Source organism: Hyla sarda, chromosome 1 (assembly GCF_029499605.1).
Source record: "Hyla sarda isolate aHylSar1 chromosome 1, aHylSar1.hap1, whole genome shotgun sequence".
Lineage (NCBI taxonomy): Eukaryota > Metazoa > Chordata > Amphibia > Anura > Hylidae > Hyla > Hyla sarda.
In genome coordinates this window covers 70,962,075-71,106,253 of record NC_079189.1, presented here as the reverse complement: position 1 = coordinate 71,106,253, position 144,179 = coordinate 70,962,075, and positions in this window count along the sequence as shown.

Genomic DNA, 144,179 nt, shown 5'->3' with positions numbered 1-144,179 from the left:
CTGCTACGTCCGACCTTGCTCTTGTCTACTCCCTTGTACCGCGCCTATCTTCAGCAGTCAGAGAGGTTGAGCCGTTGCTAGTGGATACGACCTGGTTGCTACCGCCGCTGCAAGACCATCCCGCTTTGCGGCGGGCTCTGGTGAAAACCAGTAGCAGCTTAGAACCGGTCCACTAGCATGGTCCACGCCAATCCCTCTCTGGCACAGAGGATCCACCTCCTGCCAGCCGAATCGTGACAGTAGATCCGGCCATGGATCCCGCTGAAGTTCCACTGCCAGTTGTCGCCGACCTCACCACGGTGGTCGCCCAGCAGTCGCAACAGATAGCGCAACAAGGCCAACAGCAGCTACTACCACAGCTTCAGCAATCATCTCCTCCGCCAGCTCCTGCACCTCCTCCGCAGCGAGTGGCCGCTTCCGGCTTACGACTTTCCTTGCCGGATAAATTTGATGGGGACTCTAAGTTTTGCCGTGGCTTTCTTTCACAATGTTCCCTGCACTTGGAGATGATGTCGGACCAGTTTCCTACTGAAAGGTCTAAGGTGGCTTTCGTAGTCAGCCTTCTGTCTGGGAAAGCTCTGTCATGGGCCACACCGCTCTGGGACCGCAATGACCCCGTCACTGCCTCTGTACACTCCTTCTTCTCGGAAATTCGAACTGTCTTTGAGGAACCTGCCCGAGCCTCTTCTGCTGAGACTGCCCTGCTGAACCTGGTCCAGGGTAATTCTTCCGTTGGCGAGTACGCCATCCAATTCCGTACTCTTGCTTCCGAATTATCCTGGAATAATGAGGCCCTCTGCGCGACCTTTAAAAAAGGCCTATCCAGCAACATTAAAGATGTTCTGGCCGCACGAGAAATTCCTGCTAACCTGCATGAACTCATTCATCTTGCCACTCGCATTGACATGCGTTTTTCCGAAAGGCGTCAGGAGCTCCGCCAGGATATGGACTTTGTTCGCACGAGGCGTTTTTTCTCCCCGGCTCCTCTCTCCTCTGGTCCTCTGCAATCCGTTCCTGTGCCTCCCGCCGTGGAGGCTATGCAAGTTGACCGGTCTCGCTTGACACCTCAAGAGAGGACACGACGCCGCATGGAGAATCTTTGCCTGTACTGTGCCGGTACCGAACACTTCCTGAAGGATTGTCCTATCCGTCCTCCCCGCCTGGAAAGACGTCCGCTGACTCCGCACAAAGGTGAGACAGTTCTTGATGTCAACTCTGCTTCTCCACGCCTTACTGTGCCTGTGCGGATATCTGCCTCTACCTTCTCCTTCTCTACTAAGGCCTTCTTGGATTCCGGATCTGCAGGAAATTTTATTTTGGCCTCTCTCATCAACAGGTTCAACATCCCAGTGACCAGTCTCGCCAGACCCCTCTACATCAATTGTGTTAACAATGAAAGATTGGACTGTGCCGTGCGTTACCGCACGGAACCCCTCCTAATATGCATCGGACCTCATCACGAAAAAATTGAGTTTTTGGTCCTCTCCAATTGCACTTCCGAAATTCTCCTTGGACTACCGTGGCTTCAACGCCATTCCCCAACCCTTGATTGGTCCACAGGAGAGATCAAGAGCTGGGGTACTTCTTGTTTCAAGGACTGTCTTAAACCGGTTCCCAGTACTCCCTGCCGTGACCCTGTGGTTCCCCCTGTAACCGGTCTCCCTAAGGCTTATATGGACTATGCTGACGTATTTTGCAAAAAGCAAGCTGAGACTTTACCCCCTCACAGGCCTTTTGACTGTCCTATTGACCTCCTCCCGGGCACTACTCCACCCCGGGGCAGAATTTATCCTCTGTCCGCCCCAGAGACTCTTGCTATGTCTGAATACATCCAGGAAAATTTAAAAAAGGGGTTTATCCACAAATCCTCCTCTCCTGCCGGAGCTAGATTTTTCTTTGTGTCCAAAAAAGATGGCTCCCTACGTTCTTGCATTGATTACCGCGGACTTAATAAAATCACGGTAAAGAACCGCTACCCCCTACCTCTTATCTCTGAACTCTTTGATCGCCTTCAAGGTGCCCACATCTTTACCAAACTGGACTTAAGAGGTGCATATAATCTCATCCGCATCAGGGAGGGGGACGAATGGAAAACTGCATTTAACACCAGAGATGGACACTTTGAGTATCTGGTCATGCCCTTTGGCCTGTGCAACGCCCCTGCCGTCTTCCAAGACTTTGTTAATGAAATTTTTCGTGATCTCTTATATTCCTGTGTTGTTGTGTATCTGGACGATATTCTGATTTTTTCTGCCAACTTAGAAGAACATCGCCAGCATGTCCGCATGGTTCTTCAGAGACTTCGAGACAATCAACTTTATGCCAAAATGGAGAAATGTCTGTTTGAATGTCAATCTCTTCCTTTCCTAGGATACTTGGTCTCTGGCCAGGGACTACAAATGGACCCAGATAAACTCTCTGCCGTCTTAGATTGGCCACACCCCTCCGGACTCCGTGCTATCCAACGTTTTTTGGGGTTCGCCAATTATTACAGACAATTCATTCCACATTTTTCCACTATTGTGGCTCCTATCGTGGCTTTAACCAAGAAGAATGCCAATCCTAAGTCCTGGTCTCCCCAAGCGGAAGACGCATTTAAACGGCTCAAGTCTGCCTTTTCTTCTGCTCCCGTGCTCTCCAGACCTGACCCATCTAAACCCTTCCTATTGGAGGTTAATGCCTCCTCAGTGGGAGCTGGAGCGGTCCTTCTACAAAAAAATTCTTCCGGGCATGCTGTTACTTGTGGTTTTTTTTCTAGGACCTTCTCTCCGGCGGAGAGGGACTACTCCATCGGGGATCGAGAACTACTGGCCATTAAATTGGCACTTGAGGAATGGAGGCATCTGCTGGAGGGATCAAAATTTCCAGTTATCATTTTCACCGATCACAAGAATCTCTCCTATCTCCAGTCTGCCCAACGGCTGAATCCTCGCCAGGCCAGGTGGTCGTTGTTCTTTGCCCGTTTTAACTTTGAAATTCATTTTCGCCCTGCCGACAAGAACATTAGGGCCGATGCTCTCTCTCGTTCCTCGGATGCCTCGGAAGTAGAGGTCTCTCCGCAACACATCATTCCTCCTGACTGTCTGATCTCCTCTTCTCCAGCCTCCATCAGGCAAACTTCTCCAGGGAAGACCTTCGTTTCTCCACGCCAGCGTCTCGGGATTCTCAAATGGGGTCACTCCTCCCACCTCGCAGGCCATGCGGGCATCAAAAAGTCCTTGCAACTCATCTCTCGTTTCTATTGGTGGCCGACTCTGGAAACAGATGTTGATTTTGTGCGGGCCTGTACTGTCTGTGCCCGGGATAAGACTCCTCGTCAGAAGCCTGCTGGTCTCCTTCACCCTCTGCCTGTCCCCGAACAGCCTTGGTCTCTGATTGGTATGGACTTTATTACAGACCTACCCCCATCCCATGGCAACACTGTTGTTTGGGTGGTCGTTGATCGATTTTCCAAGATGGCACATTTTATTCCTCTTCCTGGTCTTCCTTCAGCGCCTCAGTTGGCAAAACAATTTTTTGTACACATTTTTCGTCTTCACGGTTTGCCCACGCAGATTGTCTCGGATAGAGGTGTCCAATTCGTGTCAAAATTCTGGAGGGCTATCTGTAAACAACTCAAGATTAAATTAAACTTCTCTTTTGCTTATCATCCTCAATCCAATGGGCAAGTAGAAAGAATTAACCAGGTCCTGGGTGACTATTTACGGCATTTTGTTTCCTCCCGCCAGGATGACTGGGCAGATCTTCTACCTTGGGCCGAATTCTCGTACAACTTTAGAGTCTCTGAATCTTCTGCTAAATCCCCATTTTTCGTGGTGTACGGCCGTCACCCTCTTCCCCCCCTCCCTATTCCCTTGTCCTCTGGTTTGCCCGCTGTAGATGAAGTGACTCGTGATCTTTCCACCATATGGAAAGAGACCCAAAATTCTCTTTTACAGGCTTCATCTCGCATGAAAAAGTTTGCCGATAAGAAAAGAAGAGCTCCCCCCATCTTTGCACCCGGAGACAAGGTATGGCTCTCCGCTAAATATGTCCGCTTTCGTGTCCCCAGTTACAAACTGGGACCACGCTATCTTGGTCCTTTCAAAGTCTTGTGCCAGATTAATCCTGTCTCTTACAAACTCCTTCTTCCTCCTTCTCTTCGTATTCCCAATGCCTTCCATGTCTCTCTCCTTAAACCACTCATCATCAACCGTTTCTCTCCCAAACTTGTTTCTCCCACTCCTGTTTCCGGTTCTTCTGACATCTTCTCCGTAAAGGAGATACTGGCCTCCAAGACGGTCAGAGGAAAAATACTTTTTTTGGTAGATTGGGAGGGCTGTGGTCCTGAAGAGAGATCCTGGGAACCTGAGGACAACATCCTAGACAAAAGTCTGGTCCTCAGGTTCTCAGGCTCCAAGAAGAGGGGGAGACCCAAGGGGGGGGGTACTGTTACGCCGAGCGCTCCGGGTCCCCGCTCCTCCCCGGAGCGCTCGCAACATCCTCGCAATCGCAGCGCCCCGGTCAGACCTGCTGACCGGGTGCGCTGCGATACCTCTCCCAGCCGGGATGCGATTCGCGATGCGGGTGGCGCCCGCTCGCGATGCGCACCCCGGCTCCCGTACCTGACTCGCTCTCCGTCGGTCCTGTCCCGGCGCGCGCGGCCCCGCTCCTTAGGGCGCGCGCGCGCCGGGTCTCTACGATTTAAAGGGCCACTGCGCCGCTGATTGGCGCAGTTGGCTTAATTAGTTCATTCACCTGTGCACTTCCCTATTTAACCTCACTTCCCCTTCCCTTCCTTGCCGGATCTTGTTGCCATCGTGCCAGTGAAAGCGTTTCCCAGTGGTTCCTAGCCTGTGTTCCAGACCTCCTGCCGTTGCCCCTGACTACGATCCTTGCTGCCTTCCCCGACCTTCTGCTACGTCCAACCTTGCTCTTGTCTACTCCCTTGTACCGCGCCTATCTTCAGCAGTCAGAGAGGTTGAGCCGTTGCTAGTGGATACGACCTGGTTGCTACCGCCGCTGCAAGACCATCCCGCTTTGCGGCGGGCTCTGGTGAAAACCAGTAGCAGCTTAGAACCGGTCCACTAGCATGGTCCACGCCAATCCCTCTCTGGCACAGAGGATCCACCTCCTGCCAGCCGAATCGTGACAATAGTTCATAAGGTCGAAAAAAGACCAGAGTCCATCAAGTTCAACCTATAACCCTAATAAGTCCCTACTGAGTTGATATAGATCTAGAATCCATAACCTGTAATGTTATTATTCTCCAAAAATGCATCCAGACCCCTTTTTAAATTATTGTACAGAGTTAACCATGACAACTCCTCTGACAGAGAATTTCAAAGTCTTACTGCTCTTACAGTAAAGAACCTGGTGTAGAAACCTTCTTTCCTCTAGATGTAGAGGATGCCCTCTTGTTATAGATAGAGTCCTGGGTATAAATAGATCATGGGAGAGATCTCTGTACTGTCCCCTGATATATTTATACATAATTATTAGGTCACCACTAAGCCTTCTTTTTTCTAAACTAAATAACCCCAATTCTGATAATCTTTCTGGGTACTGTAGTCCTCCCATTCCCCGTATTACTCTGCTTGCCCGTCTTTGAACAATCTCCAGCTCCAATATATCTTTCTTGTACACTGGTGCCCAGTACTGTACACAATATTCTATGTGTGGTCTGACTAGTGATTTATACAGTGTTAGAATTATTTCCTTGTCGTGGGCATCTATGCCCCTATTGATGCACCACATGATTTTATTTGCCTTGGCAGCAGCTGCCCAACACTGGTCACTACAGCTAAATTTTCTATTAACTAAGACTCCCAAGTGTTCTCCCATTTAATACATAATCCCAGCCCGGATTTTTCTTCCCCATGTGCTTCACCTTACATTTATCAGTGTTGAACCTCATCTGCCACTTCGCAGCCCAAACCTCCAACCTATCCAGATCCATTTGTAACAGTGTACTGTCCTCTATAGTGTTTACCGCTTTACAGAGTCTAGTAACATCTGCAAAGATTGCTACTTTACAATTCAACCCCTCTACAAGGTCATTAATGAACATATTAAATAGAACAGGACCCAAGAATGACCCTTGTAGTACCCCACTAGTAACAGTCACCCAATCAGAATAAGTACCATTAATAACAACCCTCTGTTTCCTATCACTGAGCCAGTTACTTACCCACTTGCAAACATTTTCCCCCAATCCAAGCATTATCATTTTTGCACCAACCTTTTATGTGGCACCGTATCAAATGCTTTGGAAAAACTCAGATATAAGACATCCAGCGATTGTGCCTGGTCCAGTCTGGAGCTCACCTCCTCATAAAAGCTGATCAGGTTAGTTTGACAGGACTAATCCCTCATAAAGCCATGCTGATATGGAGTCGTACATTTATTTTTATCAAGATACTCCAAAATAGCATCTCTTAGAAAACCCTACAATAATTTACATACAAACGAGGTTAAACTAACAGGCCTATAATTCCTGGGGTCACCTTTTGACCCATTTTTAAATATTGGCACCACATTTGTCATGTTCCAGTCCTGGGAAACAGTCCCTGTTACCATAGGGTCCCTGAATATTAAAAATAGGGTTCTGTCTATTACATTAATTAATTCCTTTACAACACAAGGGTGAATGCCATCTGGACCTGGCAATTTGTCTATTTTGATTTTTTGTAAGCGGCACTGTACTTCTTCCTGGATTAGACAGGTGACCTGTAACGGGGAGTTTACCTTATCTCGCTGTATTTCACCTGGCAATGCAATTTCCTCGGTGAATACAGTGGAGAAGAATTTCTTTCATGTATTTGCTTTTTCCTGATCCCCATTTATAATTTCTTCCTCATCATTTTTTAAAGGGAAAACACTTTCACTTTTAACTTTTTTGCTATTTATATTTTCTCTCCCGTATATCCTCCCGCAGTGCGGCCTTCAGACTGGACTTTACATGAAGACAAACTCCTCCCCCTTTCTGTTTTCTCCAATCCTTCCTGAATAGACTATAACCCTGTATGTTGACTACCCAGTCACAGCTATCATCCAACCAAGTCTCTGTTATACCCACTATGTCATAATTCTCCTCAGACATCAACCTCTGTTTTATTGGACGAACTTCTGGCATTAGTCAACATGCAATTCAATGTATGTGTATGTTTTTTCTTCCTATGAAGCCTATTCCTATTAACTATTCTAACCCCTCCCTCCGCTCCACCCCCAGGTATATTAATAAGTCCCCCCTCTCTATCTACTCTATCTTCCCCCTCTACATTGTAGGTTCCCTCCCCCCATTCCCCAGTTTAAAGGGGTTATCCAGGAAAAAACTTTTTTTTATACATCAACTGGCTCCAGAAAGTTGAAAAGATTTGCAAATTACTTCTATTAAAAAATCTTAATAATTTCAGTACTTATGAGCTGATGAATTTGAGTTTCTTTTTTGCCTAAGTGCTCTCTGATTACACGTGTCTCGGGAACCGCCCAGTTTAGAAGCAAATCCCCATAGCAAACCTATTCTACACTGTGCAGTTCCTGAGACAAGCAGAGATGTCAGCAGAGAGCACTGTTGCCAGACAGAAAACAATAACTCAACTTCAGCAGCTGATAATTATTGAAAGGATTAAGATTTTTTAATAGAAGTAATTTACAAATCTGTGTAACTTTCTGGAGCCAGTTGATATATAAAAAAGGTTTTTTTCCTGGAATACCCCTTTAAACACTCCTCCACCCTTCTTTGATTTATAAGAAGCTACATATAGCCAAGAAAGACAACTGACCAGCAGCCAGCCGGCACGACATTTTTGCTTTATTCTCCTGACTGAGCTCTTATCTCTGCTGTGATTTTTGGAAAAAACTACCAGGCAATTTCTTTATGACAGTGGATAATACTGTCCCAAAATGAACGGATTTGGTGATGTTAAATACTAATTTGATTTAGTTAGTAAACAGTGTGGTGTTTATTATGATATACTTTAAAGCTAACAGTAACAAGATACACAACTTAGTCATAAATTGTCACATATGTACCCTTACTTTACATTCATTTTTTACACAACACTGTACATTATCGCCTTTTAGATCTTTGTTTAGAAACATAAGTACATAAAAGCAGCTGTCACGAAACATGACATTACAACCGAGACATTAACACTAGGTCAAGGCATTAGCTAACGTAATCTAAATCCTCTGCTTTACCCCCTGTTGTTTCATGACCTAATAACTATGAAAATGAGAGCACAACACTTGTAACCAGATTGTATAAAGCAGGAAATTTAATAAGCATGAGACTGGGCATCTGATGACTATTTTGGTACATTTTTTTTATTTTTTTTATTACAAATACTGTATATGTAATATTCCAAAAAGTAGACCACTATCTGGTGAGTTGCTCTATTGTTAGGGGCTCACCTCATTGTATACTGTCCTTCACAGTGGAGTGCTTTGTTTCTATTTTTTTTCACCGTATACCCATGATATCTTCAAAAAAGAAGACACTCTAGTTTATTTCCCAAGTGTTACTATGTGGTACAGTGGCCTCACAACAAGCATTTCCATACAGCACCAGAATTTGTATTGCCCCATTCATCTCTAACATCCTCATCAAAACAGTGATGGAGTGATGGATTCTCCACCCTGTCAGCCATTGCAGTGAATTTAGGAGAACGCTTTTAGTACTGTGACCAATCAGCTCCACAAAGATCCTTAAAATAGAAAGGAGATACACTATTTACCCACACAGCCTACATATATACATACTGTACACTAATATAACAGAGTAGTTTTTGCTTAGTTGTCCATTTTAAGGAAACTTTCATCAGGGTGGTCCACAGTGGCTTCTCACTACCCTTCCAGCCTTTGTTTACAGGTCCCAAACAGAGCTATAGCTGGTGGGGCAGGAAGGAGCTGCCGGGGAATTACCTACTGGCTAATGGTTCAGGCAGCATGAAAGCGATGACACATCTGCTTTAAAGAAGCATGCAATCAATCTGAGAGCAGAATTGAAATAAGCTTAATTTTTATCTGTCTTAGAGAGGGGATACAATTGTGAACTTTGATTGTGAAGATACATAATGAACAGCAATGATCCAAGCAAATATAAATAGCAATGCCAAATTGAGTGATTACTGTTATTGTTGTTGTTTAAATTACATATTACAGAATATTTTAGTCTGAAAGACAGGAGAAACAGATTAGGATCTCCTTAAATATTTTTCAATGTCTATAAGAGGTTTGCAGAGGAGAGGTGTGCAACATGAACATCCCCAGAGGGGATTGGCCTTGTTTGCTTTCTCCTTCCCATGACTTGTGGAAGAGTCCTGGATAGGTTCTCACTACACAGAAGCAGAGGGGCTGAGACTAGCCAGAGCCGAGTCCTCTTTCTGCAGGGAAATGCAGCCTCGCTGTCTGCTCCTATAATATATAAGCCATCGGTGTTGTTGTATAATTTTTGAATATTCTTACATATCTCAAAAAAGGCTTTCATTTTTAGAAAAAGCTTGGCATTGTTTCCTTTTTTAAATATCTAGCTATACGTGCCCTTAAATGGTGAAAACATTTTAAAAAAATGTATTTCACCTAGAAACCGCATCCCAAAACATCACGTTGTTTTCAGATGCACTTTTTCCCCTAAACCCAGCCTAAACTCAATATATTAAGTTGGCCGTTAGAGCTACGAAATCTTAGTATACCCTAGCCTTGTGAGAACACTCCAGGCACAAATTTACATTTAATAAATATAATTTTTACTATGAACCTTTAAGAATTCTGAATGATTGTCTAGGTGGTGGGTAATGAAGCACACATTTTGTTGTGAGCAGGGGTATAACTTGATAGGTTACAGAGGCTGCAATTTTTCCTAGGCCTCATGGTGCCTATTAGAGTTGAGCGAGCTTTTTAAAAGTTCGGCTTTCCAGGCTTAACAACATTTTTGAAAAAGTTTGATTTGTGGCGAATGGGTTCTATGCTAACTGGAAAAGCAATAGCCTTTAAAAGATCTCTAAAGCCCTGTATAATACTGCAGGGTCATCTAGGAATGTATTCAAGTAGTTTTCAAATGGTTTAATGGCTAAGGTAATGTCACAGTTGTGGTGACCCATTGTAACTAACAGCTTGTTTAAAAACACACTGTGCTCATGGATTTTGTATGCATTTTAACACTAAAATAAAGCTGCATAAAGCATCCCCGTATGTCAGAAGACACAATGGCTTTCTGTCAGGTGAAGATGCAATGGATTTTCCCAAGTATTTCAAAAATTCTCCCTTTTGAAGTTGCAACTTTTTTGGTGTCCCAAAATAGCGAAGAATAAATATCTTTTGTATGGTTAATAGCAAAAGAGAAAATCCTGCACTCACCATAGCAATACAATATGGTATAGGATGTGTTATCTTGGAGCTCTGGAGATAGCACAGGGGGCTCAGAGGCTGCAACCAATAGTTTCGTGCAACAGGTAGACTTCTTCCAGCCTCTGCTTACATCACTGCAACCCGTGTATTTGTGGGAAAAATGCATCTAAGTTATCCAAAGTAAATACTTTAGATTAGGTGGATGCATTTTTCCAACAAATAAGTGATGTAAGCATAGGCCAGAAGAAGCGCACCTGTTGCACGGAACTAACGGTTGTAGCCTCTGAGCCCCTATGCTATCTCTGGATCTCCAAGATAACATATCCTTTTCCATATCATATTGCTACTGTGAGTGCAGGTTTTTCTCTTTTGTTATAAACAGTATTTTATGCTTATCTTACACTTTCCATGCACCACCATTTATTTGAATATATGCTATGGATTATGGACTCTATTAGACTTATGTGATTGCAATGTTGGCATTTTACGCTAGTTTGAATTGTGCCTCCATTCAAATCTTCTGTTTATCAAATATCTTTTGCATGCTTTTAATGAATATTTATGTTAAACCCAGGTAGACATACTAGATGTTAGATTAAACCTAGCGAAAAAGTAATTTGGCCTTTAATGTCTATTCTGTGTTCACTTTTGACACTTTAATGCATTTTTATGTTAAAGCATCCGTCAAATCACACAAATAGAAAAATAATGAATATGTTATTTGTATGTAATCCTGACCATGTGTCCCTTCCTTGTGGTTGAGGGAGGTGGTTGATGTATCTGTTTATGCAGCCTTGTCCATGAGTCATCTCTTGTCCATGACTCATGGAATAGCCTGATGCTGCTGCATGGCTGGTTAGTGTCCCAGTAGGTATGGGGATCCTTAATGGTGGGAGTTTAATGGGCCATTTTATTCTTAAATATTTAATTAAAACATTTAACAACCATGTTTCAAAAGGTCTTTACTTTTCATCAGTAACAACATTTTGGATCTGACAGTGCCCATTTAATTCCAGTTAGAAATGCTATATGTTTAAATAAAATCCAGAAAATACACATAACTTGGCCCTTGATGCCTATCCCATGTTCATTCTCAGTGTTTTTAATGTGTATTTATGTTAAAATACAGGCCAGTCTACTGCTTTGCTCAACTTGCTAGGTATTGTAATGTGATAGCTTTTATGTGCTCATTTTGTTGTGACACTGATGGGATTATTGTACTTTTTGTCCCCTATTGTAACCACAGTGTGTTTATTTTCATTAAACTGTGACTTTACTGCACTTATTGTCCATACGATTGGGACTGCCTTATAGTTTTTACTGTTTATTTATGAAATTGTTCTTTTGCTTTGATATGAACAACATAGGCCATGGGTAGTTGTTTTTAACCCTGCTCGCTCCATATGTAAAAATATAGGAGTTGTTGTTTAAAACTTATTTTGTGGGATTGTGTTTTTACAGTACATGCATGTTGTCTCTTACCTGTCTTTTTTAGGCTAAAAAAAAAAAATAACTAGAAAGATTTGCAGACCTGGATTTGGAGATTTTCAGCCATTCTTCTTGAATAATATAAACTTGCATTGTGTAATGTTCTTCATGTTTTCAAATAAGAGTCTCATAGCTTATTTTCTAAAAGTAAATTTGTCTGACAATGGCTTACATACCTAAAACCACATAAAAGATAAATCAAACCCATAGGACAAATCAAACCAGAAAATGTCTTCCTTCTTCTCGTTCTTGCTCTCACAATATCAGTCAATTATTATAGTAAAGTATCTGTGTCATTAGTCCAACGAGGCCTTGCAATTCCATTAAGCAATACCTGCTTATGTAATGAGCTTTTTCTAGTAAGGCATTACATATTAATATTATACCGTGTAAGCATCACTGTGCAATTCAATAGAGGCAAACAGTTCCATTTTAGAGGCTCTGACACTCTTATTGTTTCTTCCATACTCCATATATTTCAGAAAGGGAATGCATTTAAAATGGAATGAAGACCAGAATGTGGAATGTAATGAAAATGAATAGTTTTAAAGACTACCCCCCCCCCCCCCCCCCCACACTAAAAGACTTATATAATGAAATATATAATGACTTCCCTGTGAGGCACAAGCACCTCATATACCCAACATGAACATATTTACATCCTCTTTTGTGTCAGTGTACAATAGAATATTGATTTTAGTTGGGGACATATGGCAGAATTTTCAATATAAAATCTAGAAAACATGAGAACTTCCCTTTAGAAAAATACAGGACACATCATTGCATACAATATTGCCAAGACCTAAGTATTAGCTGCCATTTCTCTCATGGCTGCTCTAGGCACTGGCCTCTAGTACTCTGTCAACTTGGGTTGAAGTTTCTTAGGTTCAGTAATTCATCACTTTGATTAAATGAGTTTCCTCCTGGTGGTAAACTCATGAGAAATATTTACCAATACATAACTATGTATATGATGAAGTTGCTCTCCCCATTTGTAGGGATAAAGTCCTATAGGCTATGTGGCTCACCACCACCAAGAAGAAATATATTGGACTCTCTATTTTATATATAAGGGATTGTGTTAAAGAAAATATGACAGCCTGTTAACCCGCGCAAAATTTTATAATGTGGGTTATAGTTAGTGATGAACGGCATAGACCATATTCAAATTTGCAATATTTCGCGAATATATGGACGAATATTCGTCATATATTTGCGAAATTCGCATATTCATTATATACGTTTTTTTGCGCATATATGAAAATTTTATGCGCATATTCACGAATATTGAGCCCTCCCGTCTTTAATGGTATAGGGAACTATGACTAGTGCATTAACTCTGTGATTTTTTGCCCATTGAAACCAAAAGGCCCATTGTGGTCTATGGGGATCTGGCATGTAAAACAGTAAGATAAGCAGGACCGTCTCAGCAGCACATTCCCGGGGTGGGACAGAGTGTTACAGTGTTGCGGTTTAACTTTACTTTCCTGGAAAAGCTGCTAAGTTGCCCATAGCAACCAATCAGATTGCTTCTTTCATTTTTCAGATGCCTTTTCAAAAATGCAGGAAGCAATCTGATTGATTGCTATGGGCAACTGCACAACTCTTCCTCTACACTGGTTTTGATGAATCTCCCCCATAGAGGGAGATTAATCAAAACCTGTCCAGAGGAAAAGTTTCTGAATTGCCCATAGCAACCAATCAGATTGCTTCCTTCATTTTTGAAAAGGCCTCTGAAAAATGAAAGAAGCGATCTGATTGGTTGCTATGGGCAACTCAGAAACTTTTCTTCTGGACAGGTTTTGATAAATCTCCCTCTACGGGGGAGATTCATTAAAACCAGTGTAGTGGAAGAGTTGTGCAGTTGCCCATAGCAACCAATCAGATCGCTTCTTTCATTTTGCAGAGGCCTTGTGAAAAATGAAAGAAGCAATCTGATTTGTTGCTATGGGCAACTCAGCAGCTTTTCCAGGAAAGTAAAGTTAAACAACAACACTGTAACAGTCTGGGACTTGAACCAGTGGTGGTCTCCCATCCACTGTGCTGCAGAGACGGTCCTGCTGGTCTTACTGTTTTACACTGAGATCTCCATAGACCACAATAGGCCTATTGCTTTCAATGGGCAAAAAATGAGTTAATGCACTAGTCATAGTTCCCTATACCCTTAAGGATGCAGCCCTTTTTCACTTTAAAGGGGTTCTCCAGGGTTCTACAGGGCGGGCGGCGTGTGATGTCACGCCTGTGCCGGCGTGTGACGTCACGTTCCGCCCCTCAATGCAAGCCTACGGGAGGGGGCGTGATAGCTATCACGCCCCCTCCCGTAGGCTTGCATTGTGGGTCGGAGCGTGACGTCACACGCCGGCGCAGGCGTGACGTCACACGCTGCCCGCCCTGTAGTCGCCCGTAATCAGACCCGGAGCGAACACGCTCCGGGGACTGATTACAAACGTGGTGCCGCGTGCATGATCCCGGGGGGTCCCCAGCGGCGGGACTCCCGCGATCAGGCATCTTATCCCCTATGCTTTGGATAGGGGATAAGATGTTTAAGCACCGGAGAACCCCTTTAAGGACTGAGCCCTTTTTCGCAATTCTGACCACCGTCGCTTTATGAATTAATAATGCAAAAACGCTTTTACCGAATATTCTGAGATTGTTTTTTCGTGACATATTCTACTTTATTTTGGTGGTAAATTTTCGGCGTTACTTGCATCCTTTTTTTGGTGAAAAATCCCAAAATTTCATGAATATTTTTAAAATTTTGCATTTTTTTTTACTTTGAAGCTCTCTACTTGTAAGGAAAATGGATATTCTCAATAAATTTTATTTTTATTCACAAATACAATATGTCCACTTTATGTTGGCATCATAAAATGGACATATTTTAGCTTTTTGAAAAAAATTTGAGGGCTTCAAAGTAGAGCAGCAATTTTCAAAAAATTCATGAAAATTGCTAAATCTGAAGGGACAGATGTTACAGAACTACAACTCCCAGCATGCCTGGACAGTCCAGGCATGCTGAGAGTTGTAGCTTGGCAACATCTGGAGGGCTACCGTTTGGGCACCACTGTAACAGTGGTCTCCAAACTGTGACCCTCCAGATGTTGCAAAACTACAACTCCCAGCTTGCCCAGACGATTCAGACATGCAATTTTCTGTGATCGCCGACATGGGGGGGGGTCCCCCTGGGTGATATGCCGGGTTACCTGCTGAAGCATTCCGGTCCAGTCCCCAACAGGCTAGTGGCGGGGACCGGAATTCCCACGGGCGTATGCATACGTCCTGATGGGGCGTGGTGTGACGTCACGACCGCGGCCGCCCGCTCCAAGCTTCTGAACAGGATATTCAGAATGCTGGGGCATGGGAGTACCCCTTTAACCCTTTAACGACGAGCGCCGTAAATGTACGGTGCCACTAAGTGTCACCGCGCACAGCGCCGTAAATTTACGGCGCTGCGTTTCTTGACCACCATGTCTCCAGACGTGGTGATCGGAACGGGATGACTGCTGATATCTATCAGCAGCCATCCCGGCATATCGCCCAGGGGGGTCCTGAGACCCCCCCTTGTCGGCAACCGCTGTGATTCTCCAGTCAATTCAGACCAGCGGTCTCTGGTGACCCGATAGCTCGGAAAATAAGGATGATCGGAGCTGTCAGAGACAGTTCCAATCATCCCACATGATAGGAGTGAGGTGGTAGGGGTGTCACCTCATCCTATCCCCTGCGATTGGCCGATCAGCGGCGAATCGCAGAGCAGGGGGTCAAAGTTAAGATCCCCGCTCTGGAAGTCCGAGCAGAGCGGGGTAAAGATGGCAGACCGCGGGGGACGGGAGGGGGACCAGCGGCGGGGAGGACGGGTGGCAGACAACGGGGGACCAGTGGCTGGGAGAACCGACAGCAGCAGAATGCAGCAGTGGAAATCTGGTAAGTGATCTTCACTATTGCATTGCTGCATAGTTTCATAACTACAACTCCCAGCATGCCCAGATAGCCAAAGGCGGTCTGGGCATGCTGGGAGTTTTGGTTTTGCAACATCTGGAGGGCTACAGTTTGGAGACCACTGTATAGTGGTCTCCAAACTGTGCACCTCCAGATGTTGCAAAACTACAACTCCCAGCATGCCAAGACTGTCCAGGCATGCTGGAAGTTGTAGTTCGGCAACATCTGAAGGGCCAGTTGTAGTTTTGCAACAACTGGAGGCACACTGGTTGAGAAACACTGTCTGTTTCCTAACTCAGTGTTTCCCAACCTGTGTACCTCCAGCTGTTACAAAGCTACAACTCCCAGCATGCATTGACAGACCATGCATGCTGAGAGTTGTAGTTTTGCAACAGCTGGAGGTACACTGGTGCGGAAACACTGCGGTAGTCTGTTACCTAACTTAGTGTTTCCAAACCAGAGTGCCTCCAGCTGTTGCATAACTACAAATCCCAGCATGCACGGTCTGTCAGTGCATGCTGGGAGTTGTAGTTTTGCAACAGTTGAAGGTTATCCCCAAGCCCCCATGTGAATGTAAAGGGTACATTCACACGGGCGGAGGTTTACAGCAAGTTTCCCTTTCAGTTTGAGCTGCAGCAAATTTTCCGCCGCAGCTCAAACTCCCAGCGGGAAACTCGCTGTGAACCCTTGTCCGTGTGAGTGTATCATAACAACACTACTCTAAACGAACACAAAATAAAGGGTAAAACACTATATACACACCCCTTTACACTCCCCCACCCCATCCCCAATAAAAATTAAAAACGTCTCATACGGCAGTGTTTCCAAAACGGAGCCTCCAGCTGTTGCAAAATAACTCCCAGTATTGCCAGACAGCCATCAACTGTTCAGGCATGCTGGGAGTTTTAAATCAACTGAAATCTACCAATGAGGCCACAAATATGCACGTTAGGCTAAAATATTTACTTTTATTAGAGATAACACTAGAAAAAAAAAAGACACTGCCTCACAATAAAGTGCTCAAAAAGTGTCAAAACAGATATAGCACTAAATAATTAACACAAAACCAGGAGAGGGGTGTAGGGTACAGGTGAATAACCTGACCTGACCAACCCTAACTAGTCTAACCCCTTGCCCTCACTACAATACGTGTGGACAGGGAATAGGGATACAAATGATATCCAAAATAGATGTCACACATACATTGAAAATTGACATTAGAATGACTTAATATGTATATACTCTTACTCCTAATAACCTACGCGTTTCCCCCTAACTTGTAGTTTAGGGTTCATCAGGGCTCGGGGGAGCAGTCAACATATCACTACAGATAATAATCAATAAAACGCTATATACAGCAATTATAATGAAACAAAAAGTGAAGCACACGTGACACAGAAACGTAATAACCGCAAGATGATGCTGAGTATATGATGAATAAAATAGATGGAGATAGATAAATCACTCCACACAAGCCACAATAGTAAGAATGTGAATCCTTGATTGTACTATGAGTAGATGAAAAATACGTTCCTTGCCCAGAGTAGGTACTGTAGAGATAAAACATTGTAACAAGAAACTTGTCAATGTCCCATAATTAGCATAATGAAAAATACATGGCTAAGAAGAAAAGATAATTGTGTACCTCCAAATAAAGTTAAGTATACACAAGGTGGCCAAATGTTGTACAAAGGGTACATCACATAGGAAGTCACTGTTCGCCGAATCCTGGGTTATTGATAAGGCTGGAGCCTCAAATGAATAAACCATAGATAACCCAGATAAGAATATCATAAATCCATGACAGCACCAGTCACCATAGGGGAAAATGATGAACCAGCCTTACCCTTGTTTATCAAATAGTCCACTAAGGCCTGATAGCTGGTGTGGCACACAGAAAACAAAGATGTAATATATTGGGCCATAAATACTGTGAAGACATAAACATAAAAATATGTCGCTGTCTGAGCTATGTGGATATTGACATGACAATTGATACCATAATATACAAAGAAAACGGGCAAATACATGGTAAGCCTTACCCCCTGAAAAAGTGGTGCAATACGCCGGAATAGATCCAGATGGAGTATTAATGAGTTAGATACAATTCCAGAGGGCACTAAATGAAAAATAAAATGCCATATGACCAATTACATAAGCACCTATTGACATTGCCCCTATAAGAAAAATATATAATACATAATGCCTACCCTGATAAGGGATGCATGAAGCGTCAGACGACCAAAGGTAAATAGAAAATTCAATGATGCAGGTGCCTGGTGCCACCTCCCTAATGTGGAGGCTTACTGGAGACGATAAACTCTGAAAAAGTATCATGGGAGGGAAAATAGTCACTATATGTAAAGATCATATAGTATGTAGTATATGAAACAGAGTGCAACTAATGTTACTGTTACGCCGAGCGCTCCGGGTCCCCGCTCCTCCCCGGAGCGCTCGCTTCACTCTCCCCGCTGCAGCGCTCCGGTCACATCCTCTGACCCGGGGCGCTGCGATTCCGCTGCCAGCCGGGATGCGATTCGCGATGCGGGTAGCGCCCGCTCGCGATGCGCACCCCGGCTCCCGTACCTGACTCGCTCCCCGTCTGTTCTGTCCCGGCGCGCGCGGCCCCGCTCCCTAGGGCGCGCGCGCGCCGGGTCTCTGCGATTTAAAGGGCCACTGCGCCGCTGATTGGCGCAGTGGTTCCAATTAGTGTGTTCACCTGTGCACTTCCCTATATCACCTCACTTCCCCTGCACTCCCTTGCCGGATCTTGTTGCCATTGTGCCAGTGAAAGCGTTCCTTGTGTGTTCCTAGCCTGTGTTCCAGACCTTCTGCCGTTGCCCCTGACTACGATCCTTGCTGCCTGCCCCGACCTTCTGCTACGTCCGACCTTGCTTCTGCCTACTCCCTTGTACCGCGCCTATCTTCAGCAGCCAGAGAGGTGAGCCGTTGCTAGTGGATACGACCTGGTCACTACCGCCGCAGCAAGACCATCCCGCTTTGCGGCGGGCTCTGGTGAAAACCAGTAGTGGCTTAGAACCGGTCCACTAGCACGGTCCACGCCAATCCCTCTCTGGCACAGAGGATCCACTACCTGCCAGCCGGCATCGTGACAGTAGATCCGGCCATGGATCCCGCTGAAGTTCCTCTGCCAGTTGTCGCTGACCTCACCACGGTGGTCGCCCAGCAGTCACAACAGATAGCGCAACAAGGCCAACAGCTGTCTCAACTGACCGTTATGCTACAACAGTTACTACCACAGCTTCAGCAGTCATCTCCTCCGCCAGCTCCTGCACCTCCTCCGCAGCGAGTGGCCGCTCCTGGGCTACGCCTATCCTTGCCGGATAAATTTGATGGGGACTCTAAGTTTTGCCGTGGCTTTCTTTCCCAATGTTCCCTGCATCTGGAGATGATGTCGGACCTGTTTCCCACTGAAAGGTCTAAGGTGGCTTTCGTAGTCAGCCTTCTGTCCGGAAAAGCCCTGTCATGGGCCACACCGCTCTGGGACCGCAATGACCCCGTCACTGCCTCTGTACACTCCTTCTTCTCGGAAATCCGAAGTGTCTTTGAGGAACCTGCCCGAGCCTCTTCTGCTGAGACTGCCCTGTTGAACCTGGTCCAGGGTAATTCTTCCGTTGGCGAGTATGCCGTACAATTCCGTACTCTTGCTTCAGAATTGTCCTGGAATAATGAGGCCCTCTGCGCGACCTTCAAAAAAGGCCTATCCAGCAACATTAAAGATGTTCTGGCCGCACGAGAAATTCCTGCTAATCTACATGAACTTATTCACCTAGCCACTCGCATTGACATGCGTTTTTCCGAAAGGCGTCAGGAACTCCGCCAAGATATGGACTCTGTTCGCACGAGGCGTTTCTTCTCCTCGGCTCCTCTCTCCTCTGGTCCCCTGCAATCTGTTCCTGTGCCTCCCGCCGTGGAGGCTATGCAGGTCGACCGGTCTCGCCTGACACCTCAAGAGAGGACACGACGCCGTATGGAGAACCTCTGCCTGTACTGTGCTAGTACCGAACACTTCCTGAGGGATTGTCCTATCCGTCCTCCCCGCCTGGAAAGACGTACGCTGACTCCGCACAAAAGTGAGACAGTCCTTGATGTCTACTCTGCTTCTCCACGTCTTACTGTGCCTGTGCGGATGTCTGCCTCTGCCTTCTCCTTCTCTACTGTGGCCTTCTTGGACTCTGGATCTGCAGGAAATTTTATTTTGGCCTCTCTCGTCAACAGGTTCAACATCCCAGTGACCAGTCTCGCCAGACCCCTCTACATCAATTGTGTAAATAATGAAAGATTGGACTGTACCATACGTTTCCGCACGGAGCCCCTTCTTATGAGCATCGGATCTCATCACGAGAGGATTGAACTTTTGGTCCTCCCCAATTGCACCTCGGAAATTCTCCTTGGACTTCCCTGGCTTCAACTTCATTCCCCAACCCTGGATTGGTCCACTGGGGAGATCAAGAGTTGGGGGTCCTCTTGTTCCAAAAACTGTCTAAAATCGGTTTCCAGTAACCCTTGCCGTAACTCTGTGGTTCCTCCAGTAACCGGTCTCCCTAAGGCCTATATGGACTTCGCGGATGTTTTCTGCAAAAAACAAGCTGAGACTCTACCTCCTCACAGGCCTTATGATTGTCCTATCGACCTCCTCCCGGGCACTACTCCACCCCGGGGCAGAATTTATCCTCTCTCTGCCCCAGAGACTCTTGCCATGTCTGAATACGTCCAGGAGAATCTAAAAAAGAGCTTTATCCGTAAATCCTCCTCTCCTGCCGGAGCCGGATTTTTCTTTGTGTCCAAAAAAGATGGCTCCCTACGTCCTTGCATTGACTACCGCGGTCTTAATAAAATCACGGTTAAGAACCGCTACCCCTTACCCCTCATCTCTGAACTCTTTGATCGCCTCCAAGGTGCCCACATCTTTACTAAATTGGACTTAAGAGGCGCCTATAACCTCATCCGCATCAGAGAGGGGGATGAGTGGAAAACGGCATTTAACACCAGAGATGGACACTTTGAGTATCTGGTCATGCCCTTTGGCCTGTGCAACGCCCCTGCCGTCTTCCAAGACTTTGTCAATGAAATTTTTCGTGATCTGTTATACTCCTGTGTTGTTGTATATCTGGACGATATCCTAATTTTTTCTGCCAATCTAGAAGAACACCGCCAGCATGTCCGTATGGTTCTTCAGAGACTTCGTGACAATCAACTCTATGCCAAAATTGAGAAATGTCTGTTTGAATGCCAATCTCTTCCTTTTCTAGGATATTTGGTCTCTGGCCAGATACTACAGATGGATCCAGACAAACTCTCTGCCGTCTTAGATTGGCCACGCCCCTCCGGACTCCGTGCTATCCAACGCTTTTTGGGGTTCGCCAATTATTACAGGCAATTTATTCCACATTTTTCTACCATTGTGGCTCCTATCGTGGCTTTAACCAAAAAAAATGCTGATCCCAAGTCCTGGCCTCCTCAAGCAGAAGACGCCTTTAAACGACTCAAGTCTGCCTTTTCTTCGGCTCCCGTCCTCTCCAGACCTGACCCTTCCAAACCCTTCCTATTGGAGGTTGATGCCTCCTCAGTGGGAGCTGGAGCTGTTCTTCTACAAAAAAATTCTTCCGGGCATGCTGTCACTTGTGGTTTTTTCTCTAGGACCTTCTCTCCAGCGGAGAGGAACTACTCCATCGGGGATCGAGAGCTTCTAGCCATTAAATTAGCACTTGAGGAATGGAGGCATCTGCTGGAGGGATCAAGTTTTCCTGTTATTATCTACACCGACCACAAGAACCTCTCCTACCTCCAGTCTGCCCAACGGCTGAATCCTCGCCAGGCCCGGTGGTCTCTGTTCTTTGCCCGATTTAATTTTGAGATTCACTTTCGTCCTGCCGATAAGAACATTAGGGCCGATGCTCTCTCTCGTTCCTCGGATGCCTCAGAAGTTGAACTCTCTCCGCAACACATCATTCCACCTGACTGCCTGATCTCCACTTCTCCTGCCTCCATCAGGCAAACTCCTCCAGGGAAGACCTTTGTTTCTCCACGCCAACGCCTCGGAATCCTCAAATGGGGTCACTCCTCCCATCTCGCAGGTCATGCGGGCATCAAGAAATCTGTGCAACTCATCTCCCGCTTCTATTGGTGGCCGACTCTGGAGACGGATGTTGTGGACTTTGTGCGAGCCTGCACTATCTGTGCCCGGGATAAGACTCCTCGCCAGAAGCCCGCTGGTTTTCTTCATCCTCTGCCTGTCCCCGAACAGCCTTGGTCTCTGATTGGTATGGATTTTATTACTGATTTACCCCCTTCCCGTGGCAACACTGTTATTTGGGTGGTCGTTGATCGATTCTCCAAAATGGCACATTTCATCCCTCTTCCTGGTCTTCCTTCTGCGCCTCAGTTGGCTAAACAATTTTTTGTACACATTTTTCGTCTTCACGGGTTGCCTACGCAGATTGTCTCGGATAGAGGCGTCCAATTCGTGTCTAAATTCTGGAGGGCTCTCTGTAAACAACTCAAGATTAAATTAAATTTTTCTTCTGCATATCATCCCCAGTCCAATGGACAAGTAGAAAGAATTAACCAGATCTTGGGTGATTATTTGCGACATTTTGTTTCCTCCCGCCAGGATGACTGGGCAGATCTCCTCCCATGGGCCGAATTCTCGTATAACTTCAGGGTCTCTGAATCTTCCTCCAAATCCCCATTTTTCGTGGTGTACGGCCGTCACCCTCTTCCCCCCCTCCCTACTCCCTTGCCCTCTGGTCTGCCCGCTGTGGATGAAATTTCTCGTGACCTTTCCATCATATGGAGAGAGACCCAAAATTCTCTCTTACAGGCTTCATCACGCATGAAGAAGTTCGCGGATAAGAAAAGAAGAGCTCCTCCCGTTTTTTCCCCTGGAGACAAGGTATGGCTCTCCGCTAAATATGTCCGCTTCCGTGTCCCTAGCTACAAGTTGGGACCACGCTATCTTGGTCCTTTCAAAATTTTGTGTCAAATTAATCCTGTCTCTTATAAACTTCTTCTTCCTCCTTCTCTTCGTATCCCTAATGCCTTTCACGTCTCTCTTCTCAAACCACTCATCCTCAACCGTTTTTCTCCCAAATCTGTTCCTCCCACTCCTGTTTCCGGCTCCTCGGACGTCTTCTCTGTCAGAGAAATCTTGGCTTCCAAGAAGGTCAGAGGGAAAACTTTTTTTTTGGTGGACTGGGAGGGTTGTGGTCCTGAAGAGAGATCCTGGGAACCTGAGGACAACATCCTAGACAAAAGTCTGCTCCTCAGGTTCTCAGGCTCTAAGAAGAGGGGGAGACCCAAGGGGGGGGGTACTGTTACGCCGAGCGCTCCGGGTCCCCGCTCCTCCCCGGAGCGCTCGCTTCACTCTCCCCGCTGCAGCGCTCCGGTCACATCCTCTGACCCGGGGCGCTGCGATTCCGCTGCCAGCCGGGATGCGATTCGCGATGCGGGTAGCGCCCGCTCGCGATGCGCACCCCGGCTCCCGTACCTGACTCGCTCCCCGTCTGTTCTGTCCCGGCGCACGCGGCCCCGCTCCCTAGGGCGCGCGCGCGCCGGGTCTCTGCGATTTAAAGGGCCACTGCGCCGCTGATTGGCGCAGTGGTTCCAATTAGTGTGTTCACCTGTGCACTTCCCTATATCACCTCACTTCCCCTGCACTCCCTTGCCGGATCTTGTTGCCATTGTGCCAGTGAAAGCGTTCCTTGTGTGTTCCTAGCCTGTGTTCCAGACCTTCTGCCGTTGCCCCTGACTACGATCCTTGCTGCCTGCCCCGACCTTCTGCTACGTCCGACCTTGCTTCTGCCTACTCCCTTGTACCGCGCCTATCTTCAGCAGCCAGAGAGGTGAGCCGTTGCTAGTGGATACGACCTGGTCACTACCGCCGCAGCAAGACCATCCCGCTTTGCGGCGGGCTCTGGTGAAAACCAGTAGTGGCTTAGAACCGGTCCACTAGCACGGTCCACGCCAATCCCTCTCTGGCACAGAGGATCCACTACCTGCCAGCCGGCATCGTGACAGTTACACTTACCCCAGTCCCTGGCGTCCCTTGTATGGACTCAGCGTGCGGCATAAACACAGGAAGCCGTGGGTCTGCTTTAATGGCCGCAGGACCGGAAGCGTAAACGCCGGTGAATGAGTCACCACGCACGACCGATGTTGTTGGAACGCAGTGCGCTTCAAACGGAGCGTGCGTAATCCAACGAGGACCAAAGCGAGGCTTGGATGTAATGTGTGTCACCCCGCGCATGCGCCCGTGACTAAGCGCCGAGTAAGTCAGTATACGGAACGTATTAGAGGCTGAAAACTTAGCTCATAGCCAAAGGATAATGTACATATATTAATATATATATATATATATATATATATATATATATATATATATATATATACTGGGATTGGGCCTATGTGGAAATATTGATAAATAATAATAAAAAATATATATTAAAATGATAACATAAGATAGAGTTAAGCAAACAGTTTGATGTCAAGTAGATGGCAGGTGAGTATAGACACTAGATTAAATGAAAAGGTGTTTGACAATAAAGGTAGGGAATATCAAATGATTGATCCTCAATAAGAAATCAAATAGGTAAAACTGTATTAAATAAAAGCACAGAAGGACAGTTGTTCATTGAGACCATAAGGGGTGGTAGTTTTTAGCCGGTATATCCAGCGTGTTTCGGCTTGTAGTAGTCTTTTGTCAACGTCATTGCCCCTAATATCGGGTTTGAGAACTTCAATGACCTGAAAGGCTAAATTGAAGGGGATTTCCACATGGTGCCTAAGCATATGGAGCGACACCGGTTTCTATCTCTTGTGTCTGATGTCACTGATATGTTCAAGTATCCTACGTCTTACCTCCCTTATGGTCTTGCCCACATAACCCAAGGGGCAGGGACAAGTAGCCAAATAGATGACCCTACTCGTTTTGCAGTTCGCGTAGTCAAAGCACTTAAAGGTCTTATTAGTGCTATAGCTATGGAAATCCTTAGAAACTTGCATGTATTTACATGCCATACAAGAACCACATTTAAAAGACCCGGTTATTTTGCGGTCCAGCCAGGTACCTGGATATCTTGGGGGGGTGAACTAGGTAGGGTTGGTCAGGTCAGGTTATTCACCTGTACCCTACACCCCTCTCCTGGTTTTGTGTTCATTATTTAGTGCTATATCTGTTTTGACACCTTTTGAGCACTTTATTGTGAGGCATTGTCTTTTTTTTTTTTTTTTTGTGTTATCTGTAATAAAAATAAATATTTTAGCCTAACGTGCATATTTGTGGCCTCATTGGTAGATTTCAGTTGATTTATTGCTTTGCCAATTGTCTCCAAGGGCGTATATATCATTGGTTGAAGGACCATGTATTTTCTCTTCCTGGCTTTTTGATGCTGGGAGTTTTGCAACAACTGGAGGCACCCTGTTTGGGGAACACTGCCGTGTCCACCCCTATGCAAATCCCTAATTTAGGCCTCAAATGTGCATGGGGCTCTCTCACTTCGGAGCCCTGTCGTATTTCAAGGCAACAGTTTAGGGCCACATATGGGGTATTTACGTACTCAGGAGAAATTGCCTAACAACTTTTGGCTTTGTAAACGCACATGGCCCCCTACTTCTATTCCAACCAAATTCTCTTTCCAAAAGCCCAATGGCGCTCCTTCTCTTCTGAGCATTGTAGTTTGCCCACAGAGCACTTTACATCCACATATTGGGTATTTCCATACTCAGAAGAAATTGTGTTGCAAATTATGGGGGGCTTTTTCTCCTATTACCCCTTGTAAAAAGGAAAAATTTGGCATAACAGCAGCATTTTAGTGAAAAAATAAAACTTTTCATTCTCACGTCCAATTTTAGCAAAAATCCGTCAATCACCTGTGGTGTGTTAAGGCTCACTGTACCCCTTCTTACGTTACATGAGGGGTGTAGTTTGCAAAATCATGTGCCATGTGTTGTTTTTTCTGCTGTTATGGCACCATGGGGGCTTCCTCAATGTGACATGCCCCGCTCCTTCCCTTCTGAGCCCTCTAATGCACCCACAGAGATCTTTACATCCACATATGAGGTATTTCCTTATTCAAGATAAATGGGGTTACAAATTTTGGGGGACATTTTTACCTATTACCTAACACCTTTGGGGTGTTACGGCTCACTGTACCCCTTGTTACATTCTTTGAGGGGTGTAGTTTCCCAAATAGTGTGCCATTTGTTTTTGTTTTTTTTGTTTTGTTTTTTTGCTGTTCTGGCACCAATAGGAGCTTCCTAGATGTGACATGCCCCCCAAAAACCATTTCATCAAAATTCACTCTACAAAATCCCATTGTCGCTCCTTCCCTTCTGAGCCCTCTACTGCGCCCACAGAGCACTTAACATCAACACATGAGTTATGTTCTTACTCGAGAGTAATAGGGTTACAAATTTTGGGGGACATTTTTACCTATTACCCCTTGTAAAATGAAGAAAAATGGTTTTACAAGAACATGTTAGTGTAAAAATTAAAAGATTTAGAATTTGCTCCTCCACTTTGCTGCTATTCCTGTGAAACACCTAAAGGGTTAACAAACTTTCTGAATGTCATTTTGAATACTTTGAGGGGTGCAATTTTACTTATGGGGTCCATTATAGGGTATTTGTAACATAAAGAGCCTCAAATTCACTTTGAAACCGAACTGGTCCCTGAAAAATTCAGATTTTGACATTTTCATGAAAAATTGGAAAATTGCTGCTAAACTAAAAAGCCCTGTAATGTCTTCAAAAAGTAAAAACATGTCAACTTTATGATGCAAACACAAACTAGACATATTGTATATGTGAATCAACATATCATTTATTTGAAATGTCCACTTTCCTTACAAGCAGAGAGCTTCAAAGATCGAAAAATGCTAAATTTTTCATGAAATTTGGGATTTTTTCACCAAGAAATTATGCAAGTATCGACCAAAAATTTCGCATTAACAGAAAGTAGAATATGTCACGAAAAAACAATCTCAGAATCAAATTCATAAGTAAAAGCATCCCAGAATTATTAATGCTTAAAATGACAGTGGTCAAATGTGCAAAAAACGGCTACGTCCTTAACCCCTTAAGGACGCAGGACGTAAATGTACGTCCTGGTGAGGTGGTACTTAACGCACCAGGACGTACATTTACGTCCTAAGCATAACCGCGGGCATCGGAGCGATGCCCGTGTCATGCGCGGCTGATCCCGGCTGCTGATCGCAGCCAGGGACCCGCCGGCAATGTCCGACGCCCGGGATCTCGCGGGCGTCCGCCATTAACCCCTCAGGTGCCGGGATCAATACAGATCCCGGCATCTGCGGGAGTTCGCGATTTAAATGAACGATCGGATCGCCCGCAGCGCTGCTGCGGGGATCCGATCATTCATAACGCCGCACGGAGGTCCCCTCTCCTTCCTCCATGCGGCTCCCGGCGTCTCCTGCTCTGGTCTGTGATCGAGCAGACCAGAGCAGGAGATGACCGATAATACTGATCTGTTCTATGTCCTATACATAGAACAGATCAGTATTAGCAATCATGGTATTGCTATGAATAGTCCCCTATGGGGACTATTCAAGTGTAAAAAAAAATGTAAAAAAATGTAAAAGTAAAAGTAAAAAAAAAGTGAAAAATCCCCTCCCCCAATAAAAAAGTAAAACGTCCGTTTTTTCCTATTTTACCCCCAAAAAGCGTAAAAAACATTTTTTATAGACATATTTGGTATCGCCGCGTGCGTAAATGTCTGAACTATTAAAATAAAATGTTAATGATCCCGTACGGTGAACGGCGTGAACGAAAAAAAAATAAAAAAGGCCAAAATTCCTACTTTTTTAATACATTTTATTTAAAAAAAATTATAAAAAGTGTATTAAAAGTTTTTATATGCAAATGTGGTGTCAAAAAAAAGTACAGATCATGGCGCAAAAAATTAGCCCCCATACCGCCACTTATACGGAAAAATAAAAAAGTTAGAGGTCATCAAAATAAAGGGATTATAAACGTACTAATTTGGTTAAAAAGTTTGTGATTTTTTTTAAGCGCAACAATAATATAAAAGTATATAATAATGGGTATCATTTTAATCGTATTGATCCTAAGAATAAAGAACACACGTCATTTTTACCATAAATTGTACGGCGTGAAAACAAAACCTTCCAAAATTAGCAAAATTGCGTTTTTCGTTTTAATTTCCCCACAAAAATAGTGTTTTTTGGTTGCGCCATACATTTTATGATATAATGAGTGATGTCATTACAAAGGACAACTGGTCACGCAAAAAATAAGCCCTCATACTAGTCTTTTGATGAAAATATAAAAGAGTTATGATTTTTAGAAGGCGAGGAGGAAAAAATGAAAACGTAAAAATTTAATTGTCTGAGTCCTTAAGGCCAAAATGGGCTGAGTCCTTAAGGGGTTAAAGGGGTAATCCGCTCCTAGACATCTTTTCCCCTATCCAAAGTATAGGGGATAAGATGTTAGATGGCGGGGGTCCCGCCGCTGAGGACCCCCGGGATCTCGGCAGCAGCACCCACCTGTTGCAGCTTCCGGAAACGCTGGAGGCTTCGGCTCCCGACCACGGTGACGTGAGATTGTGACATCACGACTCCACCCCGTGTGACATCATGCCCTGCCCCTCAATGCAAGTCCATGGGAGGGGGCATGAGGGGGCGTGGCGTGACATCACATGGGGCGGAGTCGTGACATCACGATCTCACGTCACCGTGGTCGGGAGGCGTTAGGATGAGAGCCTCCAGCGCTGTCGGAAGCCACAACAGGTGGTTGCTGCAGCCGAGATCCCGGGGGTCCCCAGTGGCGGGACCCCCGCAATCTGACATCTTATGCCCTATCCTTTGGATAGGGCATAAGATGTCTAGGGGAGGAGTACCCCTTTAAGGTCAAATGGGCTGCGTCCTTAAGGGGTTAATATGCAAATAGCTGCCAGGGGGAGCTTTCAGAGAGCAGAGCACTCACTTCGACATTCATTAGCATATTAACCCCTTAAGGACCCGGGTTTTTCCGTTTTTGCATTTTTGTTTTTTCCTCCTTACCTTTAAAAAATCATAACTCTTTCAATTCTTCACCTAAAAATCCATATGATGGCTTAATTTTTGCACCACCAATTCTACTTTGTAATGACGTCAGTCATTTTACCCAAAAATCTACGGCGAAACAGAAAAAAAATCATTGTGAGACAAAATTGAAAAAAAAAAAACGCCATTTTAACTTTTGGGGGCTTCCGTTTCTACACAGTACATTTTTAGGTAAAAATGGCACCTTGTCTCTATTCTGTAGGTCCATATTGTTAAAATGATACCCTACTTATGTAGGTTTGATTTTATCATACTAATGGAAAAAAATCAAAACTACATGCAGGAAAATTTATATGTTTAATATTGTCATCTTCTGACCCCTATAACTTTTTTTATTTTTCCGCATATGGGGCGGTATGAGGGCTAATTTTTTGCGCCGTGATCTGAAGTTTTTAGCAGTACCATTTATGCATTGATAGGACATATTGATCGCTTTTTATTCATTTTTTTTATGATATAAAAAGTGACCAGAAATGCACTATTTTGGACTTTGGAATTTTTTTGCGCGTACGCCATTGACCGTGCAGTTTAATTAACTATATATTTTTATAATTCGGACATTTCCGCAAGCGGTGATAACACATATGTTTATTTTTATTTTTATTTACACAGTTTTTTTTTTATGGGAAAAGGGGGGTGATTCAAACTTTTATTAGGGGAGGGGTTAAATGATCTTTATTCACTTTTTTCACTTTTTTTTGCAGTGTTATAGCTCCCATAGAGACCTATAACACTGCACACACTGATCTTTAACATTGATCAGTGGTTTCTCATAAGAAACCACTGATCGATGATTTTGCCGCTTGACTGCTCCTGCCTGGATCTCAGGCACTGAGCAGTCATTCGGCGATCGGACAGCGGGGAGGCAGGTAGTAATCCTCCAGCTTTCTTGTAAGCTGTTCGGGATGCCACGATTTCGCCGCGGCGATCCCGGACAGCTCCCTGAGCTAACTGGCATGGTTTCACTTTCATTTTTGACGCGGCGTTCAACTTTGTACGCCGCGTCTAAAGGGTTAATAGCACGCTGCACCGCTATCAATGTCGCGCTCTATTAGCCACGGGTCCCGGACGTTGTTAGAGGCCAGGCCCGACCCACTATGATGCGGGGCCACGCCGTGGTCCCCCGTTATAGAATGGGAGCGGACTCAGGACATACAGGTACGCCCTGGGTCCTTAACAGGTTAAGGATGGAGGCAGCGGGATCGCCATACAAAGTAGAGAACAGATGTAAGAAATGTGATCAGCACCAGATTTATCACATGCCCTGCACCATGTAATAAATTTGGTGCAGGTACATAGTTTCCACCATACAAATTAATGGGGTAAAACGACGTTCACCTACAACATAATACAACAAAATTTACCCCCAATATGTATAATCAAATGCCATCGCCAAAAGTAGAGGTTACTGGGGTTAGAATCTTGCTCTCCCAATAAGTGTCAGTGTTATTAATGCACTGTCAGACCTCTTAACCAGAGTCAACTCATTCGCCTGATGAATGACCAGTTTAATAAGCTGCAACATAAATAATAAACAACTACTTAGACGCTGGTCTGAAAACTCCCGGCTATATAAATGAAATATCCATTGTTTCTGAAATCCAATTATTAGTGCAACGTTGGCAAACTCACTTATCATACTTTTTCTCTCTGAAAGAAACCTCACTCTCATCTCCCAACCAGGAACAGGTCAATGAATGTTGACATCATCCAATATAACTTTACTGGCTTCAAATCTTGGCAGTGGGTCTAATTCATTTACATGAGAATAGCTTACTGATCAGTTATTATCCAAAGAGCAAGCCCTGCTGTGGCTACTGGAGGATGGGATAAAGAAGCAGCCATCCAAGAAAAAACTCTATAATGTATTTTATCTCTGACATTTTTCTACGTATACGGAAAATGAAAACACAAAGAGAAATGACTCCATAGATTTTTCCCTATCTTTCGAATTTTCATCCTCCTGTGAATGGCCACTAATGTACTAGAGGTTAATTAGAAATATATATCTTCCATATGTGTCATCTGAGTATTTCTTGCTGAAAGTTTAAGCAGTTTGTTGACTTTACGATTGCATCTATTTATCTTTCAAAGTATTTGAGATAGGAAAGTTGCCGTTCCTCATTATGAATTGATTCCAGATTGTGATGAAGTCATGGATATTCAGAAACTCGGGAGCTTTGGAATATTTGTTTCTTTTTTTTTTCTCTTTTATTCATTTTGGAGTCTTGGTGGATGAGAAATCTATTTTACATAATTTGTATGAAGGAGTCAAATTAACATGACATCTCCCTCCTAATACTGAACTATAGGGCACAAATGGAATTAAAATGATGTCCTTTTGCACCGCACATTTCAATTTAATATTAATCTGCTGTAGGGATTCTTTAATGATAAATGACTAAGTGAAGGATATGATCTTCAGCCCTATGTCTTTAGCACAGTGATATAAATTAATCATTGGCCAAATAAAAGTGACTAAGGCAGACAAGTTGACTTATTGAGATGTAGGGAAATTTGTCTCGCAGTTCACATGTCTTCTTCGGTAAAAAATATTTTGTTAACAATGAAGCAAAATCAGTGCTGTAATTTTAGTAAAGAAAGTAAGGAATACAAGTGGTCCAGCTTAATGCACACTATGCCATGGTGTTTTGGGGCTCAGTATATTTCTTACTATGCATTCCCTGGGGTCTTGGGGCTCAGTATAATACACACTATGGGGGAGATTTATCAAAACCTGTGCAAAGGGAAAAGTTGACCAGTTGGCCATAGCAATCAATCAGATTGCTTCTTTCCTTTTTCAAAGGCCATGGTGCCTTTTGGCTCAGTATAATACACAATATGCCCTGGTGTTTTGGGGCTCAGTATAATAAACAATATGCCCTGGTGTTTTGGGGCTCAGTGTAATACACAATATGACCTAGTGTTATGGTGCTTAGTATAAAACACAATATGCACCGTTGTCTTGGAACTGAGTATAATACGCAAGATGTCCTGGTGTCTTGGGGCTCAGTATGGGGGAAATTTATCAAGACCTGTCCAGAGAAAAAGTTGCTGAGTTGCCCATTGCAACCAGTCAGATCGCTTCCTTCATTTTTGAAAAGGCTTCTGAAAAATGAAAGAAGCGATCTGATTGGTTATAATGGGCAACTATTGCTCTGGAAAAATTTTGAGAAATCTCCCCCAATATGCCCTGGTGTCACAAAGAGAATAAATACCCCTCTGCCCCATAAGTAGACACTAGTATTATATATTGAACATACTAGGTGTTACAGGTTTTGCATTCTTGTCTGGCAACTTTAAGTGACACCTCTGAGTCTGCTAGGTACTCTGTGGGGATGTCTACTTTGCTACGCATTATATCAATTACCCCATGTAAATATATGTCCATATGTTCCTTTACCATTTGGTTGACATATCCTGAGGTGTGTTGCACAAGATGACCAGGTTTAACAAAGAAACAAATGATTTCCAATTCCCTCTTGAGAGGAGTTCATGCTATCTGTTTCTCTATTTGGCCACCCTGTGGTTGCAATGCAAATTGCAGCCTGTTCAGAGTTTTGATACCAGGTGACAATGAAAAATATAGATCATTAACAAAATTAAAGGGAGGGTAGGGGAGAACACATGTGTAGCACACATAAAGTATAACCCATGTACAGCAACAGTAATCACTGGAAGATACTTAAGTGTCATACAGTAAGGGTCATGCTCATTGAGGATCTGTGCTTATGTTGGTGGTAAATGGCCGTGTCCTTTGTCCACCATCATGCTAATTTCTTGTTTTGTGAGATGGCTACTTCCTGTTTCTGTGGCTCCCCTCAGACTACAATCCCCAAGATGCTTTGTTTCAAGGTGGGAAGTGACTTATTTCCCTCCCACACATCTGTTGTCCCACCAATTTCAGCACAGCACAACCTGACACGCCGGTAACATCATCAGGGGGCTGGCTTCACACACAAAAGACAAAGCAGCCGAAGTCCTCTTTTGGCACCTTCCTTGTGTTCTATTGACTCGAGCCACACAGCAAGCTGGGAAGGATCCAAGACAACATTTATTTGGTAGGCTCCAGAAAATGAACTTCAGAGCAGGAGAGGTTTCTGAAGGGGATTTGCTCCTGCTCTGGACAGTTCCTGACATGAAAATTGTTTCCACCTGCTACATACAACCTGTGGTTTACAAGAAAGGACATTAATATTATCCACACAAATTACATGATAGACATGGTATAAATAGCTGTGTTAGGTACATATATAAATATGAGAGATGATTAGGATCAGGGCTTTTAGTGAGCAGTAATCCACCTGCACCTTATTGGTGTTTAAATAAGTGGTTTGGAATAACTGCAACCTGGTCATGTGAGATGTTTGAGACAAGCACCCCTCCTGTCTCGCAACAGTATACTTCCGAGAGTACCTGCAAGTGGAGTGCTGGGAAGCAGAACAGGTAGGACCTTTCCAGTGGCATAGCTTTATAGGTCACAATTAGAGATGAGCTAATCTAATCGGATTCGTTCTTAATTTCATGAAAAATTTTATTCGGACCGAATCTAAACTTCAACTCGATTCGAAATAACAAATTTTTCCATTAGCGACACCCGCTGTGATCATCCTGTATAATGCATAGATGTGAGCGGCTTTCTCCTGCACTCGCATCTCTGCAACAGAAAGGACGATAGCAGTCGTTGTCAATTAACTGCAAATACTACTGCTCCCAACATGGAGCACACTCTGCTCCATGCTGGGAGCTGTAGAACCTGCATTGCAAATTGTCTATTAATGCAGGTTCTACAGCTCCCAGAATGGAGCATAGTGTGATCCATGTTGGGAGCAATAGTACCTGCAGGTAAGGAAAGATCACAGCGGGTGTCAGTCGAAAATTCTGCTCCATGCTGGGTGCAGTAGTACTACCTAAAAAAGTGAAACACACACTTTATTAAACACAATATTAATTATTAAAGATTAATTATATAAATATATTATTTTTACATATAAATGGCCCCTTTCTACATTTTTATTATTGTCGGCTACATTTTTAGGTCTTTAAATTTTTGGGAGCGGGCAGGGACCAGGAAATTAAGCGCTCAATATTAAATATGAATGAGTGCATTTCATAATTTTTTTTCTAGTTTTTGTTCTAAATCATCATTTTTTTTTCTCTTTACTTTTTTAGCCCCATTTATTAAAGTTTTTTTCGGGCATTAAGATGTGCTGCCATGAATATTTGCAGGGGTCAGAGACAAGCTGAGGACAGGGACATTAGTAATATGTATGATACAGTAGGCAAAAAAAAGGTTGAGTTTCCCTAATTTACCAAAAATCCATAAATTTACAGAGGTCTTCTATCAGAAATCAAAGATACTTCAAATTATAATTTGCGGAGGCAGATGGCCGGGACAATAATGTATGTATGCATTTAATGTAATTATGAAGGACGATATCATTGTAATTATACAGTATGAGCTGTTTAAATGACAAATTGCTGCAAAACTCTTCTTGTAATTCCAATGTCTCTGCATATGCAGGAAGACATGGATCTATAGCTATAATTTCACTAGGATGGAAAGTGTAGAAATTGCTGTAAACTGTAGAAGGGAATATGTAACCATGGATGTGGGATTAACTTTTTATATATGTGAAACATCTTTTATTTTTTATGTAGGGGATCATGGGAGTTGTAATTCTTGAATTCCAGTTGTCCCCGCTTGCAATCACAGTGGTTGCAGCGAGGACTGGCAGGGAGTCACTGGGGCTGTATGAATGGAAGAAAAAAAGTTTTGAAATATACAGTAGCTGCCCTAATTTGAGCAAATTGAGTAATGAGACCACTGCCAATTGAGGTCAAATAGGTAATGGAACATCAAAGGAATGTAGGTCAAGTGGTTTGACCTTAATTGCTTGTGGTCCCATTATTTAATTAAGGTCTTTCCCTCCTATTTCCTGTTCTTCATTCATCTGTCTGCTGTGTGAGCGAAGAAAAAGAATTTATATATATATATATATATATATATATATATATGTATATATATATATATATATATATATATATATATATATATATATGTATATATATATATATATATATATATATATATATATATATATATGACAAATACATAAATATAAATAAATATATATATATATATATATATATATATATATATATATATGTGTGTTTATTTATTTTGATATGACAAATGCATATATATATATATATATATATATATATATATATATATATATATATGATATAATGTGTATGTTTACATCTACATTTACATGAGCAGAAAAAAATAAATATATATATATATATATATATATATATATATATATATATATATATATGATTTATATATCTATATACACTGCTCAAAAAAATGTAAGGGAACACTTAACACAATGTAACTCCAAGTCAATCACACTTCGGTGAAATTACACTGTCCACTCAGGAAGAAACACTGATTGACAATTAATTTCACATACTGTTGTGCAAATGGGACAGACAACAGGTGGAAATGATAGGCAATTAGCAAGACACCACCAATAAAGGAGTGGTTCTGCAAGTGGTGACCACAGACCACTTCTCAGTTCCTATGCTTTCTGGCTGATGTTTTGGTCACTGTTGAATGCTGGCGTTGCTTTCACTCTAGTGGTAGCATGAGACGGAGTCTACAACCCACACAAGTGACTCAGGTAGTGCAGCTCATCCAGGATGGCACATCAATGTGAGCTGTTGCAAGAAGGTTTGCTGTGTCTGTCAACATAGTGTCCAGAGCATGGAGGCGCTATCAAGAGATAGGCCAGTACATCAGGAGACGTGGAGGAGGCCATAGGAGGGCAACAACTAAGCAGCAGGACCGTTACCTCCGCCTTTGTGCCAGGAGTAGTAGGAGGAGCACTGCCGGAGCCCTGCAAAATGACCTCCAGCAGGCCACAAATGTGCATGTGTCCATGAGGGTGGTGTGAGGGCCCGACGTCCACAGGTGGGGGTTGTGCTTACAGCCCAACACCGTGCAGGATGTTTGGCATTTTCCAGAGAACACCAAGATTGGCAAATTTTCCAAAAGCAGATGGAAGCAGTTTCACAATGAGCACATGAGACAGATGTAACAGAGTCTGGAGATGCCATGGAGAACATTCTGCTGTCTGCAACATCTTCCAGCATGACCAGTTTGGTGGTGGGTCAGTAATGGTGTGGGGTGGCATTTCTTTCCTTCATGTGCTTTCCAGAGGTAGCCTGACTGCCATTAGGTATCGAGATGAGACCCCTTGTGAGACCATATGCTGGTGCGGTTGGCCCTGGGTTCCTCCTAATGCAAGACAATGCTAGACCTCATGTGGCTGGAGTGTGTCAGCAGTTCCTGCAAAAGACAGGCATTGATGCAATGGACTGGCCCGCCCGTTCCGCAGACCTGAATCCGATTGAGCATATCTGCGACATCATGTCTTGCTCCATCCACCAATGCCACGTTGCACCACAGACTGTCCAGGAGTTGGCAGATGCTTTAGTCCAGGTCTGGCAGGACATCCCTACTACCTCATTAGGAACATGCTCAGGTGTTGTAAGGAGGTCATACGGGCACGTGGAGGCCACACTCACTACTGAGCCTCATTTTGACTTGTTTTAAGGACATTACATCAAAGTTGGATCAGTCTGTAGTGTGGTTTTCCACTTTGATTTTGAGTGTGACTCCATATCCAGACCTCCATGGGTTGATAAATTGGATTTCCATTGATAATTTTTGTGTGGTTTATGAGACCCACCAACAGTCAGTTTGCAAACAGTGCGCAATATATGTTTGCAAACTGTTCGTGGTTACCGCCACTCCCGGAGCATATCTGACCTGGGTTGAAGGAACGAGACCCGCATCCTATTTGAGTACCCACGGACAGTTTGCAAACATATATTTTGCACTGTTTGCAAACTGACTGGCAGGACCTAGCATATCGAGTATATGCACCATATGGATAATATGTAATAATATATACTGTAGATGTATGCAGATGTAAACTTTCACATTAGATCATATATATATATATATATATATATATAGATAGATAGATAGATAGATAGATAGATAGATAGATAGATATAGCTATTAAAGATGAGCGAATCGAATCAGACAAATCAGAATGAGTTCTGAATTTCAGGAAAAATTTTATTCTGACCGAATCCGAATTTCCACTAAATTCTAAATGATGAATTTCTTCATTCACTCCATTTCGTTATTACTCTAAGGCTAAGATTCCGCTGAGTTTTTGCAGTAAAAAAAGTATTTAACGAAATTTTTATTTTCTATAACAAAATTTTAATTCATTTTTAAACAGAGACCAATTTATGTGGGCAGCAGGGACCATGAAATGTATCCGACAATTATAAAAATGTAGAAAGGGGCCATTTAAATATAAAAATAATATATTTTTTAGAAATCATTTTGTTAAACTTTTTATTAGTAATGTATTTTAAGAATGTGACACCCAGGGAGATCTGTCTATTAGCGCAGGTACTACTACTCCGATCATGGAACAGTCTGTTCCATGCTGGGAGTAGTAGTGCTACCTAAAAAAAATAAAAAAAAAATAGAGGGAAAAAAAGTGAAACACACACACACTTTATTAAACACATTATTAAAATACATATAAATACATATATACATATACTAATAAAAATTTGCCGCAAATTTATTCGGATCAAATCACATATTTTTGAAAAATTCGGGGCCAAATCAAATTTTTTAAAATGTTCTCATATCTCGTCACAATGGTAGGCCCCCCTGCCATTACACTAAAAGCTGCCTGTCTGTAAATCCATCAGTGGGTCACACAGAACCATTGATACAGAGCTGGACAACTTGCAGAAGAAATGGAGCTTGTGCCGGAGGGTGGAACAGGGGCATGCTTATTAAGATTACTTGCTGAAGATGGGGAACATGAAGGAAGTACATGGTGTGAACGGTGGGCCATGCTAATATGAGCACATGACATAGATTGGGTACATGCTGATGTAGATGGTGCAGCAGCAGTCATGTGCTGAAGCACATCGCACATTCATGCTGAAGCACATCGCACATACTGACAACGCCGGTCCTGCGGTCTGCATTTTGTTTAAGGTGTCTGGTCGGGGGTCTTTATTTTTTTAGTCTGTGGGCCACAATTTATTTCACTTATATATTAACAATGAGCTTTCTTTTTGACTGAATGTTTGCTTCCACAAAAGTCATGGATGAGATACAGCAGCATGCACAGAAGATAAGTCCGTTTTTTATTAGAATGCCAGATTTTGCCACCCAGGACAGAAAATCTAAGCATTTGCTTCACCCTGATTTTCCTATTTGCGACGCTTGGGCCTATCCTTTACCCGTTCTCTTGTGTATGTAGTTACCATAGAGTGGAGAGGCCTGCACAGGTTCTCCAGAAGAAATAAGATGAAACCAACCTAGGTTGTATTCTCCTCTCCAATGGCCCTGTAGCAGATTTATGGTTTTATGTACATCCTTAATAAGACATATAGAAATGATTTCTAAATGGGTATTCCAGGAAAAAAAAATTATATATCAACTGGCTCCAGAAAGTTAAACAGATTTGTAAATGACTTCTATTAAAAAATCTTAATCTTTTCAGTACTTATGAGCTTCTGAAGTTAAGGCTGTTCTTTTTTGTCTAGGTGCTCTCTGATGACATCTGTCTCGGGAAACGCCCAGTTTAGAGGAAGTTTGCTATGGGGATTTGCTTCTAAACTGGGCGTTTCCCAAGACAGATGTCATCAGAGAGCACTTAGACAGAAAATAACAACCTTAACTTCAGAAGCTCATAAGTACTGAAAGGATTATGATTTTTTCATAGAAGTAATTTACAAATCTGTTTAACTTTCTGGAGCCAGTTGATATATAAAAAAAAGTTTTTTTCCTGGAATACCCCTTTAATTTTGACCCTTATATAGAGACCCCGAAGATACATAAATATTTTTTTTCTCCATATAATACATTTTATTAAAGTGAATGCAATAACATAAATATTTTTTTTTATATATTCTTCTGAACAACATTTTTGATATATTTTACTTTTACTTTTATGAATTATCTACTGTGATCTTTTTGTAACCTGATTCATGAATTTGTTACATCATGTAAACCTAATTGTTATGCATAGTACAGTATATCTTGCAGAACATTACTGTAGTCCAGTAGGTAACAGTAAATGTTCAGACGAAAGCCTGGTGGAAGTCAGAAAGGTTGCTTTACCCGTCTTTTGGCTTCTCACATAATTATTGATCTAATAAGAATGCACAAAGTTATATTTCCAAAGTAAGTTTCATTCTGTATCTGTCAGTTCTTTATGACATATTGATCTGCTTTGATCTATACAAATGAATTTGGCTTTTAAAGATTTATCTGTGAGTTAAAATGCAAATAGAGAGATGAGAAATTTTGAAAAAGACTTGTGGTTTATATGGAGAATGCTTTTTGTTCATGAAGTAAGTTAAGACGTGCATTAATATTCATGTATACATTTGTTGAGGTCATACATTAATTATTTAATTATAATAGCCAAACTACAGAGGTTCATCAAAATAACTTGAACACCTCTATTTTTACATAGTCAAGTGAACCCTTCCTGACTCATCTGTCAGCACTGATAATGCCCAATTTTTTTTTAGCTATGCAGCTTATATCACTTTCAATAAACTTTATAAATTGTGTCATTTAAAAAAAAAAAGTTTTAGGGGAGTGAACTGTCAGGCCTGTCAGAGCTCCAAAGGGGAATAGTCCTTAGTGAGCAGTTGCTGAGGTGATGGGTGTCAAGATCAGCTGTTTCTATGGTCTGTATTTTCCTTTTCAGTACCTTAGCAACACTTGGTAGTCACAGTCCATTGACTTTCCTTCTCCATAGACTTTACCTCTCTGTTTCCTTGATCGCAGTATGCAAAGCTCTCAGCAAAAACATTTTCATACAGAAGTAGCTGTGGTAGAAAGTCAAAGCTTGATGTTATGGACAGAAGAGCACATTGTTTAAATGTAGAGAAACAACAAAACTATGGCCTTTTAAACTACTGTAGGATTTTATGCAAGTTTAAAGGTACTCTGCAGTAATTTGAGGGGCAAAACTTTATCTACAAACAGTATCAAATAGAGAACAATTGGACATTGGTTAGTTTAAGTAGATTAGAATTCTAATCCTGATCCCTGTGTTTTAGAGAAATAATAGTTTAAAACTGACTCGGAAGAGGGGTTTGAGTCACTGAGGTGGGCCCTGGTGGCTTGTCACATCATTTCATATTAAGCCATAGCTTGTAGAAATAAGGGAGCCTGTCTCTGCTTAAGTAAGCTTGTTGTTAATCTCCCGACAGGTTCCCTTTAAAGAAATACTTTACTTTTCCTATCTTTACACAGTGGTGGCACAACATGCTTAACAGTTATCGTGTAAGATATAGAAGCTTGTTGGTTGCTTGGTTGGTTAGTTCTTAATGCTTTCCATGGATAGTCTATCCTAGACCACTACTGGTAGTGGCAATGGTTTTTAGGGTCAACTAATTGTCTACTCTTCATGATTTTTTAGGTATTTTGGGGGGATGTTTGGATGAAAGCTCTGCTTTATGGGTACCCCAAGTAGTATGAAAGAAAACATGCTGCCCAGTTTTCTTACTGGTCTCATGTCGCACAATTTGGCTTACAGCCCAATGCTTCCTCTGCAGTGCAAAAACAGCTCTGGCCTGACAACCCACCTGTATTCCTCCAGTGAACAAGCCTATGTCGTCCTCCAGTTCACACAGGCCCCAGTTCAGACAAGCCCCAGTCCTAGCAAATTTTATAAGCCAACCATGGGTCAAATTGACCATCTGCTTGGTCTCTTGCCACAAAAAAGACACCTTTAGGCCTAGTTGGATATGAAATGTTTACTGAAAATAAATTTCTAATCCTGAAGGATTTGTAAACAACTACATAGGAAATTGGTGGCCCAATAGGTCAAAGTAAAGTGTCCTTGAAGGGTACCTGTGCAGTTTTTATAGTAAACCTGACTAGGGCAGTCCTCTTAACAGTGAGCTGGACCCATAAGATAGTGTAAGGACTGGTAAAATGAGGTCCCTGTAAATAGGACCAGGTATCCCTTAGTTTTTGTGGAAAGAACACTGTAAGAAAACTGTACTAGTTTCGCTAGTAGTAGTAAGCCTACTAAGTAAGAAATTGGTAAGAAACTACATTTGGGTCCGTTTTCAGGGTGTGGTAGTGTGTGAACGAATATGAATATTGTGGTATTGTACCAGTTAGGAAATTGCACCAACTTGTGTAAAAAATAACTGGGCTTGAGGGTGTGTGTTTTCATACCAAGTGTATTTGAAGAAGTAGTGTGGGAATTTATGATGAAGGGAATTTAGATTCAGGGAGTTTAGAAGAGAGACAATTGTATAATTTTATTATTTACTGTCTGATTCTGTCTGTTTGATATCTGTGCTACCCCCATTACTAAATTGTTCTCCATGTTTGACATTGCTGTCCAGCTTACATCTTGCTGGATGTATGCAATCCTTAAACAGTGGTGTAAAGATGCATATTGCTGTGCGAGATGTGTGCAAGTTTTTCATTCATCATTTTTAAACTACGGTACATACAATAATAAGTTGTATGTTTATTATGTGTTACTTTTATTGTTGCCGTAGTGTTTCCAGCTCTAGTTATCTACTGCAACTACATGACTCACTCAAAATGCTCACATGTCCTGTTAGTGAAATCCTTTGATCTGAAATTGACAGTATTGATTGTATTCTAGCATGTGTATACAGAGGTTAAACTGCTATTCTTGTGTCTTCAACAAGCTTTCAAGTTTGAAACAATATATAGAACAATGATTGCCCTTAAAAGCCATATTTTGGAAAATAGAAGGAAATGGTTCAATTGAAGACAGAGATGATAAAAGAATAAAGGGCAGGAAAAGAAAGGGGATACTTCAATCTTCTAAGTGGCATTATTGAATTTAGTTGTGCACATTGTAAATCACTTCTAGCACATTTAAAGGATTCTGAAGTGAATATTGACCCAAATGACCACCCAATCAACATTTTCCTTGATATTTTCTAATACAGAAATGAATATTTACTTGTCTAAAGTAGTAATAGGAGTACTAAGGCTAGGGCCCAGCTACTGTTTTATTCATTTGGTATTCCATTATCACATTGGGGTGCAATTAGAGGACAGAGAGTGGACCCACTAACTTACTGCAACCTTGGCACAGTTGTAGCCCAGAATTAATTCCAGCTGGGGAGAGGGAACATACAGAAAGACTCCACCTTACAGAGCCACAGCCGGTCAATGTCAGGTGGGCTCAAGGGAACATGCTGGTGCACCCACATTGTCGAAGGCTGGGGCAAGGTGCTTGGGGGGACTGTACTATAGGTGATGGTCTTAGTTTCCCTAGGGAAACTCTCTAGTGTAGGTGCCAGGCATGGTGGAGATTAGGGCACCCTGATGATGTGAATAATAATGCCATGAGGTTTTGACGTAGAGAAAGTCTCTTTTTCAGCTGATCCAATAAATAAAAGTCAACTCACAATTTTGTGTAGATCAGGTAGCTCAGGAATACACAAGCAAGAAAGCAATCTGATCTAAAGCTGAGGTAGTGGGTGAGGTATATAGCTTCTTTCTGTTCTGTACCTTAGCAAGTCACAATCCATTTACTTTGCTTCTCCAAAGGGGGTTTAACTTGACTCCATCTGTCTCCTGGAGGTTCCTGAAACTTGCTGTACTACTTGACTCTCTGTAGTGTCCAAAGCTTTGAGGAGCAGGCACTTGAGTTGCTGCCCTCCCAACTACTGTGATGACTAGGGCTGGCTTGAAGTCCAAATGGTAAAGAGGCCCCTGTGATCCTTCTCCTCACTGTCTAAAGAAAGATATAGCTCTCTCTGCTTCTGGCAGGATTTGCCTTTGGATGTGCACAGGTAGACCTGGGAAAATTTGTAGACTTTTCAGGCTTAGGGTAGTCTTAAAGGGGTTATCCAGGAATAGAAAAACACAGCTAATTTCTTTCAACAACAGTTCCAGGTCTGTCTGTAGGTTAGGTGTGGTTTTACAACTTGGCTCCATTTACTTCAATGGAAGTGAGCTGCAGAACCACACCCAACCTGGAGACAGACGGGGAGCAATTTTTAAAATAAAGTAGCTCTGTTTTTCTAATCCTGGATAACTCCCTCAAAGCCTAGACTACAGGAGGGGACGTTGGACTACTCCTCATCACCTTTTGCCTCCATACAATCTTTTCAACATTAGACATTATGACATACATGTATATAAAATGTAAAAAATAGGGTAAAAGGGGACCCACTAATCGCCCTTTCTGGGGGTCCTTATGTGTATTCACTGCCCATATACACACAAAACCGTACAGATTAGCATTCCTGTGAATCTCTGTACAACAATTCTATTCTTCAACTCTCTCTAGATTGTAACTGATTAAGTTAGTGCAGAAGAATGCCTCAATGGACTGCTATATTTTGAAGAGCATAGGAGAGAGACACACTAAAAGCACAATGTAAAAATAAATTCAATTGTAATTCTTTTTTGATGAAGATAGCTTAGTAAAGGGCGATTACTACACGATCCACACAGAGCATTTCATTATATTTAAGTAAATGTTAAAAGAAAAGGCCATGTTTCTGCTGGATAATTTATGAAGGCAATATGTTTAATGTTCAGCGGCGAGAGCAAAGGCCAGGGGAATATTAGTGAGATATGGACACAGATATCATTTCAACTCTGGCATTAATTCTCCACAAAGATTTGGATTGTCTTCAAATGCAGTAAATGATGGTGGACAAGAGATAGAGAAAATCTCCAGAAAACATCTATTGTGAAGAATAGATACAAGTAAACTGAAGGTCATTCTGCAAACTGAACAACTAAAACATATGAATGTTTCTTTTAAAAAATGACATTTACTGGTATTAAAACATCTGCCCAGTTCTCCATTCCAGTTTTTGAGACTGGTAGGAATATCATCTGTAGCCTATCTATCATCCTACTACATATAGTTTGTGTTACGCCTAGCGCTCTGGGTCCCCGCTCCTCCCCGGAGCGCTCACGGCGCCTTTCTCCCTGCAGCTCCCCGGTCAGCGCTGACCGGGAGCGCTGCCCTGTCATGGCCGTTGGGGATGCGATCCGCACAGCGGGACGCGCCCGCTCGCGAATCGCATCCCAGGTCACTTACCCGTTCCCGTCTCCTGCGGTCATGTGCTGGCGCGCGCGGCTCCGCTCTCTAGGGCGCGCGCGCGCCAGCTCCCTGAGACTTAAAGGGCCAGTGCACCAATGATTGGTGCCTGGCCCAATTAGCTTAATTGGTTCCCATCTGTTTCCTGGCTATATCTAGTCTCCTCCCTTGCACTTCCTTGCCGGATCTTGTTGCCCTAGAGCCTAGTGAAAGCGTTTTTGTGTGTTTATACCCTGTGTACCAGAACTTTGCTATCTCCCCTGACTACGAACCTTGCCGCCTGCCCCCGACCTTCTGCTACGTCCGACTTTGCTTCTGCCTACTCCCTTGTACCTCGCCTATCTTCAGCAGCCAGAGAGGTGAGCCGTTGCTAGTGGATACGACCTGGTCACTACCGCCGCAGCAAGACCATCCCGCTTTGCGGCGGGCTCTGGTGAAAACCAGTAGTGGCTTAGAACCGGTCCACTAGCACGGTCCACGTCATCCCTCTCTGGCACAGAGGATCCACTACCTGCCAGCCGGCATCGTGACAGTAGATCCGGCCATGGATCCCGCTGAAGTTCCTCTGCCTGTTGTCGCCGACCTCCCCACACTGGTCGCCCAGCAAGCCCGACAGATTGCCCAACAAGATCACCAGCTGTCGTACTTGACCACCATGACTCAGCAACTCCAGTCGCAGCTACAGCAGATTCAGTCTCAGCTACAGCAGCAGCAACCATCTCCTCCGCCAGCTCCTGCACCTCTTCCGCAGCGAGTGGCCACTCCTAGCCTCCGCCTGTCTTTGCCGGACAAATTTAATGGGGACTCTAAGTTTTGCCGTGGCTTTCTTTCCCAATGTTCCCTGCATCTGGAGATGATGTCGGATCAGTTTCCTACTGAAAGGTCTAAGGTGGCTTTCGTAGTCAGCCTTCTGTCTGGAAAAGCCCTGTCATGGGCCACACCGCTCTGGGACCGTGATGACCCCGTCACTGCCTCTGTACACTCCTTCTTCTCGGAAATTCGAAGTGTCTTTGAGGAACCTGCCCGAGCCTCTTCTGCTGAGACTGCCCTGCTGAACCTGGTCCAGGGTAATTCCTCCGTTGGCGAGTACGCCATACAATTCCGTACTCTTGCTTCTGAACTTTCCTGGAATAATGAGGCTCTCTGCGCGACCTTTAAAAAAGGCCTATCCAGCAACATTAAAGATGTTCTGGCCGCACGAGAGACTCCTGCTAGCCTGCATGAACTCATTCATCTAGCCACTCGCATTGACATGCGTTTTTCTGAGAGGCATCAAGAGCTCCGCCAGGAAAAAGACTTAGATCTCTGGCCACCTCTCCCACAGTCTCCACTGCAATCTGCGCCTAGGCCTCCCGCCGAGGAGGCCATGCAAGTGGATCGGTCTCGCCTGACCCTGGAAGAGAGGAATCGCCGTAAGGAAGAGAATCTTTGTTTGTACTGTGCCAGTACTGAACATTTTCTGGTGGATTGCCCAATCCGTCCTCCACGTCTGGGAAACGCACGCTCACACTCAGCTCTCGTGGGTGTGGCGTCTCTTGATGCCAAGTCGGCTTCTCCACGTCTAACGGTACCTGTTCGGATTTCCACTTCAGCCAGCTCTCCCCTCTCAGCCGTGGCCTGTCTGGACTCTGGAGCTTCTGGAAATTTTATTCGGGAGTCCTTTGTGAATAAATTCCATATTCCGGTGACCCGTCTTGTCAAGCCACTCCGCATCTCCGCGGTCAACGGAGCCAGGTTGGACTGTACCATACGTTTCCGCACGGAGCCCCTTCTTATGAGCATCGGATCTCATCACGAGAGGATTGAACTTTTGGTCCTCCCCAATTGCACCTCGGAAATTCTCCTTGGACTTCCCTGGCTTCAACTTCATTCCCCAACCCTGGATTGGTCCACTGGGGAGATCAAGAGTTGGGGGTCCTCTTGTGCCAAGAACTGTCTAAAACCGGTTCCCAGTATCCCTTGCCGTAACTCTGTGGTTCCTCCTGTATCCGGTCCCCCTAAGGTCATTAAGGACTCTGCCTGCCACAGGAAATGCCCCTCCCCCCCTCCCAGGCAAGCTTCTGTGTCCCCTCATGGCCCTCGTCCTGGTGTCACACTGCCCCGTGCCAGGTCTCGCCCTCTGCCCTCTCTCCCCATTCCTACTCCTGCGGTTCTGCCTGCCGTTGAGGAATCCCTCCATCCTTTCCCGGTGTCCTCATCCCAGGGGAGGCAGTTACCCGATAAAGAGAAGGGGAGACCTAAGGGGGGGGGTACTGTTACGCCTAGCGCTCCGGGTCCCCGCTCCTCCCCGGAGCGCTCACGGCGCCTTTCTCCCTGCAGCTCCCCGGTCAGCGCTGACCGGGAGCGCTGCCCTGTCATGGCCGTTGGGGATGCGATCCGCACAGCGGGACGCGCCCGCTCGCGAATCGCATCCCAGGTCACTTACCCGTTCCCGTCTCCTGCGGTCATGTGCTGGCGCGCGCGGCTCCGCTCTCTAGGGCGCGCGCGCGCCAGCTCCCTGAGACTTAAAGGGCCAGTGCACCAATGATTGGTGCCTGGCCCAATTAGCTTAATTGGTTCCCATCTGTTTCCTGGCTATATCTAGTCTCCTCCCTTGCACTTCCTTGCCGGATCTTGTTGCCCTAGAGCCTAGTGAAAGCGTTTTTGTGTGTTTATACCCTGTGTACCAGAACTTTGCTATCTCCCCTGACTACGAACCTTGCCGCCTGCCCCCGACCTTCTGCTACGTCCGACTTTGCTTCTGCCTACTCCCTTGTACCTCGCCTATCTTCAGCAGCCAGAGAGGTGAGCCGTTGCTAGTGGATACGACCTGGTCACTACCGCCGCAGCAAGACCATCCCGCTTTGCGGCGGGCTCTGGTGAAAACCAGTAGTGGCTTAGAACCGGTCCACTAGCACGGTCCACGTCATCCCTCTCTGGCACAGAGGATCCACTACCTGCCAGCCGGCATCGTGACAGTTTGCTTAACCACCAGAAGCATCTTCCAGTGTTTTTGACAAAAAGTCAATTAGTTACATGATAAAAAATAAATACAGTCTTCACAAAAAAAACTTAGTTACAGCCTCCAGTCTTTTGGGTATAATGTTGCAAAGCTTCTACACCTGGATTTAAAGATTTTCTGCTATCGTTCTATGCAGATCTTCTCAAGCTCTGTCAGGTTGGATGGGGAACATCAATGTAAGCTCTTTTCAGGTTTCTCCAGAGATGTTCGATTGGGATCAAGTACGAGCTCTGGATGAACCTCTCAAGAAATTGTCCTAAGCCACTCCTGTATAACACAGTGTGCTTAAAGGGATGCTCAAAACCTAGACATCCTATCCCCTATCCAAAGGATAGGGGATAAGATGTCTAATCACAGGGGTCCCACCGCTGGGAACCCACATGATCTCTCTTGCAGCACCTCTATCATCTGGTGCACAGAGCGAGCTTTGCTCCGTATCTGATGACTGACAATTGTGGGGCCAGAGAATTTTGACGTCACACCCTGCCACCTCAATGCAAGTTTATGGGCGGGGGCGTGATGGCCACCACGCCCCCTCTCATAGACTTGCATTAAGGGGGCGTGATGTGATGTCTGGCAGAGTAAGTGCGCTCGCGGCCCGGGCACAGGGAGATGACATCACCAGCAGACACGCAGCAGACAGCGCCAAGACGAATGCAGGTGAGGACGGAGCGGAGGTTCAGGTGGGAAGGAGCTATGGAGACAGTGCTTTGTATAGAAGGAGCAAGTGGCCATCGCTGCAGCTACCAGGAGAGACCAGAAAAAAAGCGGTGAGTCCTGTACAAAGGGACGGAGGGCCTAATGCCATTAAGAACTGGCCTGGGGGATCTTGCATACCGGCCCTGAAGCACAGGGTTGTAATGAAACAATCATTTGGAGGAGTCTTAAAATGAAAATCCAGGATATGGAAGACCGCTCAAGGCGGAATAACCTTAGAGTAAGAGGAATTCCTGAGGCAGTTAAAGGAGTTGCTTATAATTCCCTTCCTGACAGAAAATCCAAGCAATTACTCCTAGATAAATCTACTATGGACCTCACATTAGATAGAGCACACTGCTTATCTAAACCAAAATTTGTCTCATCTTCGCTCCATAGACATATAATATTAAGGGTCCATTTTTTTCACATAAAGGAGAATACACTGATGGCAGCAAGGAAGCCACCACAGCTGCCTGAAAAATTTGCTAACTTGATGATTTTCCCAGACCTATCCCCGGGGACCATGGCAAAGCGAAGAGACTTCTCAGAGGGTGTCTTCTGAGGCATAATGAAATTATCTATAAATGGGGCTTCCCTGTTAAAGTAATAATTACACACAAAGGGGAAAGCATATTGTAAAAAGCCCACAGAATTTAATAAAACTTTGTGAAGAACAGGGGCTGCATCCTAAAGACTGGGGAAATGCAACACCAATAAGGGGAGCATCACAGAGACCATCCCTGGAATGGACAACAGTAACACATAAGAGGAGAACCTTTACAACACCTTCATGTGATATATAATGCATTATATATTTTGTTTCTTCCTCCAGTTTAAAAACTCTTTTTGATTAGTTATTTTTTTGATGTGCTATCCCTTTGTTTAGCCGGTTTAGCCAGCATATTGGTTTGCAAGAGAAAATACTGCAAATCCCCCTTAGGTGCTTAAGTCCAATATGTGTAGATTAGTTTTGATAATTAATAAATTATCAATGAGTGCAAGTATGGAAGTCTGGTTAAAAGGACAACTCATGGCACTCCATGAAAAACAAAATTATAATAGAAGGCTAGAACTTCAAAAAGAACTTACAGCCCTACACAGACAGAATAAAATAAAGTACAGTCGCCAAACAGCCTCTGCTATAAGCTCATTCATAATGGAAGGCATAATATTAACTTATACAGATATGACTTAGCAATGAAAAAACTAAAATTTGATTTTTACTGGATGGCAAATAAATCGGGTGCCTTTCTAGGGCATCAAGTTAAAATAAGAAAGATACAAAATAAAATCCCTTACCTGAACCTGCCTACTGGCGAGAGAGCACAAGACCCCCAGGGGATAGCAAATGAGTTTGAACAATATTATCAAGGACTATATAATCTGGGATAAAACAAAAGTATTCCACAAATAACAATTATAACAATAAAAGGAGCAAAGTGCTATTCTTCTATCTCCATTTGAAATAGAGGAAGTGGAAAAATGTATCCTAGCATTAAAATCTATGAAGGCACCTGGCCCAGATGGTATAATACAAAACTCATATAAAAAACCTATCCCCATTCTTAACAGAATTATTTAATAATATACTTGACACAGGTGGTTTAGAAAAAGAAGTGCTGGAAGCATCTATTATAACAATACCCAAACCAGGGAAGTCCCTATCTTATCCATCACATTTTAGACCAATTTCATTATTAAATAGTGATATAAAAATGTGTGCTAAATTACTAGCACAGAGAATAAATAAAGTCCTTCCTGCCTTGATAGATGCAGATCAGGTGGGTTTCCAATGAGGACGACAGTCACTGGACGGAACCAGGTGCTTTATAAATGTGATTGCAAGAGCTGTGGACGATCAAGTGCCTTCTCTGCTCCTATCCTTGGATGCGGAAAAGGCATTCGATCGGGTCCAATGGGGATATCTCACACTGATCCTAGAGAAGTGTAACCTCCCTATCAAATTGATATCAGTGATTATGGTTTTATATTCCTACCCATCTATTATGATCACACCCTATCGGTCCAGCCAAGATGCTAGAGAGAGTGTGATGGTGCAAGGGTTAAAAGCCACCAGACCTCTGGGTATCCACTACTAGTCCCAGCAAGTCACCAAATTAACCCTTTGATAAAAGTGTTTCACCAGAGCTTCCTTCAGAAAGGTAAGCTCCTATAAAACATTTAAACATTTAATCTGAAAAACGGTATCACAGTGCTACGCATAAAATAAACAAATGACATACAGGTACAAAAAAATAGAAAAGAGCTCAGCAAGACAAGTTCAGAAAACAAAAAGAAAAGGTATAGTAGTCCTTGTGAGTATATCTCCAGCTGTTGCTTAGGGTCGTTGTCCAGCTCTTAACTACAGGCTTGAACAAAGGTTTTGTCCGGCATCTCAGTTTTATAGTGGCTCTTTAGGAGGGGAAAAAACTCCATTCCTCCCCCTCCCCTCTGATCCCACCAGGTGGGTGCATATCTCTTGACTTCAAAAGAAGTATCACACAGGCATACAGACCCCCCAATAACCCCAATAAAACTGAAATGCACAAATACACAGTCTGAATGAACCCTCACCCATGCCTTAGATTATACACAAATACAATTATAATACACATGTATGATTCCATAATCTGGCCTTGGGCCTGACACCATCTGCAAGAGTATGTATTGAGGGATTTAACCTCTTAAGGACGCAAGGCATAGCTGTATACCCTGCGTCCGGTGTTTAAAACGGGGTCACGCCGTGACCCCACATCACACCGGGTCGGTCCCAGCTGCTAATGATAGCCGAGACCCTGCGCTAATAGCGCGCGGCACAGAACGATCAGTGCCATACGATATTAACCCTTCAGACACGGCAATCAAAGTTGATCGCCATGTCCAAAACGAAAGTAAAAGCTTCCCGGCAGCTCAGTCGCGATGTCCAGATCAGCTAGGACACGAGCGGAGGTCCCCTGTCTCCCTCGTGTCCGATCGGCGTTTGATTGCTCAAAGCCTGAGCTACAGGCTTGAGTAATCGAGCCCCTAGAACGCTGATCCATGCAAAGCTATGGCTTTGCAGGGATCAGGGTAAAAGATCAGTGAGTGCAGTGCTATAGCTATGGGAGCTATAACACTGCAAAAAAAAAAGTTTTAAAAAAAAGTTAATAAATGTCATTTAACCCCTTCCCTAATAAAAGTTTGAATCACCCCCCCCCCCCTTTTCCCATAAAAAAACTGTGTAAATAAAAATAAACATAAGTGGTATCGCCGCGTGCGTAAATGTCAGAACTATAAAAATTCCAAAGTCCAAAATATGGTATTTTTGGTCACTTTTTTTGGTCACTTTTTATATCATAAAAAAATGAATAAAAAGCAATCAAAAAGTCTGATCAATGCACAAATGATACCGATAAAAACTTCAGAACACGGCGCAAAAAATGAGCCCTCATACCGGCCCGTATGCAGAAAAGTAAGAAAGTTATAGGGGTCAGAAGATGACAATTTTAAACGTATACATTTTCCTGCATATAGTTATGATTTTTTTCAGAAGTACGACAAAATCAAACCTATATAAGTAGGGTATCATTTTAACCGTATGGACCTACAAAATAAAGATAAGGTGTCATTTGTACTGAAAAATGCACTGCGGAGAAACGGAAGCTCGCAAAAGTTACAAAATGAAATTTTTTCTTCAATTTTGTTGCACAATGAATTTGTTTTCCGTTTCGCCGTGGATTTTTTGGTAAAATGACTAATGTCACTACGATCACGGGTCACCGTTGGTTGCTATGGCAGCAGGAGGTCAGATCATGACCTCCTATATGCCTGCTATGGAGGCCTGTGAGATCCAGCCAGAGGCTGGATCGCACAGGCTGTAGTGTGTGCAGCTCATCAGGTCATACTGTGTTGCAGTACACATGTATTGCAGCATAGTATAACCTGTAAAAAGTGTAAACAATTTAATGAAAAGTTCTTCAATAAAAGTATGAAGTGTAAAAAAATAAAAATAAATAAAAAATGCCCCTTTCCCAATAAAAGCCCTGTATTTTCACCAAAAAAGATCAAAAACACAAATCATATACATAATAAGTATTGCCACATCCATAATGATGTGTACTATTAAACTATAATGTAAATTATCCCGCACGGTGAACGACGTAAAAAAAAAAGCGCAAAATTCGCCAATTTTGGTACAAATAGGGGAATAAAAAAGATCAAAAGGTAGCATGTTGCACAAAAATTATACCAATAAAAAGTACAGCTTATCCCGCAAAAAATAAGCCCTTACTCAATGGCGTCGGACGAAAAATAAAAAAGTGACTGCTGTTGGAAAATAAATGTCAGAAAAAGAATTTTGCTCAGAAAAGGAAAAAGAACATAGAAAGCTATATAAAATGGGTATCACCATAATCATACTGACCCACAGAATAAATATAACATCACTTTTACCGCACAGTGTACACCATAAAAAAACTGAAATTTTCCAGTTTTTCACAATATTTTGAAGTTTCAACAATATTTTGAAGTACAAAAAAAGCTGTATGTGTCAACAAAAATGCACCACTTATATAAAGTACAATATGTCAAGAAAAAACTATCTCAGAATCGCTCTGCTCAGAAAAAGCATTCTAAAGTTATTACCATTTAAAGAGATACATGTCAAATTGAAAAAAAAAAAAAAGAGCCTGGTCATTGAGGTAAAAATGGGTCCATCCTTAAGGGGTTAACTTCCTCTCCAAGGAAATCATTATTAATTAACATGAAGACACTTAGCACCACTTTACAGGTAGAGATTAAAACACACTCAAAATTACCAATCTCATGGCTGGGGAGAATCGTGTTGACAAAAAATGTTTTACTACCAAAAAGAATATATTTTTTTCCGCAATCTCCCTATAATTATGGTATCTCCATAATCATACTGACCCACAGAATAAATATAACATCACTTTTACTGCACAGTGTACACCATAAAAAATTTTTTAAATCTTCCAGTTTTTCACAATATTTTGAAGTTTTTCACAAAAAAAGCTGCATGTGTCAACAAAAATGCACCACTTATTTAAAGTACAATATGTCACGAAAAAACTATCTCAGAATCGCTCTGCTCAGAAAAAGCGTTCTAAAGTTACCATTTAAAGAGATACATGTCAAATTTAAAAAAAAAAGAGCCTGGTCATTGAGGTAAAAATGGGTCCATCCTTAAGGGATTAAGTTCCTCTCCAAGGAAATCATTATTAATTAACATGAAGACACTTAGCACCACTTTACAGGTAGAGATTAAAACATTCTCAAAATTACCAATCTCATGGCTGGGGAGAATCGTGGTGACAAAAAATGTTTTACTACCAAAAATAATATTTTTTTTCCCGCAATCTCCCTATAAAATTTCCGATAGGAACTATAAAAAAAAACTACAAAACATTCTATTAAACTATGTCCGGAAAATAATGGAGCAAGAGTTTTCTCACAAAATGTATGTAAAGATGTTAAAGAAGGGGGATTGGGATGTCCGGATCTCTTAAATTATTATTGAGCAGCCCATCTAAGGGTGCTTTCACACCGCGTTTTGTACTTACGGTTCCCGAATACGGCTGGGAGGAGGGGGGACGGGGCTTAATCGCGGCGCCCGCACTCAGCCGTATTCGGGAACCGTATTTAATGCATGTCTATGAGCCGACCGAAGTGAACCGCAGCCTCCGGTCGTCTGCGTTTTCGGCCGTATGCGGTTTCCCGACCACAGGCAAAAACGTGGTCAACCGCGTTTTTGCCTACGGTCGGGAAACCGCATACGGCCGAAAACGCAGCGGACCGGAGGCGGCGGTTCACTCCAGTCGGCTCATAGACATGCATTAAATACGGTTCCCGAATACGGCTGAGTGCGGGCGCCGTGATTAAGCCCCGCCCCCTCCTCCTAGCCGTATTTGGGAACCGTAAGTACAAAACGTGGTGTGAAAGCACCCTAACACAGCTCCAGAGGTGGTGGAATCATGATAGATCAGCAAAACGGATAGATATAGAAACATGGTTAATAAGAACTGTTACACTTCGTGCTTTGTCCCTTTCTCCCCTGCTGCCGGCGGGGATCCCAGTGCCGCCTGCATGCGTATCCCAGCCTGTCACTTACCTCAGTCCTCTGCCGCCTCTTTCTCTGCCTCTCAGCACCGGCGCACGTGTCCCCGCCTCTTAGGGCGCATGCACGCCGGAGCTCTGAAATTTAAAGGGCCAGTACACCCATAATTAAGTGTAACACCTTACACTAGTCTATGTAGTCCCTGCACCTCTCACTCTTCCCTGCCTTGCGGAAGGCTCTGGTGGAGACCAGTGGCACCTTAGACTCCGCTCCCCGATATGGCCCGTGTCATCAGCCACACAGGTCAGTGGATCCACATTCAGCAACGTTACAGCAAGATCAGGCCATGGATCCCGATGGAATCCAGATCTCGCCACTATAGTGGCTCTCCAGTCGCAGGAGTTGGCCCAGCAGGTGCAACAGTTAAACCAGTTGTCCGCCATGATGCAGCAGTTGCTGACTGCCCAGGAACAACCGCAGCAGCCTCAGCCTCCTCATGCTCCGGTTATGCCTCCCGATCCTGCAGTAACCACGGGATCCAAGCTCTGTTTGTCTCTTACCGAGAAGTATAAAGGGGATCCCAAGTCCTGCTGTTTATTTGTGTCACAGTGATCCATGCACATAGAGCTTATGGTGGAACAGTTCCCTACGGAACAAGCGAAGGTGGCCTTTGTCACCTGGAAGGGCTCTGGCCTGGGCAGATTGTTCCCATAATTCCTTATTTGCAAGTGTGAGGTCATTTTTCTTCCTCCCACACATCAGCCACCCCACCCATTGAAACACACCTGTGCTCCCTTCAATGCAATAGAGCAGTGTTTTGAGACTAATTTTGTATGCTGTTAAAAATAAACACTGGGCCAAAAATCACAGAGGAATTGTGAGATTATCATCAAACACAAGTACAGGCACTATATTATGAACTACACATAGCATAGTCAAATAAAAAAAAAATCCTGGAATACCCCTTTAAGCTCTTCTGTGGTTCTCAGCTTCATAAGCATAGTGTGTACACAGTCCAATAATTCAAATAGAAAATGAGGCAGCACTCACCTGCTCCATTGCAGAGCATTTTAATATGTTCAGTGCAGTGTCAAATAAAAACAGGGAGACAACAACACCAGTGCCAGTGTTGTTGTCCCCATATTTTTCTGTGACACTGCACTTAAGATATTAAATTGCTCTGCAACGGAACCGGTGGGTGCCGCCTCATATTCTATTTGCATTACTTTCCCTGTGGATATACTACTGCATGCTGAATACATCAATATACCATTCTTCTGGTGACTTGTACCCTATCAGCTATCATATTTTAACATAGCCTAGAACAGAATCTGAAACAAAGGTGTAGGCGCCCTCTGATGAAGCACAACGCGAAACGTACGTTGGGGTTGAGTGGGCAGGTATATTCAATTTGTATATTTTGCATGCATTTTTCCTATAGGCAATATCTATGTGATTTTGTGGTCCACTGCTTCTCTTTATGCCTTGTGGTAATACCACTTATATTTTTCTCAGTAGTGTTACTGGCATTATCTGTAAAAAATTTCATTTCCCTGAATTCCATGTTATTGCTCCCACCATACCGCCTCCACTTCTCTGTAGTTGTCAACTCAGTGCCTGTTTTTTATGCTCTTTGCTATATTTTAAATGTATGCCTATTTTAAAGTGGTAACTTTTACATTACTAAAATACAAAAGACAAAAGTGCTCCCTCGTGTGACACTTTCAGCATAAGAATTTAAAAATAGGTGAGCCAAGGGTTAACTCACCTAAAACGGTTGTGCAAATTCCGGCACAACACGTATATGCACTAGTTAATTTAAGGCTGCTGCACATTCCACTACACGCTCACAAGCATGAATAATAGATTCCAATACCACTCCAAACTCCACGGAGGATAATAGGCGCTGCCAGTAGGTGATCCAGGGGTGATAATAAAAACATATTTTATTAAAACATGCTACGCGTTACGGAATCGGACAGGTTTCTTCTTCAGGCATTGCCTGAAGAAGAAACCAGTCCGGTTTCATAACGCGTAGCATGTTTTAATAAAATAAGTTTTTATTATCACCCCTGGATCACCTACTGGCAGCGCCTATTTTCCTCCGTGGAGTTTGGAGTGGTATTGGAAACTTTTACATTACTGGCTCTTTTGTTGGTGCATACGATATGAACAGAGCCTTACTGTTTTTCGTCAGTTCATTTGCATGGTGCAATATTTAGTGTGAAAGATAAATTAAATACAAAACCTATCTGTAAACTCACTACTGTACATTGGCTGTGTATACAATGTAGGCAATAAATGTCCAAAATTCATCCATGACCTATGTCTGAATAATGAAAATTAAATAATGTTAAAAAAAAAAAAAAAGATAAAATTAGGGTGTAGATATTAGTGTAATTGAAGGGATAATATTAATTTCCATAGCTTCATGTTAAGCTGTCTGCAGATCTTCTATTATATATCAAATCTCTCCCAGCTGTCTGTGGCAACTGGTGGTATGAGTGTAATTGTGTTTTGTCTCTCTTGGCATCCATACAAATCCCAGGCAGAGTAAACCTACACAGACAGTATAACACATCACCGCATCCAAAATGATTGTACCCTTGTGGGACATCATTCTTCTAAGCCAGGTCACTCCAGTGCAAATTGGGAATTCTTGCTTTTGAAAGGGCAATGTAAGATCAGCAGAGAGAGAAAAACCCATGAACTGAAAATGGTAAAAATATTTTACTCTATATATTGTGGACTAAACAATGTCATGCCTTCAGGGATAGCATTGGAGAGATTTCAGACAGTTATGGCACAGTTTACATCCATTTCTTTGTCCGTGGCGTCCTTGTAATAACTGTTGACCCCAATTACAGAGTTCATGTAATCCCATATAATAGTATCTGCATGGAAATGCGGTGTCAGGCAGATAACTTGTATTTCTGTACCCAATAAAACAAAGATTCAAAATCTAGATATTCAATTGTAAAAAAAACGGGTAAGCTATGTCCACCAAAGCCCTGAAATGAAAAATAGACAGCTAACAATACACCATATAATAAATAGTGTGGGGCGTATCGCAAATATTGCATATTCGCGAATTAGCGAATATTGTGAATATAGCGCTAAATATTCACAATTATGAATATTCACATTTTTTTTTCCACAGTACACATCACATTGATCATCCCTCCCTTCTTCCAGCTTGTGGGGTAAACAAGGCTCCAATACTAGTTACTGTGTCAGACTGGTGGGCACCCGAATTTTCGCGCATTTTGACCCCTCCCTTCTTTTAGTTCTTTTATCACGCGATATTGTGCATGCGCATGCAAATTTTATGGTGAATGCGCATGCAAATTTTATGGCGCATAGAAAAAATAGGCCACGAATATGCGAATTTTGCGAATATATGATGAATATTCAGCCATATATATTTGCAAAATATTGCAAATTCGAATACGGCCTATGCCTCTCAACACTAGTAATAAACACCTGCAAGGTGGCTGTCTAGACTCCCCCTTTAAAACACAGATGATTGTGAAAAAAAAATTATATTTTTTTATTGAAAACAATACAACAAGTTTAAAGGGGTACTCCACTGGTCAGCGTTTGGAACATTTAGTTATTTGTGGGTTGGCCATGCCCCCTCTTGATGTCATGCCCCACCCCCTCAATACAAATCTATGGGAGGGGCGTGGCAACCACATGGAAACCACGCCCCCTCCCATAGACTTGCATTGAGGGGACGTGGCGTCACATCACAAGGGGGCGTGGCCGACCCCTGCAGCTCGAGCACAGCATTTGGAACTTAATGTTCAGAACACTGGCCAATAGAGTACCCCTTTAGTGTCCCCATCTTTAAACATTTTTTTACATATCACAGATATTTGTCAGAGTCTCAGTTCTGTCATTCAGGAGTGGGGATAAGTATGCAGCAGCATGCTCTGCTCCCCAAATCTTATTGCTCTTGGTCTTGCTGCCTCATAAACTTGTGATGCAGCAGAAAAACAAAGATTACTGAGAGCAAGGGAATAAAGCGTGCCCCCACATACTTAGTCCAGATGTTTGGTAGAACCTCCAAGATTCTCACTGTTCACATATAAAGAGGTTATCCATTGCGTTCAATGAAACCGCCATATCAACCCTCGGTAATAGGGCCATTCTTCTTCGATGGTAGCTTGATGTCGGGTAAAGAACAACACTGTACCTTGTTATCAAATACATTGACTATCATTACATGCAGTGTTTTAGTTGATATGACTTACCATTTCTTGAAGATATATAACCTCCAGCAATGTTAACCCAGGAAAAGTGCATTTTTTCTGTTTTGTGAACCAAAACTAAAGTTTTTGATCAATGCTTTGTCGTCCAAGTTTCTAAAACCCTAGAGCTTTGAAACAGAAAGCAATGGAAAGCATTGCATGTAATTGTCAGCTTCAGGCCAGTTGAAATGTAGGAATTATTCATTGTAGAGGGAACGGAGAGCACAGTATTTGTATTATACTATAAAATGTGTGGGACACATAGTTATTTCCTGCCTTTTAGGAATATATCAGGTCTTCTTATGTATTGAGATGATTGCATTGCTGAAGAACGTACTGTAAAACACTCACATTTGCTTTTGTTAGATTGTTGAGGCTGTATAGCTCGAAGCCTCCAACTCATCTGCCTTTCTCTGTGTAGTGTACAGAATGGGATGAGTTTTTGACTATTGCATACAATTTAGTAAAACTTGTCTTTAAGAGAGTTTTTTTGTGACTGAAATCAACCAGAAAAGAATATACTGTTCGATATTCATCATATTAAAATGAGCTTTTATTATTAAAGGAACAAAAATGAAACTTTCAATGTTGTCCTTAAGATGTATGACTTGCTGTGTCCGCCTCTAGGTGCTGAAGCTTCTGGGCCCCAGTGAAAAATCTATAACCGGGCCCCCACCTACCATGGGCCATTTGTCTTCTCATGTCCCAGGAGGAGTGTCGGGACCCTACAGAAACCAGGGCAGTATGCAAAAGAGGAACTCCCCTGCCCTGGTTACCTGGTTAACCCTTTTTCGGATGCAGAGAAAAAAAAAAAAAAAATCTATTATTATCATAGTTGCTGGGGTGGAGTGGGGAAAAAACACAGTTACACCGTTACACCATAGTGTTTCGGGTTCCACATGCAGTATAAATGACTTGTTCCTTTTCTTTCTTTCTGCTCTCCTCTTCCAGTCCTGCATCGGTGCTTTCTGCTCTCTTCTTCCAGTCCTCCATCGGTGCTTTCTGCTCTCTTCTTCCAGTCCTGCATCGGTGCTTTGTTTCCCCTTTGTGCTACTTTTCCCTTACCTTGATCATGTGCTATCCTGCTTCCCCTTTCCATATTCTGCAGTAGGTTTAGAACATCATCAGCAGAGCAGGGAGAGCGCTGTATCAATGTAAGTAAACAGAAGCATTAGGGAGAAATGGAGCACACATGCTAAATAAGGATAAATAAAAATTTCACAATTATTTATTTTACACCTCTAGCCGACCGCTTATTTTTTACCAGTAACATCTAAATATAGTATAAATATAATAACATGATACAATTATATATATATAGATATATATATGTATATATACAAATTATATGTGACCAGTCCTCAAAGGTATACAAGAGAAGAAGATAGTTAGATCCAGTACAATGAAAATGCAATGTATTACATAGAATAACTAAAATCTAGCGCAGGGCCCTTGGGCATACTCCAGATAATTATTGTAGATATAGGTACAATAGAAAACAATAATAGCAAGCCAATATAATATTTGTTCCTCACTATTAGTTTGGGGTATAATAGATAAGGCTAAATGATACAGGTGGAGATAAAATGATTAGGGATAAGTATAAAAAATAGTATTAAAATGGTTCACTATAGTTCTCTATATTGCAAAGTCCTTTGGTGCAAAGTTCGCTGTAGTTCTCTATCTTAATTCCGCTGGAGTAACATAGTAGAATTTACAAGAAGATGATAGAAATAAAAGAAGGTATTATTGGTGAACCGCACCACTCACCACCCTATTCGGTCTGGGGGCTCCTTAGATCAGCATCGGATGCGGGCTGGCATGGACTGGCATCCAGCCTGATGGTAGCAGTGCCCATTGGAGGATGTGCTGGACAGTCGTGGTGAGCTCTGTGTGGCAAAAGCGGTAAAAGTGATGATCTCCAGTAAGGTGTTGTGGCCGCGGTTTGGCACGGATGGCAGCCGACCTCAGAGATAGTGATGTCCGCGGTTGGATGTTATCAGATCGTGTGGATGCGCTGTGTCAGAGTCTTTTCAGTGTGCAGGCTGTAACAGTGGTACTGTAACGGGGGGAGGGGGGGGGGTTCCAGCTGTTGCGAGTGGTTAAGCAATAGAATGGATAATATTTGCGGTAAATGTCTTTTGCACAATATGGATGTAAGTAAAACCAGGCTAAACGTGTTTCAAGATCTCAGGTCTTTTCTTCAGTAGCCAAAATTAAGGATTAAGGATCCTTAATTTTATGGATTCTAAATTAAGGAAAATTAAGGATCCTTAATTTTGGCTACTGAAGAAAAAGCACCTAAAGCTCGTGACATCACGGCCACGCCCCCTCAACGCAAGTCTATGGGAGGGGGTGTGACGGCCTTCACTCCCCTTACCATTGACTTGCATTGAGGGGGCATGGCCGTGACAACATTAGTGGGGCGTGACAGCCTCCCCGCATCACCAGTCATCCGGCTTGAAGCAAAGTTCACTCCGTGTACCTGATGTCTGGGGTGCGGTAACCGAGATTGCAGGGGTCTCCAGTGGCGGGAACCCCACGATCAGACATCTTATCCCCTTTGGATAGAGTGATAAGATGTCTAGGGGCGGAGTATCCCTTTAAGCATTCAAAATAGTTTTTTAAGCTTTTTAAATGAATTCCTGAATGCAAAGTGAAGCAATTTTCTAAATGGTCTTTTAATTAAAAAATTCTTACCATCTAGCTCATAAGATAAATCCGTCAGATGGACTTTCTGCTCTGTCAGTGTTAAAGATAAAAGCAGAAAGGGGGGAATAAGATACACCCTTGCCCAAAGAGTTCAGAGAAAGAAAAACACTTGGAGGTTAACTCACACAGGCTGCATACATACAAGACAGTGAGCAAGGGATACTCATCCAGACTGTGTGCAAGTATGAAGAGAAAGTCAAACTTACACATCAAGCTGCAGAGGTTATAAATGAATAAATAAGCAATATTTTTAATAAAGAAATGTTTTTTTTTTTTTTGCACCAAAATAAGTATAAAGCGAGAATACAAAAATGTTCAAAGATGTCCATATCCATTAGAATCCTTTGTTATGGTGGTCAATGTCTGTCTTAGCCCTTCCACCAAGTAAATGTCTCTATGTTTTTGTTTGTAAATGATGGTACACATTAAAAGTAACATCATTTCCCAGTAATATTCATTGTACTATCTGACCACAATAATATCAGTTTGATGTAATGCTGACAAAGCTGACATGGGATTTTCCATTAACATATGACAATTTAGCTTCTCCATATATTATATAAAGCATAGCCATAGTGAAGTTGTATTACATACAGTTCATTTTATATTATTATTACGTATACTCCTTTCTTTAATACAGATAGTCACTTTAAATTATGACAAATCACTGTCATAGTAAACTGTCAAAGTAAAGATTGTCACTTAAGTCTCAGTACGTTCCATTCTTTACCAACCCCTACTATGTTTAAACAGTACTAATCAATAAATGGAAAAAGTTCTAAATGTTGACACATAAAGTGCTATAAATATCTACAGCCACTAATGCCAAAAATCAACATAAAAAGGAATTGATCCGGAGAAATGAGATGCTGCCTCCTTAAGCGCATGCACGGCTTCCTCGTAACTATAAAACTGCTTGTCCAGGTGAAGGCGCAGACTTAAATATCATTGCACATTTAATTATTACACAAGACCTCAGAAAACGGTATTATGAAGGATTTTAATTGAGCTTTAAAGATTTAGTGATATGCTTCCTTTGTAGGTCTCTGGCACTTAAATTCTTGATTTTTTTTTTTTTAACGAATAATGATCCCGGTAAATTTATAATTGAACAAGGAGTCCTGACCTCATCGATCACGCTATAATGCACTGAAACTGCCAATATGCATTTAAAACAAGGAGAATTTGTGGAGTTTGTTTCAAACTTACCACAGTCTTGAGTCTAGAATCCAAATATCGTGGGAATTGCATAGATTTCCCTTAGGAAGGCCATTTTCAGCTGCCATTGTCTATACATGTCAGTATTCACCAATCAACCATTACATTAAATGGTTAAGTGAATAACTTCTGACAATGGTGCCTGTCAAGAGGTGGCATATATTAGGATATATATCTACTGTATACATTTTGCTGCGCCGCAGCTGTTCACTGTTCTAAAGCAGCCACGGCGCATAATAGTGCAGCGGGCACTTTAGACAGTGAGTCTGCAGCCGACCAACCTGGGTCTGACGAGGGACGTCGCACAAGTGACGTACTTCCCCAGATCCGCGCAGGAGGATGTCAGTGACATCACTTGTCCGGCTGCCGCCGGAGAGGAGAAGTGCTGCGCAGGCCAGGTAAGTGTGTCTATGTGTGTGTGTGTCAGAGTGTGTTTCTGTGTGTGTATCTGTCTGTCTGTGTTGGAGGGAGGGGCTATGCTACCTAATGTGGGGAAACTGCTACCTAATGTGGGGAAGCTATGCTACCTAATGTGTGGGATTTATGCTACCTAATGTGCGGAAACTATGCTACCTAATGTGGGGAAACTATGCTACCTAATGTGGGGGTACTGCTGTCTACCTAATGCTGCAGATGAATGTGAGTTGCAATGCAATTTTATGGCATAGTACTTTTTTTCCTTTTTTTTTTTTGAGGGGTAGCAGGCACATTCTTTGCACATGGGACCCTCTGCTTTCTGTGTCAACCCCTGGTATGTACAATTGTAATAAAAAGTATGTGAACCCTTTGGAATTATATGTATTTCTGCACAAATTGGTCGTAAAATTTGATCTGATCTTCATCTAATTCACAATAGACAATCACAGTCTGCTTAAATTAATAACACACAAATAATTAAATGTTACCATGTTTTTATTGAGCACACCATGTAGACTAATTACATCTCCAAGAGCTAATTGAAGGTGTCATCCAACTGGAGTCCAATCAATGAGATGAGATTGGAGGTGTTGGTTACAGCTGCCCTTGACTATAAAAAACACCCACCAGTTCTGGGTTTGCTTTTCACAAGAAGCATTGCCTTATGTGAGTGATGCCTCGCACAAAAGAGCTCTCAGAAGACCTACGATTAAGAATTGCTGATTTGCATAAAGCTGGAAAGGGTTATAAAAGTATCTCCAAAAGCCTTGCTGTTCATCAGTCCATGGTAAGACAAATTGTCTATAAATGGAGAAAGTTCAGCACTGTTGCTACTATCCTTAGGAGTGGCCGACCTGTAAAGATGACTGCAAGAGCACAGTGCAGACTGCTTAATGAGGTGAAGAAGAATCCTGGAGTGTCTGCTAAAGACTTACAAAAGTCTCTGGCATATGCTAACATCCCTGTTAGCAAATCTATGATACATAAAACACTAAACAAGAATGGATTTCATGGGAGGATACCACAGAGGAAGCCACTGCTGTCCAAAAAAAAAAAACATTGCTGCACATTTACAATTTACACAGCAGTACGGGCAAAATATTCTGTGGACAGATGAAACCAAAGTTGAGTTGTTTGGAAGAAACACACAACACTATGTGTGGAGAAAAAGAGGCACAGCACACCAACATCAAAACCTCATCCCAACTGTGAAGTATGGTGGTGGGGGTATCATGGTTTTGGGCTGCTTTGCTGAGTCAGGTCCTGGACAGATTGCTATCATCGAAGGAAAAATGAATTCCCAAGTTTATCAAGACATTTTGCAGGAGAATTTAAGGCCATCTGTCCAGCTCAACAGAAGATGGGTGTTGCCACAGGACAACAACCCAAGGCCTTCTGGATTGGCCCAGTCAGAGTCCTGACCTCAACCCGATTGAGATGCTGTGGCATGACCTCAAGATAGCGATTCACACCAGACATCCCAAAAATATTACTGAACTGAAACTGTTCTGTAAAGAGGAATGGTCAAGAATTACTCTGACTGTTGTGAACGTCTGATCTGCAACTGCAGGAAGCATTTGGTTGAAGTTATTGCTGCCAAAGGAAGTTCAACCAGTTATTAAATCCAAGGGTTTACATACTTTTCCCACCTGCACTGTGAATGTTTGCATGGTGTGTTCAATAAAAACATGGTAACATTTAATTCTTTGTGTGTTATTATTTTAAGTAGATTGTGATTGTCTATTGTTGTGACTTGAGTCTTAGTAGGATGAAGATCGGATCACATTTTATGACCAATTTGTGCAGAAATCCATATCATTCCAAAGGATTCACTTTTTCTTGCAACTGTATAAATACACTGCTCAAAAAAATAAAAGGAACACTAAGATACCACATCCTAGATCTGAGTGAATGAACTAATCGTATGAAATACTTTCGTCTTAACATTGTTGAATGAGCTGACAACAAAATAACACAAAAATGAGCAATTAGCAATGGAAATCAAATTCATCAACCCATGGAGGTCTGGATATGGAGTCACACTCAAAATCAAAGTGGAAAACCACACTACAGGCTGTCCAACTTTTGATGTAATGTCCTTAAAACAAGTCAAAATGAGGCTCAGTAGTGTGTGTGTCCTCCACATGCCCGTATGACCTCCCTACAACCCCTGGGCATGCTTCTGATAAGGTGGACATAAGCATCCGCCAACTCCTGGACAGTCTGTGGTGCAACATGTTGGTGAATGGAGCGAGACATGATGTCCCAGATGTGCTCAATCGGATTCAGGTCTGGGGAACGGGTGGGTCAGTCCATTGCATCAATGCCTTCTTCTTGGCGGAACTGCTGACACACTCCAGCCACATTAAGGGTCTAGCATTGTCTTGCATTAGGAGGAACCCAGGGCCAACCACACCAGCATATGGTCTCACAAGGGGTCTGAGAATCTCGTCTCGGTACTAATGGCAGTCAGGCTACCTCTGGCAAGCACATGGAGGACTGTGCGCCCCCCCCCTCCCCAAAGAAATGCTACCCCACACCATTACTGACCCACTGCCAAACCGGTCATGCTGGAGGATGTTGCAGGCAGCAGAAAATTTTCCACGGTGTCTCCAGACTGGACATGTCTGTCACATGTGTGAATCTGCTTTCATCTGTGAAGAGCACAGTGCACCATTGGCAAATTTGCCAATCTTGGTGTTCTCTGGCAAATGCCAAATGTCCTGCATGGTGTTGGGCTGTAAGCACAACTCCCACCTGTGGATGTCAGGCCCTCATACCACCCTCATGGAGTGAAAGCACCGCCAGCATTCAAAAGTGACCAAAACATCAGCCAGGAACCATAGGAATTGAGAAGTGGTCTGTGGTCACCACCTGCAGAATCCCTCCTTTATTGGGGGTGTCTTGCTAATTGCCTATAATTTCCACTTATTGTCTGTGTCATTTGCACAACAGCATGTGAAATTGATTGTCAATCAGTGTTGCTTGGTGTGTGGACAGTGTGATTTCGCAGAAGTGTGATTGACTTGGAGTTACAGTGTGTTGTTTAAGTGTTCCCTTTATTTTTTTTGAGCAGTGTTTATTTATTTTTAAAGTTGTGCTGAAAACAGAAAGCATAAGGATCTGAGTGGTATGCAATGTTGAGCATGTTTTATGAGAATGTGTTACATAGCTGCTATGCAACTGCCTCCAGTGGATCGATTACTGTGGATCAGCTGATCATGATACTCAACTCAGGGCCTGCTTGGGGGTAGGAGTTGGTTAGCTTCTCTTTAAATATTCCTGACTTTTGCAGTGGGGTGCGGATTATAGTGTATGCTCTCTGCATTTGAACCCAGTATTCCGTGTATTACTCTGCTTCCTTGTTTTAGTTTAGTTTTGTTTCTAGTCAGTTCAACTGTTTCTTGCCCAATTATTGTGTAGTCCTGATTTTTGTATTTGCATTTGATTTCACAATTTTATCTTGCTGTATTTGTTTTTTGTCCAATACTGCTCAGCCTTTATTTTCGTCTTTGGATTCTAGAGCCCTTCTGTTTTATTTCTATTATTTTATATAAGCCCAGATTGAAGATTATCATCATTATTTTTTTATCAGTGACATATTCAGGAACAGTGAAAGTTACCTGTCAAGTGTTTATATCTAGGGAAAGAGTCAGAGTAAGCAAGATATGGTCCAATTTTTAAGTTTGTTTCTGTTCATCACCCCAGTTCTTCAATTTCTGACTGCCATCTTCAGAACTTCCAATCAAAAAATGTTGAGAGGAGTGGTGGGGACGATAAGAAGAAGTTTGATAATGATGATGTTGTGTTGGACAGGATGTGGGAACCAGGTGAGGAGGAGAAGGTGTGTTAAAAGCAGGAGGGTAGTGGTCCTGTCAGCAAAGAAGAATTTAGCCAAGGTGGGACCAGAACACCAGTCAAATGTACCAGATGTAGGCTTGCTGGGCTGATCAGCTCAGGAGCTGGTGACGGGGATGCTTCTATATCTGTGGTCCCTAGAGAAAAACCTTCCAAAGGAGGGGCATGAAGGTAATGGTGTACCTGTCCGATATTCTGCTGTATGGAAATTCTGTTTTATCTTACCAGATGCAGATTGCATGGTACTAGGACATCTCTGTATGGAGTTTTAGGTCACCAGACCTTTGGCCTTTGGCCAGAACATGCTACGTTTGCCATGGGTGTTTGATCTTTTCCATCCTCCAGTGTCGTATCAGAAAGAGTGTTCATTGAGCTAGGTGCCGTTGTCACCCCTAAGCGAACAAGACTGGCTGGTAGCAACGTGGAAAAACTCACATTTGTTAAAATAATTCAGGCTTGAATTGGTGAGGAATTAAAAACTTTGCCATATGCCATATTAGATTACTACAACTATCCCTGCTGTCCACTGGCTACTACAACTCCCACCAGTCTACCAATGCTTGCTGTCCACTGGATTTGACAACTCCCACCAGTCCATCAATGCCTGCTGTCCGCTGTCTACTACAACTCCCACAAGTCCCCCACTTCCTGCTGTTCCCTGGCTACTACAACTCTCACCAGTCCACCACTGCCAGCTGTTCGGTGGCCACTACAAGTCACACCAGTTAAACACTACCTGCTGTCCTGTTTTCTGGCAACTACAACTACAGTCAATCCATCACAATTTGCTGTCCGCTGTCTACAACTACCACAAATCCACCACCCTTGATGCTGCAACTACCAGCCAGGCCTACATATGCACAAACCATGATCCCCCCCAAAAAACTGAAACTCACAAATGGGAAATTTTTTTGAATGTTTGAAAAAATCCATGGCATCTTCACTTTCCAGACTCAAAACATGTTGCTTCTACCAAAAAGAGATAATTTTTAGAACACTTGGAAAAATCTATTGTGTGTGTGTTGTGTACATGTTATTATGAGCAGATATCTGCCAACAAACAGGGATATTTTATGCACTTTTATTTTAGTGTTAAAATGCATACAAAATCAGTTAGCGCAGTGTGTTTTTAAACAAGCTGTTAGTTACAATGGTTTACCGCATGAAGACATAACTTTGACGTTTACTTAGTCTTAAAACCACTTTAAAACAACTTTAATACATTCCTAGGCAGTGTTTTACAGGGCAGTGTTGTATAGGGCAGTGTTATAGAAGTGTTTTGAAGCTTAGTTCATTGCCAGTTCATGGAGAACCCCTTGCTGCAAACTAAACTTTTTCGAAAAGTGGACAATTGCGACAGGACAACTTCAGAGGTCTTGAGGAGTCCATGCCTGGAAGGGTCAGAGCTGCTTTGGCAGCATGGGAGGGGGGGGGGGGATCTACACATTAAGCAGATAGTTTTAATGTTATGGCTGGTTTGTTTATTTATCCTGTTTATTATAAATTTTTACATTAAGAAACATTGCATCCTTTTCCATTGGCTACGTCTAGTTGCAGTTTAGCCCTATTAACAAAATCAGGTTGATCACTATTTGTTCCCCAATCAGTGTTTTACTTAAATAGCTTATCCTATTCAGGTATAAAATAATCTATGTGAAGGTCTGACCGCTGAGACCATCATGGTTGCGGAAAACCAGAGAATTCTTTATTAGCACTGGTATGTGTATTGTTTTCATTACTGGTCAATGGGAACATTGGAAACAGCTAATTGGTTTCATTCAACAGTTTTCAAGGCTTATTAGTGATGGAAACAAACAAGTTATCTCCTTTATATCACAGAGACAGTTATACTCATTCTCATCAACAATAAGACTCACAGAGGAGGGACCTCACCTATCATATTATTATGGCCTATGTAATTGATAAAGGACTATCTCTTTATGTATTGTGTTGCACTCTGCAAGCACCTGTTGTCGCTTCCGCCTCTATTTTATACATTTTCTCGATTAAAGTTAACCTGAAACTCTGCTACAAAGTTGTACAGGAGCATTTAGCATGAAGAAATCAATAAGTGTTTTAGAACTTGCTCCTGTGCATTTCCTAATTACGCTTTAGGGTGTGAATTTGCATAAGCAATCAAATATACCTTAATTGGTCAAATGCCTACTGACATATCCAACCAACATGTTACCAAGCCAAGGACTGTCAGATTAGAGTTTAATTCTAATTTAAAGTTCACTGCATGATGCTGAGAATTCACTTTGCAGACAGTCATACAGTAGAGGAAAGACAACTTTACTTAGTCGGTATTCGGATGACTACAATACTGTCATGTTTTTGAGTCAGCAATAAGACCAAACTACCCGAAACTTTTATGGTTTTAGTGAACTGAACTTAGTTCACTATAAAATGATCACCATGGTGATCACTTCCAGAAGCGGCTCTAGAATTTGTGAGGCCTTAGGCAAAACTCGATCATGAGGCCCCTGCCCCTCTTCTTGGCCTGTGAATATAGAAGAGAGAGAAAGCATATAGTGTATTCAGCGATGCTCATCCGGGGAGCATGCAGGGGTTTCTTAAGAGTAATGCTAAGTCTCCACTTGGTTTTTTGCACTGCATTTTTAGGGATTAAAAAAACACCTGAAAAATCGCCAGTGAAAGTGGCATCATCATGCATTTTTTCTGGCGTGTTTTCCTGCGTTATTTTCATTTGTGTGGAAATTGCACCTTGGCGTTTTTTTTTTTGCTACCTAAAATCTCTTGGGTACCAAAAAAAAAAGGATGCAGTAGTGATGGAAATTTTTTTTATTAAACGCAATGTATATATTTTATAACCCAATTTTTATTATTTTTTAATAAAGTGTGTACATTTTTAACATTTTTTATGTAGTACTACTACTCCCAGCATGGAACAAACTGTTCCATGCTGGGAGTCATAGTACCTGTACTATAGACATATCGCCCCGGGTGTCAGTTCTGACACCCGATGTGATCGTCCATAATATAGCAGAGAAGCGAACAGGTCTGCACTATACTCCGGCCACTGATGTCAACAGAAATTCATATTTCCCACCCAGAGCTGTGATTGGCCGGATGATTGCAGCCAATCACAGCTCTGAGGAAAAGATGTGGTTGGCCCGGAGTATAGTGCAGAGCAGGAATGTGAGCGATGTATACAGCCGCTCCATCTCTGCTATAGACAGGACGATCACAGAGGGTGTCAGTAGTGACATCCACTGTGATGTGTCCTTAAGCAGGCACTACTACTCCCAACATGGAGCACACTCTGCTCCATGCTGGGAGCTGTAGTAACTGTATTAATAGACAGATCGCAGCAAGTGTAACTTCTGACACCCGCTGCGATCTATCTATTAATGCAGGTACTACAGCTCCCAGCATGGGGCAGAGTGTGCTCCATGTTGGGAGTAGTATTACCTGCAGTTATGGAAAGATTACTGCGGGTATCACTTCTGACAGCCGCTGTGATGCTCCTGTATAATGTATAGAAGCGGCCGCTCTCCTATGGTCCCCTGCACGGCCGTATATATACATATATTCCTATTTCTCACAGAGAGCTGCGATTGGCTGGAACCATCTGGCCAATCACAGCTCTGTGGGAAATATGAATAAGTGTAAATATACGTCAGGGCAGGGGACCATAGAAGAGCGGCCGCCGCATCTATTTATTATACAGAAAGATCGCAGAGGGCAGGTAGTACTACTCCCATCATGGAACAGTGTGTTCCATGCTGGGAGTAGTAGTACTAACTAAAAAAAATTTTAAAAATAAAGCAAAATGGGGAAAAACACACACAATAAATTTTTATAATTGTCGGCTACATTTTTATTTCCCCCGCACACATAAATTGATCCCTGTTTAAAAAGTAATAGCTTTTTTTTTTTTTCAATAATATACATTTCGTTAGATACAATTTTTTCCTTCACTACTGTATATTTTTTAACAAAAAATTTTAATGGTACCCTACGAAATTTTATTAAAAACAGCTATCTACATCACTTTTTTGGATCGCTAAAGTCCAAAAAAGATTAAAAACCGCCTGCAAAAACGCCAAAGTTAAAATCCACATAGTGTTTTTCTTGGCATTTTCTTACTCCCATAGACTTCTATTGGAGCAAAACGCCACGATTTTTACAAAAAACGTCAGTTTGAGGGAACTACAGCGTTTTTTTCAAAAACGCCAAAGAGCGGAAAAAAATGCAGAAAAAGTGAAAAAACGCCAAAAGAATTAAAAAAATGCCAAAGTGAAAAAACGCAAAGTGGAATTCGAAATTTGCGACTTCTCATTGACTTACAGCTAACATCTGGCCGCAGTGTTTTTTGACCAAAAAAAACGCCATGCGGCAGAATTGGCGTTTTTCTTTTCATTTTGCAAAAAAAAAAAAAGCAAGTGGAGACTTAGCCTTAGGGTTTTAAATAATACCTCTAGACCAGGACAACATACTACTACAGCAGTGACTAATATCATGATACTGTTAGTATATAAAAACCACTATATAGACACCAATATCACCAGTATATAACCTGTTGGGGACCGAGGGCGTACAGGTACACCCTCCATATTTCCAATCACCGCCGCTTGCCGGGTGGTGATCGGAATGGGATGCCTGCTGAAATCATTCAGCAGGCATCCAGTGACATTGCCCAGGGGGGTCCTGAGACCCCCACCCCCCCATAATGGCGATCGCTATGATTGGACGGTAATTCTGACCGTTCAATGACGGCTTTTCCGGGCTTATCGGGTCTCTGGTGACCCGATCGCCCAGAAAATAAGGATGATTGGAGCTGTCAGAGACATCCCCGATCATCCTAAAGGATAGGAGCAAGGTGGCAGGGGTTCCAACTCCTCCTTTCCCCTGCCATTGGTCAGTTAGGACTGACCGGCTAATGACAGGAGGGGGTGGGGGGCAAAAGTCAAGATTCCACCAATAGAAGTCTGGGAAGAGCGAGGTTATCGGAGGATGTGTCATCACTTACCGCTGGCGGCAGCTGCAGGATGTCAGAATGACAATCGCGTGATCTTCCCCTTTGGCCCTCAAGAAGTTGTAAAACTACAACTCCCAGTATGCCCAAAAAGCCTTTGGCTGTCTGGGCATGCTGGAATTTGTAGTTTTGCAACATCTGGAGGGCCACAGATTGGAGACCACTGTGCAATGGTCTCCAAACTGTGGTCCTTCTGATGTTGCAAAACTACAACTCTCAGCAAGCCCAGACAGTTCAGGCATGCTAAGAGTTGTAGTTCTGTTACATCTGGCCCTTCAGATGTTGCAGAACTACAACTCTCGGCATGCCTGGACAGTTTTGGCATACTGGGAGTAGTAGTTTGCAACATCTGGAGAGGCATAGCTTGGAGACCACTATACAGTTGTCTCCAAACTGTAGAACTCCAAATGTTGCAAAACTACAATTCCCAGCATGCCCAAACTGTCAGGCATGCTGGGCGTTGCAGTTCTACAACATCTGGCTCTTCAGATGTTGCCAAACTACAATTCCCAGCATGCCTGGACAGTCTGGGCATGCTTGAAATTGTAGTTTTGAAACATCTGGAGGTCCACAGTTTGGGGACCACTAAACAGTGGTCTCCAAACTGTTATCCTCCAGTTGTTGCATAACTACAACTCCCAGCATGCCCTTTGGCTGTCAGTGTATGCTGGGAGTTGCAGTTTTGCCAGAGCTGTAGGCACACTTGTTGGGAAACACTGAGTTAAAGTCTGTTTCCTAACTCAAAGTTTCCCAACCAGTGTGCCTCCAGCTGTTGTAAAACTACAACTCCCAGCATGCACTGACAGACCATGCATGCTGGGAGTTATGATTTTGCCACAGCTGGAGGCACACTGGTGGTAATTTAGTCTGTTACCTCTTTTGGTGTTTCCCCACCAGTGTGCCTCCAACTGTAGCAAAACTACAACTCCCAGCATGCATGATCTGTCAGTGCTGGCTGGGAGTTGTATTTCTGCAACAGCTGGAGGTTTTAAGGGTACATTCACACAGGTGGGGATTTAGAGTGAATTTCAGGGTGCAAGTTTGAGCTGCGGCAAATTTACCGCTGCTGCTCAAACTCCCAGCGGGAAACTCGCTGTAAACCCCCGTCCATCTGAATGTACCCTTAAAACACTACACTACACGAACATGAAATAAAGAGTAAAACACTACATACACACCCTAACACTGGCCAATCAACCCCCCCACCCCCGCCACCCAATAAAAATGAAACATTGTACGCCACTGTTTCCTTAACGGAGCTTCCAGCTGTTGTGAAACAACTCTCAGTATTGCCAGACAGCCATTGATTGTCCAGGCATGCTGGGAGTTTTGCAACAGCTGGAGGCACCCTGTATGGGAAACACTGCCGTAGGGTATTTGTAGTGCAGGAGGCAAGCGCCATGCTTCCGTCCAGGTCCGTCCCCATGCAAATCCCTAATTTAGGCCTCAAATGTGCATGGCGCTCTCTCACTCCTGAGCCCTGTCTTATTTCAAGGAAAAGGTTTAGTGCCACATATGGGATATTTCTGTACTCGGGAGAAATTGTTTTACTAATTTTGGGTGGCTTTTTCTCATTTTATCACTTATGAAAAGGAAAAGTTGGGGTCTACACCATCATGTTAGTGTAAAAAAATTTAATGTTTTACTCTAACATGCTGGTCTTGTCCCCCCATACTTTTCATTTTCACAAGAGGTAAAAGGAGAAAAAGACCCCCAAAATTTGTAACGCAATTTCTCCTGGGTACGGAAATACCCCATATGTGGACGTGAAATGTTCTGTGGGCGCACAACAGGGCCCAGGAGTGAGAGCGCCAAGTACATTTGGGGCCAAAATTGTTAATTTGCACAGGGGTGGCTGATTTTACAACGGTTCTGACATAATCACAAAAAGGAAAACACCCACATGCGACCCCATTTTGGAAATGACACCCCTCAAGGAACATAACATAGTGAGCCTTTACACCCCACAGGTGTTTGACGAATTTTCATAAAATTTGGATGTGAAAATGAAAATGTTTATTTTTTTCACTGAAATGCTGGTGTTTCCCCAATTTACACCCCACAGGTGTCTGGGGTCTGACGTGCTGCAATGGGTATGTGACTTGTGGCGGGCAACTGCTCCTCCTTAGTGCTGTGGTAAATTCTTCTTTCTGCTTCCAAGCGAACCTATTTGCGGATGTGGCTGGACTTCTTTCCCCCCAAACCCATAGGTCTCTATATTACCAAGCCTACAGGTAGAACAAATGCCCACGTGATTTTATACAATATCTATTTTGTCACTTTGGGATATGTGCAATATATTTTGACAATTGCCTCTTCATTGAAGTGTTTACATTGCTTACATCTATTGCATGCTGCACTTTGGTAGCCTTATAGATAGCATTAGTTACTGTAATATACTTGCATCCCCTTTCGTTTACAAATGCCATGTACGTGTAGCAGTCGGAATTTTTCTGTTTGTTGCCTTTTTAAATGTTTTTTTCTATGCATTTTCAATAAAGTATTAACAATGTTCAATATATTTAATTGTCCTGGTGTGTTTATGGGTATCCCACAGGTGTTTGAAAGATTTTTTTGAACAGTCATCCGTAAAAATGAAAAAAATAATTTTTCATTTGCACAGCCCACTGCTCCAAAGATTTGTCAAACGCCAGTGGAGTGTAAATGCTCACTGCACCCCTTATTACATTCCGTGAGGGGTGTAGTTTCCGAAATGGGGTCACATGTTGGGGGAGGGTCCACTGTTCTGGCACCATGGGGGCTGTTTAAGTGCACATGGCCCCCGACTTCCATTCCAAACAAATTCTCTCTCCAAAAGCCCAATGGTGCTCCTTCTCTTCCGAGACCTGTAGTGCACCAGCAGGGCACTTTACGGCCACATATGGGGTATTTCCTTACTTGAAAAATTGGGCTTAAAATTTTTTGGGCCTTTTTCTCCTATGAAAAATTTTGGGTAACACCAGCATTTTGATGTTAAAAATCTAATTATTCTTTTTTACGGTCCACTGTTCAAAAAACCTGTGAGTACTCACTTTAACCCTTTTTATGTTCCTTGAGGGGAGTAGTTTCCAAAATGGTGTCACATGTGGGGGGTTTCTGCTGTTCTGGTACAATGAGAGCTTTGCAAACGCACATTGCCCCCAACTTAAATTCCAGCCAAATTCTCCAAAAGCCCCATGGCGCTCTTTCTGCTCTGAGCCTTCTATTGCGCCAGCAGAGCACTTTACGACCACATATGGGGTATTTCCTTAATTGGGAGAAATGGAGTTTAAAATGTTTTTTTGGGGGGGCATTTTCTCCTATTACCCCATGTGAAAATAAAAAATGTGGGGTAACACCAGTATTTTAATGTTAAAAATGTTCATTTTCAAGTTCAACTTTAATGAAAAGTCGTCAATCACCTGTGAGGTGTTAAGGCTCACTGTACCCCTTGTTGCATTTCTTGAAGGGTTTAGTTTCCCAAATGGTGTGCTATGTGTTTTTTTGTTAATGTTCTGCACCCTGGGGATTTCCTAAATGCAACATGCTGTCACGATGCCGGCTGGCAGGAGGTGGATCCTCTGTGCCAGAGAGGGATTGGCGTGGACCGTGCTAGTGGACCGGTTCTAAGTCACTACTGGTTTTCACCAGAGCCCGCCGCAAAGCGGGATGGACTTGCTGCGGCGGTAGTGACCAGGTCGTATCCACTAGCAACGGCTCAACCTCTCTGGCTGCTGAAGATAGGCGCGGTACAAGGGAGTAGACAGAAGCAAGGTCAGACGTAGCAGAAGGTCGGGGGCAGGCGGCAAGGTTCGTAGTCAGGGTGGATAGCAGTAGTACTGGTACACAGGCTTTGGACACACAAAACGCTTTCACTGGCACAAGGCAACAAGATCCGGCCAGGAAGTGCATGGGAGGAGGTCAGATAAAGGCAGGGAGCAGATGGAAGCCAATCAAGCTAATTGGGCCAGGCACCAATCATTGGTGCACTGGCCCTTTAAGTCTCAGGGAGCTGGCGCGCGCGCGCCCTAGAGAGCGGAGCCGCGCGCGCCAGCACATGACAGCAGGGGACGGGAACGGGTAAGTGACCTGGGATGCGATTCGCGAGCGGGCGCGTCCCGCTGTGCGAATCGCATCCCCGACGGCCATGACAGTGCAGCGCTCCCGGTCAGCGGGACCGACCGGGGCGCTGCGGAGAGAGACGCCGTACGCGCTCCGGGGAGGAGCGGGGACCCGGAGCGCTAGGCGTAACAGTACCCCCCCCCTTAGGTCTCCCCTTCTCTTTGTCCGGTAACTGCCTCCCCTGGGATGAGGACACCGGGAAAGGATGGAGGGATTCCTCAAAGGCAGGCAGTACAGCAGGAGTGGGAATGGGGAGGGAGGGCAGAGGGCGAGGCCTGGCACGGGGCAGTGTGACACCAGGACGAGGGCCATGAGGAGGCACCAAGGCTTGCCTGACTGGACTGGGAGGGGGGGAGAGGCACTTCTTAAGGCGGGCAGAGTCCATAACGACCTTAGGGAGACCGGATACAGGAGGAACCACAGGGTCACGGCAGGGAGTACTGGTAACCGGTTTAAGGCAGTCCTTGAAGCAAGAGGTACCCCAGCTCTTGATCTCCCCTGTGGACCAATCCAGGGTTGGGGAATGGTGTAGAAGCCAGGGTAGTCCAAGGAGAACTTCAGAAGTGCAATTGGGGAGGACCAAAAACTCAATTTTCTCATGATGAGGTCCGATGCACATTAGGAGGGGCTTCGTGCGGAAACGCACGGTGCAATCCAACCTGGCTCCGTTGACCGCGGAAATGTGGAGTGGCTTGACAAGACGGGTCACCGGGATGCGGAATTTATTCACCAAGGACTCCCGAATAAAATTCCCAGAGGCACCAGAGTCCAGGCAGGCCACGGCTGAGAGGGAAGAGCTGGCTGAAGAAGAAATCCGTACAGGCACCGTGAGACGTGGAGAAGCAGACTTAGAGCCAAGAGACGCCACACCCACGTGAGCTGGGTGCGTGCGTACGTTTCCCAGGCGTGGAGGACGGATAGGGCAATCCACCAAGAAATGCTCGGTACTGGCACAGTACAGACAAAGATTCTCTTCCTTACGGCGATTCCTCTCTTCCAGGGTCAGGCGAGACCGATCCACTTGCATGGCCTCCTCGGCGGGAGGCCTAGGCGCAGATTGCAATGGAGACTGTGGGAGAGGTGTCCAGAGATCTAAGTCTTTTTCCTGGCGGAGCTCTTGATGCCTCTCAGAAAAACGCATGTCAATGCGAGTGGCTAGATGAATGAGTTCATGCAGGTTGGTAGGAGTATCTCGTGCGGCCAGAACATCTTTAATGTTGCTGGATAGGCCTTTTTTAAAGGTCGCGCAGAGGGCCTCATTATTCCAGGAAAGTTCAGAAGCAAGAGTACGGAATTGTATGGCGTACTCGCCAACGGAAGAATTACCCTGGACCAGGTTCAACAGGGCAGTCTCAGCAGAAGAGGCTCGGGCAGGTTCCTCAAAGACACTTCGAATTTCCGAGAAGAAGGAGTGTACAGAGGCAGTGACGGGGTCATTGCGGTCCCAGAGCGGTGTGGCCCATGACAGGGCTTTTCCAGACAGAAGGCTGACTACGAAAGCCACCTTAGACCTTTCAGTAGGAAACTGATCCGACATCATCTCCAAATGCAGGGAACATTGCGAAAGAAAGCCACGGCAAAACTTAGAGTCCCCATTAAATTTGTCCGGCAAGGACAGGCGGAGGCTAGGAGTGGCCACTCGCTGCGGAAGAGGTGCAGGAGCTGGCGGAGGAGATGGTTGCTGCTGCTGTAGCTGAGACTGAATCTGCTGTAGCTGCGACTGGAGTTGCTGAGTCATGGTGGTCAAGTACGACAGCTGGTGATCTTGTTGGGCAATCTGTCGGGCTTGCTGGGCGACCAGTGTGGGGAGGTCGGCGACAACAGGCAGAGGAACTTCAGCGGGATCCATGGCCGGATCTACTGTCACGATGCCGGCTGGCAGGAGGTGGATCCTCTGTGCCAGAGAGGGATTGGCGTGGACCGTGCTAGTGGACCGGTTCTAAGTCACTACTGGTTTTCACCAGAGCCCGCCGCAAAGCGGGATGGACTTGCTGCGGCGGTAGTGACCAGGTCGTATCCACTAGCAACGGCTCAACCTCTCTGGCTGCTGAAGATAGGCGCGGTACAAGGGAGTAGACAGAAGCAAGGTCGGACGTAGCAGAAGGTCGGGGGCAGGCGGCAAGGTTCGTAGTCAGGGTGGATAGCAGTAGTACTGGTACACAGGCTTTGGACACACAAAACGCTTTCACTGGCACAAGGCAACAAGATCCGGCCAGGAAGTGCATGGGAGGAGGTCAGATAAAGGCAGGGAGCAGATGGAAGCCAATAAAGCTAATTGGGCCAGGCACCAATCATTGGTGCACTGGCCCTTTAAGTCTCAGGGAGCTGGCGCGCGCGCGCCCTAGAGAGCGGAGCCGCGCGCGCCAGCACATGACAGCAGGGGACGGGAACGGGTAAGTGACCTGGGATGCGATTCGCGAGCGGGCGCGTCCCGCTGTGCGAATCGCATCCCCGACGGCCATGACAGTGCAGCGCTCCCGGTCAGCGGGACCGACCGGGGCGCTGCGGAGAGAGACGCCGTACGCGCTCTGGGGAGGAGCGGGGACCCGGAGCGCTAGGCGTAACACATGCCCCCCAAAAAATAAAGTGCAATATTCGTTCTCCAAAACCCCAAAGTTTCTCCTTCCCTCCTGAGCCATGTCGTGCGCTCCCAGAGCACTTTACATGCACATATAAGGTATTGCCATACTCAAGAGAAATTGGGTTACAAATTTTGTGGGATTTTTCTCCTTTTACCCCATGTAAAAACAAAAAAAAAAAAAAATGGGGCTACAAGAAAATTGGAGATTTTGAGTTTTCTCCTCCACATTGCTGCTAGTTCTGTGAAACACCTAAAGGGTTAACAAACTTTCTGAATGACATTTTGAATACTTTCAGGGGTGCTGTTTTAATATTGGGGTTCATTATAGGGGATTTCTTACAGAAATGCCTCTCAAATCCACTTTAAACTGAACTGGGCCCTGAAAATTTCAGATTTTGAATTTTTTATGAAAATTTGGAAAATTGATGCTTTACTTTGAAGCCCTCTAATGTCTTCAAAAAGTAAAAACTTATCAATTTTATGATGCCAACATAAAGTAGACATATTGTATATGTGAATAAATATATAATTTATTTGGTATGTCCATTTTTCCTTACAAGCAGTGAGTTTCAAAGTTGGAAAAATGCTAAATGTTCTAATTTTTCATGAAATTTTTGAATCTCTCACAAGAAATGAAGCAAGTATCGACAAATCAAATTCAAGTAAAAGCATCCCAGAGTTATTAATGCTTACAGTGACAGAGGTCGGATTTGCTAAAAATGTTCCCGTCCTTAGGGTCAAAATAATCTCCGTCATCAAGGGCATAAGGGACAAATAAATGCACCATACCATGAACACATATTACCACCACATAGTGACTGGATAATATTATCATACTGATATTAAATAAAGCCATTATACACAGTCATCAGCTTCTTGATCATTATTGTCACCTTGGGTAGGTTCCTCTTCCCTGTCCCTTCAACGATTGCCTCTCTTAATCTGTTGTCAGCCAGATGTGAACCTACCTCTATCCCTCCTTGCTCATTCATTACCGTGAGCATATGCCCTAGAAGGGGTATCAGGGATATCAATAACATCTGTTATTCAATGGTTGTCCTTGCTGACAAATCTTATTGACTCTTTAAAAGGCCTGAGCAGGCAACAGGTGTCTCTGATTAGCTGCCTGTGCCTCAGCTGAAAGTCACACTGGCTCCAAAAACTGTCTGTATGCTGTATTAGAAAGACTGTCACTGATTTGAGCTGAATCATGTTGAGATTCACCTTGTATTGCAACATGAGGGGGAGTAGGACATGTTTATAAGCTAAACCGTAGGCTAACTTTCCTGCACATCACTGAGACCTACACAATTTTTAAGAACAAGATTTAGCACAGGTTCCATACAAAGTGAGTGTGTCATGTGTCCTAGATGCAGCACAGCCACAATGTTTGTGCTGTTAACAGTGAGCCTGCTTCCCAGCCTTAGATTAGGAGCAGAGAGCCAGTGTGAAACTTCCTGTTGCAGACAGAGCAGAAACTCCAACAACTTGCCCAGGATTAGTAGATTTAATATAGTGTGGCAGCAATTGACTTTGCACAGATGAACGGAGGAAAATGGAGGAGGGTAAGCTCCACTCTTTCCAGAGATGGACTGTAAAATGTATGTGGAGAGGGATAGTCGGCAGGTGTCAGAAGTTGAACCAAATCAGCGTAATCGTAGAGGTGTCACTACGATTTCCTGGCCTTGTTTTGGTGGAGCCTCATTCCGCAAGATGTTTACCCAGAGGGCCGTAAAAGAAATGTAGTGGCCCTGCCACAGCTACTACACCAATTATGCATAGTGGCATGAATGGTGTTGCATCAACTGCATTCACCACATGATTGTGCAAAGCGAGAATGGCTTATTTGGTTAAATAATGCAACTAGGTATGTGCCACCTAGGCTGGGCACACCCCATTAGTTGCCTTAAAGTTGTGGAGTCAAAAAAATAGTACGGTAGTGCCTGCACCACCACCAACTTGACCAGGTGTGAATTAAGGCGCACTACACATGGCTGGATGAATACTGTTGTCCGTAAGACATAGACTCCCCAATAGATAACTAATGGGATAGAGGAGGACACGACAGTGATGAGGACAAGACAGAGAATGTGATTCTTGTTGATGATGCTAGACAGATGAGAGGAATCTGGAGGACCAGCAGAAGAAAATACTTTGGCCTTAGATGGCTATGCCAGGTTTGTTTACTCTCAACACTTTTAAGTGCTCAGGTTGAAATGCTATATGTTTGATTAAATTCAGAAATTACAGATAACATGGCGTAAGATGCCTATTCCATGTTCACTCCCAATGCTTTTTCATGCCTATTTATGTTAAACCCAGGTATAATTGTTATATGTTTAATTAAACCCATAGAATACAGATAACTTGGCCTGAGATGCCTATAACACGTTCTCTCACAATATATTTTCATATTTATGTCAAAATAAAGGTCAGTTCACTGCTTTGTATTGTATTGTGATAGCTTTCTATGGGCTCGTTCATGCAGTTCTGCGGTCTGCCCACTGCACAATGCTTTGCTCAGCTTTCATTGTGTTGTATTGTTATGCTGTATATATATATATATATATATATATATATATATATATATATATATATACACACATTATATAATGAGCTGCTCTACTGCCATCCTTGTACCCATTATAATTTATACAGCAGTCCTTGTACCCAATTTAATGAATACTACAATCCTCATACTCATTATAATGCATACAGCAGTTGTTGTACCCACTATAATATATACAGCAGTCCTTGAACTCATTATTATGTATACTGCAGTCCTTGTACCCGATTTAATGTATACAGCGGTCCTTGTACCCATTATAATGTATACGGCAGTCCTTGTACCCATTATAATGTATACGGCAGTCCTTGTACCCATTAAAATGTATACAGCAGTCATTGTACCCATTGAAATATATACAGCAGTCCTTGTACCTAATTATAATGTATACAGTAGTACTTGTACCCATTATAATATATACAGCAGTCCTTGCATCCATTATAATATATACAGCAGTCCTTGTACCCATTATAATATATACAGCAGTCCTTGTACCTATTATAATGTATACTGCAGTCCTTGTACCCATTATAATATATACAGCAGTCATTGTACCCATTATAATATATACAGCAGTCCTTGTACCTATTATAATGTATACTGCAGTCCTTGTACCCATTATAATATATACAGCAGTCCTTGCATCCATTATAATGTATACAGCAGTCCTTGTACCCATTATAATATATAAAGTAGTTCTTGTACCTATTATAATGTATACAGCAATCCTTGTAAAATGTTATCATGCGTACTACAGTCCTCATACCCATTATAATGTACACTACAGTCCTCATACCAATTAAAATATACACTACAGTCCTTATACCCATTATAACGTACACTACAGTCCTCATACTCATTATAATGTACACTACAGTCCTCATACCCATTATACTGTATACAGCAGTTCCACATACACATTATATTGTACAGTGCAGTCTTCATATACATGACATTGTATATAGCAGTCCTTATACCCATTATAATGTACACTACAGTCCTTATACCAATTATGTACCTATTATAATGTATACTGCAGTCCTTGTATCCATTATAATATTTACAGCAGTCCTTGTACCCATTTTAATATATGCAACAGTCCTAGTACCTATTATAATGTATACAGCAGTCCTCATACAGCAATTAAAATGTTATAATGTATACTACAGTCCTCATACCCATTATAATCTATACAACAGTCCTCAAACCCATTAACGTATATTACAGTTCTTTTACCAATTATAAGGTATAGTGCATCTCTTATACCCATTACAATGTATGCTACAGTCCTCACACCCATTATACTGTGTACATCAGTCCTCATACCCTTTATAATGTACACTACAGTCCTCATATCCATTATAATGTATACAGCAGTCCTCATACCCATTATACTGTATACAGCAGTCCTCATACCCTTTATAATGTACACTACAGTCCTCATATCCATTATAATGTATACAGCAGTCCTCATACCCACTGTATACAGCAGTCTCACATACACATTATTTTGTACAGTGCAGTCTTCATATACATGACATTGTATACAGCAGTCCTCATACCCATTATAATGTACACTACAGTCCTTATACCAATTATAATGTACACTACAGTCCTCATACCAATTATAATGTACACTGCAGTCCTCATACCAATTATAATGTACACTACAGTCCTCATAAGTAGCGATGAGCGAATTTACAGTAAATTCGATTTGTCACGAACTTCTCGGCTCGGCAGTTGATGACTTATCCTGCATAAATAAGTTCAGCTTTCAGGTGCTCCGGTGGGCTGGAAAAGGTGGATACATTCCTAGAAAAGAGTCTCCTAGGACTGTATCCACCTTTTCCAGCCCACCGGAGCACCTGAAAGCTGAACTAATTTATGCAGGATAAGTCATCAACTGCCGAGCCGAGAAGTTTGTGACGAATCAAATTTACTGTAAGTTCGCTCATCTCTACTCATAAGTATACAGCAGTCCTTATTATCATTATAATGTATGCAGCAGTTCCATACTCTCTACTACACACATCATGTTGTGTACGGTATAAAATGATACAGTGACTGTATACAGCCTTACCTTCCCCTTTAATTGAAACGCCTGAGCTGCAATGTCAGCAAGTGTAAAACATAAGATATATATCAACCTTCTCTATAGTAGCAAAGTCTTGTCCTCTTTCCTTTGACATTTCATTCTTTGCCTACAATGCTAAATTCTGAATGCCATAAGATGTATACCCAGTTTAGCCTTAATACTAGTAATATCGCAACCTTGGTCTTTAACACTTCAAACATATCACCTGTGCAAGAAAATATCATTCATCTCAGATGCCCAGACCTTTCACATTGCTGGCAATAAAACAAAACTTTATTTTTTTTTCATCTGAAATATTGCTTATGGTTTTCAATACCTTCAATGCAATATTTCCAGATGAGTCAGCATATCTGCTTGAAATTCCCCAAAAAAGCCAAAATATTCTTTCCTTCTTTTCTATGTACATCTTTTGACCTTTTGGATTAGATGGAGCAGTCATGTTGTACTGTATCAGATTTACATGGAGTTAAATGATAACATAAATATTTGGGTTATTCGACATTGAACTTTAACATTGGGATATGAGAATCGTATTAAAACACCTATCAAATAAAAGGTAACCCCTAAAATATAATAAAAAGGCAAATGACGAAGCTCAAGAGAAAATGTGTACCCTGGGCCCTATTTATAACATGTCATTTGGTGGTCTTATATGTGGCAGAAGAATTGTTGGGCCTTCTGAGGCGCTAAGATGCTTATATTCTACTGACGAAAGTAAAGAGATACCCCTATTTAATGTTCCTATTTTATAAACTGATGGTATATTTTTGGGATATGCAATCAATTTATGATCGGTGGAGGTCCCATCTCCGGGACCCCCACCGATCCTGAGAAGAAAGGGTCCGTGGCGCTGTTATAAAGTAGTTAATCTTAAAATACTAAGCAATCCATGTTTAACTTCAGTGGCTGCTGTTTTTTTTATTGTATTTTAGGACAAAAATTTGAAAAGGGAAATGTTTTCTATCATCCGGAAAAGTTTATTAATTGGCAAAACTCGGCATGTTTAGCAGGTGCATCCGATCACTAACAGCTGCTGCATGTATCCGAAAATCTGTGTTTCCCTCCTTTTATTGCAGTATGTAATGACAAAGTGTTTTGGTTCAGTTTTACTCGTTATATTTAGGTCATACAGTCGTGTTTTTGGAATCCACGGCTAGTGCTGTGCACTTTTTCTGCTCGTATGATGGTACATAATCAAATTTAAGCTTTCGGTTATTGTAACATAGTGAAGAAAAAAACCCTGTTAAACTATAAAACTGTATTTTGTACCGAGTTTTGGAACTTTTCCTTCTCTATGTGTGCTGAAACTGCCCACTGTATAAGGCTGGAAAAAAAGTCTCTTACATGGCATGATCTATTTGGTATTTAACCCCTTAAGGACTCAGGGTTTTTCCGTTTTTGCACTTTCGTTTTTTCCTCCTTACCTTTTAAAAATCATAACCCTTTCAATTTTCCACCTAAAAATCCATATTATGGCTTACTTTTTGCGTCCCCAATTCTACTTTGCAGTGACATTAGTCATTTTACCCAAAAATGCACGGCGAAACAGAAAAAAAAATCATTGTGCGACAAAATCGAAAAAAAAAACCACGCCATTTTGTAAGTTTTGGGGGCTTCCGTTTCTACGCAGTGCATATTTCGGTAAAAATTACACTTTATCATTATTCTGTAGGTCCATACGGTTAAAATGATACCCTACTTATATAGGTTTGATTTTGTCGCACTTCTGGAAAAAATCACAACTACATGCAGGAAAATTTATACGTTAAAAAATGTCATCTTCTGACCCCTATAACTTTTTTATTTTTCCATGTACAGGGCGGTATGAGGACTCATTTTTGTGCTGTGATCTGAAGTTTTTATAGGTATGATTTTTGTTTTGATCGGACTTTTTGATCACTTTTTATTCATTTTTTAATGGTATAAAAAGTGACCAAAATACGCTTTTTAGGACTTTGGAAGTTTTTTTGCGCGTACGCCATTGACCGTGCAGTTTAATTAATTATATATTTTTATAGTTCGGACACTTACGAACGCGATGATGCAACATATGTTTATTATTTTTTTTTACACTGTTTTATTTTTTTTATGGGAAAAGGGGGGTGATTCAAACTTTTATTAGGGAAGGGGTTAAATGACCTTTATTAACACTTTTTTTAACTTTTTTTTTGCAGTGTTATAGGTCCCATAGGGACCTATAACACTGCAAACACTGATCTCTCATCCTGATCACAGGCGTGTATTAACACGCCTGTGATCAGTGTTATGGGTGCTTGACTGCTCCTGCCTGGATCTCAGGCACGGAGCAGTCATTCGTCGATCGTACACCGAGGAGGCAGGTAAGGGCCCTCCCGGTGTCCGGTCAGCTGTTCGGGACGCCGCGATTTCCCCGCAGCGGTCCCGAACAGCCCGACTGAGCAGCCGGTCACTTTCACTTTAGAAGCGGCGGTCAGCCTTGACCGCCGCTTCTAAAGGGTTAATACCGCACATCGCTGCAATCGGCGATGTGTGGTATTAGCCGCGGGTCCCGGCCGTTGATGAGCGCCGGGACCGACGTGATATGATGCGGGATCGCGGCGCGATCCCGCTTCATATCGCGGGACCTGGTGCAGGACGTAAATATACGTCCTGCGTCGTTAAAGGGGTATTCCAGGAAAAAAAACTTTTTATTTTTATATATCAACTGGCTCCAGAAAGTTAAAAAGATTTGTAAAATACTTCTATTAAAAAATCTTAATCCTTTCAATAAATATCAGCTGCTGAAGTTGAGTTGTTGTTTTCTGTCTGGCAACAGTGCTCCCTGCTGACATCTCTGCTTGTCTCGGGAACTGCACAGAGTAGAAGAGGTTTGCTATGGGGATTTGCTTCTAAACTGGGCGGTTCCCGAGACACGTGTCATCAGAGAGCACTTAGACAGAAAAGAACAACTCAACTTCAGCAGCTCATAATTACTGAAAGGATTAAGATTTTTAAATAGAAGTAATTTACAAATCTGTTTAACTTTCTGAAGCCAGTAGATTTATAAAAATAAAGTATTTTCCTGGATAACCCCTTTAAGCAGGACAAATGTGCTTACTGCTATACAAGAACATACAATGGAGTAGGGGCAGGTGGGGAGATCAGGTAGCAAATAGATTTGGTTTGCCCAAGCACCAGGGAGAGAGATACCTGGGTGCTTCTCATAGTGCACATATTGTACTTCATATTGCCTAACAGTGTAAAAGTAGCCACATGTAAGTTTGGAACCTATAGATACACCACAGTATACAAGTGAATACCTGGTACTCTTACATATACAAGGTGTATAAAGGATTTCCTGATATGAACTTATTCTAAGACTGATGTTACTATAGGGAGAATTCAAACTAAAAGTCAGTCATCGATCCAAAACGAACGAAACAGAGGGAGCACTCACCATTTGGGAGATTTGCAGTTGGTGGCTTTTATTCAGTAAACGGTGGGTGTACAGACTTCATGCAGCGGGACGCCACGGACCCTCGAACGACCAACTGCACTGGACCTCAGCAAAGACCTAGAGAAAGTGCAGAAGCTCCACCCAGGGCTTATATGGGGGAGGCTCTGGTGGGGTCCCATTGGTCACCCCTAGGTCGCCTGTTCACTGATACCTCCTGGGTAACAATCACATGACAGATCACATGGTAAACAGTCTTAAAGATATAACACTCTTACATATATAACATAGGGATTATATACAATTACAATAAACAGATGCAAGGGGGGGGGGGGCAGGGGACACTGCAGGAGGCTGCCTGACAGGGCACCAAGGGTACGGGGTAGCACCTCCTGTGGGCCACCGCACCTTCAAAATAATAAACTAGATGAGTATGTACACTACCTATACAGCCCCCATACCAGACAAACAATAGTGACTGTATCTGATGCCACATCATATGGATAGACTGGAGATGAGAGGCAAATTCATACCTCCCTGTGGTCTTGCATTACAGCCATTTCTAGAATATAAATAAGAGGCAAGGCTGTTCTGGCAGTGCAATAATAAACTTGTTGCAAGAATGGTTTTATTGCACCCTAAACGTAGAAAATTCAGAATGAGCCTTGTATTGTGTCTGTAAGCGGCACAATAGTAATTCCATAGAGCCCCACTTAACACATCAGGATATAGTAATGGCTGTCAAATAAAATTAATTAACTAGATTAGATATTCTACTGAGCAGCAATAAAACAATGAAAGCGCTTTAAGTGAATAGCTGATAAAGAAGTAGATTTGTTTGAAAAGTAGTTTTTATGCTTTATCGCAGTCCCGGAATAGTTTGCCTACTGGTGATATTCCCTTTGTGGCTGCGTCTAGTATTTATCTCACTAGTGTAAATATGTCATCGGACAGTCTAATAAGAGTCAGATAAAAACTGCTTAGCCTTACGTAGGAGATTTAAAGCATATATCTTTTATTCCTTTTCTATACATATTCATAGGCACAATGATGGAATTTGTTGCGACATTTAATCTGCAATGAGTTTCAAAGTACTTTAATCAGCCGCCTCGTAAAAGTCGGCAAAAAGGTTCATCATTAAAAAGGAGCTACACTCAGAAAACGGCAAAACTTTGTTTATGAAGACAACAATGGAGACGAGGCTTTTACACAGCGCCAAATATTGTGCAATCAATATATGATTAAATCTTAATATCTCGCCGAACGCAGCCTGTCATTTTACTACTCAGCTGAGGGGGCTGTTAAAGGTATTTTAGTGTTGTACTAAATATATTTATAGAGGAATTTTAGTATTGTTGCTATTTTGTATTACACTTGAGGAAGTGCGTTTGATGCAGAATAATCGAGTGGTTATGAAGTTTGGGGGAACAGAACCGCAGGACATCTACATCCATTCTGCTATCTATGACAACCTGGGAAATTGGGCTTATCTGTCCCTGGATAAAACTTATGCAAATGATAGAATAACTATAGGAGCTGTAGAGATTGCAATTATATATAGTGTATACAGTGCTGTAATGATAAGTATAGAGCATATAGGACTGTATTGAGTAGTATAGTACATATAGCGCTGCAGTGAGTAGTATAGTGTGTATAGAGCTGTAGTCAACAGTATAGTACATATAGTACCATAGTGAGAAGTATAGTGTGTATAGCACTGTATTGAGTAGTATAGAACATATAGTGCCGTAGTGAGTAGTATAGAACATATAGTGCTGTAGTGAGTAGTATAGAACATATAGTGCTGTAGTGAGAAGTATAGTGTGTACAGGGATGTAGTGAGTAGTATAGAACATATAGTGCTGTAGTGAGTAGTATAGAACATATAGTGCCATAGTGAACAGTATAGAACATATAGTGCTGTAGTGAGTAGTATAGAACATATAGTGCTGTAGTGAGTAATATAGAACATATAGTGCTGTAGTGAGTAGTATAGAACATATAGCGCTGCAGTGAGTAGTATAGTGTGTATAGGGCTGTAGTGAGTAGTATAGAACATATAGTGCTGTAGTGAGTAGTATAGAACATATAGTGCTGTAGTGAGTAGTATAGAACATATAGCACTGCAGTGAGTAGTATAGTGTGTATAGGGCTGTAGTGTACAGTATAGTACATATAGTGCCATAGTGAGAAGTATAGTGTGTATAGTGCTGTAGTGAACAGTATAGTACATATAGTGCCATAGTGAGAAGTATAGTGTGTATAGGGCTGTAGTGAACAGTATAGTACATATAGTGCCATAGTGAGAAGTATAGTGTGTATAGGGCTGTAGTGAGAAGTATAGTGTGTAAAGGGCTGTAGTGAACAGTATAGTACATATAGCGCTGTAGTGAGTAGTATAGTGTGTATAGGGCTGCAGTGAACAGTATAGTACATATAGTCTCATAGTGAGAAGTATAGTGTGTATAGGGCTGTAGTGAACAGTATAGAACATATAGTGCCACAGTGAGAAGTATAGTGTGTATAGGGCTGTAATGAACAGTATAGAACATATAGTGCTGTAGTGAGAAGTATAGTGTGTATAGGGCTGTAGTGAGTAGTATAGAACATATAGTGCTGTAGTGAGTAGTATAAAACATAAAGTGCTGTAATGAGTAGTATAGAACATATAGTGCTGTAGTGAGTAGTATAGAACATATAGGGCTGTAGTGAGTAGTAGAGAACATATAGTGCTGTAGTGAGTAGTATAGAACATATAGTGCTGTAGTGAGTAGTATAGAACATATAGTGCTGTAGTGAGTAGTATAGAACATATAGTGCTGTAGTGAGTAGTATAGAACATATAGGGCTGTAGTGAGTAGTATAGAACATATAGTGCTGCAGTGAGTAGTATAGAACATATTGTGCTGTAGTGAGAAGAATAGAACATATAGTGCTGTAGTGAGTAGTATAGAACATATAGTGCTGTAGTGAGTAGTATAGAACATATAGTGCTGTAGTGAGTAGTATAGAACATATAGTGCTGTAGTGAGTAGTATAGAACATATAGTGCTGTAGTGAGTAGTATAGTACATATAGCGCTGCAGTGAGTAGTATAGTGTGTATAGAGCTGTAGTAAACAGTATAGTACATATAGTGCCATAGTGAGAAGTATAGTGCATATAGCACTGTATTGAGTAGTATAGAACATATAGTGCCGTAGTGAGTAGTATAGAACATATAGTGCTGTAGTGAGTAGTATAGAACATATAGTGCTGTAGTGAGTAGTATAGAACATATAGTGCTGTAGTGAGTAGTATAGAACATATAGGGCTGTAGTGAGTAGTATAGAACATATAGTGCTGTAGTGAGTAGTATAGAACATATAGTGCTGTAGTGAGTAGTATAGAACATATAGTGCTGTAGTGAGTAGTAGAGAACATATAGTGCTGTAGTGAGTAGTATAGAACATATAGTGCTGTAGTGAGTAGTAGAGAACATATAGTGCTGTAGTGAGTAGTATAGAACATATAGTGCTGTAGTGAGTAGTATAGAACATATAGTGCTGTAGTGAGTAGTATAGAACTTATAGTGCTGTAGGGAGTAGTATAGAACATATAGTGCTGTAGTGAGTAGTATAGAACATATAGTGCTGTAGTGAGTAGTATAGAACATATAGTGCTGTAGTGAGTAGTATAGAACATATAGTGCTGTAGTGAGTAGTATAGAACATATAGTGCTGTAGTGAGTAGTATAGTACATATAGCGCTGCAGTGAGTAGTATAGTGTGTATAGAGCTGTAGTCAACAGTATAGTACATATAGTGCCATAGTGAGAAGTATAGTGCATATAGCACTGTATTGAGTAGTATAGAACATATAGTGCCATAGTGAGTTGTATAGAACATATAGTGCTGTAGTGAGTAGTATAAAACATAAAGTGCTGTAATGAGTAGTATAGAACATATAGTGCTGTAGTGAGTAGTATAGAACATATAGGGCTGTAGTGAGTAGTAGAGAACATATAGTGCTGTAGTGAGTAGTATAGAACATATAGTGTTGTAGTGAGTAGTAGAGAACATATAGTGCTGTAGTGAGTAGTATAGAACATATAGTGCTGTAGTGAGTAGTAGAGAACATATAGTGCTGTAGTGAGTAGTATAGAACATATAGTGCTGTAGTGAGTAGTATAGAACATATAGTGCTGTAGTGAGTAGTATAGAACATATAGTGCTGTAGTGAGTAGTATAGAACATATAGTGCTGTAGTGAGTAGTAGAGAACATGTAGTGCTGTAGTGAGTAGTATAGAACATATAGTGCTGTAGTGAGTAGTATAGAAAATATAGTGCTGTAGTGAGTAGTATAGAACATATAGTGCTGTAGTGAGTAGTATAGAACATATAGTGCTGTAGTGAGTAGTATAGAACATATAGTGCTGTAGTGAGTAGTATAGAACATATAGGGCTGTAGTGAGTAGTATAAAACATATAGTGCTGTAGTGAGTAGTATAGAACATATAGTGCTGTAGTGAGTAGTATAGTACATATAGCGCTGCAGTGAATAGTATAGTGTGTATAGAGCTGTAGTCAACAGTATAGTACATATAGTGCCATAGTGAGAAGTATAGTGCATATAGAACTGTATTGAGTAGTATAGAACATATGGTGCTGTAGTGAGTAGTACAGAACATATAGTGCTGTAGTGAGTAGTATAGAACATATAGCGCTGCAGTGAGTAGTATAGTGTGTATAGGGCTGTAGTGAACAGTATAGTACATATAGTGCCATAGTGAGAAGTATAGTGTGTATAGGGCTGTAGTGAGAAGTATAGTGTGTATAGGGCTGTAGTGAACAGTATAGTACATATAGTGCCATAGTGAGAAGTATAGTATGTATAGGGCTGTAGTGAACAGTATAGTACATATAGCGCTGTAATGAGTAGTATAGTGTGTATAGGGCTGCAGTGAACAGTATAGTACATATAGTGCCATAGTGAGAAGTATAGTGTGTATAGGGCTGTAATGAACAGTATAGAACATATAGTGCCATAGTGAGAAGTATAGTGCTGTAGTGAGTAGTATAGAACATATAGTGTTGTAGTGATTAGTATAGAAGATATAGTGCTGTAGTGAGTAGTATAGAACATATAGTGCTGTAGTGAGTAGTATAGAACATATAGTGCTGTAGTGAGTAGTATAGAACATATAGTGCTGTAGTGAGTAGTATAGAACATATAGTGATGTAGTGAGTAGTATAGAACATATAGTGCTGTAGTGAGTAGTATAGAACATATAGTGCTGTAGTGAGTAGTATAGAACATATAGTGATGTAGTGAGTAGTATAGAACATATAGTGCTGTAGTGAGTAGTATAGAACATATAGTGCTGTAGTGAGTAGTATAGAACATATAGTGCTGTAGTGAGTAGTATAGAACATATAGTGCTGTAGTGAGTAGTATAGAACATATAGTGCTGTAGTGAGTAGTATAGAACATATAGTGCTGTAGTGAGTAGTATAGAACATATAGTGCTGTAGTGAGTAGTATAGAAAATATAGTGCTGTAGTGAGTAGTATAGAACATAAAGTGCTGTAGTGAGTAGTATAGAACATATAGGGCTGTAGTGAGTAGTATAGAACATATAGTGCTGTAGTGAGTAGTATAGAACATATAGTGCTGTAGTGAGTAGTATAGTACATATAGCGCTGCAGTGAGTAGTATAGTGTGTATAGAGCTGTAGTCAACAGTATAGTACATATAGTGCCATAGTGAGAAGTATAGTGCATATAGCACTGTATTGAGTAGTATAGAACATATAGTGCCGTAGTGAGTAGTATAGAACATATAGTGCTGTAGTGAGTAGTATAGAACATATAGTGCTGTAGTGAGTAGTATAGAACATATAGCGCTGCAGTGAGTAGAATAGTGTGTATAGGGCTGTAGTGAACAGTATAGTACATATAGTGCCATAGTGAGAAGTATAGTGTGTATAGGGCTTTAGTGAACAGTATGGTACATATAGTGCCATAGTGAGAAGTATAGTGTGTATAGGGCTGTAGTGAGAAGTATAGTGTGTATAGGGCTGTAGTGAACAGTATAGTACATATAGTGCCATAGTGAGAAGTATAGTGTGTATAGGGCTGTAGTGAACAGTATGGTACATATAGTGCCATAGTGAGAAGTATAGTGTGTATAGGGCTGTAGTGAGAAGTATAGTGTGTATAGGGCTGTAGTGAACAGTATAGTACATATAGTGCCATAGTGAGAACTATAATGTGTAGAGGGCTGTAGTGAGAAGTATAGTGTGTATAGGGCTGTAGTGAACAGTATAGTACATATAGTGCCATAGTGAGAAGTATAGTGTGTATAGGGCTGTAGTGAACAGTATAGTACATATAGCGCTGTAGTGAGTAGTATAGTGTGTATAGGGCTGCAGTGAACAGTATAGTACATATAGTGCCATAGTGAGAAGTATAGTGTGTAAAGGGCTGCAATGAACAGCATAGAACATATAGTGCCATAGTGAGAAGTATAGTGTGTATAGGGCTGTAGTGAGTAGTATAGAACATATAGTGCTGTAGTGAGTAGTATAGAACATATATTGCTGTAGTGAGTAGTATAGAACATATAGTGCTGTAGTGAGTAGTATAGAACATATAGTGCTGTAGTGAGTACTATAGAACATATAGTGCTGTAGTGAGTAGTATAGAACATATAGTGCTGTAGTGAGTAGTGTAGAACATATAGTGCTGTAGTGAGTAGTATAGAACATATAGTGCTGTAGTGAGTAGTATAGAACATATAGGGTTGTAGTGAGTAGTATAGAACATATAGTGCCGTAGTGAATAGTATAGAACATATAGTGCTGTAGTGAGTAGTATAGAACATATAGTGCTGTAGTGAGTAGTATAGAACATATAGTGCTGTAGTGAGTAGTATAGAACATATTGTGCCGTAGTGAGTAGTATAGAACATATAGGGCTGTAGTGAGTAGTGTAGAACATATAGTGCTGTAGTGAGTAGTATAGAACATATAGTGCTGTAGTGAGTAGTATAGAACATATAGGGTTGTAGTGAGTAGTATAGAACATATAGTGCTGTAGTGAGTAGTATAGAACATATATTGCTGTAGTGAGTAGTATAGAACATATAGTGCTGTAGTGAGTAGTATAGAACATATAGTGATGTAGTGAGTACTATAGAACATATAGTGCTGTAGTGAGTAGTATAGAACATATAGTGCTGTAGTGAGTAGTGTAGAACATATAGTGCTGTAGTGAGTAGTATAGAACATATAGTGCTGTAGTGAGTAGTATAGAACATATAGGGTTGTAGTGAGTAGTATAGAACATATAGTGCCGTAGTGAATAGTATAGAACATATAGTGCTGTAGTGAGTAGTATAGAACATATAGTGCTGTAGTGAGTAGTATAGAACATATAGTGCTGTAGTGAGTAGTATAGAACATATTGTGCCGTAGTGAGTAGTATAGAACATATAGGGCTGTAGTGAGTAGTATAGAACATATAGTGCTGTAGTGAGTAGTATAGAACATATAGTGCTGTAGTGAGTAGTATAGAACATATTGTGCCGTAGTGAGTAGTATAGAACATATAGGGCTGTAGTGAGTAGTATAGAACATATAGTGCTGTAGTGAGTAGTATAGAACATATAGTGCTGTAGTGAGTAGTATAAAACATATAGTGCTGTAATGAGTAGTATAGAACATATAGTGATAGTGCTGTAGTGAGTAGTATAGAACATATAGTGATGTAGTGAGTAGTATAGAACATATAGTGCTGTAGTGAGTAGTATAGAACATATAGTGCTGTAGTGAGTAGTATAGAACATATAGTGCTCTAGTGAATAGTATAGAACATATAGGGCTGTAGTGAGTAGTATAGAACATATAGTGCTGTAGTGAGTAGTATAGAACATATAGGGCTGTGGTGAGTAGTATAGAACATATAGGGCTGTAGTGAGTAGTATAGAACATATAGTGCTGTAGGAGTAGTATAGAACATATAGTGCTGTAGTGAGTAGTATAGAACATATAGTGCTGTAGTGAGTAGTATAGAACATATAGCGCTGTAGTGAATAGTATAGAACATATAGGGCTGTAGTGAGTAGTATAGAACATATAGTGCCGTAGTGAATAGTATAGAACATATAGGGCTGTAGTGAGTAGTATAGAACATGTAGTGCTGTAGTGAGTAGTATAGAACATATAGTGCCGTAGTGAGTAGTATAGAACATATAGTGCCGTAGTGAGTAGTATAGAACATATAGTGCTGTAGTGAGTAGTATAGAACATATAGTGCTGTAGTGAGTAGTATAAAACATATAGTGCTGTAATGAGTAGTATAGAACATATAGTGATGTAGTGAGTAGTATAGAACATATAGTGCTGTAGTGAGTAGTATAGAACATATAGTGCTGTAGTGAGTAGTATAGAACATATAGTGCTGTAGTGAGTAGTATAGAACATATAGGGCTGTAGTGAGTAGTATAGAACATATAGTGCTGTAGTGAGTAGTATAGAACATATAGGGCTGTAGTGAGTAGTATAGAACATATAGGGCTGTAGTGAGTAGTATAGAACATATAGTGCTGTAGTGAGTAGTATAGAACATATAGTGCTGTAGTGAGTAGTATAGAACATATAGTGCTGTAGTGAGTAGTATAGAACATATAGTGCTGTAGTGAGTAGTATAGAACATATAGTGCTGTAGTGAGTAGTATAGTGTGTACAGGGCTGTAGTGAACAGTATAAAACATATAGTGCCATAGTGAGAAGTATAGTGTGTATTGGGCTTTAGTGAACAGTATAGTACATATAGTGCCATAGTAAGAAGTATAGTGTGTATAGTGCTGTAGTGAGTAGTATAGAACATATAGTGCTGTAGTGAGTAGTATGGAACATATAGTGCTGTAGTGAGTAGTATAGAACATGTAGTGCTGTAGTGAGTAGTATAGAACATATAGTGCTGTAGTGAGTAGTATAGAACATATAGTGCTGTAGTGAGTAGTATAGAACATATAGTGCTGTAGTGAGTAGTATAGAACATATAGTGCTGTAGTGAGTAGTATAGAACATATAGTGCTGTAGTGAGTAGTATAGAACATATAGTGCCGTAGTGAGTAGTATAGAACATATAGTGCTGTAGTGAGTAGTATAGAACATATAGTGCTGTAGTGAGTAGTATAAAACATATAGTGCTGTAATGAGTAGTATAGAACATATAGTGATGTAGTGAGTAGTATAGAACATATAGTGCTGTAGTGAGTAGTATAGAACATATAGTGCTGTAGTGAGTAGTATAGAACATATAGTGCTGTAGTGAGTAGTATAGAACATATAGGGCTGTAGTGAGTAGTATAGAACATATAGTGCTGTAGTGAGTAGTATAGAACATATAGGGCTGTAGTGAGTAGTATAGAACATATAGGGCTGTAGTGAGTAGTATAGAACATATAGTGCTGTAGTGAGTAGTATAGAACATATAGTGCTGTAGTGAGTAGTATAGAACATATAGTGCTGTAGTGAGTAGTATAGAACATATAGTGCTGTAGTGAGTAGTATAGAACATATAGTGCTGTAGTGAGTAGTATAGTGTGTACAGGGCTGTAGTGAACAGTATAAAACATATAGTGCCATAGTGAGAAGTATAGTGTGTATTGGGCTTTAGTGAACAGTATAGTACATATAGTGCCATAGTAAGAAGTATAGTGTGTATAGTGCTGTAGTGAGTAGTATAGAACATATAGTGCTGTAGTGAGTAGTATGGAACATATAGTGCTGTAGTGAGTAGTATAGAACATATAGTGCTGTAGTGAGTAGTATAGAACATATAGTGCTGTAGTGAGTAGTATAGAACATATAGTGCTGTAGTGAGTAGTATAGAACATATAGTGCTGTAGTGAGTAGTATAGAACATATAGTGCTGTAGTGAGTAGTATAGAACATATAGTGCTGTAGTGAGTAGTATAGAACATATAGGGCTGTAGTGAGTAGTATAGAACATATAGTGCTGTAGTGAGTAGTATAGGACATATAGTGCTGTAGTGAACAGTATAGTACATATAGTGCCATAGTGAGAAGTATAGTGTGTATAGGGCTGTAGTGAGAAGTATAGTGTGTATAGGGCTTTAGTGAACAGTATAGTACATATAGTGCCATAGTGAGAAGTATAGTGTGTATAGGGCTGTAGTGAACAGTATGGTACATATAGTGCCATAGTGAGAAGTATAGTGTGTATAGGGCTGTAGTGAGAAGTATAGTGTGTATAGGGCTGTAGTGAACAGTATAGTACATATAGTGCCATAGTGAGAAGTATAGTGTGTATAGGGCTGTAGTGAGAAGTATAGTGTGTATAAGGCTGTAGTGAACAGTATAGTACATATAGTGCCATAGTGAGAAGTATAGTGTGTATAGGGCTGTAGTGAACAGTATAGTACATATAGCGCTGTAGTGAGTAGTATAGTGTGTATAGGGCTGCAGTGAACAGTATAGTACATATAGTGCCATAGTGAGAAGTATAGTGTGTATAGGGCTGCAATGAACAATATAGAACATATAGTGCCATAGTGAGAAGTATAGTGTGTATAGGTCTGTAGTGAGTAGTATAGAACATATAGTGCTGTAGTGAGTAGTATAGAACATATAGTGCTGTAGTGAGTAGTATAGAACATATATTGCTGTAGTGAGTAGTATAGAACATATAGTGCTGTAGTGAGTAGTATAGAACATATAGTGCTGTAGTGAGTACTATAGAACATATAGTGCTGTAGTGAGTAGTATAGAACATATAGTGCTGTAGTGAGTAGTATAGAAAATATAGGGCTGTAGTGAGTAGTATAGAACATATAGTGCCGTAGTGAATAGTATAGAACATATAGTGCTGTAGTGAGTGGTATAGAATATATAGTGCTGTAGTGAGTAGTATAGAACATATAGTGCTGTAGTGATTAGTATAGACATATAGTGCCGTAGTGAGTAGTATAGAACATATAGGGCTGTAGTGAGTAGTATAGAACATATAGTGCTGTAGTGAGTAGTATAGAACATATAGTGCTGTAGTGAGTAGTATAAAACATATAGTGCTGTAATGAGTAGTATAGAACATATAGGGCTGTAGTGAGTAGTATAGACATATAGTGCCGTAGTGAGTAGTATAGAACATATAGGGCTGTAGTGAGTAGTATAGAACATATAGTGCTGTAGTGAGTAGTATAGAACATATAGTGCTGTAATGAGTAGTATAAAACATATAGTGCTGTAATGAGTAGTATAGAACATATAGTGATAGTGCTGTAATGAGTAGTATAGAACATATAGTGATGTAGTGAGTAGTATAGAACATATAGTGCTGTAGTGAGTAGTATAGAACATATAGTGCTGTAGTGAGTAGTATAGAACATATAGTGCTGTAGTGAGTAGTATAGAACATATAGGGCTGTAGTGAGTAGTATAGAACATATAGTGCTGTAGTGAGTAGTATAGCCCATATAGGGCTGTAGTGAGTAGTATAGAACATATAGGGCTGTAGTGAGTAGTATAGAACATATAGTGCTGTAGTGAGTAGTATAGAACATATAGTGCTGTAGTGAGTAGTATAGAACATATAGTGCTGTAGTGAGCAGTATAGAACATATATTGCTGTAGTGAGTAGTATAAAACATATAGTGCTGTAATGAGAAGTATAGAACATATAGTGATGTAGTGAGTAGTATAGAACATATAGTGCTGTAGTGAGTAGTATAGAACATATAGTGCTGTAGTGAGTAGTATAGAACTTATAGTGCTGTAGTGAGAAGTATAGAACATATAGAGCTGTAGTGAGTAGTATAGAACATATAGGGCTGTAGTGAGTAGTATAGAACATATAGGGCTGTAGTGAGTAGTATAGAACATATAGGGCTGTAGTGAGTAGTATAGAACATATAGTGCTGTAGTGAGTAGTATAGAACATATAGTGCTGTAGTGAGTAGTATAGAACATATAGTGCTTTAGTGAGTAGTATAGAACATATAGTGCTGTAGTGAGTAGTATAGTGTGTATAGGGCTGTAGTGAACAGTATAGAACATATAGTGCCATAGTGAGAAGTATAGTGTGTATTGGGCTTTAGTGAACAGTATAGTACATAGAGTGCCATAGTAAGAAGTATAGTGTGTCTAGTGCTGTAGTGAGTAGTATAGAACATATAGTGCTGTAGTGAGTAGTATAGAACATATAGTGCTGTAGTGAGTAGTATAGAACATATAGTGCTGTAGTGAGTAGTATAGAACATATAGAGCTGTAGTGAGTAGTATAGAACATATAGTGCTGTAGTGAGTAGTATAGAACATATAGTGCTGTAGTGAATAGTATAGAACATATAGTGCTGTAGTGAGTAGTATAGAACATATAGTGCTGTAGTGAGTAGTATAGAACATATAGTGCTGTAGTGAGTAGTATAGAACATATAGTGCTGTAGGGAGCAGTATAGTATAGTATATAGTATAGTATATATAATGAGGTAGTGAGAAGTATAGTTTATATAGCACATGTAGCACTGTAGTGAGCAGTATAGTATAGTATATAATATAGTATATATAATGAGGTAGTGAGACGTATAGTTTATATAGCACATGTAGCACTGTAGTGAGCAGTATAGTATAGTATATAGTATAGTATATATAATGAGGTAGTGAGATGTATAGTTTATATAGCGCATGTAGCACTGTAGTGAGCAGTATAGTGTAGTATATAGTATAGTATATATAATGAGGTAGTGAGAAGTATAGTTTATATAGCACATGTAGCACTGTAGTGAGCAGTATAGTATAGTATAGTATATAGTACATATAATGAGGTAGTGAGAAGTATAGTTTTTATAGCGCATGTAGCACTGTAGTGAGCAGTATAGTATAGTATATAGTATAGTATATATAATGAGGTAGTGAGGAGTATAGTTTATATAGCGTATGTAGCACTGTAGTGAGCAGTATAGTATAGTATATAGTATAGTATATATAATGAGGTAGTGAGACGTATAGTTTATATAGCACATGTAGCACTGTAGTGAGCAGTATAGTATAGTATATAGTATAGTATATATAATGAGGTAGTGAGACGTATAGTTTATATAGCACATGTAGCACTGTAGTGAACAGTATAGTATATATAATGAGGTAGTGAGTAGTATAGAACATATAGTGCTGTAGTGAGTAGTATAGAACATATAGTGCTGTAGTGAGTAGTATAGAACATATAGGGCTGTAGTGAGTAGTATAGAACATATAGTGCTGTAGTGAGTAGTATAGAACATATAGTGCTGTAGTGAATAGTATAGAACATATAGTGCTGTAGTGAGTAGTATAGAACATATAGTGCTGTAGTGAGTAGTATAGAACATATAGTGCTGTAGTGAGTAGTATAGAACATATAGTGCTGTAGTGAGTAGTATAGAACATATAGTGCTGTAGGGAGCAGTATAGTATAGTATATAGTATAGTATATATAATGAGGTAGTGAGAAGTATAGTTTATATAGCACATGTAGCACTGTAGTGAGCAGTATAGTATAGTATATAATATAGTATATATAATGAGGTAGTGAGACGTATAGTTTATATAGCACATGTAGCACTGTAGTGAGCAGTATAGTATAGTATATAGTATAGTATATATAATGAGGTAGTGAGATGTATAGTTTATATAGCGCATGTAGCACTGTAGTGAGCAGTATAGTGTAGTATATAGTATAGTATATATAATGAGGTAGTGAGAAGTATAGTTTATATAGCACATATAGCACTGTAGTGAGCAGTATAGTATAGTATATAGTATAGTATATATAATGAGGTAGTGAGAAGTATAGTTTTTATAGCACATGTAGCACTGTAGTGAGCAGTATAGTATAGTATATAGTATAGTATATATAATGAGGTAGTGAGTAGTATAGTTTATATAGCGTATGTAGCACTGTAGTGAGCAGTATAGTATAGTATATAGTATAGTATATATAATGAGGTAGTGAGACGTATAGTTTATATAGCACATGTAGCACTGTAGTGAGCAGTATAGTATAGTATATAGTATAGTATATATAATGAGGTAGTGAGAAGTATAGTTTATATAGCGCATGTAGCACTGTAGTGAGCAGTATAGTATAGTATATAGTATAGTATATATAATGAGGTAGTGAGTAGTATAGTTTATATAGCGTATGAAGCACTGTAGTGAGCAGTATAGTATAGTATATAGTATAGTATATATAATGAGGTAGTGAGGAGTATAGTTTATATAGCGTATGTAGCACTGTAGTGAGCAGTATAGTATAGTATATAGTATAGTATATATAATGAGGTAGTGAGACGTATAGTTTATATAGCACATGTAGCACTGTAGTGAGCAGTAAAGTATAGTATAGTATATATAATGAGGTAGTGAGAAGTATAGTTTATATAGCGCATGTAGCACTGTAGTGAGCAGTATAGTATAGTATATAGTATAGTATATATAATGAGATAGTGAGACGTATAGTTTATATAGCACATGTAGCACTGTAGTGAACAGTATAGTATATATAATGAGGTAGTGAGAAGTATAGTTTATATAGCGCATGTAGCACTGTAGTGAGCAGTATAGTATATAGTATAATATATATAATGAGGTAGTGAGGAGTATAGTTTATATAGCGCATGTAGCACTGTAGTGAACAGTATAGTATATTGTCTAGTATATATAATGAGGTAGTGAGTAGTATAGTTTATATAGCACATGTAGCACTGTAGTGAGCAGTATAGTATATTGTCTAGTATATATAATGAGGTAGTGAGAAGTATAGTTTATATAGCACATGTAGCACTGTAGTGAGCAGTATAGTATAGTATATAGTATAGTATATATAATGAGGTAGTGAGAAGTATAGTTTATATAGCACATGTAGCACTGTAGTGAGCAGTATAGTATAGTATATAGTATAGTATATATAATAAGGTAGTGAGGAGTATAGTTTATATAGCGCATGTAGCACTGTAGTGAACAGTATAGTATAGTATATAGTATAGTATATATAATGAGGTAGTGAGGAGTATAGTTTATATAGCACATGTAGCACTGTAGTGGGCAGTATAGTATAGTATATAGTATATAGTATATATAATGAGGTAGTGAGACGTATAGTTTATATAGCACATGTAGCACTGTAGTGAGCAGTATAGTATGGTATATAGTATAGTATATATAATGAGGTAGTGAGAAGTATAGTTTATATAGCGCATGTAGCACTGTAGTGAGCAGTATAGTATATAGTATAGTATATAATGAGGTAGTGAGAAGTATAGTTTATATAGCACATGTAGCACTGTAGTGAGCAGTATAGTATGGTATATAGTATAGTATATATAATGAGGTAGTGAGAAGTATAGTTTATATAGCGCATGTAGCACTGTAGTGAGCAGTATAGTATAGTATATAGTATAGTATATATAATGAGGTAGTGAGGGGTATAGTTTATATAGCACATGTAGCACTGTAGTGAGCAGTATAGTATAGTATATAGTATAGTATATATAATGAGGTAGTGAGAAGTATAGTTTATATAGCACATGTAGCACTGTAGTGAGCAGTATAGTATAGTATATAGTATAGTATATATAATGAGGTAGTGAGACGAATAGTTTATATAGCACATGTAGCACTGTAATAAGCAGTATAGTATAGTATATAGTATATATAATGAGGTAGTGAGAAGTATAGTTTATATAGCGCATGTAGCACTGTAGTGAGCAGTATAGTATAGTATATGGTATAGTATATATAATGAGGTAGTAAGACGTATAGTTTATATAGCACATGTAGCACTGTAGTGAGCAGTATAGTATAGTATATAGTATAGTATATATAATGAGGTAGTGAGAAGTATAGTTTATATAGCGCATGTAGCACTGTAGTGAGCAGTATAGTATATAGTATAGTACATATAATGAGGTAGTGAGAAGTATAGTTTATATAGCACATGTAGCACTGTAGTGAGCAGTATAGTATAGTATATAGTATATAGTATATATAATGAGGTAGTGAGAAGTATAGTTTATATAGCGCATGTAGCACTGTAGTGAGCAGTATAGTATAGTATATAGTATAGTATATATAATGAGATAGTGAGAAGTATAGTTTATATAGCACATGTAGCACTGTAGTGAGCAGTATAGTATAGTATATAGTATAGTATATATAATGAGGTAGTGAGACGTATAGTTTATATAGCACATGTAGCACTGTAGTGAGCAGTATAGTATAGTATATAGTATAGTATATATAATGAGATAGTGAGACGTATAGTTTATATAGCACATGTAGCACTGTAGTGAGCAGTATAGTATAGTATATAGTATAGTATATATAATGAGATAGTGAGAAGTATAGTTTATATAGCACATGTAGCACTGTAGTGAGCAGTATAGTATAGTATATAGTATAGTATATATAATGAGGTAGTGAGAAGTATAGTTTATATAGCGCATGTAGCACTGTAGTGAGCAGTATAGTATAGTATATAGTATAGTATATATAATGAGGTAGTGAGACGTATAGTTTATATAGCACATGTAGCACTGTAGTGAGCAGTATAGTATAGTATATTGTCTAGTATATATAATGATATAGTGAGAAGTATAGTTTATATAGCACATGTAGCACTGTAGTGAGCAGTATAGTATAGTATATAGTATAGTATATATAATGAGGTAGTGAGAAGTATAGTTTATATAGCGCATGTAGCACTGTAGTGAGCAGTATAGTATAGTATATAGTATAGTATATATAATGAGGTAGTGAGACGTATAGTTTATATAGCACATTTAGCACTGTAGTGAGCAGTATAGTATGGTGTATAGTACATATAATGAAGTAGTGAGAAATATAGTTTATATAGCACATGTAGCACTGTAGTAAGCAGTATAGTATAGTATATAGTATAGTATATATAATGATATAGTGAGAAGTATAGTTTATATAGCACATGTAGCACTGTAGTGAACAGTATAGTATAGTATATAGTATAGTATATATAATGAGGTAGTGAGGAGTATAGTTTATATAGCACATGTAGCACTGTAGTAAGCAGTATAGTATAGTATATAGTATATAGTATATATAATGAGGTAGTGAGTAGGATAGTTTATATAGCGCATGTAGCACTGTAGTGAGCAGTATAGTATAGTATATAGTATAGTATATATAATGAGGTAGTGAGGAGTATAGTTTATATAGCGCATGTAGCACTGTAGTGAGCAGTATAGTATAGTATATAGTATAGTATATATAATGAGGTAGTGAGGAGTATAGTTTATATAGCACATGTAGCACTGTAGTAAGCAGTATAGTATAGTATATAGTATATAGTATATATAATGAGGTAGTGAGTAGGATAGTTTATATAGCGGATGTAGCACTGTAGTGAGCAGTATAGTATAGTATATAGTATAGTATATATAATGAGGTAGTGAGGAGTATAGTTTATATAGCACATGTAGCACTGTAGTGAGCAGTATAGTATAGTATATAGTATAGTATATATAATGAGGTAGTGAGACGTATAGTTTATATAGCGCATGTAGCACTGTAGTGAGCAGTATAGTATAGTATATAGTATAGTATATAATGAGGTAGTGAGAAGTATAGTTTATAAAGCACATGTAGCACTGTAGTGAGCAGTATAGTATAGTATATAGTATAGTATATATAATGAGGTAGTGAGACGTATAGTTTATATAGCGCATGTATCACTGTAGTGAGCAGTATAGTATAGTATAGTATATAGTATATATAATGAGGTAGTGAGACGTATAGTTTATATAGCGCATGTAGCACTGTAGTGAGCAGTATAGTATAGTATATAGTATAGTATATATAATGAGGTAGTGAGACGTATAGTTTATATAGCACATGTAGCACTGTAGTGAGCAGTATAGTATATAGTATAGTATATATAATGAGGTAGTGAGGAGTATAGTTTATATAGCACATGTAGCACTGTAGTAAGCAGTATAGTATAGTATATAGTATATAGTATATATAATGAGGTAGTGAGTAGGATAGTTTATATAGCGCATGTAGCACTGTAGTGAGCAGTTTAGTATAGTATATAGTATAGTATATATAATGAGGTAGTAAGACGTATAGTTTATATAGCACATGTAGCACTGTAGTGAGCAGTACAGTATAGTATATAGTATATATAATGAGGTAGTGAGACGTATAGTTTATATAGCGCATGTAGCACTGTAGTGAGCAGTATAGTATAGTATATAGTATAGTATATATAATGAGGTAGTGAGACGTATAGTTTATATAGCACATGTAGCACTGTAGTAAGTGTCACGATGCCGGCTGGCAGGAGGTGGATCCTCTGTGCCAGAGAGGGATTGGCGTGGACCGTGCTAGTGGACCGGTTCTAAGATACTACTGGTGTTCACCAGAGCCCGCCGCAAAGCGGGATGGTCTTGCTGCGGCGGTAGTAACCAGGTCGTATCCACTAGCAACGGCTCAACCTCTCTGACTGCTGAAGATAGGCGCGGTACAAGGGAGTAGACAAAAGCAAGGTCGGACGTAGCAGAAGGTCGGGGCAGGCAGCAAGGATCGTAGTCAGGGGCAACGGCAGGAGGTCTGGAACACAGGCTAGGAACACACAAGGGAACGCTTTCACTAGGCACAAGGGCAACAAGATCCGGCGAGGGAGTGCAGGGGAAGTGAGGTATACATAGGGAGTGCACAGGTGAACACACTAATTGGAACCGCTGCGCCAATCAGTGGCGCAGTGGCCCTTTAAATCGCAGAGATCCGGCGCGCGCGCGCCCTAGGGAGCGGGGCCGCGCGCGCCGGGACAGGACCGACGGAGAGCGAATCAGGTACGGAAGCCGGGGTGCGCATCGCGAGCGGGCGCCACCCGCATCGCGAATCGCATCCCGGCTGGAGGCGGTATCGCAGCGCACCCGGTCAGTGGATCTGACCGGGGCGCTGCCGTAGCGAGGATGTTGCGAGCGCTCCGGGGAGGAGCGGGGACCCGGAGCGCTCGGCGTAACAGTACCCCCCCCCTTGGGTCTCCCCCTCTTCTTAGAGCCTGAGAACCTGAGGACCAGACTTTTATCTAGGATATTGTCCTCAGGTTCCCAGGATCTCTCTTCAGGACCACAGCCCTCCCAGTCAACCAGAAAAAAAGTTTTTCCTCTGACCTTTTTGGAGGCCAGTATCTCCTTTACGGAAAATATGTCCGACGAACCAGAGACAGGAGTAGGAGAAATAAGTTTGGGAGAGAAACGGTTGATGATGAGTGGTGTAAGAAGAGAGACGTGAAAGGTATTAGGAATACGAAGAGAAGGAGGAAGAAGAAGTTTGTAAGAGACAGGATTAATTTGGCACAAGATTTTGAAAGGACCAAGGTAGCGTGGTCCCAATTTGTAGCTGGGAACACGGAAGCGGACATATTTAGCGGAGAGCCATACCTTGTCTCCGGGGGAAAAAATGGGGGGAGTTCTTCTTTTCTTATCGGCAAACTTTTTCATGCGCGATGAAGCCTGTAAGAGAGAATTTTGGGTCTCTTTCCAGATGGTGGAAAGATCACGAGTTATTTCATCCACAGCGGGCAAACCAGAGGGCAAGGGAGTAGGGAGGGGGGGAAGAGGGTGACGGCCGTACACCACGAAAAATGGGGATTTGGAAGAAGATTCAGAGACTCTGAAGTTGTACGAGAATTCGGCCCATGGTAGAAGGTCTGCCCAGTCATCCTGGCGGGAGGAAACAAAATGCCGTAAGTAATCACCCAGGACCTGGTTAATTCTTTCTACTTGCCCATTGGATTGAGGATGATAAGCAGAAGAAAAGTTTAATTTAATCTTGAGTTGTTTACAGAGAGCCCTCCAGAATTTTGACACGAATTGGACGCCTCTATCCGAGACGATCTGCGTGGGCAACCCGTGAAGACGAAAAATGTGTACAAAAAATTGTTTTGCCAACTGAGGCGCTGAAGGAAGACCAGGAAGAGGAATAAAATGTGCCATCTTGGAAAATCGATCAACGACCACCCAAACCACAGTGTTGCCACGGGATGGGGGTAAGTCTGTAATAAAGTCCATACCAATCAGAGACCAAGGCTGTTCGGGGACAGGCAGAGGATGAAGGAGACCAGCAGGCTTCTGGCGAGGAGTCTTATCCCGGGCACAGACAGTGCAGGCCCGCACAAAATCAACAACATCCGTCTCCAGAGTCGGCCACCAATAGAAACGAGAGATGAGTTGCAAGGATTTCTTGATGCCCGCATGGCCTGCGAGATGGGAGGAGTGACCCCATTTGAGGATTCCGAGGCGTTGGCGTGGAGAGACGAAGGTCTTCCCTGGAGGAGTTTGCCTGATGGAGGCTGGAGAAGTGGAGATCAGGCAGTCAGGAGGAATGATGTGTTGCGGAGAGAGCTCTATTTCCGAGGCATCCGAGGAACGAGAGAGAGCATCGGCCCTAATGTTCTTGTCGGCAGGGCGAAAGTGAATTTCAAAATTAAACCGGGCAAAGAACAGAGACCACCTGGCCTGGCGAGGATTCAGCCGTTGGGCAGACTGGAGATAGGAGAGATTCTTGTGATCGGTGTAAATAATAACTGGAAATTTTGATCCCTCCAGCAGATGCCTCCATTCCTCAAGTGCTAATTTAATGGCCAGTAGCTCTCGATCCCCGATGGAGTAGTTCCTCTCCGCCGGAGAGAAGGTCCTAGAAAAAAAACCACAAGTAACAGCATGCCCGGAAGAATTTTTTTGTAGAAGAACCGCTCCAGCTCCCACTGAGGAGGCATCAACCTCCAATAGGATGGGTTTAGATGGGTCAGGTCTGGAGAGCACGGGAGCAGAAGAAAAGGCAGACTTGAGCCGTTTAAAGGCGTCTTCCGCTTGAGGAGGCCATGACTTAGGATTGGCATTCTTCTTGGTTAAAGCCACGATAGGAGCCACAATGGTGGAAAAATGTGGAATAAATTGTCTGTAATAATTGGCGAACCCCAAAAAACGTTGGATAGCTCGGAGTCCGGAGGGACGTGGCCAATCTAAGACGGCAGAGAGTTTATCTGGGTCCATTTGTAGTCCCTGGCCAGAGACCAAGTATCCTAGGAAAGGAAGAGATTGACATTCAAACAGACATTTCTCCATTTTGGCATAAAGTTGATTGTCACGAAGTCTCTGAAGAACCATGCGGACATGCTGGCGGTGTTCTTCTAGGTTGGCAGAAAAAATCAGAATATCGTCCAGATACACAACAACACAGGAATATAAGAGATCACGAAAAATTTCATTAACAAAGTCTTAGAAGACGGCAGGGGCGTTGCACAGGCCAAAGGGCATGACCAGATACTCAAAGTGTCCATCTCTAGTGTTAAATGCCGTTTTCCATTCGTCCCCCTCCCTGATGCGGATGAGATTATAAGCACCTCTTAAGTCCAGTTTGGTAAAGATGTGGGCACCTTGGAGGCGATCAAAGAGTTCAGAGATAAGAGGTAGGGGGTAGCGGTTCTTTACCGTGATTTTATTAAGTCCGCGGTAGTCAATGCAAGGACGTAGGGAGCCATCTTTTTTGGACACAAAGAAAAATCCAGCTCCGGCAGGAGAGGAGGATTTGCGGATAAACCCCTTTTTTAAATTTTCCTGAATGTACTCGGACATAGCAAGAGTCTCAGGGGCGGACAGAGGATAAATTCTGCCCCGGGGTGGAGTAGTGCCCGGGAGGAGGTCAATAGGACAGTCATAAGGTTTGTGAGGAGGTAAAGTCTCAGCTTGTTTTTTGCAAAATACGTCAGCATAGTCCATATAGACCTTAGGGAGACCGGTTACAGGGGGAACCACAGGGTCACGGCAGAGAGTATTGGGAACCGGTTTAAGGCAGTCTTTGAAACAAGAGGTACCCCAGCTCTTGATCTCTCCTGTGGACCAATCAAGGGTTGGGGAATGGCGTTGAAGCCATGGTAGTCCAAGGAGAATTTCGGAAGTGCAATTGGAGAGGACCAAAAACTCAATTTTTTTGTGATGAGGTCCGATGCACATTAGGAGGGGTTCCGTGCGGTAACGCACGGCACAGTCCAATCTTTCATTGTTAAAGCAATTGATGTAGAGGGGTCTGGCGAGACTGGTCACTGGGATGCTGAACTTGTTGATGAGAGAGGCCAAAATAAAGTTTCCTGCAGATCCGGAATCCAAGAAGGCCTTAGTGGAGAAGGAGAAGGTAGAGGCAGATATCCGCACAGGCACAGTAAGACGTGGAGAAGCAGAGTTGACATCAAGGACTGTTTCACCTTTGTGCGGAGTCAGCGTACGTCTTTCCAGGCGGGGAGGACGGATAGGACAATCCTTCAGGAAGTGTTCGGTACCGGCACAGTACAGGCAGAGATTCTCCATGCGGCGTCGTGTCCTCTCTTGAGGTGTCAGGCGAGACCGGTCAACTTGCATAGCCTCCACGGCGGGAGGCACAGGAACGGATTGCAGAGGACCAGATGAGAGAGGAGCCGGGGAGAAAAAACGCCTCGTGCGAGCAAAGTCCATATCCTGGCGGAGCTCCTGACGCCTTTTGGAAAAACGCATGTCAATGCGAGTGGCTAGATGAATGAGTTCATGTAGGTTAGCAGGAATTTCTCGTGCGGCCAGAACATCTTTAATGTTGCTGGATAGGCCTTTTTTAAAGGTCGCGCAGAGGGCCTCATTATTCCAGGATAGTTCAGAAGCAAGAGTACGGAATTGTATGGCGTACTCGCCAACGGAAGAATTACCCTGGACCAGATTCAGCAGGGCAGTCTCAGCAGAAGAGGCTCGAGCAGGTTCCTCAAAGACACTTCGAATTTCCGAGAAGAAGGAGTGTACAGAGGCAGTGACGGGGTCATTGCGGTCCCAGAGCGGTGTGGCCCATGACAGAGCTTTTCCAGACAGAAGGCTGACTACGAAAGCCACCTTAGACCTTTCAGTAGGAAACTGGTCCGACATCATCTCCAAGTGCAGGGAACATTGTGAAAGAAAGCCACGGCAAAACTTAGAGTCCCCATCAAATTTATACGGCAAGGATAGTCGTAGGCTGGAAGCGGCCACTCGCTGCGGAGGAGGTGCAGGAGCTGGCGGAGGAGATGATTGCTGAAGCTGTGGTAGTAGCTGCTGAAGCATCACGGTCAGTTGAGACAGCTGATGGCCTTGTTGCGCTATCTGTTGTGACTGCTGGGCGACCACCGTGGTGAGGTCGGCGACAACTGGCAGAGGAACTTCAGCGGGATCCATGGCCGGATCTACTGTCACGATGCCGGCTGGCAGGAGGTGGATCCTCTGTGCCAGAGAGGGATTGGCGTGGACCGTGCTAGTGGACCGGTTCTAAGATACTACTGGTGTTCACCAGAGCCCGCCGCAAAGCGGGATGGTCTTGCTGCTGCGGTAGTAACCAGGTCGTATCCACTAGCAACGGCTCAACCTCTCTGACTGCTGAAGATAGGCGCGGTACAAGGGAGTAGACAAAAGCAAGGTCGGACGTAGCAGAAGGTCGGGGCAGGCAGCAAGGATCGTAGTCAGGGGCAACGGCAGGAGGTCTGGAACACAGGCTAGGAACACACAAGGGAACGCTTTCACTAGGCACAAGGGCAACAAGATCCGGCGAGGGAGTGCAGGGGAAGTGAGGTATACATAGGGAGTGCACAGGTGAACACACTAATTGGAACCACTGCGCCAATCAGTGGCGCAGTGGCCCTTTAAATCGCAGAGATCCGGAGCGCGCGCGCCCTAGGGAGCGGGGCCGCGCGCGCCGGGACAGGACCGACGGAGAGCGAATCAGGTACGGAAGCCGGGGTGCGCATCGCGAGCGGGCGCCACCCGCATCGCGAATCGCATCCCGGCTGGAGGCGGTATCGCAGCGCACCCGGTCAGTGGATCTGACCGGGGCGCTGCCGTAGCGAGGATGTTGCGAGCGCTCCGGGGAGGAGCGGGGACCCGGAGCGCTCGGCGTAACAGTAAGCAGTATAGTATAGTATATATTGAGAGGTCACGTGTAAGCGCTCTGTGTAGCGCGAAACCGGTCAACTTACCTGTCGTTGTTGTTGCGTGGACCAGCGATCCCGAATGAAACTTCTTGCTGTTTCCGTAAGTGCCGTCTGCGATCTCTTCTTTCAAGTATATAGTATAGTATATATAATGAGGTAGTGAGGAGTATAGTTTATATAGCACATGTATTACTGTAGTAAGCAGTATAATGTAGTATATAGTATAGTATATATAATGAGGTAGTGAGTAGTATAGTTTATATAGCACATGTAGCACTGTAGTGAGCAGTATAGTATAGTATATAGTATAGTATATATAATGAGGTAGTGAGAAGTATAGTTTATATAGCGCATGTAGCACTGTAGTGAGCAGTATAGTATAGTATATAGTTTAGTATATATAAAGAGGTAGTGAGACGTATAGTTTATATAGCACATGTAGCACTGTAGTGAGCAGTATAGTATAGTATATAGTATAGTATATATAATGAGGTAGTGAGACATATAGTTCATATAGCACATGTAGCACTGTAGTGAGCAGTATAGTATAGTAGATAGTATAGTATAGTATATAGTATTGTATATATATAATGAGGTAGTGAGGAGTATAGTTTATATAGCACATGTAGCACTGTAGTGAGCATTATAGTATAGTATATAGTATAGTATATGTAATGAGGTAGTGAGAAGTATAGTTTATATAGCACATGTAGTACTGTAGTGAGCAGTATAGTATAGTATATAGTATAGTATATATAATGAGGTAGTGAGACGTATAGTTTATATAGCACATGTAGCACTGTAGTGAGCAGTATAGTATAGTATATAGTATAGTATATATAATGATATAGTGAGAAGTATAGTTTATATAGCACATGTAGCACTGTAGTGAGCAGTATAGTATAGTATATAGTATAGTATATATAATGATATAGTGAGAAGTATAGTTTATATAGCACATGTAGCACTGTAGTAAGCAGTATAGTATAGTATATAGTATAGTATATATAATGATATAGTGAGACGTATAGTTTATATAGCACATGTAGCACTGTAGTGAACAGTATAGTATATAGTATATATAATGAGGTAGTGAGAAGTATAGTTTATATAGCGCATGTAGCACTGTAGTGAGCAGTATAGTATAGTATATAGTATAGTATATATAATGAGGTAGTGAGACATATAGTTTATATAGCGCATGTAGCACTGTAGTGAGCAGTATAGTATGGTATATAGTATAGTATATATAATGAGGTAGTGAGATGTATAGTTTATATAGCACATGTAGCACTGTAGTGAGCAGTATAGTATGGTATATAGTATAGTATATATAATGAGGTAGTGAGAAGTATAGTTTATATAGCGCATGTAGCACTGTAGTGAGCAGTATAGTATATAGTATAGTATATAATGAGGTAGTAAGACGTATAGTTTATATAGCGCATGTAGCACTGTAGTGAGCAGTATAGTATAGTATATAGTATAGTATATATAATGAGGTAGTGAGACGTATAGTTTATATAGCACATGTAGCACTGTAGTAAGCAGTATAGTATGGTATATAGTATAGTATATATAATGAGGTAGTGAGAAGTATAGTTTATATAGCGCATGTAGCACTGTAGTGAGCAGTATAGTATAGTATATAGTATAGTATATATAATGAGGTAGTGAGACGTATAGTTTATATAGCACATGTAGCACTGTAGTGAGCAGTATAGTATAGTATATAGTATAGTATATATAATGAGGTAGTGAGAAGTATAGTTTATATAGCACATGTAGCACTGTAGTAAGCAGTATAGTATAGTATATAGTATAGTATATATAATGATATAGTGAGAAGTATAGTTTATATAGCACATGTAGCACTGTAGTGAACAGTATAGTATAGTATATAGTATAGTATATATAATGAGGTAGTGAGGAGTATAGTTTATATAGCACATGTAGCACTGTAGTAAGCAGTATAGTTTAGTATATAGTATATAGTATATATAATGAGGTAGTGAGTAGGATAGTTTATATAGCGCATGTAGCACTGTAGTGAGCAGTATAGTATAGTATATAGTATAGTATATATAATGAGGTAGTGAGGAGTATAGTTTATATAGCACATGTAGCACTGTAGTGAGCAGTATAGTATAGTAAATAGTATAGTATATATAATGAGGTAGTGAGAAGTATAGTTTATATAGCGCATGTAGCACTGTAGTGAGCAGTATAGTATAGTATATAGTTTAGTATATATAATGAGGTAGTGAGACGTATAGTTTATATAGCGCATGTAGCACTGTAGTGAGCAGTTGTTACGCCTAGCGCTCCGGGTCCCCGCTCCTCCCCGGAGCGCTCACGGCGTCCTTCTCCCTGCAGCTCCCCGGTCAGCGCTGACCGGGAGCGCTGCTCTGCCATGGCCGTTGGGGATGCGATTCGCACAGCGGGACGCGCCCGCTCGCGAATCGCATCCCAGGTCACTTACCCGTTCCCGTCTCCTGCGGTCATGTGCTGGCGCGCGCGGCTCCGCTCTCTAGGGCGCGCGCGCGCCAGCTCCCTGAGACTTAAAGGGCCAGTGCACCAATGATTGGTGCCTGGCCCAATTAGCTTAATTGGTTCCCACCTGTTCCCTGGCTATATCTAGTCTCCTCCCTTGCACTCCCTTGCCGGATCTTGTTGCCTTAGTGCCAGTGAAAGCGTTCCTTGTGTGTTCAATAGCCTGTGTACCAGTACCTTTGCTATCTCCCCTGACTACGAACCTTGCCGCCTGCCCCCGACCTTCTGCTACGTCCGACCTTGCTACTGCCTACTCCCTTGTACCTCGCCTATCTTCAGTATCTTCAGCAGCCAGAGAGGTGAGCCGTTGCTAGTGGATACGACCTGGTCACTACCGCCGCAGCAAGACCATCCCGCTTTGCGGCGGGCTCTGGTGAAAACCAGTAGTGGCTTAGAACCGGTCCACTAGCACGGTCCACGCCAATCCCTCTCTGGCACAGAGGATCCACTACCTGCCAGCCGGCATCGTGACAGTAGATCCGGCCATGGATCCCGCTGAAGTTCCTCTGCCAGCTGCCGCCGACCTCCCTACATTGGTCGCCCGACAAGAGCACCAGCTGTCGTACTTGACCACCATGACACAGCAACTCCAGTCGCAGCTACAGCAGCTCCAGTCACAGCAACAGCAGCAACAGTCGCAGCTACAGCAAGTTCAGTCTCAGCTACAGCAGCAACAACCATCTCCTCCGCCAGCTCCTGCACCCCTTCCGCAGCGAGTGGCCACTCCTAGCCTCCGCCTGTCTTTGCCGGACAAATTTAATGGGGACTCTAAGTTTTGCCGTGGCTTTCTTTCCCAATGTTCCCTGCATCTGGAGATGATGTCGAACCTGTTTCCCACTGAAAGGTCTAAGGTGGCTTTCGTAGTCAGCCTTCTGTCCGGAAAAGCTCTGTCATGGGCCACACCGCTCTGGGACCGCAATGACCCCGTCACTGCCTCTGTACACTCCTTCTTCTCGGAAATCCGAAGTGTCTTTGAGGAACCTGCCCGAGCCTCTTCTGCTGAGACTGCCCTGTTGAACCTGGTCCAGGGTAATTCTTCCGTTGGCAAGTATGCCGTACAATTCCGTACTCTTGCTTCAGAATTGTCCTGGAATAATGAGGCCCTCTGCGCGACCTTCAAAAAAGGCCTATCCAGCAACATTAAAGATGTTCTGGCCGCACGAGAGACTCCTGCTAACCTGCATGAACTCATTCATCTAGCCACTCGCATTGACATGCGTTTTTCTGAGAGGCATCAAGAGCTCCGCCAGGAAAAAGACTTAGATCTCTGGCCACCTCTCCCACAGTCTCCACTGCAATCTGCGCCTAGGCCTCCCGCCGAGGAGGCCATGCAAGTGGATCGGTCTCGCCTGACCCTGGAAGAGAGGAATCGCCGTAAGGAAGAGAATCTCTGTCTGTACTGTGCCAGTACTGAACATTTTCTGGTGGATTGCCCAATCCGTCCTCCACGTCTGGGAAACGCACGCTCGCACTCAGCTCTCGTGGGTGTGGCGTCTCTTGATGCCAAGTCGGCTTCTCCACGTCTCACGGTACCTGTTCGGATTTCCACTTCAGCCAGCTCTCCCCTCTCAGCCGTGGCCTGCCTGGACTCTGGAGCTTCTGGGAATTTTATTCGGGAGTCCTTTGTGAATGAATTTCGTATTCCGGTGACCCGTCTTGTCAAGCCACTCCACATTTCCGCGGTCAACGGAGCCAGGTTGGACTGTACCATACGTTTCCGCACAGAGCCCCTTCTTATGAGCATCGGATCTCATCACGAGAGGATTGAACTTTTGGTCCTCCCCAATTGCACCTCGGAAATTCTCCTTGGACTTCCCTGGCTTCAACTTCATTCCCCAATCCTGGATTGGTCCACTGGGGAGATCAAGAGTTGGGGGTCCTCTTGTGCCAAGAACTGTCTAAAACCGGTTCCCAGTAACCCTTGCCGTAACTCTGTGGTTCCTCCTGTATTCGGTCCCCCTAAGGTCATTAAGGACTCGGCCTGCCACAGGAAATGCCCCTCCCCCCCTCCCAGTTCCATCAGGCAAGCTTCTGTGTCCCCTCATGGCCCTCGTCCTGGTGTCACACTGCCCCGTGCCAGGTCTCGCCCTCTGCCCTCTCTCCCCATTCCTACTCCTGCGGTTCTGCCTGCCGTTGAGGAATCCCTCCATCCTTTCCCGGTGTCCTCATCCCAGGGGAGGCAGTTACCCGATAAAGAGAAGGGGAGACCTAAGGGGGGGGGTACTGTTACGCCTAGCGCTCCGGGTCCCCGCTCCTCCCCGGAGCGCTCACGGCGTCCTTCTCCCTGCAGCTCCCCGGTCAGCGCTGACCGGGAGCGCTGCTCTGCCATGGCCGTTGGGGATGCGATTCGCACAGCGGGACGCGCCCGCTCGCGAATCGCATCCCAGGTCACTTACCCGTTCCCGTCTCCTGCGGTCATGTGCTGGCGCGCGCGGCTCCGCTCTCTAGGGCGCGCGCGCGCCAGCTCCCTGAGACTTAAAGGGCCAGTGCACCAATGATTGGTGCCTGGCCCAATTAGCTTAATTGGTTCCCACCTGTTCCCTGGCTATATCTAGTCTCCTCCCTTGCACTCCCTTGCCGGATCTTGTTGCCTTAGTGCCAGTGAAAGCGTTCCTTGTGTGTTCAATAGCCTGTGTACCAGTACCTTTGCTATCTCCCCTGACTACGAACCTTGCCGCCTGCCCCCGACCTTCTGCTACGTCCGACCTTGCTACTGCCTACTCCCTTGTACCTCGCCTATCTTCAGTATCTTCAGCAGCCAGAGAGGTGAGCCGTTGCTAGTGGATACGACCTGGTCACTACCGCCGCAGCAAGACCATCCCGCTTTGCGGCGGGCTCTGGTGAAAACCAGTAGTGGCTTAGAACCGGTCCACTAGCACGGTCCACGCCAATCCCTCTCTGGCACAGAGGATCCACTACCTGCCAGCCGGCATCGTGACAGCAGTATAGTATAGTATATAGTATAGTATATATAATGATATAGTGAGAAGTATAGTTTATATAGCACATGTAGCACTGTAGTGAACAGTATAGTATAGTATATAGTATAGTATATATAATGAGGTAGTGAGGAGTATAGTTTATATAGCACATGTAGCACTGTAGTAAGCAGTATAGTTTAGTATATAGTATATAGTATATATAATGAGGTAGTGAGTAGGATAGTTTATATAGCGCATGTAGCACTGTAGTGAGCAGTATAGTATAGTATATAGTATAGTATATATAATGAGGTAGTGAGGAGTATAGTTTATATAGCGCATGTAGCACTGTAGTGAGCAGTATAGTATAGTATATAGTTTAGTATATATAATGAGGTAGTGAGACGTATAGTTTATATAGCGCATGTAGCACTGTAGTGAGCAGTATAGTATAGTATATAGTATAGTATATATAATGAGATAGTGAGAAGTATAGTTTATATAGCACATGTAGCACTGTAGTGAGCAGTATAGTATAGTATATAGTATAGTATATGTAATGAGGTAGTGAGAAGTATAGTTTATATAGCGCATGTAGCACTGTAGTGAGCAGTATAGTATAGTATATAGTATAGTATATATATAATGAGGTAGTGAGAAGTATAGTTTATATAGCACATGTAGCACTGTAGTGAGCAGTGTAGTATAGTATATAGTATATATAATGAGGTAGTGAGACATATAGTTTATATAGCGCATGTGGCACTGTAGTGAGCAGTATAGTATAGTATATAGTATAGTATATATAATGAGGTAGTGAGACGTATAGTTTGTATAGCGCATGTAGCACTGTAGTGAGCAGTATAGTATAGTATAGTATATAGTACATATAATGAGGTAGTGAGACGTATAGTTTATATAGCACATGTAGCACTGTAGTGAGCAGTATAGTATAGTATATAGTATAGTATATATAATGAGGTAGTGAGGAGTATAGTTTATATAGCACATGTAGCACTGTAGTGAGCAGTATAGTATAGTATATAGTATAGTATATATAATGAGGTAGTGAGGAGTATAGTTTATATAGCGCATGTAGCACTGTAGTAAGCAGTATAGTATAGTATATAGTATATAGTATATATAATGAGGTAGTGAGTAGGATAGTTTATATAGCGCATGTAGCACTGTAGTGAGCAGTATAGTATAGTATATAGTATAATACATATAATGAGGTAGTGAGGAGTATAGTTTATATAGCAAATGTAGCACTATAGTGAGCAGTATAGTATAGTATATAGTATAGTATATATAATGAGGTAGTGAGGAGTATAGTTTATATAGCGCATGTAGCACTGTAGTGAGCAGTATAGTATAGTATATAGTATAGTATATATAATGAGGTAGTGAGAAGTATAGTTTATATAGCACATGTAGCACTGTAGTGAGCAGTATAGTATAGTATATGGTATAGTATATATAATGAGGTAGTAAGACGTATAGTTTATATAGCACATGTAGCACTGTAGTGAGCAGTATAGTATAGTATATAGTATAGTATATATAATGAGGTAGTGAGACGTATAGTTTATATAGCACATGTAGCACTGTAGTGAGCAGTATAGTATAGTATATAGTATAGTATATATAATGAGGTAGTGAGGAGTATAGTTTATATAGCACATGTAGCACTGTAGTAAGCAGTATAGTATAGTATATAGTATATAGTATATATAATGAGGTAGTGAGACGTATAGTTTATATAGCACATGTAGCACTGTAGTAAGCAGTATAGTATAGTATATAGTATATAGTATATATAATGAGGTAGTGAGACGTATAGTTTATATAGCACATGTAGCACTGTATTGAGCAGTATAGTATAGTATATAGTATATATAATGAGGTAGTGAGAAGTATAGTTTATATAGCACATGTAGCACTGTAGTGAGCAGTATAGTATAGTATATAGTATAGTATATATAATGAGGTAGTGAGAAGTATAGTTTATATAGCGCATGTAGCACTGTAGTGAGCAGTATAGTATAGTATATAGTATAGTATATATAATGAGGTAGTGAGAAGTATAGTTTATATAGCACATGTAGCACTGTAGTGAGCAGTATAGTATAGTATATAGTATAGTATATATAATGAGGTAGTGAGAAGTATAGTTAATATAGCACATGTAGCACTGTAGTGAGCAGTAAAGTATAGTATATAGTATAGTATATATAATGAGGTAGTGAGACGTATAGTTTATATAGCACATGTAGCACTGTAGTGAGCAGTATAGTATAGTATATAGTATAGTATATATAATGAGATAGTGAGAAGTATAGTTTATATAGCACATGTAGCACTGTAGTGAGCAGTATAGTATAGTATATAGTATAGTATATATAATGAGGTAGTGAGACATATAGTTTATATAGTTCATGTAGCACTGTAGTGAGCAGTATAGTATAGTATATTGTCTAGTATATATAATGAGGTAGTGAGACGTATAGTTTATATAGCACATGTAGCACTGTTGTGAGCAGTATAGTATAGTATAGTATATAGTATAGTATATATAATGAGGTAGTGAGACGTATAGTTTATATAGCGCATGTAGCACTGTAGTGAGCAGTATAGTATAGTATATTGTCTAGTATATATAATGAGGTAGTGAGACGTATAGTTTATATAGCACATGTAGCACTGTAGTGAGCAGTATAGTATATTGTCTAGTATATATAATGAGGTAGTGAGAAGTATAGTTTATATAGCGCATGTAGCACTGTAGTGAGCAGTATAGTATAGTATATAGTATAGCATATATAATGAGGTAGTGAGTAGTATAGTTTATATAGCACATGTAGCACTGTAGTGAGCAGTATAGTATATAGTATAGTATATATAATGAGGTAGTGAGAAGTATAGTTTATATAGCGAATGTAGCACTGTAGGGAGCAGTATAGTATAGTATATAGTATAGTATATATAATGAGGTAGTGAGAAGTATAGTTTATATAGCGCATGTAGCACTGTAGTGAGCAGTATAGTATAGTATATAATATAGTATATATAATGAGGTAGTGAGACGTATAGTTTATATAGCACATGTAGCACTGTAGTGAGCAGTATAGTATAGTATATAGTATAGTATATATAATGAGGTAGTGAGACGTATAGTTTATATAGCGCATGTAGCACTGTAGTGAGCAGTATAGTATAGTATATAATATAGTATATATAATGAGGTAGTGAGACGTATAGTTTATATAGCGCATGTAGCACTGTAGTGAGCAGTATAGTATAGTATATAGTATAGCATATATAATGAGGTAGTGAGTAGTATAGTTTATATAGCACATGTAGCACTGTAGTGAGCAGTATAGTATATAGTATAGTATATATAATGAGGTAGTGAGAAGTATAGTTTATATAGCGAATGTAGCACTGTAGGGAGCAGTATAGTATAGTATATAGTATAGTATATATAATGAGGTAGTGAGAAGTATAGTTTATATAGCGCATGTAGCACTGTAGTGAGCAGTATAGTATAGTATATAATATAGTATATATAATGAGGTAGTGAGACGTATAGTTTATATAGCACATGTAGCACTGTAGTGAGCAGTATAGTATAGTATATAGTATAGTATATATAATGAGGTAGTGAGACGTATAGTTTATATAGCACATGTAGCACTGTAGTGAGCAGTATAGTATAGTATATTGTCTAGTATATATAATGAGGTAGTGAGACGTATAGTTTATATAGCGCATGTAGCACTGTAGTGAGCAGTATAGTATAGTATATTGTCTAGTATATATAATGAGGTAGTGAGACGTATAGTTTATATAGCACATGTAGCACTGTAGTGAGCAGTATAGTATAGTATATAGTATAGTATATATAATGAGGTAGTGAGAAGTATAGTTTATATAGCGCATTTAGCACTGTAGTGAGCAGTATAGTATAGTATATAATATAGTATATATAATGAGGTAGTGAGACGTATAGTTTATATAGCACATGTAGCACTGTAGTGAGCAGTATAGTATAGTATATAGTATAGTATATATAATGAGGTAGTGAGATGTATAGTTTATATAGCGCATGTAGCACTGTAGTGAGCAGTATAGTATAGTATATTGTCTAGTATATATAATGAGGTAGTGAGACGTATAGTTTATATAGCGCATGTAGCACTGTAGTGAGCAGTATAGTATAGTATATTGTCTAGTATATATAATGAGGTAGTGAGATGTATAGTTTATATAGCACATGTAGCACTGTAGTGAGCAGTATAGTATATAGTATAGTATATATAATGAGGTAGTGAGAAGTATAGTTTATATAGCACATGTAGCACTGTAGTGAGCAGTATAGTATAGTATATAGTATAGTATATATAATGAGGTAGTGAGACGTATAGTTTATATAGCACATGTAGCACTGTAGTGAGCAGTATAGTATAGTATATAGTATAGTATATATAATGAGGTAGTGAGAAGTATAGTTTATATAGCGCATGTAGCACTGTAGTGGGCAGTATAGTATAGTATATAGTATAGTATATATAATGAGGTAGTGAGAAGTATAGTTTATATAGCACATGTAGCACTGTAGTGAGCAGTATAGTATAGTATATAGTATAGTATATATAATGAGGTAGTGAGACGTATAGTTTATATAGCACATGTAGCACTGTAGTGAGCAGTATAGTATAGTATATAGTATAGTATATATAATGAGGTAGTGAGACGTATAGTTTATATAGCGCATGTAGCACTGTAGTGAGCAGTATAGTATAGTATATTGTCTAGTATATATAATGAGGTAGTGAGAAGTATAGTTTATATAGCACATGTAGCACTGTAGTGAGCAGTATAGTATAGTATATAGTATAGTACATATAATGAGGTAGTGAGAAGTATAGTTTATATAGCACATGTAGCACTGTAGTGAGCAGTATAGTATAGTATATAGTATAGTATATATAATGAGATAGTGAGAAGTATAGTTTATATAGCACATGTAGCACTGTAGTGAGCAGTATAGTATAGTATAGTATATAGTATAGTATATATAATGAGGTAGTGAGACATATAGTTTATATAGTGCATGTAGCACTGTAGTGAGCAGTATAGTATAGTATATAGTATAGTATATATAATGAGGTAGTGAGACGTATAGTTTATATAGCGCATGTAGCACTGTAGTGAGCAGTATAGTATAGTATATAGTATAGTATATATAATGAGGTAGTGAGACGTATAGTTTATATAGCACATGTAGCACTGTTGTGAGCAGTATAGTATAGTATATAGTATAGTATATATAATGAGGTAGTGAGACGTATAGTTTATATAGCACATGTAGCACTGTTGTGAGCAGTATAGTATAGTATATAGTATAGTATATATAATGAGGTAGTGAGACGTATAGTTTATATAGCACATGTAGCACTGTAGTGAGCAGTATAGTATATTGTCTAGTATATATAATGAGGTAGTGAGAAGTATAGTTTATATAGCGCATGTAGCACTGTAGTGAGCAGTATAGTATAGTATATAGTATAGTATATATAATGAGGTAGTGAGTAGTATAGTTTATATAGCACATGTAGCACTGTAGTGAGCAGTATAGTATATAGTATAGTATATATAATGAGGTAGTGAGAAGTATAGTTTATATAGCACATGTAGCACTGTAGGGAGCAGTATAGTATAGTATATAGTATAGTATATATAATGAGGTAGTGAGACGTATAGTTTATATAGCACATGTAGCACTGTAGTGAGCAGTATAGTATAGTATATAGTATAGTATATATAATGAGGTAGTGAGAAGTATAGTTTATATAGCACATGTAGCACTGTAGTGAGCAGTATAGTATAGTATATAGTATAGTATATATAATGAGGTAGTGAGAAGTATAGTTTATATAGCGCATTTAGCACTGTAGTGAGCAGTATAGTATAGTATATAATATAGTATATATAATGAGGTAGTGAGACGTATAGTTTATATAGCACATGTAGCACTGTAGTGAGCAGTATAGTATAGTATATAGTATAGTATATATAATGAGGTAGTGAGATGTATAGTTTATATAGCGCATGTAGCACTGTAGTGAGCAGTATAGTATAGTATATTGTCTAGTATATATAATGAGGTAGTGAGACGTATAGTTTATATAGCGCATGTAGCACTGTAGTGAGCAGTATAGTATAGTATATTGTCTAGTATATATAATGAGGTAGTGAGATGTATAGTTTATATAGCACATGTAGCACTGTAGTGAGCAGTATAGTATAGTATAGTATATAGTATAGTATATATAATGAGGTAGTGAGACATATAGTTTATATAGTGCATGTAGCACTGTAGTGAGCAGTATAGTATAGTATATAGTATAGTATATATAATGAGGTAGTGAGACGTATAGTTTATATAGCGCATGTAGCACTGTAGTGAGCAGTATAGTATAGTATATAGTATAGTATATATAATGAGGTAGTGAGACGTATAGTTTATATAGCACATGTAGCACTGTTGTGAGCAGTATAGTATAGTATATAGTATAGTATATATAATGAGGTAGTGAGACGTATAGTTTATATAGCACATGTAGCACTGTTGTGAGCAGTATAGTATAGTATATAGTATAGTATATATAATGAGGTAGTGAGACGTATAGTTTATATAGCACATGTAGCACTGTAGTGAGCAGTATAGTATATTGTCTAGTATATATAATGAGGTAGTGAGAAGTATAGTTTATATAGCGCATGTAGCACTGTAGTGAGCAGTATAGTATAGTATATAGTATAGTATATATAATGAGGTAGTGAGTAGTATAGTTTATATAGCACATGTAGCACTGTAGTGAGCAGTATAGTATATAGTATAGTATATATAATGAGGTAGTGAGAAGTATAGTTTATATAGCACATGTAGCACTGTAGGGAGCAGTATAGTATAGTATATAGTATAGTATATATAATGAGGTAGTGAGACGTATAGTTTATATAGCACATGTAGCACTGTAGTGAGCAGTATAGTATAGTATATAGTATAGTATATATAATGAGGTAGTGAGAAGTATAGTTTATATAGCACATGTAGCACTGTAGTGAGCAGTATAGTATAGTATATAGTATAGTATATATAATGAGGTAGTGAGAAGTATAGTTTATATAGCGCATTTAGCACTGTAGTGAGCAGTATAGTATAGTATATAATATAGTATATATAATGAGGTAGTGAGACGTATAGTTTATATAGCACATGTAGCACTGTAGTGAGCAGTATAGTATAGTATATAGTATAGTATATATAATGAGGTAGTGAGATGTATAGTTTATATAGCGCATGTAGCACTGTAGTGAGCAGTATAGTATAGTATATTGTCTAGTATATATAATGAGGTAGTGAGACGTATAGTTTATATAGCGCATGTAGCACTGTAGTGAGCAGTATAGTATAGTATATTGTCTAGTATATATAATGAGGTAGTGAGATGTATAGTTTATATAGCACATGTAGCACTGTAGTGAGCAGTATAGTATATAGTATAGTATATATAATGAGGTAGTGAGACGTATAGTTTATATAGCACATGTAGCACTGTAGTGAGCAGTATAGTATAGTATATAGTATAGTATATATAATGAGGTAGTGAGAAGTATAGTTTATATAGCGCATGTAGCACTGTAGGGAGCAGTATAGTATAGTATATAGTATAGTATATATAATGAGGTAGTGAGAAGTATAGTTTATATAGCACATGTAGCACTGTATTGAGCAGTATAGTATATAGTATAGTATATATAATGAGGTAGTGAGAAGTATAGTTTATATAGCACATGTAGCACTGTAGTGAGCAGCATAGTATAGTATATAGTATAGTATATATAATGAGGTAGTGAGAAGTATAGTTTATATAGCGCATGTAGCACTGTAGTGAGCAGTATAGTATAGTATATTGTCTAGTATATATAATGAGGTAGTGAGACGTATAGTTTATATAGCACATGTAGCACTGTAGTGAGCAGTATAGTATATAGTATAGTATATATAATGAGGTAGTGAGAAGTATAGTTTATATAGCACATGTAGCACTGTAGTGAGCAGTATAGTATAGTATATAGTATAGTATATATAATGAGGTAGTGAGACGTATAGTTTATATAGCACATGTAGCACTGTAGTGAGCAGTATAGTATATAGTATAGTATATATAATGAGGTAGTGAGAAGTATAGTTTATATAGCACATGTAGCACTGTAATGAGCAGTATAGTATAGTATATAGTATAGTATATATAATGAGGTAGTGAGAAGTATAGTTTATATAGCGCATGTAGCACTGTAGTGAGCAGTATAGTATAGTATATTGTCTAGTATATATAATGAGGTAGTGAGGAGTATAGTTTATATAGCACATGTAGCACTGTAGTGAGCAGTATAGTATAGTATATAGTATAGTATATATAATGAGGTAGTGAGAAGTATAGTTTATATAGCGCATGTAGCACTGTAGGGAGCAGTATAGTATAGTATATAGTATAGTATATATAATGAGGTAGTGAGAAGTATAGTTTATATAGCGCATGTAGCACTGTAGTGAGCAGTATAGTATAGTATATAGTATAGTATATATAATGAGGTAGTGAGATGTATAGTTTATATAGCGCATGTAGCACTGTAGTGAGCAGTATAGTATAGTATATTGTCTAGTATATATAATGAGGTAGTGAGACGTATAGTTTATATAGCGCATGTAGCACTGTAGTGAGCAGTATAGTATAGTATATTGTCTAGTATATATAATGAGGTAGTGAGATGTATAGTTTATATAGCACATGTAGCACTGTAGTGAGCAGTATAGTATATAGTATAGTATATATAATGAGGTAGTGAGAAGTATAGTTTATATAGCACATGTAGCACTGTAGTGAGCAGTATAGTATAGTATATAGTATAGTATATATAATGAGGTAGTGAGAAGTATAGTTTATATAGCACATGTAGCACTGTAGGGAGCAGTATAGTATAGTATATAGTATAGTATATATAATGAGGTAGTGAGAAGTATAGTTTATATAGCACATGTAGCACTGTAGTGAGCAGTATAGTATATAGTATAGTATATATAATGAGGTAGTGAGAAGTATAGTTTATATAGCACATGTAGCACTGTAGTGAGCAGTATAGTATATAGTATAGTATATATAATGAGGTAGTGAGAAGTATAGTTTATATAGCACATGTAGCACTGTAGTGAGCAGTATAGTATAGTATATAGTATAGTATATATAATGAGGTAGTGAGAAGTATAGTTTATATAGCACATGTAGCACTGTAGTGAGCAGTATAGTATAGTATATAGTATAGTATATATAATGAGGTAGTGAGACGTATAGTTTATATAGCACATGTAGCACTGTAGTGAGCAGTATAGTATAGTATATAGTATAGTATATATAATGAGGTAGTGAGAAGTATAGTTTATATAGCGCATGTAGCACTGTAGGGAGCAGTATAGTATAGTATATAGTATAGTATATATAATGAGGTAGTGAGAAGTATAGTTTATATAGCGCATGTAGCACTGTAGTGAGCAGTATAGTATAGTATATAGTATAGTATATATAATGAGGTAGTGAGAAGTATAGTTTATATAGCGCATGTAGCACTGTAGTGAGCAGTATAGTATAGTATATAGTATAGTATATATAATGAGGTAGTGAGACGTATAGTTTATATAGCACATGTAGCACTGTAGTGAGCAGTATAGTATAGTATATAGTATAGTATATATAATGAGGTAGTGAGACGTATAGTTTATATAGCGCATGTAGCACTGTAGTGAGCAGTATAGTATAGTATATTGTCTAGTATATATAATGAGGTAGTGAGACGTATAGTTTATATAGCGCATGTAGCACTGTAGTGAGCAGTATAGTATAGTATATAGTATAGTATATATAATGAGGTAGTGAGAAGTATAGTTTATATAGCACATGTAGCACTGTAGTGAGCAGTATAGTATAGTATATTGTCTAGTATATATAATGAGGTAGTGAGACGTATAGTTTATATAGCGCATGTAGCACTGTAGTGAGCAGTATAGTATATAGTATAGTATATATAATGAGGTAGTGAGAAGTATAGTTTATATAGCACATGTAGCACTGTAGTGAGCAGTATAGTATAGTATATAGTATAGTATATATAATGAGGTAGTGAGACGTATAGTTTATATAGCACATGTAGCACTGTAGTGAGCAGTATAGTATATAGTATAGTATATATAATGAGGTAGTGAGAAGTATAGTTTATATAGCACATGTAGCACTGTAGTGAGCAGTATAGTATAGTATATAGTATAGTATATATAATGAGGTAGTGAGAAGTATAGTTTATATAGCGCATGTAGCACTGTAGTGAGCAGTATAGTATAGTATATTGTCTAGTATATATAATGAGGTAGTGAGGAGTATAGTTTATATAGCACATGTAGCACTGTAGTGAGCAGTATAGTATAGTATATAGTATAGTATATATAATGAGGTAGTGAGAAGTATAGTTTATATAGCGCATGTAGCACTGTAGGGAGCAGTATAGTATAGTATATTGTCTAGTATATATAATGAGGTAGTGAGATGTATAGTTTATATAGCGCATGTAGCACTGTAGTGAGCAGTATAGTATAGTATATAGTATAGTATATATAATGAGGTAGTGAGATGTATAGTTTATATAGCGCATGTAGCACTGTAGTGAGCAGTATAGTATAGTATATTGTCTAGTATATATAATGAGGTAGTGAGATGTATAGTTTATATAGCACATGTAGCACTGTAGTGAGCAGTATAGTATATAGTATAGTATATATAATGAGGTAGTGAGAAGTATAGTTTATATAGCACATGTAGCACTGTAGTGAGCAGTATAGTATAGTATATAGTATAGTATATATAATGAGGTAGTGAGACGTATAGTTTATATAGCACATGTAGCACTGTAGTGAGCAGTATAGTATATAGTATAGTATATATAATGAGGTAGTGAGAAGTATAGTTTATATAGCGCATGTAGCACTGTAGGGAGCAGTATAGTATAGTATATAGTATAGTATATATAATGAGGTAGTGAGAAGTATAGTTTATATAGCACATGTAGCACTGTAGTGAGCAGTATAGTATATAGTATAGTATATATAATGAGGTAGTGAGAAGTATAGTTTATATAGCACATGTAGCACTGTAGTGAGCAGTATAGTATAGTATATAGTATAGTATATATAATGAGGTAGTGAGAAGTATAGTTTATATAGCGCATGTAGCACTGTAGTGAGCAGTATAGTATAGTATATTGTCTAGTATATATAATGAGGTAGTGAGACGTATAGTTTATATAGCACATGTAGCACTGTAGTGAGCAGTATAGTATAGTATATTGTCTAGTATATATAATGAGGTAGTGAGACGTATAGTTTATATAGCACATGTAGCACTGTAGTGAGCAGTATAGTATATAGTATAGTATATATAATGAGGTAGTGAGAAGTATAGTTTATATAGCACATGTAGCACTGTAGTGAGCAGTATAGTATAGTATATAGTATAGTATATATAATGAGGTAGTGAGACGTATAGTTTATATAGCACATGTAGCACTGTAGTGAGCAGTATAGTATAGTATATAGTATAGTATATATAATGAGGTAGTGAGAAGTATAGTTTATATAGCGCATGTAGCACTGTAGGGAGCAGTATAGTATAGTATATAGTATAGTATATATAATGAGGTAGTGAGAAGTATAGTTTATATAGCGCATGTAGCACTGTAGTGAGCAGTATAGTATAGTATATAGTATAGTATATATAATGAGGTAGTGAGATGTATAGTTTATATAGCGCATGTAGCACTGTAGTGAGCAGTATAGTATATAGTATAGTATATATAATGAGGTAGTGAGAAGTATAGTTTATATAGCACATGTAGCACTGTAGTGAGCAGTATAGTATAGTATATAGTATAGTATATATAATGAGGTAGTGAGATGTATAGTTTATATAGCGCATGTAGCACTGTAGTGAGCAGTATAGTATAGTATATAGTATAGTATATATAATGAGGTAGTGAGAAGTATAGTTTATATAGCACATGTAGCACTGTAGTGAGCAGTATAGTATAGTATATAGTATAGTATATATAATGAGGTAGTGAGACGTATAGTTTATATAGCACATGTAGCACTGTAGTGAGCAGTATAGTATAGTATATAGTATAGTATATATAATGAGGTAGTGAGAAGTATAGTTTATATAGCGCATGTAGCACTGTAGTGAGCAGTATAGTATATAGTATAGTATATATAATGAGGTAGTGAGAAGTATAGTTTATATAGCACATGTAGCACTGTAGTGAGCAGTATAGTATAGTATATAGTATATATAATGAGGTAGTGAGAAGTATAGTTTATATAGCACATGTAGCACTGTAGTGAGCAGTATAGTATAGTATATAGTATAGTATATATAATGAGGTAGTGAGACGTATAGTTTATATAGCGCATGTAGCACTGTAGTGAGCAGTATAGTATAGTATATAGTATAGTATATATAATGAGGTAGTGAGAAGTATAGTTTATATAGCACATGTAGCACTGTAGTGAGCAGTATAGTATAGTATATAGTATAGTATATATAATGAGGTAGTGAGACGTATAGTTTATATAGCGCATGTAGCACTGTAGTGAGCAGTATAGTATAGTATATAGTATAGTATATATAATGAGGTAGTGAGAAGTATAGTTTATATAGCGCATGTAGCACTGTAGTGAGCAGTATAGTATAGTATATAGTATAGTATATATAATGAGGTAGTGAGACGTATAGTTTATATAGCACATGTAGCACTGTAGTGAGCAGTATAGTATAGTATATAGTATAGTATATATAATGAGGTAGTGAGACGTATAGTTTATATAGCGCATGTAGCACTGTAGTGAGCAGTATAGTATAGTATATAGTATAGTATATATAATGAGGTAGTGAGACGTATAGTTTATATAGCGCATGTAGCACTGTAGTGAGCAGTATAGTATAGTATATTGTCTAGTATATATAATGAGGTAGTGAGACGTATAGTTTATATAGCGCATGTAGCACTGTAGTGAGCAGTATAGTATAGTATATAGTATAGTATATAGAATGAGGTAGTGAGACGTATAGTTTATATAGCATATGTAGCACTGTAGTGAGCAGTATAGTATAGTATATAGTATAGTATATATAATGAGGTAGTGAGACGTATAGTTTATATAGCGCATGTAGCACTGTAGTGAGCAGTTCAGAATATTCAGTGACGTAGGGAGCAGAAAAGTCTAGTACATGTAGCACTGCAGCAAGCAGTATAGTATATTTATTTAGTATAATAAATACATAAAACCTTAATAGGTACTGTTCTCTTTATAATAAAGGATTCTGTAGTGAGACAATAGCCATCTCCAGGATGATTCAGTTTAGTCTACATTAAACAATAACAGGTCTTATGTAGAACATTATTACATTGTTCCGTAATAACAATAATAGTCATTTTATCAGTATGAGATTCCATTTTTTCCAAGACTTAATGGTCTTTTTATTTCAATAATACAAAATATGTATCAACAGGAAAAAAAAGTAAAATTTAGGTTGTTGGATTCCAATTTCCCTTTAATGTAAATGACACAATTCCTATGAATTATTAATCCATTTGTCCATTTTTGTAATTACCTCCAATTATTTTCAATCATTTCAATTTGTTGTTGAATTGTGCTTTTTATCACGTTAATTTAGGCTTGCTCTTTAATTATGTCGTAATTGTTTCTAATAAGAAGGCATTCAAATGTTTAAACAATATTTATTGTGTAATGAATTAAGGCTCTCAAGTTGAAGTCAGCAATTCTGCGCCTCAGATTAGTTTTCTGTTGCTTTACTGTTCTTCTGTTAATGTGCTATAAGTGCTGTAAAACTGGTTATTATTCAAACAAATACTTTTCTTTGGTAATTTATTCTACTTCCCGTGAATGGTTTAAGCAGAAGCATTAGTGAGGCTGAGACATAATGTTGCAGTTTATTATGCTCTTTGCAGCCACGATACCATATTATTGGAAATCCTAATGACATGTTCAGTCACTCTTGTTATGGTGTTGTCTATTATATTTTTTACTTTTATTTATGCCTATGGATAGAAGACAGAACCCAGTAATAAACTTCTTCAATTGGCCAAAAATTTGGAGGACGCAAAAAAAAATATATACTTTATTTATATAGTGTTTATGTACAGTATGTTTTATATTTTTTATTTTTTTATTTTTTTTTATGTTCTGATTTCTTTCCAAAGTTTTGGTATTTTTTTAAATGGGAATGGGAGGTTAGCTATCAATGATTGTTATTATTATACTAATACTATTTAGAAGATTACTTAAATTATTTTTATCTTACAATTCGTTCCAAGCATCTACTACTCTTTCAGTAAAATAATGTTTCCTTTTTTGGTGCCATTCACACAATATTTTGGCAACACATTACAGATTAATGTTGCCAGTGTATAAAAAAACAAAAAGCATACACTATTAGTACAGTGACCCCCCCCCCCGACCTACGATGGCCCCAACATACGATCATTTCAAGATACGATGGCCTCTCAGAGGCCATCGCATGTTGGAGGCAGCATCAACATACGATGCTTTTGTATGTCGGGGCCATCGCATAAACGGCTATCCGGCAGTGCAGACTGCTTCAGCTGCCACCGTCTAGCCGTTTACGGTCACTTACCTGTCCTCGGGGCTCCGGCGCGTCCTCTTCGGGATCCCCTGCATCGTCGGCGCTCTCCATCGTCGTCATAACGTTGCTGCGCACGCCGTACCGTGATCCAATAGGAGCAGTGTGCGTAGCGACGTGATGGCGGTGACGGAGAGCGAGGATGCCGGGGAAGCAGAGGCCTTGCCGGAGCGTCGGGGACACCTCGGGGACGCGACGACAGTGATGGATGGCGACATCCCGGGCAGCGGTGACGAGTGGTGACGGTCTGGAGCGGCGGGGACAGGTGAGTATAACTTCCTATACCAGTGGTCTTCAACCTGCGGACCTCCAGATGTTGCAAAACTACAACACCCAGCATGCCCGGACAGCCAACAGCTGTCCGGGCAAGCTGGGTATTGTAGTTTTGCAACATCTGGAGGTCCACCGGTTGTAGACCACTGTCCTATACTTTATATTGCACGGATCCCTCAACATGTGATGGTTTCAACAAACGATGGTCCGTTTGGAACAGATTACCATCGTATGTTGAGGGACCACTCTAGTTGGTGACATTTTATTATTGGTCTGCTTTGCACCTTTCCCTTGGTCCTATCCACATTATGGTCCTATCCACAAATAACTTTTTGGGAGGTGCTGCCATGTTCGCTTTGCACTTGAAAAATAAAGATAAGTTAAAATTATAGGTAGGTTTTGCACCATTAAACATAGAAAATTGACCAGTACACCCTGCAATTTACGGTATCCTAGCTCAGTTCTTTGTCTGGGTAAGGCTCAATACTTATCACACCACCTTATAGAGTAGGCAATTTCTTATGACTTATCTACATTTTTGTGTTCTTTTAAGATACCTGACATTCACCATCTGCACATATATTAGCAAACCTCAAGCATCTAAACTAGAAATAAGAACTACAATACCATAGAAAACAAACTCTAGGAAAAATAGCTTGTACGTAACCTGACATTTCCCAGCTTCTACACTTAAATAAATACATATATTTTTCACATCCCTCTAATAAATGTATTGTTGATAAATGGTCTACCTTTATCTCTCTTGCTTTGCTATATATTTGATTCATAGATGGGATCATTAAACATTGTCTACCCATGAATACAAAGCAGTTATAAAATCCAGGGAAAATAAGCATAGTGTCAGTTTTATTGATAAGACTGGAACCATAGAAGTAGACATCCTGTGTGTGACTGTGTACTGGTAGGGAAATGTGTTTTTCAACAAGATAGTCCCATTTATCATTCCATTTTAAGGCTGAATTTTCTTATTCTCTTGAAAAACACCATGTCTTCTGTCACTGCTTCAACTTATTCGAAGACTGAAGTTAGTTGTTTCTATAGTATTTTTAAGAACATTACAGATATAATTCTATGTAAAATGTTAGATTAAATAAATAAAATCTATATTTTATAATTAAATTAATAGTGTTGAAGGCACAGTTGTAAAATATATAATATTTTTGTCATGAAAGGAAGCAGAAGGGAGTTAGTGAGCCCTAATTGTCCCTACAACCGCTGTCCCTTCCGATTGCCCATCCGCCCTAAACTACAGATCGACAACCACGAGGACGGACCCTATACTGCGCTAAAGTGCGTAAATGTCAAGCAAAACAAAATGGATACCAGCCAAGGAGGAATCATAAATTAAAATACATGAAAAATGGGCACAGACACAAACATATTCCTAGATAGACGGATTAGCACAAAGCTCAGAACAGGATTCTATCCTAGGAGATCCAGGATCCAACAAGGTCAAACAGGACTGATATGAGGGCATAAACAAGGAACACTAAACATCTGCAATGCAAGAATACTAAAACCCAACAAGGTACTAAACAAAGCAGAATAAAATCCAGATATCAATAACATAGAAAGTACAGATAAGCATGGTCAAACTCAGGAAATGTGCTCAGACAGACAAAGGTGCATAAAGAAATTAGACCAGAGAATCAGGTGAAATTACCAGCCCAAATCAGCACCTGAAGAGGCCATAAATACACTCCCAGTGCTCAAGGGTTGGAAGGTTAACTTTTCACAAACCAGGGAGAATAAACACAGAAACATAATGTCTGAACAGGACCCAAAGCAGAAAAATGCAAAATACAGATAAATGGACATTACAATATCACAAAAAAACAAACAAAAAAAACAAACAAGATAAACAAGAACCATGCCAAAAAGAAAGTCAAAAAATAATTTTCCTATAGTATTAAAACAGAACCTTTAATATCATACTTAATTAAAACATATATATATATATATATATATATATATATATATATATACCAATGCAGAGTAGCCCTCCACGCAATTACGTTAACTATACAGAATGGGAAAGGTCTTCATAGTATGCCAATAGATGTATTAACCAGGCCATGGATAAGTGCAGAAGCCTATAAACTTTTGCCTTAATAGAAAAAACAGTAAGGAGGTCTAAAACAGTACATATATTACAGGCTCCTAAAATGCTTGTAGAGACAAATCAACAAATCATCCAGTATAAAATGTAATATCACATAAGGTGCTAGATACATAACATGCACCATTTGTACTAGAAATAGAAGTCCCTACATGTTTCACTAGGATGGTGCTGGCTGGGATCATCAGGGGACAAACTGAGGACAAAAACCATATACAATTATAATCAAGTTACATTTGACTTTTTTTGCAATTTTGTCCATCACTTATCACTTTTTCAAAAGTGACAAGAAATTGGGATTAGACTTTAAAGGGGTAATCAACTGGTGCCAGAAAGTTAAACAGATTAGTAAATTACTTCTAGTGAAAAATCGTAATCCTTCCAGTACTTATCAGCTGCTGTATGAGCCACAGGAGGTTCTTCTCTTTTTGAATTTCCTTTCTGTCTGACCACAGTGCTCTCTGCTGACACCTCCTGTCTGACCATAGTGCTTTCTGCTGACACCTCTGTCCATATCAGTAACTGTCCAGAGCAGGAGAGGTTTGCTGTGGGGATTGGCTCCTGCTCCGGACAGTTCCTAAAATGGACAGCGGTGTCAGCAGAGAGCACTGTGGTCAGACAGAAAGGAAATTCAAAAAGAAAAGAACTTGATGTGGATCATATAATAGCTGATAAGTACTGGAAGGATTAGGATTTTTAAATAGAAGTAATTTACAAATCTGTTTAAATTTCCAGTGGAGTACCCCTTTAATGAGAGGAGTCTTGTCACAGACTTTGCTGACAACTTTTACCATATTTACCATACAATGGTGTAAATTATATTAGAATTATGTTATGCGCTCAGCAGGCATAGATTTGCCTTTATGATGGATGGACAACCAAAGGATGCAAAAAATCTATGAAGAGCCATGAACAATTTAATCAATTTGGTGAATTTTAGTGCAGTGCATTGTGCTTTATTGGAACACCTCTGCAGTACTTTGCTTTTTACTACTAATAGTACTGCAGGTACAGTATAAGGATTGGTAAGCATAAAAAAAAAAAAAAAGCTGCGGTGCTCGCACAAATGCCTCTGCCCCTTCAGTCTGTTCAGTGCTAATAGGAAGGAATAGACTGAAGCCATTTCTTTTAGTCTCTTGTGTACAGTACCAAGGCATCTCGGGAAAAGCCACATACACATTAATGAAAATGTGTCTGAACCCACTATTTTGGTGGACCTACTGTCCAATGTGTATGGAGGACTCAGATAATTTCAAGGAAGAGAAGGGTCAGGCATGCTGAATTTCATCTTGCTTGTTCATTTTGATTTTTGTCTGGCAGCAGCTTACCTCTTCTTTCCCCCATTCAGAACACATGAATGCTTGGCCAAGCCAAACGTTTATGTGTATGGGTTAATGGGAGCATTTAGCCAGCTGCTATTGAAGGTGTATGGGCTGTTAAAAAGCCTCTTTCAATCTATAATAAAGAATGAGACTCCACTGTTCTATATGAAAGCCTGGTATTCAAAGTCTATGCTACATACTTTTCATTGAAATTAATGTAAAAGTTGTCACCAATTGGTTATTAACAAAAAAAAAATGCATGTAGGTTTCAGTTGCAACGTGTGGGAGAGACTGTATAAAATCCTATGCAATACATTGTGTGGGCACATCATACCTGTGTTCAAGTGTTTTTCTTTCTTTTATTCATTACTTTTGACTGATTGCTTGGAATGATTGACAATTATGTCCATTCATTTCTAAACTATGTTCTTTCCACTATGGTCCTTTGGTAAAATGTAGTCCACCGTTTCCAAAATGATTCCTAATCATATTTCCTGACTATTAGGTTGAAAGATAAAAAAAAAAATCAGAAGCAAATGTAAAAACGCTGCTTTCTATGATGACTCAATTACCATTCATTTTACAACCTTTCAATGGGCAATGTTGACAGATTCAGCAGATGGGTTGACACAGAACCAAAAACGTGGTATATAGCACAGTGTGGGACCCAAGGAAAAATGAAGGAATGAATCTGATGGAACTGAAATATTCACATTTTAGGAATAATTGGCACCAGTGACAAAGATCTATAGAATAATTTTAGTGGGTAGTTATAGTAAGGGCCAGAGAATCTGACAGCTAATTCACCCACACTAAACCCAGCATACTGGGTTACAGTGTGGGGGAAAAGCTGTAAAATGATGGGTTAAAGGGGTACTCCTCCACTAGACATCTTATCCCCTATCCAAAGGATAGGGGATAAGATGTCTGATCGCGGGGGTCGTGCCACTAGGGACCCCGCACGATCTCGGCTGCGGCACCCCAGACAGAACTTCGCTCAGAACTTCGCTCCATGCCAGAAGACTGGCGATGCGGGGGAGGCTTGTGATGTCATGGCCCCACTCGTGATGTCACGGCCACACCCCCTAAATGCCAGTCTATGGGAGGGGACATGATGGCCGTCATGTCCCCTCCCATAGACTTGCATTGAGCGTGTGTGGCTGTGACATGATGAGAGGGGCGTGGCCATGACGTCACAAGCCTCTGGCGCTGCACCCGACACTCTAAGCTACTTTAAGCTACTATATCACTCAAAATAAAAAGCCCAATGCAAGCCTTATAGAAAAATTACTTTTACAATTGGAGAAAAATGTTGACTGTAGAAAAATTATGTGCACATTGTTTCCAGAAAAAATGGAAAAAGAAGGTAAATGTACTGTGGTCAGGATACAAACATATTAAAGCAGGTAAGACATTGAGCCCACCAATATTTTAAAGCAGCCAGGATCCTCTCCCCTCCACTTCCCTCCCAGATCAATGCATTAATCATACAGAGCTATATAGCTCTCCACTTACACATATAAAGGTAAAACCCCTTTATTAGGTCTCGGTGCATGTGAATAGAAGTTTCCCGTATTCACATAGGTGAGAGAGATGGTGCTATTACATCCAATCCATCGGTTTCACATAAAACATACCGTGTATACTCGAGTATAAGCCGAGTTTTTTAGCGCGATTTTTCGTGCTGAAAACGCCCCCCTCGGCTTATACTCGAGTGAACTCTCTGCCTGTCAATCCCTTCTCAGTGGTCTTCAACCTGCGGACCTCCAGATGTTGCAAAACTACAAGTTGTTGTTTTGAAACCTCTGGAGGTCCACAGGTTGAAGACCACTGCGGCCTACGTCATCATTCAGACCCCCCCCCTTTAATTTTCTACTCACCTCCCCTTGGTGGGAAGGAAGGACGGTCCCTGCAGCATAGATGGCCCGGACAAGCTCACCCTTCCTTCCCACCGAGGGGAGGTGAGTAGAAAATTAAAGGGGGGGGGGGGTCTGGATGATGACGAAGACCACTGATGAAGGGATTGACAGGTAGTGATGATGAAGGAGGGGATGATTACGGGTGTCTCGATGATGACGGGGGTCTGGATGATGACGGGGAAAATGATGACATGGGGGGATGATATATTTCCCACCTTAGGCTTATAGTTGAGTCAATAACTTTCCCTGGGTTTTTGGGGTGAAATTAGGGGCCTCGGCTTATATTCGGGTCGGCTTATACTCGAGTATATACAGTAATACTAAAATTACTTTACTTGTAGTGTCAGCTAGAAGTAGAGATGAGCAAACATATAGATGGACACACTTTCTTAGTATCCAACAAAATATTTTATTGAGACATAAGAAACAAGGTACAAGCTTCTCAATGTGTAATCCTGTACAGGATACCATCAAGTGTGACAACAGTATATATAAAAAGATGTACAGAAAAATCCAACAAGGAATAAAAAACAAGGGGAAAGGGCATGGTTACACCAATATAAAGGGGTATGAAGGGAACCAGAGTACAACAGAGATCTTATCATATGACAAGCATCTAAAGTTATCACTGTCCACAGTATCCGTCTGGGTAAGTAGGACCCATAGGAGCATAGGGGAAGTCGCATAGACTACAAACGTAAATAGAATGATACATCCGCAGTATGGGGGGAGTCTAGCCATGGTTGCCAGATTTTGTAGAACAGGTCCAGCCTATCCTCTCTCACCGCGGCCATTTTTTGGACACACTTTCTTAAAGTGGCCAGTAAATTAGAGTAAATTAAAAAAAGAAACATGACACGTAAAAAAAAAAAAAAAAAAAAAATTTAAATATATATATATATATATATATATATATATATATATATATATAACAAAAAAGATTCCCCCCCCCCCAAAAGAAAAACAAAACAAAATAAAACAATGGCAATCGTTGTAGTCCTTGAATCTGTCACATCCCTCTTCATACACATATCTAAAAGATCTAAAAGAAGAACACACAAATGGGTTTGTACATTAAGGCAGTATGTTTCCTAACATTCCCGTCACCTGCATTACTGTGTCCAGTTGGTTCACTACAAATTCCAGCGGTCTATCTACAGAAGAGCCCATAAAAGCTATCACATTACAATACCTAGAAAGCTGAGAATAGCAGTTGGCAAACCATTATATATCATAAATTCTTCAGTACAATATAGCTGCCTAAACAGTTGTTACAGGAATACAAGGTTAAATCCTCCTGACAATACACATGCAGATAACTTACTGGCACCAGACACTAGAAAAGTCTTGAGATTTTGAACCTCCAGATGTCTCAAAACTACAACTCTGGAGGTCCACAGTTTTGAGACCACTGTCCCAGACATTTGTGGGCTTTCACTCTCCTGCCAGGACATTGTTATGAGTTGTATTTCAGCACTCTGAAATGTGGACAGCGCCATTCATTAGCGAGGGAAAAGTCTTCTGTACAATGATATGCTGTCAGGTGCAAGACATTGCAACAGGGGCACTATGGGAAGAAAGCAAGCTGCTCTGGGCAAGGTCCTGCTGGTTAACCTTGGATTCTGGAATTCATGTGAATGTTAATTTGGCACGTACCCAGGGCCGGTGCAAGGATTTTTGTCTACACAAGTGAAGGTCCATTTTGATGGCCCCCTCCCCCCATCCCTGACATAGTATGGGCTGGAAGTACCCAACCAACGCAGAATATTGTGCATTCCCCTTGACCTGTGAATAGAGATGAGCGAATATTTGGAAGATTCAATTCGGCCGATTCGGCGAATTTCCCTGAAAAAATTTGGTTTAGTCTGAATTTATTCTCGGCAAATCACTATTAAAAACGTCTATTTCTGGGCTACAGAGAGCCTCAATAGGGGTGTAGAACACTTTGCCTTGCCGTAACACTCATAGGGAGTGTGCTGGGTTAGTGAAATAATACTGTTATTCAGTATGACATTCAAATTGTTTTGGAAATGTCCTTCATGCCATGAGAATGTAGTGACAAGAGTTACCTTCCATTCAGTACTTCTTATCTAGCTTTTATGTATCAAAATTATTTATTAAAATTCTATTAAATTTTTCATCAATTATAAAATGAAAACGTCTTTAACCCCTTAAAGGGGTACTCCACTGGAAAACATTTTTTTTTATCAACTGGTGACAGAAAGTTAAACAGATTTGTAAATTACTACTATTAAATAATCTTAATCCTTCCAGTACTTATCAGCTGTTATATGATCCACAGGAAGTTATTTTCTTTTTGAATTTCCTTTCTGCCTGACCACAGTGCTCTCTGCTGACACCTCTGTCCATTTTATGAACTGTCCAGAGTATGAGCAAATCCCCATAGAAAACCTATCCTGCTCTGGACAGTTCCTAAAATGGACAGAGGTGTCATAAAGAGAGCACTGTGATCAGGCAGAAAGGAAATTCAAAAAGAAAATAACTTCCTGTCGATTATACAGTAGATGATATGTACTGGAAGGATTAAGATTTTTTAATAGAAGTAATTTACAAATCTGTTTACTTTACTGGCACCAGTTGATTTAAAAAAAAAATGTTTTCCAGTGAAGTACCCCTTTAAGGACTCAGCCCATTTTGGCCTTAAAAAAAAAGCATCAGCTTTCTCCCCCCGCACTACCAGCGGTACTGGCTGGTAGTGCGGGGGACGCTGATCAGTTTGATGCTTACTGTTCCCGGATCCGCCGCGCCGTTCAGCCGTAATCTTCTATCTTTGGGATATGGTAATGAGGTGCTAACTGGCACTGGCCAGGCTAACTGGCACTCTGATGTCAGTGCTGCTGGTCGCAGCGCCGCCCAGCTCATCAATATTCCTCCCCTCTCTATTCATAACAGAGCGGGGAGAAGAGGGAGAGGCGGAGGGAGGGGACAAATATTGATGAGCTGGGCGGCGCTGCGGCAGGCGGAACTGATGTCAGAGTGCCAGTTAGTCCAGCTGGTGCCAGTTAGCACCTCATTAGCATATCCCAAAAATAGAGGATTAGGGCCGAGCGGTGCGGCAGATCCGTGCATGGTAGGCATCAAACTGATCAGCGTCCCCTGCACTACCAGCCAGTACCGCTGGTTAGTGCGGGGGAGTGCCCCCTCCCTAACACATTAGTAACAGCAGATCTTCACTCCCAAGACCCCGCCCCCCCCTTATAACAGGTCTACCCTCACCAGCCCCCTCCCCCTCACATACAGCAGGACTCTCAGCCCCCTCCCCTCCACATAAGAGTCCCCACTATTCAGCCCCTCCTCACACATAGCAGGACTCTAAGCCCCCCTCCCTTCCACATAAGAGCCCCCCCTATTCACTTCCCCCCTCACACATGGCAGGACTATAAGCCCCTCTTTCCTCCACATAAGAGCCCCCCCTGTTCAGTCCCCCCTCACACAGCAGGACTCTCAGCCCCCCTCCTCACATAGTAATAAGATCAGGTTCTCCTCTTACCCAGTGTAGCAGATCTTCCCCTGAGCAACTTCTCTTCCTGTGTGCCGTCAGCAGGAGGAGCCAGAACTAGTGAGGAGAAGGCAGACAGTAGAGGCTGCAGTGAGCGTCCTGTCAGTACAGTATGTAGTACGGACTCTGTAGCCTCTGGACCTCCTGTCACTGTGTCAGCTGTCAGTCTCAGGACCTGTGTGTGCTGCTGTAGCTGCGGTGCACAGGTCCTGAGTTCGCAGACTGACACACTGACTGATCTATATGTGTGTTGGGACTCCTAGCCTCCAGCCACTACCAATGTTCTGATCCTGGCTGCTACAGAGGGGTACAGTGGGATGGGCCCCCTTGGGAGCTCGGGCCCTGAAACAAATTGTAAAGAAATTTTATAAGATCATCTACTAAAAGAACCATTATATCACTTGTATATATCATCCTAGGAACCAGTCTGCATACCGGCATGATGCCGCTTACCCTGATCAATATATAGGTACTGTTTATAGCAAGAGAAAACAAAACAATATCATTCATATTTTGCTTTTTCCAATAAAAATATAAATAAAAAAATAATTTTTAATTATATTTGTATTTTAAAGTCCCTCTGCTTCTGTACTTTGCTGTGCCACCATATGATGCCCTTGTACAGCACTATAATATAGAAAAAAAGGCATCACATACTCACACATTACACATACATGCATAATACATACACACACCATACATACCTACGCACATCATATATACATGCACACATTATACACACATACATACACCCACCACACATCATTCATACATACACATATAACAATTCATACATGCACACATCATATATACCCATTATTCATACACAGGATAAATATACACACATAAACACAACACATCATACACACACACACATCAATTATAAACACACAATATAAAGACATCATGCATAAACACACATCATACATAACCAAGCACCCCAGGACCCCCGCCCCACTGCATTCCCCCCTATGTCCTCCTCACCTTACATGAGGGTAAATCAATGCCGCTGATTAGGTCCCGGGATACATGATGGAGGCAGCTCTCAGGCATCTAGCAGACAGCTAGGCCGCACAAACTCCTTCTTCCCCTGTATGGCCATTCAGCGCTGTCTCCTGCATACAAGGACACCTCTAGGCTATGAGCAGATGTGCGTGCCTGTGCGGGGCACATCTGTATGTCTGCTCTTAACAACCACTACAGCCTCTGAAGCTATAGAGCCATAGGTTGGCAGACGGCCCGTGCTACTGCAGCGTGGCCCAATCGCGCAAGGGGGGCGAGGGGTTGGGGGGATGTTTGTTCAGTGGGACAGGTTGCATGTGATCCGAATCACCTGCCGGTGGCAGGGAATTCAGATTTTTGCGCCCTCACCACCAGTGCCATAAGGCAGCCACTTTGGCTGCCTTAGGCTAGCACCGGTCTTGCACATACCTCCAGCCAAAACAAGTACACCGCTTGACGGCAGAGATATTCCCTAATGACAGTGGCCTCTTTAAGCAGAATAATGCTAAAGTGTTCACTGAAACAAGAACTGACAATATGGGGCAGTTTCTATGCATAGGACTTCTCATTAAGTTATACTCTCTTTAAAGATCCATGACTTGTGCAGTATAGTGCAGATTAAAGCATATGCTCTATGTATTCAGCATTTTTTTTTCAGTACAGATATGAATATCCTGTTTATCATATTGTACTTCATTTCCTGATCGCATCATCATTTGCTTCTGCTATCATCCAACCCATTGTCATTCTGTTTCCATCATCTATTGCTGAGTTCCTAATCTAATTGAATTGTTACATGCTTTTTTTTTACATATGTTTTTCTTACCAATGGTTTAGCCATAATGTAAGTCCTGGGGGTATCTGAGTACTTGGAACCACTGTTAGGACCCATTAAAGGTGACTGTTATATGCACAGTTTTGTGGCCTTGGGGCCAGCAGGTGACATCACACATGATAGTTAACTCATTGTTATCTAATGTTTAATTGTCAAAGGAAATAGTCTTCCTATCTTTCCCACCACACCTTCAGGGAACCCAGGAACTATTGTTTTTATTACTTCTGCCAAACCTTACATCTAACACTGGCCCCGTGTGCTGTTTGGAATAAATATCACTCTATAGCAGAGCGATTTATCATTGCCCACAGTTATATAAAAAGAAGTCTATTAAGATTCTCTGTCAGTCTTTGTTCCAATGAATCACCTAACTTCCAGTGATATCTAACTGATGCCTCGGCGTACCTTAGGGATTTGGGATTTCAAACATTCTGTCGGTGAAATAATTCTCTAAGTCCGATACACTTAAGAGGAGTAAAGACAGCTTGGAAGTCTCCCCTCCCTGCCCCAGTCCCACTTCCAAAAACCAGCATAGCACGAAAAAAAAATGTTAAAAATAAATATCTACAAACAGAATGTCTTGTATAATAATGTTTTGCATCCTTTAGGATTAAAACTTCACAGGCTCCCAGGAATCATTGTCCTTTGTAGTTACTTTTTGTACTTGCATACTCCAGTTTTAATACACTTTCCATTAGGCAAATCAAAGGGAGCTTTAGTGTGTGCCCGGGCCCTTTGTAGTGGCTCACAGCCAGGTGCAGCAATGTATATACACATCATAGCTGCTAACTCCGACTGTTTATTTATTACAAGCAGGATGTTCACACTGTATGATGATCTACAGATGAAAGGGAGAAGACTGCACGGGAAATCTGCTGTAAATTTAGGCCGCTATAGTTTTTACAAGAACAGCAATTTTTCTCAGTGATCATACATTTGCTTTGAGTTATAGCTCTGGAATCCAGAATTGATGATAGGTTGGTTTAATATAGTCCTTACCTTTGACTGCTGGAATTCAAGATAGCATGTGAAAGATTCAATGCCACGGAGCCTCGGTATCTGTACACTAAAATAAATTCTAAAGCATCATAATAAGTAATATGTGGGCAACAAAATCTAGGAATATCCAAGACATTGCTGTGTTTGTTATCAGTATAAATGTTATTCTGCAACTTAAGTGACATTTTCATGGTGCTCTGGAGTTGGGAATTGTGCGGTTTATTAAACCGGCATGTAGTGATATTACTCTATATGGCAATAACCCAGAACGATATGCTAAGAACTAATACAGCAACCATGAGTAGTATTTATGTATAAGTAGAAGGTTTAATATTATCTGTATAAAAGAAATAGCAGGACATGTTTTTTTTTTTTTTGTTGTTGAAATTTTATCATGCACCATCCGTTTTAAAGTATATTATTTTCTGTATGTAAAAACAAGAAATACATTTTAATGGGGTTGCGTGGATAACAGATGTGAACGGATAAAATATTGTAGCAGGTGTTATGTTTTGGAATAGCTGAATGGCCTAAAAACTATTGTATTGACTGAGCACTAGAGAGACTGGGCTTTCTCTATATCGCCAAAACAAACACAAATATGAAAGAAATCAATGTAAGTAAAGTAAATATAATACAAGCAGTGTAATAGATAGCGTTATAACAGTGTGGTAATAAATGTTCAAATATAGAATAAGTCCAGGAGCTCCTCAATGGCCATAATTTAGATATGTGAACAAATTTACTGTTCAGAAGACAAGTGTTTCAGCTTATATAATAGAAAATAGTACAGTATATTTGCACTTAGGGTATCTCGTGCGACCTAAAAGATGGGAGTTTACTCCATATTCAGACATGTAGAACAATGACGCTGCACACGATTTGCATTTAAAAAACTTTTTTTTAGTAGTATTAACCATCCGGTCAAGTATTAGATCATAATACAAACAAATTCACCCAAGTGCTCACTGTACTGCGCGACTGTCCATTCGGTCTCCGGATCTTATTTCACCCCTTTCAAGGGCATTCCAGAGTCCATGAGGTTCACCTTCCTCTCACGAAGGAGAAGCTTGCTGCTCTCCTTCTCTTATGTCTGTCACCTCAATAAACCTAGCTCTAGTGTATTGTATTAGTCATTGTAAGGCAAGATAATGCAGATGGAGTCCAGTAGAGCCCAGTCTCCAATAAATTTATAAATGGCGGTCAGTTCCAAACTACTTGCCCACATTGACTTTCATTAGAGATACTTTCAGACCCAGATAGAAAAGGGTTTGATAACTGTAAAGGAAGTGAGGATTTATTTTATTATAATAAAACCTATAAAAAAGGTAAAGGCACAAAAGGAGAGAATGCAGAGAGGTATCATACTTTAACTGTTTCATCTGTACGAATGGTTTTACTATTATAGTTTGGTCAATGGCTAAAAGGGCTATCCAGGATTAGGAAAACATAGCTTGCTTTCTAAACACAACACCACTCCTGTCCTCAGATTATATGTGTTATTATTACATTTAGACTCTAATCACTTTTGTTGTGGCGAGCACTCCGGCCATGAGCGCTCTAATCCTCCTGCCCCCAGTGGGTCCGGGATTCGCATCCCTCGGGCCATCTCTTTCCCCTGCTCCTGCTGGCTTCTCCACTGGTTCTGTTCCCCAGTGCGCACGCTTCTGCCTCCGAGGGCGCGCACGCGCCGGAACTATGACATTTAAAGGGCCAGTGTGGCCTTAATCATTGTTTGCACTTCTCCCTTCCTTATAAGTATGTGCATCTCCCTCTACCTCTTGCCGTATCTTTGTGTGCCATGAGCCCAAGAGAAAGCGTTTCTGTGCATAGCCT